This window comes from Aptenodytes patagonicus, chromosome 5, assembly GCF_965638725.1.
Source record: "Aptenodytes patagonicus chromosome 5, bAptPat1.pri.cur, whole genome shotgun sequence".
NCBI lineage: Eukaryota > Metazoa > Chordata > Aves > Sphenisciformes > Spheniscidae > Aptenodytes > Aptenodytes patagonicus.
Window position 1 is genome coordinate 75,436,124 of NC_134953.1, and position 114,517 is coordinate 75,550,640.

The 114,517-nt window shown below is 41.8% G+C and overlaps 1 protein-coding gene and 1 long non-coding RNA gene across 7 annotated transcripts; both read right to left on the reverse strand.

Moving 5' to 3' along the window:
- Positions 1-21,321: 21,321 nt before the first annotated feature.
- ZNF644 (zinc finger protein 644) lies at positions 21,322-76,163 on the reverse strand. Of its 6 annotated transcripts, XM_076337712.1 has the most exons (8): positions 75,769-75,865; positions 41,732-41,804; positions 38,338-40,387; positions 37,341-37,896; positions 36,550-37,155; positions 33,882-34,004; positions 26,401-26,503; positions 21,322-25,903 (listed from the first exon to the last, which is right to left on the reverse strand). In XM_076337712.1, exons 3-8 carry the CDS (start codon positions 40,354-40,356, stop codon positions 25,711-25,713), a joined length of 3,600 nt encoding a protein of 1,199 aa, XP_076193827.1. In that variant the 5' UTR covers positions 40,357-40,387; positions 41,732-41,804; positions 75,769-75,865; the 3' UTR covers positions 21,322-25,710. The 6 variants fall into 6 exon arrangements, with proteins under 6 accessions (XP_076193827.1, XP_076193823.1, XP_076193826.1 ...); XM_076337708.1 differs by lacking the exon at positions 33,882-34,004 and having other exon boundaries at positions 37,341-40,387; XM_076337711.1 differs by lacking the exon at positions 33,882-34,004 and having other exon boundaries at positions 37,341-40,387; positions 41,699-41,804.
- LOC143160175 (uncharacterized) lies at positions 55,468-75,446 on the reverse strand. The gene is made up of 2 exons (XR_012995347.1): positions 75,397-75,446; positions 55,468-55,524 (listed from the first exon to the last, which is right to left on the reverse strand). It is a non-coding gene; the product is annotated as an uncharacterized LOC143160175 (long non-coding RNA).
- Positions 76,164-114,517: the final 38,354 nt, after the last annotated feature.

Consider the following 114,517-nt stretch of genomic DNA (forward strand, 5'->3'; position numbering starts at 1 on the left):
TCTTCTTTAGACTTAAAACGCCTTAAAACTCGCCGGCAGAGCGCCGCGTTTGTTCGCCGGGCCCTCGCTTTTGTCCGCCTCCCTCTCGCCACCGCCGGCTTCTTTGAAGTATTAACTTCAGCGGCTCCTTCTCTGCCGGCGGCGCCGAGCCCGCCGCCCCGCCGCCCCGCGCCTCCCGCCCCGCACCGGCTGCGCTCCCTGCCCGGGGAAGGGCGGGGGGGGCTGAACGAGGGATGCGGCGGCTCTTGGGGGGGGGGGAGAGGGGGGAGCTCCCCGCGTCGGGGAGACACGCTGATAGCGAGCCCCGAGAAACGCAGCCCTGCCCTGGCAAGGCCTGGAGCCGGCCGGGAGAGGCCGGTGGCAGCGGGCATCGCCTCCGCCCGGCTGGCCGCGCTCTCCAGCGCGGGGGGAAGTGGAGACACCTGGTCGAGCCAGGTTTTGTAGTCGTGTTCCAGACCGGAGGAAAGGCAAGACGGCGCTTCATAAAGAGAGCGGGAGTGAAAACCCCTCTACTAGTTTAAAATGCTTTTCTACTCCTACAGCTGCCTGCACATTAAGGAGATTATGCTATCTTAACACTAAGAAGTTGAATCGTTTCAATTACACCACTACAAATAAATATATGCCCTATTATATAGGTCTAATTATTTACTTTTTACATTTTTTCAGCCTCATTAAACTCATTAGGAAAAGAACCACCTAAAGTATTTAATCAAATTGGTACTCGGGAAAAAAAAATATCATATCACTCAAAGTAAATACATTTCTTCAACTCTACTTGTCCATCCCAGCGTGGACAGTCGCCACTGTCACCCGAGGGAAGGCCTGCAAAACCAGCAAGACCCAGCTATCAGCTGAGAAGCACTAAACGCAGCCTGGTCTTGACCAAGACGACAGGAAGGGGATACCGTTTTCTGTACTTTAACTCATCAGAATTGTTGTACTAACTTGGAAAGAAACTTTCTAAAATAACAAGGTCCCTAGACAGTAGCATCTTATCTACAAAAATACCTTCCTCTGCACCTGGAGATGAAGCGGCAGGCCAGGCAGGGCACAAAGCACAGGTGGAGAGTGTTTCTTGCGAGAAACAGGACAAATTTACACAGGTGCCACATCCGAGTGGCCTTCAGCTCCCATCGCCCTGCTACCGTATCACAAAAACTCTGCGCACAAGCGACAGGACAGTTATCTCTAACAGTGTCCCTGAAGGGAGAGTCCCAGCCTTCTCACCAGGCAGGAAAAAAAAAAAAAAGAGTTCCTGGCAAGGGTTGCTAAGTAATAGCATACCCAAGTTGTAATCTGGTTAGTAAACAGCACGAAAGTGTCCTGAAAATAGGAGCCTCACCGTGGCCTTGGCCTTGCAATGACCACACACCAGTACGGGCTGCCGTGCTCGCACGGCTGTACCGTGATGTGACTGCACAGCATTTTCTTGCAGGATCAGGGCAGGAACTACTACTGTGTTGTTAGGTTCCCCCCATCTAACCTCTGACGATTGCTTCACACGTGAAGAGAATTCGATATAGCGCAGATAAATAACATCCGAGGCTTGATCAGACACTGATTAAATTGTTCAACTTCACTGAGTGGACTTGATTAACTGCAAACTTGGAGCTGGATGTCACCTTCACAGGAGCATCACAAGCCTACCTATTTCTGCTGGCAGCCTCACCCGCACGCTGACGGGGAGGATGACAAAATGGAGCCTGCCGGAGCCACCCCCCGGAGACCCCTGGGGCACAGAGGCAACTGAGGCTGCTCAGAAAGAAACCCATTACGGGAAAGCAACACCCTCGGCAGCTCGTAGGCCCCGAGGAGGTGTCACCTGGTGGTCAAGAGTCCATCAAAGTCAAAAAGGATTTAAATAAATAAACAGATAAATGAGTAGGCATCTATTTGGTTCGCAGGAGGTATTTTTCACTTTTAGCAGGGCAAGGTGCTTACCGCTCCTAGCAAGGGCTTGGGTGAGGACTGCGCACGTTAGGCCGCAGGAGTTTGTTATCAGAACATAGGAAGGCTTTGCCACAGCTTCTCCAGGCTGGGGTTGGTTGCAAGATGTGCCTTGTAGCTTCTGCTCCGGTACATCTCCGGCACCCTCACCTTTGAAGACAACATGAATTTTGCTTTAAATATGCACTGGCAGATCAGTCCTCTACGTATTTCTGATCGTATAACGCATGCAATTCGACCTGCAAGATATATGGATTGTAACACTTTTATAAATCGGCATTTTACACAGCACATCCTGCTCCTGCGAGCTAACCTTGTCTTCAGAGCTGACAATTCTCAACATCATCGCTTTGAAGCACTGAAATGGTGAGACGGCAATCTACTGAGCTAGAATATACCTCTGAAAATAAGTCTATAAATACCGTACGGTGCATCTGAAGTTGATTTATGAAATAGTCAGGAGTTAAAATCTTGATATATTAGCAAAAATAACTAGACCTTTAAAGCCAAGAAGCCCTTAGGCTGTAGTGAAAATCATTGATGTAGATTTCAGTCGGAGCAGGAAAAGCAGCTGTATTTCGTTGACGGTGCAATCACACAGGAAAAAAAAAAAAAAATCATGAAACTGTTTTTCCTTTCCCGCAGATAAAAAATAAAAGCGATTTTGCACCAGCTGCATGAAATGCTTCCTAGGGAAGCGTTTGCATTTTAACTTTCGGTTATTAGTGATTCAACTTTATATCGCTGCCCGCTTCTTCGCAGACAAAACCCAGTAACAATAAACAAAAGCAAATCCTCGTCCGGAAGGCTCTGGCAGCCTGCGAGGGTGGCTTCTCTCCCGGGCGGCTCCTGTGACCCGGGGGTGCCGGCAGGAGCCGGGGCTCCGCGGCGCGGCGGGGGCTCTGCCCAGCCCAGCCCAGCCCAGCGCTGGGGGCCGGCGGCGGGCCCGCGGTGCCGCTTACCTGCGCGGCGGCGGAGGGAGGGTAGGGGGGCGGGAGGGGGGGAGAGGACCTCTCCTCTCGAGGAGCTGCTTTGGAGCGTCGCCCTCGCCTCCTCCCCGTTTTCTTTCCAGGAAACCGGGGAGACCGGAGCCAGGGTGCGCGCGTTTCCCTAAGGGGGAATCGAAGCGCTTTGCCCGCGGAGCACGGGGGTGCTGCTCTGCCCTGCCCTGCTCCCACCGGCACGGACACGCTGTCCTTCGGCGGGGGAGCACCGACCGAAGGGCCGCGCTCGGCTCGGGAGCACCGGCGGCACGGTGCGGGCACCCGCAGCACCGCCGCTTCGCCACGGATTTACCCCAGCGCCCTCCCCAAATAAAGCCCTTTTTAAATTTTTTTTTAATAGAGTTACTAATGCGCTTGGTTGTATCATTAAAAATAAAATAGTTTTAACGGGAAAAGGCTCGGGGGGACTAACACCCGCAGATGACGGCAGCAGCGCGGCGGCACCTGCGAGCAGCGGCAGCTCCGCCGCCCCGCCAGCTCCAGCGCCGTCGCTGTCGGAGGCTACCGGGGTTATGGCCGCGGCCATTTGAGTCCCCAGTCTAGCTCAGATAGAGATATACATATTTGATAGATATAACGATAAATATACGGTTAGCAAACCTCGCTAGCAGGTTGCGGGGGGACGGTGAGCCGCGCGGGGCGGCGGTCCCCGCCTCAGCGCCGAGCGGCGGAGCCGGAGGGGGAGACGCTCCGCACCCGCTCAGCGGCCCCGGCCGGGTGGGGCGCGCAGAGGGACGGGCGCCGGGACGCGGTTCCCCCACCCCGGCGGCGGGCCGGGCCGGGCAGGGCAGGGGTAGCGGTACTTACGTTGCCGCGGCCGGCCCTGCCGAGGGACGCGGAGCGGGCGCGGGCACCGCCGGGGCGCGGAGCCGCCGCCGCCGCGCGGGAGCGGCGCCCCCTGGCGGCCGCGGGGGGAGCCGCCGCGCGCGCCCCCGCCGCGCCGGTGCCCGGCGAGGCGGGATCCATCCCGCCGTCCCGAGCCCCGATGTCCTTTTGATGTCCGTCACTTACGCCGCGCCGTCCTTGGGCCGAAGCGATCGATTAGCGCCGCGAAGTCAATTGCCTCACGCCGAGGCGCGGGGGGGGGGGGGGGGTTGGGCGGCAAGCACCGGGCGTCGGGGAGGTGCGCCTTCCCTCCCGGAGCCACCGCGGCGCGGCACCGCACCGCACCGCACCGCGCCCGCGGGCCCGCTCCCCTCCCCGGGTCGCGCTCCCCGCCCGGGCCCCGCGCCGGGCCCGGCCCGGCCCCATCCCTCGGCGCGGCTCGGCTCTGCCCCCGCAAGGAGTCCCCTGCCCCCCCCCCCCCGCATCTGAAATCCGCAATCAAGAGCCCAATTTTGTCATTTGGAGACACTAATTATCTAATCACGCCACGCTGCAGAGCGTACTTGTCTGCCCAATTAGCTAGGACAATTATTAAAATTCGGAGGCCTAATTATGTCTCAATTTAATGCTGGCAAACTCGCGTATAGAGCAGTAATTAAAATCCTCTCCTTGCCTCTGCCTTTAGGGCAGCGGTTGATTAGGACCTGTCAGGGGCTGCGCCGCACCGAACCAGCCAAGCGGATTGTGCAACATGACCCCGCATTGTTAAGTGTGTCAACATATTAACCTGAATTCCCTTCAGCCCCCATAATCACATTTGGTAGGAGGAAGAAAAGGGGCTAAAACATGAAGCATTTTATTAAAAAAACATAAATTCTTTTTAATTAATGCTGTAAGAGATCTGACGCGGCTTGAGCTACCAAATGCTGCGAGTCATATAAGGCTGGTGCTTCTAATTACCAGTAAAGGAAGGTTTGCTCTTCTCTGTTAAAAAGACTTCCCTCTCCTCTCATTTAAAGAAAATTATCTTTCTTTTGGGTAGTGTATTTTTTAAAACCCAGCTAGTTGGCTTCCAGTGATAAAGTTGATTACCAGGTTTTTTTGTTTGATGATGGAACACAAGTGAATATTGACTTCTGCGAGAATCAAACAGAAGACCGGAGGCGTAAATAAAACGGTCAGGATTTAACACTTGAAAGAAGTTAATAAAGTTGAAAATTAAAAATCATAATATTGGGATAATTTCTAAATATTTATTTTTGCTCAGCTCTCAAGTTTGATAGGAAGTCAGCGTTGAAACATAGACAGGAACCGGAGTTAACCCTGTCGGCTGCGTTCCTGCCCGGTGTAGCACCGTCTCCTGCCACGGACACGGAGCCCCCCGGGGCCCAGCATCCCCCAGCGACGGACGGCCACCGCAGAAAGAGGACTGGCCCCACCGGCCCGGCCAGCAGAAGCATTCCCCTTTAGCACGTCCCTTTTTGGCTGGAAAAAACCACAGCGCCGAGGAAGGTGGTTCCTTCATCTCCAGTTAGTGAGAGCTCTGGGGTTTGGGGCTACGGGAGCAAACCTTAATTCCCCGAGCGGGGAAGGCCTGCCTGCTGCGCGGGAGGGAGGGAGGGAGGGAGGGAGGGGGCCTCTTCTCCCTCTGTGCGCGCCCTACGTCTTGGAAATGGCCCCGCTCCCAGCCTCCTCGGATGGCAAACCGAAGTGCAAAGCTGTGTTCTGGCTTGTTCCAGTGGCTGTCAGCGTGTTTTCCTCTTGTCAGCAGCAATTGACTGGTCAGGTTCACCCTTGTACAGCGATTGTAACAGCTCATTGACAGACCAGTGACCCAGCCGGACCCGATAATGGAAAACTATTGATTTCTGTGGGCTCAGCAGATCTAAAATGAATGCCCGATATAATGTCATCAGCTGTCTTGGACTCTGATAAAGAGGCAAAGTATCAAAGATGTGCTGCCTATCCTGACAACGCACTTGCAAAAAAAAAAATGCTGGATACAAACACACAACGAAGTGGCCTTTCTCCGTTTTTCCCCTAATAAGCAACATGCAATCAGTGCCTGGGTAAACGCTAAGAAACCACAGCCCAGATGCGGTGGGGACTCCAACTGCCCTTTTAACCGAGGAGGCCCGTGACAGCCCCTCCAGGTTTTCAACGCTTGCCGCAGAAGAAAAGCGTGTGGGTGAGTGGCACCAAACTCCACACCCATCTGCCAGCCGCCGGAGAGCGAGTAGCGCAAGAGGCGGAAAGGCTGCCAGGAGATGTAACCCAACGGGAGCCGCGATTAACTCCCACCTGCAGGAAAGCGAAAAAGCTTCAACAAGCCCGTTACACCCGAGCTGATCCCACCCCCCCTCCTGCGTCACAACAAATGCTCTGGGCTGGGGAGGATGTTAAGTAATAATGATAAATCCTAGCCAAAAAAAATCCGATAACGCGAGGTGAAATTTGACATTTGTACAGCAGCCCTCATACAGTTGCGGTGTTCGTGGATAAAGAAGTACTGCAAGTCCAATCGAAATTTTGGGAGGGGGGAGATCAATATTTAAGGATTTGCAGAATTGCGTGGGCTGTTTGCCATAAGCAATTCCATATGTAAGTTTAAACAGGAAGAGACGCCGGTATGGCGGCCTTCTTGGAAAATGTTTAACTTCAGGGGAAAAAGCAATAGCTCGAAGATTGACTTTTTTGGTCTTGGGGAACCAAACCGTGGGCTGTCCTTTCCCGGGTAGATCGTTCCACCTGGATAAAGCAGCCCTCGCTTCCGTGTCCCTGTGGCTGACAGACGAAGCTCAAACCCCACCGACACTTAGGCACATCAGGAAGTCGGTGGGACGTTTACCAGCGCCAGGTCTATGGGAATCGGGATCAGGCAGAGGCTGGTTTTCTGTGGGATACCAAGCGCTTGCAGGAGATGTTTCACTGTGCCCCAAACCCCTTCTGTAGGGCTTGGAGCCCCCCAAAACTTAACTCCTTCCAGATTAACCAAGTTTCCTATAAGGGGTGGGAGGAAACAACAGAGATACTTACCCTGGCAGATGCCAGCACACATTTAATTCAAGATCTAACACCAGTGGAGACTAGAATAGCTTTGTGATCCCGGCGAAAAAATTCAAGTGACCTTGGGGAAACATTTCTTTTAATTATGAGCAACTGGTGAGTTTTATCACAAAACCACCAGCCCTTCTTGAATGTATTTTCATCTTCTGTAGCCTTCTTGCTCGGTGGCTTCCCTCCAACGACCCCTCGCGTCGTTGTTCTGTCCATGACATGCACACATGTATGTATTGCTTTACCTTCCCCTGACAACAGGCCCAGCTCTGCCATGTGCTGCATACACTCGCCAAGAGGAAATGACTACACGGATTACGTTAACGTGACTGCAGCTGAATACATTTCAGCTTCTACATACGTTCATTTTCTACACACTTCCCACCACATAGCCTTGGCTCCCTCTCCTGCAGATGGCTCCCGAACCCACCTACCTCCGCTCGAGCTTTTACTTCATGTTCAATTCCCATATGTTGCTCTCAAGCATTTCTCTTCTTGGTGTCCCCTCAGGGCCTGATCCTGTCAGAGTAAGTGTGCCGCACCTGAGAAGCGTTAAGCAAGGCTGTGCGAATTGCTGACTACGCTTTGGGTTTTGCTTTTTTAATGGTAATTCTGAGTTAAATGAAATGTAAACTCTTGCAGCTTTTTGTTTTGTTTATCCAAAACAAAAGCCCCGAACATTTTCCATTAGCTAGAATGAGGAGTTGAAATGCCTCCTATCCATCTCGCAGAAGAGTTTTTCAGAGCACCAGAACCTCGTGGATGATGCTCAAACCCAGATGTCTTGGCCCTGGAGAGGCAGTTCTCAGCTCCTCTTCCTGTCTGTTTCTCAGAACCCCAAATTTCATGTTAAGCCAAGCGGAGATAACATCTCCACACTACTCCCTCCCTAAGCACAATGAACACGTTCAGGCCTTTGGATAGCAAGCTCCTGAGGCAGGGATTATGCTCTGTAGTATTACTGTTGTCGTGTTTTCCCTGTTGTAATGCTCCATGTACATTTATGTCATTTATAAAATACAATTAACAGACATATTGGAATCCACAATGGCCCAAAGAAGGGAATAATAGAAGTAGAGTAACCACGTACATTTGCTTCCTACAGTTACGCTGGCTGTGGTGATGTCATGGTTTAACCTCAGCCGGCAACTGAGCACCACCCAGCCGCTCACTCACTCCCCCCCCCCCCAGTGGGACGGAGGAGAGAATCGGAAGAGTAAAAGTGAGAAAACTCATGGCTTGAGATAAGAGCAGTTTAGTAATTGAAATAAAATAAAATAATAATAGAATATACAAAGCAAGTGATGCACAATGCAGTTGCTCACCACCCGCCGACCGATGCCCAGCCCATCCCTGAGCAGCGGTCGCTGCCCCCCGGCCAACTCCCCCCATTTTCTATACTAGGCATGACGTCCCATGGTATGGAATGTCCCTTTGGCCAGTTGGGGTCAGCTGTCCTGGCTGTGCCCCCTCCCAGCTTCTTGTGCACCTCCAGCCTTCTCAGTCGGTAGAGCATGGGAAGCTGAAAAGTCCTTGACTAGTGTAAGCACCACTTAGCAACAACTAAAACATCGGTGTGTTATCAACATTATTCTCATCCTAAATCCAAAACACAGCACTGTACCAGCTACTAGGAAGGAAATTAACTCTATCCCAGCCGAAATCAGGACAGGCGACCCACTCCCAACCAGCAGATGAGTAGTAAAAATGAAACACAATCCTGAATATTTAAAAAGTATGGCAAAGCTGTCCATAGCTCCCTTTCACTTAGCAGAGACTTCACGATGGGCTTCAGCTTCTCTCTGCCTGAAGACGTTGACCCCCTCTGTCCTCACAGCCCATCTCGCTTCCTTCCAGTGAGTACCGATAACTAAGGCTTAGTACTGTTACGACCTGCTGGCTCGTCCAGCCGCCAAGAAAGCATCCAAACACAGTCATCCAAAATGAGCCACTGGAAGGCTTGTACCAAGCTGTTATCCTTCCCCGAGAAAGACCACGCTGACTTGTACCTAACTGCACTTCCCAAAGATACGCACTGTGGGACTAGCTGCCCCCTTGTTTTCAACAAAAGGCATCAATGGAATGTCGACTGCCACTTTTTTACTAAACTGTTTCTAAATCAGTGTAATTATGTATTTTACAGTGTTCAATATTTCAATAGTGTGTACAGGTACCTGTCTACTCTCAGGTCCGAGCCTATCGTACCGCCTCAGCGAGCTTTGCTGTACTGGGAGTCACTGTCACTGGGAGGATCGCAGCCCGCCAGTACGGGCTGAGATTGTGTCGGCAGCTGTCCTCCGACAAAGCTCAAATTGTGGTTTTTATCATTCACAAACAGGTTTGTGCAAATAATCGATGCTGCTGTAAAGCGACTGAATCAAACTAAAATGAGCAAAAAGCCCATCTTCAGATCAATCTGAAATAATATTTTCCAGTTTTCTTTGCTGAAACAAAACAAACCCCATAAATTTTGCAGCGAGGAAAGTGCTTTGTTTCAGCCAAAATGTTTCATTTCGGGCACTTGCAACAGAAAAAAACCCCAAACCACAAAGGAAATAAGAGGTTGGATTCACCACAGCTGCTGTCATTCCCTTTTTATCCACTAACCCAGTAATTAGGGCAGTGACCCAGGATGTGGGAGATCCCCATGCTCAATCCCTCCTCTGCCCAGAGGGATTTGAACCTCCTTCTCTCATCTCAGAGGAGAGCGTTAGAGCCGCGGTGCCGGAGGGGACCCTTCTCTGCTGTCTCCTTTCGGCTTGCTCCCTCCCGGACAGGTGCTTCGCATCGGCTGGACACTGCGTGCGGCTCGGGTGCCCCATCTCACCCCGGGACAGCCCAACTCCCAGGGTCCAGCGTCACTCCTCCACCTCTGCCCTGCGGCTCGGCGAGCGCGGAGATGCTGCGTGCCAGGTGGAGGAGTTTCAGCAGGTTAGACGACTCTCAGATACACTACACCAAAATGTTTAAGGTACGTCCGTAACCAGATCACTGAGGAGATCCCAGATCTGGGTATCGATCTCCTAAGGCAGAACGTGAGTCCTCCTCCCTAGATAGGTATCATAATGCCAGGGCTTTTCCCCAGTAAATAAGCAATATGCTTTAAAAAAAAAAAAAAAGTCTAGTTCAGATAAATATCATATTTCTCTAAGCCTAAATCTCTTTCCACTTTTCTAACCACACTTTGCTACAATTCTCAATTACTCCCCTAACCAATTTTTGTCTATTATTGTAAATTGCCTGTGATGTTAGGAAGGATTGATGTTAAGAAGGGTTTCCTAACTTATTACTTTCTTATTACCTTTTTTGGTACCTTTTAACCATAATTAGTTTCATAAGCAGCTTACACTAGCCCAGGAATTAGCTGTACGATACTGAGTATAGAACTGAACATGTCAAACGTCCAGCCTTACGCGTAGCTCTGCAGGGAAGCTTTGCACACACCAGTCCATGTGCATCATTTTCATACCACCAATGAGATCAGCTGAAGTCCTTCTTTTAATTAGGAAAATTTGGCACCTCGATGCTACATTTTTGCCAACTTTTAAATTACCTTCATCATTTTAATAATGCTACTTAAAATTATTTTCTACTATATATTTCTATTGCAAAGAATGTCCTCCTTTATTCAATTTTTTCTCTATTGTTTCTAGAAGGTAAATAAATTATCTGGCACTTCTGATGAGCAGACTTTGATTGCCGAGAAGTCCATCATTTCTCGGTATTTGATAACCTTTTATTAGGGCTGTCTTCTGGGGACTCTCCAGATAAGTGGCCACACAAAGTCACAGTCGGAGAAGGGGATTCACCCGTCCAAGTGTGAGAAGGACTCCTTTATAATGAACATTAAAAAAAAACCCCTTACTTTCATCTTGCTTTAAGAGCCTCTAGCACAGCATATTTATGGAATAATAAAACAGGGCTTCAGGCCTTTTCTTCTCATACATCAGTAACAGGATTCTCATATCACGCTTATATGCTCTGTACGCTATATAATTTACTGTGTTTCGCTTCTTGTAGCTAATAGTCTCAAATACACCAAATGAAATAAATCTTCTGACACTGTTCTCACACGAGAATTAAATCATGGCACAAAACTGGCTGAGAATATCCCTGTGACAACTTCTGCCCCCTCCTCTCCGCGAGTAATTGTTAACCAGTCTCACCCTGGCACGCCGCTTGTGGTGCCCATTTATTGTTGCCCAGTACAAGCCATCATTCTGATTATTATTTATTTTTACTACCGAGAAGAAACTTCAAATAAAATCCCCGGTACCAAAAGCTACGCAGACACAAAACTAAGATGCTCCCCTTCTCAAAGAGCTGATACTCTGAAGAGGTGGTACAGGCGGGGTGGGAGGAAGGAGCAGGGCATTTGCAAGCACAGTCATCACAGAGCTGACCGCGCGCACGCATAAAGGGAAAACACTGCTTCCAGAATTAACTTCGTCTCTCCTTCGCACTGATTTTAGAAAGGATAAAAAACTGCGGCGTTACTGGAGTTAGAAATGAAAACAGTGAACGAATGGCTTGTTCTGGGGAATAACATGAATCGCCATCCATCAAGGTAACCTTAGACCGTCATCTCCAAAGTAATAAGCGGGTATAAAAATCCCAGATGTTTAAGTCAGCGGGAAAACTGTAAATTATCTGCATGTGTGCATGCGTGAATGGATGTGTAAGTGTGCATATATATATATATGCTCATTGTTTCATCTACTTTCTGTATCAATCAAAAATATATTAAATGGTACAGAGAAAGTAACAGCCTTTCTTCTCATGGTATTTTAATCTGAAATTGTGCAAGAGATGAAAAAAACAAGGTCCTATGTCATTTTGAATCATAAGAAGGGGTTTTTTTGGGTAATGAAGGTTCACAGCAGTTGCAAACACTAAAGGAAGCCACACCAGCTCAGGTGCCCTCAAGCCCAGAGACGCAGCCCCAGTCTGCAGACACCTAAAGCCCAGCACAAGGAGGGTGCGCGCCCAGCTGTGGGCACAAAGCCTACGGCCCCAGCACGGCCGTCCTCTCCAGTCCGCAACACTAAAACCGCCACAAACCTACACCTGTCCCTCACGAGTCCTCTTCAGTAAGGAGACAACACGGGTGCTGAGGAGTCACGGCGCAGATTTACCGGCGTCCCGCTGCCCGTGCCGGCCTGCGCCTGTCCTCGGCCCAGGGAACGCCGGGCAGCGTTCTTGCAGCAGGGCTGGTGCTGCATTACAAGGTGCCCTCGCGAACGGATCCAGAAAGGAAGGAAAGCCCCGCTCGTCCCGCTCCCTTACGTCTCTACCAGTTAGCCCAAATGCAGTTTTGACGTGATTCAGGATCACGGCCTAGGAGTCCACCCACAGAACCACGGGCAATGCACTAGTGTGATCCTACTGGCATCCTGCTTTGAAGTGAAGTGTAAAACGTCAACGCTTTCATTGGCTAGTGACAATCCCTGCTAAGAACTCCCCCTATTCCTAACCCCATATGGGGCACTCTTAATTTAGTCTCACTTGGAGCACCAGATGCTCTAATTACATCATCCTGACCTTCTATAAGGTGTATTAGATGAACAAATGCTACATCTGTAACAGTGACAAGTACTATTTTTAATTGCATCCATGATGGTTTCATTTCAAGGTTCAAGAATCCTCTCCAGCAGGCCCATTTTATGTTTTTACATGACCCAAGAGCCCCAGTGAGGAAATCCTGGGATACATTCACTTGTATCTGTTTACGAAAAGTCGCAGGCACATAAGGCCGTGAACATTTCTTGCCCATCTGCTCCATAAATTTTTCTGTAGGGCTTATTGCAGAACACACTAAATGAGTTATAGGTGGTCAGCTGTTGCTTTCCATTTTTGCTGCAGTTGTTGCTCGGTATGTTGCAGACAGAGCCCATACCTGCATCAGCCTGCTTGATACAATCTCTGTCCCAACGAAACCGTTAGGTACAGCGTCTGAATTGCTGTATCTGCGTCATCTCCTAATGATTCATTTACCCTGGTCATACACAGGTGCTGGAAAGGACCTTGAGGTCTGTAAGTTATTATATTGTAATATCATAGAAAAGAGATGTTTTTTCCCTTAATCCTGATGACATGTTTAAACACAGCCCAGGACAAATAGAAATCCAATGCCCTGGAGACTGATTATCCAGCAGTGACAATTTTCCAGATTACCCTTTTTTGTTCTCACGGTTGGTATTTTTATCGTTGCCTGCCTCCATCCTCTTGGAGTATAAGGAAAACTTCTGAAAAGTGGTTCTCTACCAGCTTTCCCGAAGAACAGCAGCAGTAACGTCCAATGTGGCGAGTGACTGTTCAGAAATAACTGAACATCTCAGTCGCACACAGAAGTATGAGACAGAAAGCCAGCATCTCCATCAGCTGAGACACATGGCTCTAACACACTCAGTGTCAGCCCTCTCATTTACTCCAGATCACACCCAGTAGAACTTAGAGAGCTAATCTGATTCCTCTCTTGATGCTACTCATTTCAGAGTATTCATTATGCTCGAAAATCAACATATAAAAACAGTGAAATGTAGGTTAAAGGAAAAAGCACAACCAAAAATGAGGAAAACAAGCTCACGTTCTGAGCAGCAGCAGCACGGCCACCCATTAAACTCCACCAGGCTCCACATTTGTCCCAGAACAGTTCATTTCACAAACGGGATTTGGGGCAAAAAAGAGGAGGACAAACAAGATGGTGTCCCTTCTGCTCTGCAAGCATCGCCAGTCTTGGAGAACTTAGAATCATAGAATCATAGAATCATTGAGGTTGGAAAAGACCGCTAAGATCATCGAGTCCAACCGTCGACCCAACACCACCATGCCCGCTAAACCATGTCCCTAAGCGCCTCATCTACTCGTCTTTTAAATACCTCCAGGGATGGGGACTCCACCACTTCCCTGGGCAGCCTGGTCCAATGTTTCACCACTCTTTCAGTAAAGAAATTTTTCCTTACATCCAATCTAAACCTCCCCTGCCGCAACTTGAGGCCATTTCCTCTCGTCCTATCACTTGTTACTTCAGAGAAAAGACCAACACCCACCTCGCTACAACCTCCTTTCAGGTAGTTGTAGAGAGCGATGAGGTCTCCCCTCAGCCTCCTTTTCTCCAGGCTAAACAACCCCAGTTCCCTCAGCCGCTCCTCATCAGACTTGTTCTCCAGACCCCTCACCATTTGCCTGAAGCAAACTTCAGGCCCTTGTCTCCGCTCTGCCTACTATTGCCTTAGCACAAGGGAACACACAGGTAGCCCTTGGCGTAGGTATCACTGGCTCTTTTGGCCATTGATGCTGTCTGACCAATTCACTTCCCGAATTTCTTAATCATGAGAATGTCATCTGTGACCAAGACTCATTGCCTTCAGGAATTTGACGTGGTGAAAGCTTTTGCTGCATCAGCCCAAGCCGGGCAGGAAAAATCTCTTCTTCTTTTTGCCTTGTTTGCGCGGAGAACAAGCAAGCGAAGACGCAAGTCAAATGTATTTGGCTGGAATAATCACTCTCGGTTCACAGCAGAGCTGAGAAGATCTTTCTAGAGAGGTCCAGCATCAGCTAATGTCTGCTTTACTGACATATTTGGGCATTCCTCTCTGTTCAGGTGAAGTGTTAAGATTCCTGCAACTCCAGTATCTCATTTGCCTTTAAATTGTGCCTTTCGTCCTTGTAGTTCGTCCTTTACATGGGCGAATAAGCCAAAATCCACCTACTTTCTGGGGAAAAAACCAAACACCTTAATTTAGATATTTAAATTTAAATTAAAATATTTAACTTGTAGAAACTGTTTATAGAATTGTTATGTCTATAAGGTATCCAGTTACTTGTTTACTTCACAGAATAATTTTGACTAGCAAAACTGTGTGGCCCAAATAGAGCCTTACGAATAGAGGCAATATTACGCCTATGTATTTATGGCATGGAAGGAAAAAAAGGCCGTTTTTTTTAAACACGGTGCTGTCGGAGGGAGGGAGATGTAAGGGGACAATTCCCATCAGAGCCAAGACAAGGGTTGACAAGAAAAGCAGAGAGAGAAGTGACTGAGATCCGTTCCCAAAGAAGCTGCTTCCCGGGAAGAGCGCAGGGGGGCTTGGGCTGGGACTTCAGAGGAAGGAGCTGCGCTGCCTGCTGTTAGCGACGGGCTGTTTGAGGACCAGCGGAAGGTAAAGAAATCCATTATGCTTTCAAGGACGAGCAACACGCACCCACGCCAGACTCAGGGAACATTTAGTAGATGGCACAGGAAGTTTAGAAGTGGAAGCGAATAAATCACCCGCCATTAGTCATACACTGATGAGAAGAAACCAGACAATTACCAAAAAAATAGAGTTAAAATCTGGGCAACAGGAAAACCGGTGCCTTTTTAAAGGGCTTAAAAGCAGAAGTACTCCGCCAAATGGAAGCTATGGAGAAAGCAAGCCCAGCTCGCGCGTCCTTCCCACCACCGGGCTTCTGCAACTGCGGGTGCGTGTTACACCTTTACCAACTTTCTTGAGCAAGAGTGTAATGCTCCTCCACAGCCCACGCTGCCCAGCACATAGCTTACCCACCGCGCTCGTGCGCAAAGAAAGTACGTGAAGGAGATTTACAGGCATGCGTCCAAAACACACTGTATCTCCGGTTTTAATCTCTTTCAAATGACATATTCCCACACGAGGTAAAATTAGGGCCATATTCAAGCTTTTGTTATGAGAAGAAGCTGTGCCTACGTTAAAGCAAATTTGGTGTGTCCCACGGGGTTACGTGTCCCTCACCGCGCTGCGCTCCCGCAGCCCGAGGCAGATGGCCGGTGCAGAAGCCTCTTGCAGGAATACCGCTCTGTAGAGGAGGATGCTGCACTGGACTGGGTGACCAGGCTGTCACTGAACGCAACTCCGTCACGGTATTTAAATCACATTAAAGCTTTCTTTTATTACATCCCCCCTTGTGATTTTGCCTGGCTACATTCTAATTACCAGCCTTGCTGCAGCACACGCGGGTTCCGCTGCCCGCTCCCCCTCCTATTTTATGGGAAATGACTTATTTTGCACAGTCCTAATGAAAATACTGCAGTGAGCTCGCTCTCTCTTTTTTACCTTGCATTTCCCATTCTATTGCATAAGCCAGTTTTTGTGTGGAAGAGAGAAAATAAAATATTCAGGTTTACATGCATTTTTAGAAAGAGCAGATACACCTGTTAAGGCTGCCCGAAGTAGTTTAATCACTTTTGCTATTTCCTTACATAATACTTGATCTTGAAGTACCAATATGTTTTTCCATGTCAGATGTCAGCTGCACTTGTTTTTCAAAAATACTACATTTTGCATTCCTTATTCTCCACCTATTAACTTCTCAAATAGAATATCTTAAAGGAGACGCATTTCACTGGTCCGCAGCACCACCGCTGCCCTTGGCCATGGCTTTGCCATTCTCCATTTTCCAATTACAGCACTAACCACTCTTAAACGACACGATGATTTCGCGCTGCCTTGCTGTTCTGTAAGTGCTGTTGAGTAAGATCAAAAGCATTTTGACTCTTAACCAAGGCAAAATACCGATGCGGTGAAAGGCTCCACTTATTATTTCATTTGATTTCATTCCTAGGTACAGAACTGGAGATGGGCCTCGTTAACCCGTGCAGGCAGAGACCACCTTTGTGTGGGAAAGGAGTTCAGATCTGCAGGGTAATGAGGGGTAAGAAATCTCACCTTTGCAAGTCTTCTAGAATTAACACAGACTTTTAACGAGAACCTTTCTAGTTAAAAATGACACGGCTAACACTCTCCTGGAGGCAGGGGAAAGAGACCGAGAGAGAAAATACATGCAGGGAAAGTTCAATAAAAGTAGGGAAAGTGCTCAGATTTTCTCTGACGGTAAACGAGCTCTCTGCGACAGCAGCGAGCACTAGCACTGGCTGCGGGCAGCATGTGCTGCCGTTTGCTGGCAGCTGGAATAGGAGGCGGTTGAAGCTCTGAATACACCTGGTTCAATTTCCAGTAACTGCTCAATTTTTAGTTTGATCCCGAACCCATCAGAGCTTTTTCTCTGTGCGCAGTAATAACAGCAACAGCAGAACAGATTTTCCAGCTTCGGTCAAATTCCTCAGAGACAGAAAGCTGAAACAAAGCACCTAAATTCAACATCAGCCTTGACTGCTTAAGAATGGGGAGCTCTCACCGGCCATTCAGGGATCTTTCCGAGACCAGGACGCTGGCTAAGTGCCTAGCACTAGATAGGCAGGATTGCCATTTTCAGTTTGTTAAGGTGGCGAAGATGTTTGAAATCTGGAAGTCAAGAGCAACGTAAGCACCTACTGCTTCAAAACAGAAAAAAATAAAAGATCTGTTCACTGTAAATCTAAATGCTACGGTAGTAGGTATCATACACATCTAAACCGTAGATACTCCTGCGTAATGTATCTGCTGCTTTCAATTTCTAAGGTAACACGATAAAAATGTAGTCTGGACCATCACACAACTTCCACAGCCCAGCACATAACGCGTGTTACAGCAGGAGCTTGGAAAGCATGGCTTCCCTCTCTTCTCCCCACTCTTTATGAAATCCTGTGCCAGCTGCCGTATGTTGCAGGAAATTACAGAAACCTGCAGGTTGCCGATTTTGTTTGCTGCTGGCAGTGGCCGGGGGGGGGGAGGGAGCTGCTCAGATACTCTTGGCGCATTTCCACTTACATATCTGAAATCACAGTTTAATTTCCTAAGAATTTCATGCTAGCTATCTCATTCATCATTTTCTAGTAAATGGGCTGAGATTCTTATCTCCAATATGTTTTTACCAGTTTTTAATAGATATCCCTGTTTCCCTTTGCTCAGAGAAGCTAACCAGCTGCTTGTTCACAAAAATCATTCAAGCGAATGCTCCATTTTCTAAATGGAATCATAGAATCGTTTAGGTTGGAAAAGACCGTTAAGATCATCGAGTCCAACCGTTAACCTAGCACTGCCAACTCCACCACTAAACCGTGTCCCTAAGTGCCACGTCTACATGTCTTTTAAATACCTCCAGGGACGGTGACTCAACCACTTCCCTGGGCAGCCTGTTCCAGTGCTTGACAACCCTTTTGGGGAAGAAATTTTCCCTAATATCCAATCTAAACCTCCCCTGGTGCAACTTGAGGCCATTTCCTCTTGTCCTATCGCTTGTTACTTGGGAGAAGAGACCGACCCCCACCTCACTACAACCTCCTTTCAGGGAGTTGTAGAGAGCGATGAGGTCTCCCCTCAGCCTCCTTTTCTCCAGGCTAAACAACCCCAGTTCCCTCAGCTGCTCCTCATCAGACTTGTTCTCCAGACCCTTCACCAGCTTCGTTGCTCTTCTTCGGACGTGCGAATACTTCTATGGTTTCAGAAAGGCTGTCGGGTGTGGGGGGGGAGAAAAAGAAAAAAAAAAGCAAAGCCAGCAACCCACCTTTATGCAGACAAACCAGAAAGACGGTACAAGATGTTCACTTTCCCAGACGGGTTCACGCTACGTAAGGTAACTCATGAGGCAAGAGTTTAGCTCCCAACAGTGGAGTCAACTCCAGAGCCCTGGGTTGGTACCAACTGTATAACCTGGGGTTTTTGTTCTGTGTAATTTCTCTTCCAAAGTCACTCTAAAATCTAAACGTCTCCTCCTCTCCCCACCACTTAGGTGCAGACAGCTACTGTCTCCATATAAAATAAATCAGAAATCAGGCCATTAGCTACGCTTTTAAGAATACTAAGCGATACTCTATCTGTGTTCACAGTGATATCGCTTATAGGACTTTCCCAAAAAAGCTTCATCACTGGTAGCCAGCAGTAAAATAAAGCCCTAAAGAACAAGAGGGATGAAAAATGAAGAAGGAAAAAGCAGATGTGGGTATAAGCAAAAACTGCGGAAAGGGAAAACAAACCAAGCTAGGAATGAAGATAATGAAAACGGTCAGGTTAGCAGCCCAGTGAGACGCGGCTAAGTACCGTCCCCAGATGGGAACCTGGGCCTGAGGGCAAAGAAATGAGTTTGGGATCCTGGAAGAACACTCACATTCTGGGTCAGGGTCTTTAGTCGTTTATTAGCACTCGCGGTCAGCTGCAGTCAGAGAACACCGGGTTTAGTAGCGGAGGTTATTTCAAGGAGAAGAGAATGTTATAAAATGGATGTCAAATAGTAAAGAGGAGAGATTTTTTGGAGGCAGTGAATGGTAATCCCTACGTGAACAGAACCTGGAAAATTCAGATTTCAATACCAAATTTGTGACTGAGGCCATACATGGGAAGAGCAGCTCACGCTCCTTCATGACAGGACCAAGCGTCTGTAGATTTATACGCAGCAACTTAAAAAAAAATCAGTAAACATACTCCAGACGGCAAAGGGAACGGGTACAGTTGACTTTCAACACAAAAAACTGGATTTAAAACCTCTTTTCCCTGTTACTGCCTATTTCCTTAACAGCTCGGGGTTAAAACTTACTCCTTGGCTGTTCAGCTAAGGACAATATTTGCCCTAGCCTCCTCTCCGCCAGGAGCCCAAACCCACCCCTGAAGATTTGGAGGCACGGCAAATGCAGCCATCAGCTGGATTCCAGAGACTACGAAACAAGTGTCAACCTCAGGCTTATACTGTCTCCCCCTGTTTGCAGTTTCTGTTTCAACCTATGGGGTTTTGTTTGTTTGTTTGTTTTTAAAAGATTTCCCCCCCCCTGCTGCTTTATCCAAATAAGGCCATTTTCTTTCTCCTACTTTCACACAATTGTTTTTTTCAGGGAAGAGACAGATGAAAGAATTATTTCTTGTCAGCAAGACTTGTACCTGGGTGACACACGATTCCTTATTTGGTTAAAACACAGGTTAACGGCGTTAGCTTGCATTCTGCTTTATCAGTCACTTCTTTTCTGAAGCCGTTTCAAAGAGCACAATGGGATTCAGAGCTTCAGCATTTGTTGCTGCAGCAGTGAGGATGGATTTGGCTGAGTTTCACAGAGAGCTACAAACATGATTCACAGCTGCTGCCGGCTTAAAGATACATAATCAAATGTTTAAACATATGAAGTTTCCAGAGTTTCCAATAAACAGATTTTTTAAAAGTGGTCGGAAAAAGTATTTAGGAACACTCACCATAAGCGTCATGTAAGCATGTTTCATGTTGCAGGTCTCTGATACAAAAGCAGAGGGATTATCATCATCACTTGGTACATAAGCCTCAGCTCTTTCGAGTTAAGTGTACTTTTAAGTGAAAAAGTAGGATAGAAAGCCCAAGAGTGTTGCGATTTATACAACATATATAGTACAAACACTTCGGAAGCTGTGAGAAGGCTCCAGGGCTCCCTTCATTCCCCCACTGGACAGTAAGAGTTCTAATTTTGAGGTCTCTGGGCTCACAGTTATCAAGGGTGCTATTTGCTTGGGTTTTAATTGTGGTAAAAAAGTGTGCAGAGCCCGCACAAGAAAGGTCTTTCAGGGCTTTTATAACAATCTTTGCTTCCACCTAGAGAAGAGCATCCCTACAGGGATGCATTTGTTCCAATTTTTCTTTCTAGCCAACATAACAGCACGTCAGTCTTCAGGCAACACGTGCAAACCATCTTCGTAACCAGCGACGCCGTTCTGGCACGCTGGAGCTACCTGCACGTGAGCTAAGGCAGCCAGAATCGCCTCCCCGACGGAAAACACTGCAGCCACACCGCTGCTGCCAGACACCAGCTACTTGGAGCACCAGGTTTTTCTACTTGATGCACTGGAGTATTACTAAGAAGTTTTATAAAAAGGCTGTTAGCTGACCTATATTCAAATCTTAATAGGGGAATAGGGCACTAAAGTTGAAGGGATTTCTTGTTTTGTTTCTTTAAATACAAGTTTATCAGCCTATAGCGCAACTAGAAATGAGAATGAGCAGTGCCAGAGTTACCAAGTCTAGCAAAGCCGTGTGGAGGGAACCCCCACTCCAGCCCTTGTTTAAAACAAACAAAAACCCTAACGCTCTTTTCTGCTAAATTTCATCAACCTCTGCATTTTTCTTCTTACTCTGTGCGTGTGTGTGTATGGCTGTGGTATGGCAATGAATTCTTTCATGCTGCAGCGGGAGACTGGGGAATTGCAGAGCGCCAGGCAGACTGGGTTTTTCAGAGTACTCTGCGCCCAGGTACATGTGGAAGCCACTGCGCAGCTGGTGCCGCAGGGAAAGACTGCTTCTAACTGGGAAAGAAGGCATCAGCAAAACCAGATTGTGCAGAGCAAGAAATGGGAGGATACGCGCAGATGAGAGCCCTTGTTTGTGATTCGGCTTCAGGTTTGGGCCCCTGGCCGTGGCGATGTTCCCTCCACCACCAATCCTCATTCTTGGTCTCCGATACTGGAACGTAAATACCCTCTCCCTGCCTCACCTCTGAATTTTCGGAAGGATACAGCCAGAAAAACCACCCTCTTTGCCTCACCATGCAACTGTTCAGGTTAGGGTGGAAGTCCCCGGTTTAAGCGACGCACGCCATGCAGCCCACCTCCGAACAACGGGAAGAACACCAAGAAACCTGCAGTGTTAAAAAGGAACATTTTATTGCAAGAGATTACAGACCTGGCACTATGGCCAAAATGTTTCCATTACATCAAAATCGCTACCCATGTATCAGGCGACAGCACCTACAAAGCATGGTGGATTGAAATATCTGAAATCATAATGCAGTCAGCTTTTTTAAAGAAGTACCACCCTAAAAAGATTTTTTTAAAAACAAAGTCAAAACTATATAAACCAATTTTTTTTGAATGTGAAAGTGGTGTTTAAGTACCCAGGCCATTAACTACTGTGATAAAAAGTGGAAAAGTCTGCTAACCATAGTGCTCAACTAAACAGGCTTCTTTCACAGCCCTGACCATTTAGTTAAAAGCAAGTACTTGTTATTCGCTGTTAATTTTTCCACATTTGTTCATCCAACATTTATCTTCTGTAGGTTTTCAGAATCAGGTAGAAGATTTAATGAGGAGCCCCTCTTTAAAGCACTGTTGACATGCAGGATAATCTAGAACCACAACTAGCCCAGAAAAAGCATTGCTGTCAAAATAGCTTTGCAGGACCAGATCTCCCCGCCTCAGTCCCGTGACGCTGACCTTTCGAAACTCTGGAGGGATGCACTTCTCCGAGCCCCAATTCACGACTCGCATTCCTCCTGTGATCCACTTACCTCAAAGACCTTGGTGATTTCCCTGAGCGTGGCTGAAAAGGTAGGACTTTGAGCAGGCACGTAGCTCAAACACAAAAAGTCTGGCCCAGGACATAAACCCCAACTGTTACAATCCCCATCTTTGGCACCTCAGGCGCTTGCCCGCCCTCCCCAGCGGCTCGTGTTAGCTATTGTCTGGTCTGTGCCTTTTCTCCCATCCAGGAGAGTCAGCAGCTCGTTTCCCGACACCGCTGGCTGGGTAAGGGGAGCCCTGAGGAAGCAGAAGTGGATCTGCGGGCAGAGCGGGACCGCCTCGGCTTGCGGGAGCGGTCCACCTAATACAACTCACGCAATCCATGTGCAGCAGTATACGGCAAACAGGAGTAAATGCCCAGGGATCTTTGTGAGCCAACGTTTGTTATCCACTTGCCTCCACCTCCCGTTCTCCACGCATACAGCCTGAACACACGACCGCCTGGCAGCGGCAGGCGCTTTAAAATCGCCTTTCCAGCAGAAACCTCTTTTCAAGCAATGCAAACAAGAGTTTTAATTTTTTTAAGATGATTTGGAAATATCACTGGGACTAGGGGATATAGGCAATCATCTTACAAAACGTGGGGGGTGCTCTTCTACAGTTTCCCAGGCTTCTCTAAGCATTCTGAAAATTCCTTCGTAATTTTCCAGAAGCTACTACTTGAGAGAGCTTTACCAGAAACTAGGGTAACTCCAGAAACATGTAAGACTGCGATAAAGAACCAAAGGCAACCAAACAAAAATCACTACGCCACCGCAGCCTTTAGCCCGAAGCAATCTAGCCAACGTGAACAGACTAACACTCGAGTTTGTATGTGCAATTCTGGAAGTCCAGCTCTTTAGCCCAGGCTGCCGTAGAGCCTCACAAAGCCACACATCTCAAAACATGAGATTCATATAATAAAGTGACTGATTTAATTAACTCTCTTCTACCACCAGATTACTTAGAATCTCTGTAACTCTGGAAAGGGGGATTTCTACCTCCTTGTAGGTAGTGACAGAAGATCTGTATTTCCAAACAACAGAAACCAAGAAAACAAATAGCCCCACTTGAGGACTAGAGGCTAAAGAAAGCTTAAGGGTACTCTATTATTATTATTAAAAAAAAAAAATATCATTCAGTCCGTATCAACCACATATGCAATTGATTTAACATTTTCAGAAGAGTTCTAGAACTTCTGCATATATTTCAAACTACACCGTCAAGGATCCGATGCAAGCAGGGCACACAGCTCCAGTGCACCCCCTCAGAAAGCCTGCCACTGAAACCGGCTGCTCCTCATCGAAAGAATCTTATTGCGGAAACTAATCAGGCCCAGAGCTCCCTGCTCTTCAGACACAGCCTTGCATTTTAGTGTTACACAAAGCAGCTCGCTATTGGGGTTTCATGAATTAAACAGAATTAACTAGGGTTTTTTATTATGATGAACCTAATAGAGTTTTTTTTGCTACTGCTAAATTCCGCACGGTATGGCTTCACCTTACAAGCATTCTTAACAATACTAGATAAATATCATTTGCACTTAATTGATTTCTTCATCTGTTAAACAGCCACAAAATATGGTGCTCTCACAAGCACCTTTTTTTGGTGAGAAGGGTAAACAAGCACTCTATTAAAGCATTATAAACATTCAAGGTGATTTGATCACTTCCCTCTATTCTGTTTCAACACATTGTTGTAAATCTTCCATTTTCACAGCGTATAAAAAAATCCCACAATCATCCACAAATTTAGAAATTTGTTAGTCTGCATACACATAATTTGTCTGCAATACACTTCAACATCCCAGTTCCCTTTCCCAAAATCTCTATTTTTTCTCCTCCAGCCTTTAAATGCACTGATGTAGATTTGTCCGTTAAAAAAAAAAAAGGGAATAAATTTTGAAAATAAAGCTAAAGTTATCTGTAGCGATAGCACTAATTTAACGATAGCCTTGACAGAGCTAGGATGGCCTTCTCTCAGGACTCTGTCCTGTGCGTTTTTGACCCATCTATTTTATCGGAACGTTAACAAGCCTCGTGTGTTAACTCTGAACTGCGCACATACAGGAAGACAGACATTTATCCGTATTTTCCACCAATCAAATGTAATGCGTCTGTGAACAAGTCAGTTTATTGCAAGTAAATGTACTTTTACTTAAGATCATGAGAAGATTCTAATCCCAAGCAAGACAAATCAATTTCACAAACTTAATTCACACAATGCAAATAAATGCTTCACATTATAGACATTTAGATTTTCTTTAAACCTTTTTATTTAGAGATTTTTCTGGTAAGGAGATATACCATAGGAAAGCAATTTCACTGGCAGTGAGGTATGTATATACTCTACCAAAATACTCCTCTTGTTTTAACTGCTTTTAACTTTATTTACATATAAAGAAAATATCAATGCATATCCTTGGCTTAACTACAGTATCTGTTACCCTACATGAGTAAAATGAAATGTTACTTGCATACAAAATTGATTTGCAGAGGAATCTGATTTGATTTAAACAAAAATCATGTTCTGAAGACAGTTTAAATGAACAAACACAATTCATCATGACCAAGACACCTGCACCATATTTCCATCCTCACAGCACATTTATTTCAGTAATTCTGTAAGTAGGTCCTTAGCATGAGCATAGTGTTACAGTTTTCATACATATAATCACGTCCAAAACAAGCTCTAAAATTGAAGTTGTAAACATTCTCTTCATATGTAGAAACATTTCAATCTGTGTTCGAATTTTCTAAAATGATCAATCTTTTAAACAGAATTATAAATGAAAAGTCTACTCTAACCGTGTAGTGAGCAATGCTTATTAGTACATTTCTACAGTGTTAAATAAAATAGTAGAGAGGCAAACTTCTGTAAGCAAGTCAGACTTTAAGTAAATCATCATAAAGAAACAAACTTGTTAACAAAAAGATGCTTTGTAATAAAGAAAGTTGGATTGAATCTACTATGATACAAAAACATAAGGGTAAATACCATCTTTGTTGACAAGTAGGAGGTAGCATGGATGCACCACTTTATTGTCAGTGAGAAATGCAACTGAAGTAAAGAATATTTCCTTACCACAAATTTCCAGTATTATGTACATATTTCTCTTAGAAATTTGTTTAAACAAGTTTCCCTCCACTTTTTAGTACAAAAAGCCTCATGTGATTTAAAAAAAACACTTACACACCTAGATAGAATAGTACTAATTGCCCTATTTGAATGAAACAGTCTCTTGAACTATGAAGTACATGATATTTAATGCCCTAAGTTGAGTAAATTGTATTAGCAGTTCTTGGTATTATACAAAACACTACATACATACAAACAAAATATAATAATATCTTATTTTACTATGTAATTCTTTTTGGAATAAACAGAGCCTTGATTTGGGTAACACTGAAGAGAACATGGTTTCTTTGTTTTATTAAAATCTGTCTTTTAAGTACCCATGTGCAACAATTTAAAAATGGCTGCCATACATGTAATGGTCTTGTATTGATAGTGAACACAGTAACTGACAAAAACATAATAAACCTTAAAAACACATCTTCCACCCTATATAAAATATAAAGACTACTTACTGTAACTGTTAAGTATTCAATTTATTTTGATGTTACTGTAATCCACTTCCTCTATTTTTGTCTTTAGCATTTATAAACATAATTTAGTGTAGCAATTTATTTTAAAAAATGACAAAGTATTTCAAATTTACATCCAATTAAAATTTAAAATGTTTCCTTGTTCTATGATGCTGCTTCTGCCATCAGTAAAGAAAATGAAGTTTCAGTAATTGAAGCAGGCTTTTTAAGTAGTGATGTGACTTCAACCATGCCAGCTCCAGTCCGTGGAAGATTTGCGTTGACAATGTGTCGCTGCAAGTGCTTTATCCAGTCTTCTTGAACAGACAAAGGTCCTCGAAAGACCAGACCACAAAACCTATGCAAATATTAAAATTATTCCATCAAGATATATCTAGCTCTACTGAAAAATTATAAAATAAAGACATTAAGTGGAAAGTCTTAATTTTCTTGAAGTTTGTTTCTACATATTTTAGCTGAAAACCTTAGTAATTGTGTTCATTTATAGTAACTGTGAGCACAAAAGAACTGCAGTTCATACAACTTACACTCTTACTTTTTTAACACTACCAATAACAATCTGTTGTTCTTACTTAAGGTTTCTTTTGAAGGACAGAATATTACTCAGACATGACCAGTAAGATTTTAGCTAGAGAAACAGTTGGCAACCTGATACCTGAGTATGATTGAGTCAAGCCTTCTTGTTCAAATTAATGAAAATAAGCAACTGCTTCCCCCCCTTATTATTCAATTTAACCACAAACACGTTTACAGGATACAATCTTAAATCTTCTTATGAATAAAATTAGCAAGCTCTTAAGAATGTGTTCTTTCAATTAAAATAACCCTATGTACCTGCATCTGAGTATGTAAACTTCATCAGCACTATGAGGTAATGGCAGCATTTTTTTCTTGCTTCCAGATCTTGACCTTGACTTCTTTTGCTTACAGTCTAAAGCTAAGAAGAGAGAAATTTCCATATGTGAAAGTGATACTTCAATGAGTGTTAACCAAACAGAGATATTTAGTAAGCATCCCCTATAGCAGTAGTGAAAAGACATCTACCTCCTTGTTATTCTACATTTAATTATAATGTAAATCCAAAACAATTACAGCGTGCTCTAAGAAATTTCCTGGCAAAACACATGAAGCTATTTTTTTAGTTTAGCACAGTGCTTGCTCTTTAAAGACTAGGTAATTGACATTCAGCATTAAACTGTTGGTTTAGTATCAGCAAGCACCTACTAACCTATTGCAGAATTATACAGAAGCAAAGCACCATTGGAAATTCTCATTCATGCATACAACGCTGTCAAAATCTTGGAACTTGTTTTGTAGTTCAAGTACCATCACAAGTCCACTCATGTTCAACCAAGTTACAACTTCACAAAGTTGTAGCTTTCAGCTAATACAATCAAGAATTTCTAGTTTGAATAAAACACCTGCCATTTGTTTTCAACATAAAGCAAAAAGTTTGTCCTTTCATTCTAAGAATTTCAAATGAAGCTTCCCTCTCACTCCTGTCTGAATTCTAATGCGTCTTACAAAAAATACGTATTAATCCGTGGCAGTGGGAGCTGGTATTAGGACAGTCAACAGGGATGGCAAGGCCACTTTTTAAATTCAGTCTAAGCATTTGAAACTATGTATGAAAATAATGTGTGTGAACAGGAAACGCATAGCAAATGGGTTCAGTTAGCATTGAGGTCTGTACCTCCCATAAATAGATATAATAGGAATCTGTAACAAAACGTGGAGATTCTAAGCAGCAGCCAAAGTTGGGGGATGAGGGGATTAAACTGAGTTAATATTGTTATGATGAAAACAGCTGATAAAGCTCAAGAAAATACAAGAAGTTTGGGACTGCTTAAACTGAGAAGTATATTTAGCTACACTTTATTCCAAAACACAAGACACCAACACTAAAACTCCACAGCAACCTGAAAGACAGTAACAAGTGGTATTCTTGATACCAGAAAGGCATAATGCTATGCTACTGAAGCATCTTCATAGTAAAATTTAAAAAATTGTTACACTTGTCTAAGTTTTGACTCCTGTAATATAAAACAGAAGAATAAACCTCTCAGTATTCTGAAGCATAAGACATCACCTGGTGAGGCAAAACATGCTGATTTAAAGAACACACAGTCTTGATTGCATCCTTCATTTTTCTTATGTCCTCCAAAAGAACACCTCTCAAGCTTTTACCCTGTAGCCAAACTTTTAGCTTGCAGATACACCAGACATTTCCCAGTTCCATCCCCAGATTTAAAGATTCCTACAGTATCTAGAAAAATTAGAATGAATTTTTAAGGTTTGAAGGTACCAGAGAACTAATCAAACAAGTAGAAAGCAGATACCAACCTAAAGAGACTTCCTTCAGACCCTGGGTCAAGCCATCATTAGGAAGATGAGGCTCAACAGCATTTTTTCTGATAGCAACAATGAAAGCAGTCTGGATATAAAGGCAGTGCCCAAGGTGGTGGTGGGGAGAGAGAGAGAGAGAGAGAGAGAGAGAGAGAGAGAGAGAAATGGCCAAGATAACTTCTGGAAAATAGGTAAGGGGTTCTTAATGCTTTATGCTCTCATCAAAAGCATATTCTTCATATAATTAGGAAGAAAAAAAAAGCTAGCTACCTTTCAGGCTGTAGGAACTACCAAGTAGTATAAATATTTTACATACCGCAACATCAGTAACAGCATCACCAGAAACGTAAGCAGATAAAATACTGAAACCCAGACACCCATTCTCTGAAGAGAACTATTTGCATGAGGGACAACTTATCTGAAGCAGTTGTTACAGCAAAAGCTTTGCCATTGCCGATTTTGCAGAACATCACGGGAAGGAGAGAAACAGAAGTCAGTATTATCCGAATGCAAACACATCCATGAGTTGCATCTAATGTCAGTTAGTTGATGTCAGTTGATATGAGTTTAAAAAAAAAAAAAAAAGCAGTAGACAGCAGGCTCCTTCTGGAGAAGCCTACATGCATTTGAAACAAGAACTAGCTTATTTCCTTCATGTTGGCAAACTTAAGACATTCATTTCCATCAAGAAATTTGATTCTACTCACATACATCCCAAGCATTTCAGAGAGCTTTCACTTTCTTACTAGACCTGAATTGGTCTTCTGCAACAGAGTTCCTGAAACCTAATGGGGGTTGGTGGAGGTGTGTGTGGGGGTGTGGGGGTGTGTCTGAACTACTGTGCAATCAAATAGACAGCAACACAAACAGAAACTGCCATAATGTACCAGGAGAGATAGTTTCTACTTCCTTGAAAGGTACCTTGTCCAAGAACAATGAGAAAACAAGGAAAACAAAAGAATGGGCATCTTCTCTGAGCCATTTATGACGGAGGCTCTAGATAGAGAAATTACAAAACAAAGAACAGAAAATATCACAGTAAAAGACATCAAGAAAAAAAATTCAGATCACTCAATGCATTCTCAGAGTAACTTAGCTAAGATTGGAAGTAGATTTGCCCAAGCAAGAAGCTGTTACCAAAGATAGAAAATACTAAGAATACTAAACCTGTGTTCTGCAAGGGGTATTTTTTGTTCCCTTTGTCTTTTGACCTAGTGAACATATTCCTTCACATTTTAGGGGGCACAAAGGAGCACAAGTACATTCTGAAGTTACTCCAATGAAGCAAGAAAGTAAGTGGGGAAAGAGTAACATCTGGATAAAGGTGATTGAAAACTGTAATTCCAACACCAGTTGTCAGAGACGTGTACCAGTAACTGCCACATTAATTTCATTATTGTCTATCCCGAGAGTAACAAGTTTAAATGAAGTCACATGCACAAACTTACGTACTCTGTTGATATGATGCTTACAAGGGCTTGCAAGCATCAAGTAAGTCACACCATTGCCTCACCCATAAGAAAGCATAGCCATGTTCTGACCAAAACTCAGTTACTGTTCTTCCAATGGCTTTACTATAACAAAGCATGACCTCAGAAAACATGTTTTTAGCACTTTCGGGAAGAGACCGAGGATAATTTAGCTCCAGTAAGCTGCATGGAAATTGCGGCAAATTGCCAGAGAGAGGCAGGAACTACCTACCATTAACGCCTACTTTGTGGCTATCACAGCTCCCAAACTATCATCCTCCAGCCTCCATAAAGGCCCAATTATTTTTGGAAGAAGCCTCCTTCCTTCAAGTCGGCCACGTGGTGTTTCCTAGTTGCTATTCCAAAAACTTCTTGTAAACAACCGTTTACACCACTTCATCAAACCTCTGATACAGTATGACAGAGAAACAACCCATTTAAAACACAAGACAATTAAACTTCGGAGGAATCTCCTTGAGGCACTCAAGTTCAATTTCAGAGCACGCTATTTAGACAAATATATGCTAGGTAAGACGACTGCATATAAAAGCCTTCTTTACCTCTGTGACCGCTTATCAAGAAAGACTACAAGCAGATGGAGACAGGAGGCTAAAATGAGCATGCCTAAGACAACATGAATTAGAAGAGTCACAATTAGAGGTCCTTCATGTCATGACATTTGGTCCGAGGTTCAAAATTAAAGTGCATCTATGATAATTTGCATACTCCAGTTCTTGATGTCCCCCACCACAGAACAATTCTCATTTCAGGAAGACTGAAGCTGGGTCTTTATTCAGACGTCATTATTTTTGTCATAGCGTATGTAAGCTAACACAAGTTGAATAATTGCACGCATAAATGGATCTAATTAACCATTTAAAAACACTGCCAATTAAAAAGTAAAAAATAATGAATTATCTTTCTTGTATATTTATTCACTAATTTTTCAAATTCAATCACCTGCTATCTATCCTCATCATTACTGCACAGTAAAATGCATTAAAAAAAACCCTGCAGTAATTTGCTCCCTGAAGGATTTTATAGGATACTAAAAATTAGCTCATCGTGCCGGTTGATCAGTTACAACAGCACAGAACAAAGACACACAAAGCCAATGGATCTCAGATTTCTGCTTTAACTGCATATGCTTCCACAGTAAACTTCCCAAAGCTACAATTTTGACAAAGCAGTATTAGAAATTATTTGGAAGCGCAGTGGCCACATGAACTGCTACCTCAGTCATACTGTTGGCTCAAAGACCAGACTCCTTGCTCTGTATTTTATTGTTCTCTCCCAAACTTCCAAAAAAGCAGTCTCCATCTACAGAAGCAAAGACCAAAGAAGAGAGTGGTGATTCCCAGATGACAACAGCCAGTAAGAAGAGACTGAGTATGTGAAAAGAGTCAACAAAGAGAAGATGTAAAAAGCCAGGGTGCAAGAGAGTATCGAGAGGCTTTGGGGAGGGTGGGAAGAGAGGCCTAGAGAGAAGAAAAGGAAGGCAGCTGGACATACAACTGTACCAAGAAGAGCAAGATGCATTTTGCGTAGGTCTGTCCAATGCTCTAGAGATAATCAGAAGAAAGAAGCAAGTTTGCCACATGCTATGAGAAACACTAATGTGCTGCTATTCATCAAAACAGGTATAAAAGGAAATTAGCATCTACTCAAGACGAGCGATTAAATCATTACATTGTTCAAAATTGCACTGCATAACAACAACAACAAAATTAATGTTTCAGTCAGACATCTGAAGACCACCATGCAAGCACTAATACAAAAGCAAGTAACTATCCAAACGAACCTAGACAGGCATTTGCTATACAGTGGATCCATACTGCATAACTACAGACACAAACTAAGTTTAATAAACACTAACCTTGAACAGCCAACAGCCTAGAAAGTTTCACTTCTAGGATGTTTTTCTTGAGTCCATTCTCAAAATTTACCATTATGATTAACTATGTCTACTATACTGCTAAAACTGTCAAGTTGCATTTGAAAAAAAAAAAATTGGGTAAGATTTGATTAAATGTGATCAAATTACTGACTCTGAAGAAGCAGGGCATCTGCTAGAAAAGCAATATGATAATAGTCAATATCAAAAACATATGCAGACAAACTGAAAAACCGAGCAGAAGACTAGCACATAAGCTAACGTAGCGCTAGGAAAGGTCTCACTTTGGTGACATGCAGAGATTACTGTGTTTCTCTTACTGAACAGTAATGCCTAGGTAGCTGCCATAACAATTGCCAAATGGAAGAATTACAGCATTCACGTTTACACACAATTATTTAATTACAGCAAGAAACTGAGACAAATATTCAACCAACGTGATTTCTTTTCGGTAGTTATGTTTACTTTACAAGATATAAGAAAGGCTTTGTGAAAACAGAAGAAGGAACCTGTATAAACGTATCCTCATCGTCTCCATACAGGTTCCAGGCCGAAGCCAAACTGAAGACATCTCAAAACTGCTCTCAACTGCAACCATTTTTTAATAAGAAAAACTGAGATCACCCCAAGAGCGACACTCATAGCAAAGTTTAAAACTAGTGTGTGCTAGTGAAATCTTGCATTAAAGTAATTCTCTTCACAAAACTTACAATATAAAGTGGAATATTAAATAAAACCACTGTTTAAAAGCATATTTTCTGGTCTACAAGCCTTGCATTGAGCTTGCTCGAATGAAAAGTCAACAAGCAAAGTTTACAAACTTCGCAGTTACAAACAGTTTTAGTGGTAATGACTAAGTTAATACAAATATACATTGGTTGCATAATGTTATACCTAGAACTTAAGCCTCTCCAAGTCATTGGTTTCAGTGAAAGGCCTTTATCCACACGGTACAGGCTATTTATCTGGCTCAGCTCCAGCTTCTGAGATCAAAAGATTTTTTTTTTTTTTAAAGTTTTGTTTCTAAGCTTTTTTTTTTTTTTAAGCTTTGTTTCTGACCTAATTTTAAACAAATTTCTAGGTCCAATGATACAAGACTCAGGAGTTTTCTTACAGTTCTTTTAAAGACAGTGGCAACTGTTCTGATGAGTATGCTACTACTTTGCCAGCAAAATACATTTCTTAAAGAAAACAAACAAAAATCCCTGAAAGCACCTTAACAAGCTACCTTCACTTTTCCCACTCAGCAAAAGGGAAGCTGAGGTACAAGGAGCTTGTCCAGGATCCAATCTCTGTGTGCTATCCTGTTTGCCACAGTGCCGCCTCCACTGAATTATTGTTAAGATTTCAACGTGCAATTTAAATATATAGCTATTGAAAAATATTTCACCAGTAGGTATATAGGAAAGTAACTTACCACAGGGCTAATATCAAATCACAGCAGTGGTAAATGAAGTCCACTGTCATCATCATTCTACTGAGTAAGTACGAAAACTTTCAGAATCACTAACTAAAGGCATACACTCCTACACATTGGGTATTACTGCATCTGCTGACTTCCTCCTAAATCTACTTTGTTAATAGCATTAACTTAGTATAACGTAAGACCTGGCAGCCACTGGCCCAGTTTGTAAAAATATTTCTTTTAGCCTTTTGCAGAGAAAAGCCTGAAACTCAGTTTATTTGTCGTTCTCAGCATAATGAATTACATCTGCAGATAAAAAAAAAGGATTATGCATTTTTCCAAAGCATTATGTAAAAGTCTGTGCTTGTTGACACAGAAAACTGATGGTTGCCCTTCTTAATTACTGAATATTCCAGACTTTGTATCTTCAAATTTTCCTCACTACATTCCATCTCTGCTCCCCAATTTGCTGTTGATCATACAAAATCCCACTAATCTCAGCAATAATCCAAGTAAACTCAGAAATTGCCTACAGCCAAGCAAACTGCAGGTCTCTGGAAATGAGTCAAAATATGGAATATTAGAGGAATTTCAAAATGAACTGCGTTTTAATAAAAACATTGATAGCAGTGCCAAATGCTGTACTACACTCACTCCATGTCAGACCAGGTAGTTTTTGGGTTGTGAGCCAAACAAGAAATGAAACCAACTACATACAATATGTTGTTAGAAATACACAGACCGTAAAATTACTTGCTTTTCCTATTGTAACTACAGTATTCTCAGTAATTATATGTAATTACATGTACTAGATTGTAAAAATTACTTGTTGGTTTGTTGTGGGTTTTGGTTTGTTTTTCCCCTCTCATTTTTGAGGTACTTTTCAACGCTGCATTGGAAGGCCAACCAGCTGGTTCGGAAGTTGTGATATTGTAGGAGAATGAATTTAAGTGACCATCTCTTAGTTTTGCTTACATACCTTAAGTGTTGGATCCAAAATAAATGAGTAAGAATGAAAATCAGACATGAGAGTGGACAACAGCAACATACCTTTTCTTACAAGTTGCTGAAGTTTTAGGCAAATAAATTGTTTACCAGCAGAAGCTTCAAAATTATTTTGAATTAACATATGCTTTTGTCCAGTCTGATGAGGAAAATGTATCATAGACAGACTTGCTTTTACATCTGTAACAAAACATACCTGTCCCAGTCAAAAGTCCAGCACTCTTCTTTCGTGCATAAGCGCGTAAGTGGTTGGACAGGCTAACAGCACTTGTAAACGTCGTATTGCAATGCACACACGTTCTAAGCTTCACAGGCATACCTATCATTCAAAAGAAAACTATAATCCAGTTCTCTCTTCAAAAAATGAAATTCTCAAAGCGTTGTAAAAAGTTTTCTGCAATAAAGATGGTTTAAAATATATTCACTGCATTGACGCAATTGTTTAGTATATTAGAAGGATCCAAGTTAACCGTTATTAGTTTTCCATGTAGTGCTTTAAGCCAAACCATGTTATTTGAAAAAGAACAGAAAGGAGGCAACGTGAGCCCATTAGGCTACTCTGCATTTAATACCTACTATCAAGTTCCTACAGATCTCCACATTATGAAGCTCTAATCGCAAAATACAATCCTGCAATTTGAACAGCACAATTCTGTTGAGAAATTTCAGAGCTTGCAACATTTCCAATGAAGAGGATTTTAAAAGTCTAGTTGACAAAGCGGTAATTAAAAGTGTTTTACCCATAAGACTGAAGAGCTCGATACTAAATTAGGCTGCTGTTGAAGGCTCGGAGAAAAAGGTGGTAAAACACACCACTGAACAGCTGTTAGACAAAACATTTTGTTCAGTGCATTTTCTGTTCATTACTTTAGATGCGCAATAGATAATGAAAGTTAATGATTTGAAGTTTTTTGCTAAAATCTTTGTGCTAAATAAATGATCAACAAAGCAACATGCTATTTATCACAGGAAAACAGTGAAACAAAACTGAACTCCTCACTTACCAAAGAAACCATTATAACTTATCCCCTGCTCAACTTCACCATAAAGTTTCTCCCTTCACTTTACCAAAGATATATTGTTTCGGTCAACTAATAGTTCAAGTTCTCTACTAATAAATTCTTAGAAGAATAAATATAAAAGCTAAAACTACTCAGCTGGAAAGCCTCTGTTTGCAGGAAAGAAAGAATCCTATTCTCCAGCAGCCCACAGAAGACATGCTGTTTTTTCAGGCAAGTTACAGAAGAAGAACACCTGGTTGGTAAAAACCTTTTTAGAAACTAAAACCAGAATTAGAAATATTTGCCTTTTTAGGAAAACCAGAAGAATTTCAACTGGATGTTAAATATTTTCTTATTAACTCAACTGGCACAGTGCGTTAGTTGTCAAATTCTGTTACCTCAGCCACAGATCATTATAGGGCTCCATTCGTAACTGTTAGTACTATGCAAGCATATGTTTATTTTTACCTGGTTGTTCATCACAACCAAACAGGTGCTACCTAGTATTCAGCAGTAAATATTAAACAGAAAGCAATACACAGTGTCAGGTTTGGCAAGCTATTCCTTTAGCGTTGTTTTTCAAATCATTAAGCCTGTCAAAGATACACTTCCTTTATTAAGCAATCTCCTGTCTTAAAGGACAACCACAGACGTCCAGAAGACATTAAATGTAATTCTGTTCCACCTCTACTATGTCATTTTAGAAAGCCACCTTTGTTAAGAAATTGATTGCCACACTTTTGTAGTCCCCTAAAAGAACGTCTGAGCACATCGGATTATTGTTGTTATTTGTTTAAAGGAAGACAAGAATATAGGTGAAAAAGTACTAGGCACTGCCAATTTTACTAACCTGCAAAGAAAACCAACAGAACCAAAAAAAGTCAGGGGTATAAAAATAAGATGCTGTTCCTCAATCTAAAGAACCCTGCAGCATTATAAGGTGGTGTCCAAACAAGAAACAGGTAAATGCAAGCTCTACATACACATTAAAAAGGATGTTGTAAGAATTCCCCAAGACTAGAAATAACTCTTCTGTGACAAGTAGGTTAAAAACATCACTCTAAAAACCTGCTCTATTAGTATACAGAGTATCTAGGAAGTTGATTATAGAATTGTTTCATTAGCACAATTCTCAGTGGAGGGGCTGTATCGGTCAGGGGCTGTGCCTTAGAAACCTGCTGGCTACAACTGTATTCCAACAAAGCTTGAACCAGCACAGGTCTTCACTCAGGATAGACAGGCCCTAAGCAAGCATCAGTTTCTCACAGCAGCCACAATTTTGAAACAAACAAGAATTCATCTATGTTGTAAGAGTATGTTTGCCTAAAACCATCAAAGTTAGTTGACAGTGATTCACCAATTTAGAATATTATGCATTTATAATGGTATCAACAGTTCCGTTAGTTTGAGCAAATGCTGCTTTGCACAAACCTCAAAGATTTAAATGAAGTAGTTCCCAAACCAGCTGTTTTAATGCCCAGAAACAGGGTTACAAGCCCAAACATTTCAGAACTGTTTGTCTACCAAATATGCATGGACACTTCAACTTGTTATTGCAGGATGTGTTGTCTTCCTTACTGAAGCTCACTTTGTGTCCGCTTTGAATTTTTATGCCCAGCCATATGCAGAACAGGAACTATGTTCCATGCAAAAACCCCTCAGTGCTGCTGAGGGGTTTTTTCACTTTAGGAAAAACATGTCAGAAAAATTTGCTGTGCTACCTCTCGCAGTCAGTGTCCTCTGGAAATGAAACAAGAATTAAATGAACAGAATCCCAAATAAAATACTCTGCACTTGTACATTTTCTATGAATTAAAGGATTCTTTGGACATGTTGTCAAGACAGCTAGAAACATCTTCTTACCTGACTGCATAGTCAAGTCCATTTTTTGTGGCTGATACATCAATGGACTGTCTTCATTTAATGGAAGAACACATTTCTGAACAAACCTCTTTCTTGCAGTTTGATTATGAATCTTTTGAGGAGAAATATCAGGATTCCTTTCTTCTCCTAACCTCTTATTTTTCAGGAGTTCTATCAGTGTAAGTGACTGATTTTTTCTCTCGTCATGTAGTACTGCTTTTGTTTCATCACATTCATTTAGGAAACTCAGCCCTTCTTCCTCCGATGCAGACACAGATGTATCTTCAGTCTTTAGGCCATTATGGTATGCTTCAAGAGGTATAACATTCTGAGATAAAAAGTCATCATTTGATGCAAATTTCTGAGCAACAAACGGTCTGGGAATAATGCGGCGGCTGTTCAAAGCCTTTAGGATTTTTTCATACTTCTCTTCATTTTGCATCATCTCATTCAGAACACAGATCGGAGACTTGTGTGCGTCCCACTTGGTTTTGCCAAGCCTCTTCAGGTGTCCTCGCACATGATTAGACAATCCAATTTTAGTATCGAACCAGCCTCCACAGAGCTGACACGTATGCTCAGAGGAAGTTTCAGATTTCTCAATCGCTACAAAGAAAATAGTTTTCATGGTTTTTGACAATTACATACAGTTAAACATTACAATAGCAAATCACAAGGACAAGAGAGGCTTTACAACAAGGTAAAGCAAGTCTTGTTTAGTGCTCAATAAATCCCTTTGTCCCCTTTACTTCATACCCAAATTAAAAAACAAAACCAAAAAAACAACTTACCTTTTCTAACACGTTTAACAGGAGTTCCTGTTCCAGTTCTTTTAAAATGTTGCATTTTGTCACTTGTTGCTATCTGTTCTGGTGAAACAACATGACGGGCTTCATAGCTTAGTCCAGCTCTGTGAAGATGTCCTCTGACATGATTGGACAATCCAACACCTGTTTCAAAGGTTGCTGGACAGTATGGGCAGGACTTCTTTTCAAGCGACAAATCAGTCCAGTGGAAAACTGAGTTATGCTTTGGCAATGCTGATCCTACATTTTCTAAATTCTGAGGATCATGCAAATCATGCAGGAAGTTACTACCCTCAGCATCTTCATAATACTCAAAATAAAAGCCATCATTCTGCTCATAACTAAGTGAAGATTTATCACCAGCTTCATGATCTTCCATTTTACCTTTGAATATGGGGAATAGGTTTACATGCTCCTGATTAATATCACTGTAAGATTCATCCTCCACAGACTGTGTAGTGTAATCACATAGTTCAACATTATCCCATGAACTTTCATCCTCCGTTTCATAGCTGTCTTTTTTTTCAGCAGAGTTAAGTTTCTGTAAAACAACAACAGTCATTTTATGCAGAAAATCTGGATAGCAATCCAAATCATCTCCTGTAACAGAGCCTTCCCTCTTGGATTCTTTAACCACTCTTTTTACAGCTACATGCCTACGATCTTTACAGCCTTCTGCCCTTTTGCAATCAAGATTATTTGAATCCATGACAAAACAATTATTACGGGGACTACTTGATGAAGAAAATAAATGTAAAGAACTGACAGAGTTGGACTCTTCCTTTTTTAAATGCAAAGGATAAGAGTCACTAGATTTTTTAATCATCCTGTAGTTTTCATATTTGTGTCTATATAAATAATTACTGCTTGTTTTGACACTAGCTTTCTGCTTTGCTGCTTGATGAAAACATTTAGGTTTCTGGTCAATGCTATTTCTAATCAAAACAGTCTTGTTTGTAGAATTTAGATTGCACACACTTACAGATGACTGTGAAATGCTTTTCCGAGCCTTCTGTATCCTGTAGGGTCTCTTGTGAAGTTTTGCGAAGTTACTGGACTGTGAAGTAGAGCCAAATGATCTTTTTACATCCTGTTTTAAAACAGAGTTCTTTGGAAAAGTGGAAGATTGTTTGATCAACTGTTTCGTCCTGCTACCAAAATCTAAAGATTCTTCTATTATGGTGCCTTTTCTTTTTTCTAGTCTAAGATGGCTACCAAAGGGATCAATGCATGATGCTGGGTGCAAATATTCCACGTGTTTTTTTAAAATGCTTCTAGCTGAAGTAGTAAATGGACACATCTTACACATATATGTCGATGACTTTTTTGAGGATCCTAAATACGGATCTTTCAAGGATGCCTTTTTCTGTGTTTTCCTCTGGGACATGTCGCTACCGATAATTGAACATTTGACTACTGCTCCATGAGCGATCCCTCGATGGCATTCCAGTTCATTTTCTGTCACAGCCATGAAGTTGCATTCCTCACAGCAATAATATCTTTTATCTTTTTCATGGGTCTTTGCATGCTGCACAAACGTTTTGGGACAATTGGTACCAAATACACACTGTGGGCACTGTAAGCGTGCACTCCTACCCTCATCCTGAAGTTCTTTCAGCTCACGGATTTCTTCCATCAGTTTCTGCCTTCTTTCCTGGTGAATTATCATATGTTTAAGAAGTGAATTACGATCTCGAAATGTCCTTCCACATTCCCTACATGCATAGGGCCTGGGGACATTGAGATGTCGGAAATGACTGTTCCCATCTAAATGGTACATCATATGCCTATGCAGATGTTTCTTCTCCCTAAAATTCACATTGCACTTTGTACATGGATAAAATGATGGTTCATCAGTACTGAAAGTAGATGGCGATTCAGAATCATTCTGTTCACATTTATTTTTTAAAGTATTGGAAAGAAAAGTGCTAGTGTGAACAGGAGAAGTATCTTCTGCACAGTTACTAGTGGGACTATAAATGAGCTGCTGGATAGCATCAACAGCTTCCAGCTCTTCATCTGTGGATTCAGGCTTTACTTTACTCAATGAGTATTTTTGTGGTTCTACTATTTGTAGCTCCTCATTCTGCTCTAAGAAGTCAACGTTTAATAGTTTTGATTTACTGGGAATACAACTGGTATCACCAAAACAGTCTTCAGTATAGCGTGTTATTTTACTAACATCCATTTTCCTTTTTCGCTTTTTCTCTAAGCCTACTTTACAGTGAATGGGAGACTTCTCTATTGTTTCTTCATTTGTCATAAGAAACTGTATAAACTCTTTTTGTGGATCCCAGCTGGGATCACATCCCGATCTAAAACCACCTGTACCTGAGGAAATGCCTGTTAATGTATCGACACAATCATCTTTTACTAGTAAATTTTTATCATCCTCACAAACTTCTACTTGGCCTACTAAAGTGCTATCTACACTATTTCCTACTGATTTCTGTGAATCACAACCAATTGAAGCAGAGGTAGGTAGATTTTTAATGGAATGAGTCAGGTTCTTAGCGTGTGCTACATCAGGTAACAAAAATAAAACTTGGTGCTGATTTGATTTCTGCGTTGTACTCTTTGCAGGCAGCTGAAGATCATGAACCACTGTCAAAGTTGAGCAGGAATCTGTGTGATGAGCTACAGGCTGTCCAGTGGTTAATGAAACGCTGCCTTTATTCATAATGGAAGTCTTAGTTGAGGTGGAGTGTGAAACTGGTCCATTAACAGCAGTTCCTCTAGACAAGATAAAGTTTTCGCTAGAAACAGTAGGAGCACCAGTGTGTATAAATAGCGAAGTCTGGCCTCCACTTAAGGCTTTTTCAGATCTGTCCCTTGATAGCTCCTCAGGCAGAGTCAATGTATTGTTCTTCTGAAATGACGTGTCGCTCTCTTGTGGTTTAGGAATGCCACCTTCTTCCTCAGATATGAAATTATCATCACACAGGATTTCTTCTTCTTCTTTAGCACCAGTGACTTCAGTATTTATCTCTAAATCATCCATATTGCTGGTCTGTCCATTCAGTACATTTATACTAAAAAACAAAGAAGAAAAGAATCAGGCAATCACAGAAATAAATAATGGCAAATGTAATTTACAGTTTTCTTCAGGATCACCCTCCTTCACACTGTAATCTAAAAACATGTTTTGAACTTGTTAATTTTTTTTATTTAGTATATTCAAGACATGTTTAAAATTAATCAATGAAGCAATTAAAAAAAATTATACTTTTTTGCTATGCAATATTACTAACCATACAGCAAACTAGCCACTGCCCAGTATCCCAGTTCAAAAAAGCCTGAACACCTACCTACAAGCAAAATGGGGGAAATTAGATTGTCAAAACCTATGCAAATACATTCTGCGTGTACATTAACATAAACACAGAGTTCATCTTTAGTTGTTTTCCAGAAGTAAAACAAGTTAGGAGTAAAGGCCACCCAGACATCTGCTAGTCATTTTAGTGATTTTTAAAAAAAACAAACAAAAACAAAACATACTTCCCTTTAGCAGCTAGGAAACTAAAATAATCTTTATGTATCTCAAGGTATCACTTTTTTCAAAGTGCTTGTATACAACTGACCTGATGCTACACAGAAGCCTACAGAAGTGTTTACTTTGGTATTAAAGGAGAAAACACAATTAAGCTGATTTTGAACATCTGATTACTGATAGAGACATAGCAAAGGATCAAGCTCACTGAAGAAATTAAATGTCTCCCCATTCCCTTCTTACAAAAGGACTCTCCTTGCTTTAAAATAAATAAATCAGATTCTACTTATGTTATAAGGCCTTTTAAAATGATAAGCAAATAAAATAGCATCTTCTCAAAGATGAAAAAAACCCCACAATTAGAAAGAAACATTTAATTAGGATTTACCTACCAGAGAAAATCACCATGTTGAATCCAGAGCATGACAATAATAGTATCTACTAGTACAGAGAACTACTACATAGTAATTCCCTCTGGGAGGCCTTGTGTACATAAATATGTCTTTCTACAAGTGACTTTCATTCATACACAAAATCGTCTACCCAATGCTTAGTGAGCACAAAGGAGTTGCCTACACATGAAAATCAGTGTGTAATAAACAGCAGTGTGAACTTAAGTCTACCCTGGCATTTACCCCTTATAGAGGTCCTCAGAACACAGTAAGCATAAGGCATTAAAACACCCATCTAGATGCCGGAAACATTTATCTATATTTTACAGAAATCACATATTTTACCCTTAAAGGATGCTATTTGCTTTGATCTTTTGGGGGATTTGAGTCCTGCCATCACATACTTAGTTTCAGTTACTAATTAACATTTTGAATAGAGCTCAATTAAAAGGAGTCATTACCTAGACTCTTTGAATTAAGATGTTATAACTCACAACTAATATCCATGGCTCCCTGCAATGGTCCTTCATCGAAATCAAGGAAGACCACGCTTGACATCCTTTTTTCCTAAGGAGAGAAAACATCCTGGTTAAACGACATCACTTTCATCTTTATACGTCACACTCTAAAATGAGTCCAGCATTTCTATTAGTTTTTCAATTCAACATTATGATAGCTATCCACACAATTCAAAGCTAGCTACGGCCTCATGGAAATTCTCTGTTATTGTGCTTGTTTTCTTTCAAATCAGCAAAAGGACAAAACAAACACTTGAACCTCCTTTAAGTTTGTGAAGAACAAACCTTAATGTAATACGACTTATTTACTATTTGGAAGATAAAAGATATTTGGAGTAGAAATATAATGAAAAAAATTTTGCCATTAAAAAAGTGTTTCCTTTGCTACTCAATCATTGAACTAGCCAATTTAGAAATACAGCAACACTCTGTCAGGCACATAATAAATGCTTGAAGTGTATGAAATATTCTATTGTATTATTTATCTATAACATACCTTTATGCAAGTGTTCTACTAGACACCCCAGTTTCTCATCTTCCCATTTCTTAGATTTTTGCATTTCTTCGCTGTTGCGAGATGGGTAATTTTCCACCACAATAAAGACTTCCAATAAGATCACATTCAAAGCTATCACCCTAAAATGGTGATAATGCACCACCCAGCAGGAGTCTTTACATCACATACACAAGTTAGAAACGGGCAGCGCAAACATGCACTAAGAATCAGTAATGCAAAAGTCAATTAAAAGAAGTGAAACCTCCAAGGATGCACAACAGCTCCAACAATTTTACAACTGAATAGGGTAACCTTCATATAGCATCAGGCAGCAGAGTATAAAAAAGTTCACAAAAAGTTTAGAAGAAATTTAGTAAGCCAATTCTACATGAAAGATGTGCATTTTCCTCATTTTATTACTGCAGAGGTAGACAAATGTATGCTCAGTCAATTTGAGAGCCTACATTAGCTTTTCTCAACAGGAAGCAACGTTGCTAACGAAGTGGTAAATTCAGTGTTAATGAGTGGCTTCACTGTTACCACCTCTGAGGTAAAACCTTCCATGTTCCAAGTTCCACCCATCTGTTCTGGTGTGAGGGGCTCAGAGGAAGAACAGACGCTTCCCATTTAAAGCAACTTCATCGGTACCCCCCAAACAGCAGGGAGGCAAACTGAGAATATCGTGTCTGCTTGGAGATTGCAATCCTCATTATCAGAATGGCTCCTGAAAACTTTTCACAGGTTTACGTGATGAAGACAAAACCATGTGGCTCTACATACAAAACCATACTGACACTAAATCTTAGTGTTAAAGCTTAAGCTAAAAAGGTGGCTAGGGCACCACACGATCACCTTTAAACTGAGATTCTCTTCAGAGTTATCATGAGCAATATCTAAAACATTACGCTGTGCAATCTTGTAAGAGACTCCTTTCAATATTGTGTATTTATGGAGATTGTGAACTATTCCATATGGATCTGATTAGAAGTCTTCTATGGTAATACAGCTGTCCCTACAGATTTCAGTCTTTGAATCAAGGCTGAAATGCCTACTGTATCAATAATATTGCTGTTACATTTCAATAATTTTCTGCTAATTATCACATTTTCCCCAGCTATCAGGGTGGTACAATTCACTATTTTACATGCAGGACAACAAACAAGAAAGTTAACAGTTTTAACAGCATGGTATTAAAGAAAACAGGTATCTTTTTAAATCACAGGAATTGAGAGTCTTGTGATGACACTGAGCCAAGATGCAATACTTCATTTACATTACCTACTCCATGTGTAGAAATTTATGCAGAAACAATGATAGGTGTAACTAGACACATGCAAGAAAACATTCCACATAATGCCATCGTTTTTGGGGAAATGTTATCATCTAACTTGTACCATTCAGGAAGCGCAACACCCAAACTGAAACACTACCTCATCTGAACACTCTGGGTAAAAAAAGAGAAAAATCAATCATTGTAACAACTAAGATGTAACCAAGGTTTTGCAATATTCTTTGCATATTTCCATCACAATTTTGAAGTTATCTTCTCTATACCGTATCAGAAATACACTAAGTAAGGACTAATAATTTGTGTATTTGAAAAATTAAACACTGAGGTCAAACTTTAAATTTGCTGCCAGTAGTGCTTGTTATATCCTCTACCAAGGCAAGTACTATACAGTTGAAGTAATTTTTATTTAAGCACATAGTGCAATATACCTAGGAGATAGGTAAGTGTAAAAATGGCAATGCTCAAAAAGCCTACACAAGCGTACACAATCCCAGGCTCATACCTTTGAAACACACTTTATCTAAAAGGCTAGACCAAATTCAATTCAATTATTTCCATTAAGCCTAGAATGACTGTAGTGCAGTTAACAGTGTTATTCCTGGTTTACATGATACACTATTTATTATATAAAATTATTTCATATTCAAAAGTAGAAAACAACCAATTACTTAGCCAACTAAGCCACATTCCACCCCTGTTTAATTAAGTACTTTAAATTTACATAATATTTCATAGTTTTTCTTCATAAAATATCAGTTTTTAAAATCATAATGAGTTCTGCAGATATGGCTGCCTGTGGCCAGACAGTCTACGCATTAACAAAGTATAAGGTCAGATCTATCTTCAAACTGACAGATCATAATTTAAATGCCTTAAGCTAATCTTATTGTCTCAAAAATCTTGAACATCAGTATTTTTGCAAACTATCAGCACTTGCTATAACACCCTTACTACACTACATCTTGAGGTTACTACAGAAGAAATGAGGTGATAATTGCATATTAACATAATTATTCGGTAATCCCTCTGAGCAAGCTTCCTAGGTCACTCAGTAATTCAGATTAGATGCAACCTTCCTGTCATCAGATCTATGCTGTCCACTTTCTGTTCATTAATAATTCCTTTTGATAGGAATGTACTTAATTTCATTGTTCTATGTACATTTTTAATTGTATTTATTACCAGTAGGTTTACGACATTTCCAAGTTCTTATTTCATAATGACAACCTTCGCTATGTAATAGGGTCACACACCACATTAAGAGAGTATTGCCTTCATGCAATGCTAGTTATTAAAGCTTACACTCCAGTGCTAAGTGTACTACGCTGTTGCCTACTAGCAGTTGTAGTTAGAGATTTGTCAGTTTCTGTTACAAAACCCACGTTATTTTACAAGGATTTACAATAGATTTGAAAGCACATTGGAGCTGAAAAATTAAAATGGAAGAATCTGGTTGAGTTTGTGAAAAGCATGAAGTGCTTTTATGTGTTCTGATATCAAGTTTAATGAGAAATTCGTAAATATAAGCCAATGAGCTAAAAGCACAGAGCAACTATTAAGTGGCACAAAAACATAGAAGCCATCTCCTAAGTGGATTGAATTTAATCAGCCTAGTTAAAGTAACTGACGAAATACAGTCTTTCAGCAGTGCTGTAATGAAGGCAAAAATATACTTGTCCTGTGCTAAGTAACTCCTCAGAAGTCAACTTCTTTAAGCAGATACATGAATAACCAGGACACTCAAGGAATTATTCAAATATTCAAGAGATAGGAAAGGTGCTTCAGGTTTGCACTGTTCACATTTAGATTTTTCTTCAAGACTTTGTTATGTAAACAGAGAAAACTAACAAAACCTATCATTTTATCCACAAGCATTCCTGTAATAAAGCTTTCTCAAATGACAGATTATATTAAAGATGATGGAACCAGTGTCACATGTTTTTAGGTGTCATGGTTTAACCCCAGCTGGCAACTAAGCACCACATAGACACTCGCTCACTCCCCCCAGTGGGATGGGGAGAGAATCAGGAGAGTAAAAGTGAAAAAACTCGTGGGTTGAGATAAAGACAGTTTAATAGGGAAAGCAACAGCCACACACGCAAGCAAAGCAAAACAAGGAATTCATTCACCACTTCCCATCGGCAGGCAGGTGTTCAGCCATCTCCAGGAAAGCAGGGCTCCATCACATGTAATGGTTACTTGGGAAGACAAACACCATCACTCTGAACGTCCCCCCTTCCTTCCTCTTCCCCCAGCTTTATAAGCTGAGCATGACGTCATACGGTGTGGGATATCCCTTGGGTCAGTTGGGGTGAGCTGTCCCGGCTGTGTCCCCTCCCAACTCCTTGTGCACCCCCAGCCTGCTCGCTGGTGGGGTGGGGTGAGAGGCAGAAAAGGCCTTGACTCTGTGTCAGCACTGCTCAGCAGGAACGAAAACATCCCTGTGTTATCAACACTGTTCTCAGCACAAATCCAAAACACAGCCCCACACTAGCTGCTGTGAAGAAAATTAACTCCACCCCAGCCAAAACCAGCACATTAGGCAACAAACAACAAACCAGAGAGAGCTTAAGTACATCGTGGCACAGGACTAAAGAGGTGTCTCCTTCCATTTCGCCCCATTATGCAGTCTATTCCTTTAACAACTTAATCACGGCAAACTTCAAGCACAGAGCTTCCATCAAAAGTGAAATGTTTAAGAACCTTTGGAAAATGAAGGTTTGTACAGATAGTTCCTCCTTCTTAATTGAGGAACTAGTAGTGCATTAGCGTAAACCAGCCACATCTTGAGAAAAAAAAAAAATCAAGTTATTTAGAGGATAGCTGCGCAATATTTTTGCCTATTCTATACAGTAATGCACGCAGTTCACACCTCCTGATTTTTGGGTGTTATCTAGCAGTATGAATACCCAAAGACAATAAAATCACAGTACTTTGATCATTAGAAGAATACCTATTACTTGTTTTCCACTTTATCTCTTCTTAAAAAGCTATCCAGATCCACACTTCAGATGGAAATAGAACCACAAAGCCTGACAACCAGAGGATGAGTCAGTGACTCACCGTACCTTCTTCCAGCTTCTATTTGTGTTTGCAAATTAAGTTGTTGAAAATACATTCCCTTCTGCACAGCAGAGACACTGACTATTTGTAGACTGCCTTACTTAGCTTTGAAACCTACAAATTCACCTGAATATTTCTGGATTTTTTTAAACTTCTGTAGTGAAGAGACAGCTTGTTTAATATGCAGAACACCATGAATACTGCCCTCCCACACCTACTTTACATACAAGTATATGGTTATTAATATAACTACAGTCTGAGGGGTTCCACTGAAAACTAGTTATCTTCAATTCAAATCCATAGCTGCTCATATGAAAACACAAACATCAGAAAACTCTCATAGCTAATCAGACTCCCATATTAAAAATTATTTTTAAAGCAGCAAGAAAAATTACTGATACAACACTAAGAAGTTCTATTATGCCTAAATAAAGAATTAGAAAGCTACTGCCACCCACAGTATAACCTTTTGTTATACTGTTACACTGTTGAAAGATTCACTGAGTTGTGATATCTCTGTGGAAAAAGCTGACCAAAGAGAAACTGAATTATAGAGGAGTCATCACACAAAAGCAGCCTGTCTTTTCAGTAAGATTACACTCACGAACATCAAACCTGAAGCACACTTTTTCAGAAAGTTTATTTACCTGAGACTTTGTTTCTAATGAAACAATTTCTTCAAAAGCTGTGTGTCAGGTAGTAAGGAAAAAAAAATGTTTCCTTAAAAATGTCAAAATTTTAGAAACTTGATTTCTGGTCTAAAATGTTTAAGAGTGATATTTTAACATCTCATGTGTGAAAGGAAAACAGTACACAACTGAAGCATGACCATCCTACAATTCAGAAATCATAGAAGAGAATACCATTACTGCCACCGACCATTCTTAATCTTATTTCTCTACTATTGATTTGCTTGGGAAAATAAACCAGTTTGTCACAATGGGGTGCATCATGCTAAAATTCAATACTGAAATCAATAAAATAAATGACAATACAATTTAAGTGTCACAAGAATCAGATGTATGACTTAAAAAAAATACTCTTCTAGTTGTAAGTGCTAATGCAGCAGTTTAAGATGGTTTCATTGGTAGAGACTTTTCAAAGTGAATTACGTATTTCTAAAAGATGCCTAGCCAGTACAAAAAACCAAGACTTTGAATTTGGTAGCTTAAAAACAGTCACACATTGCCTGGCAACTCCTCAGGCTTCCATTAACTGCCCCCAGCACTCCACAGTCCTGTCCATAGAGGACAGCCAAGTACTTAAGTCTCCACATTCCTGCAGCTCTTTGTCTAGCTTGGATTTTTAGTAGTACGATTGAGTTTGAATTGCACTGCCATTAGTTTCTACTAAAGATGAGAACTACAATCAATTATCGAATTTTCCTGAATGCAGACATAGATGGTAATGACTAGCAGCATTCCAGTACGAGACACAGAAGTTTGAAAAATACAGACTTAATGCTCTGTGATAACACACGCTATTTCTCTCGAAAACTGTTCCCTTATGTACTTTTACATGCATAGATACATTCTTTTCCTTTGTGTCAATCTCACACGGTCACACCTTTTCTCTCTCTGAAGAAACTAAATGTTTGAGAAAACATTTTTCATCTCTTTCATCACCATTACCTGTGTTTTTCAGTCAAATGTATTCTTAAGCCTCAAGTATGGTACCAACAATTGCTTTTATCTAGACACAATACAATGAATAGTTTATTTTATTAACCACTAGTATTACTGAACAAGAAAGTTTTTCCTCATTACAGTCTATAAATAAAAGCCCTGCTCCCATCCTTGTTGTGAGACATTATTTTTAATCAGGCTGCCAAAAAATAAGGGTTGTGATCAGTGGTACAAAGTATAGTTGGTGGCCAGTAACTAGCACTGTATCCTGGAGTCAATACTAGGTCCAACACTGTTCAACATCTTTATTCATGACTTGGATGATGGGGCAGAAGGTACCCTCAGCAAGTTTGCTGATGATACAAGACTGAGCGGAGTGGCTGATACACCGGCGGGATGTGCTGCCATTCAGATGGACCTCAACAGGCTGGAGAAATGGGCTGACAGAAACCTCATGAAGTTCAACAAAGGAAAGTATGAAGTCCTGCACCATGAATAACCCCATGCACCAGTACATGCTAGAAAGCAGCTTTACAGAGAAATACCTGGGGGTCCTGTTGGACAGCAAGCTGAACATGAGCCAGCAATGTGCCCTTGTGGCAAAGAAGGCCAACAGTATCCTGGTCTGCATTAGGAGAGTTGCCAGCACACTGAGGGAGGTGATCCTTCCCCTCTACTCAGCACTGGTAGGTAAGGCTACATCTGGAGTAGTGTGTCCAGTTCTGGACTTCCCAGTCCAAGACAAATATGGAGCTATTGGAGAGAGTCCAGCAAAGGGCCACTAAGACAACTGAGACTGGAGCATCTCATATGAGAAAAGGTTGATAGTTAGGACTGTTCAGCCTGGAGAAGAGAAGGCTCAGTAGGATCTCATCAATGTGTACAAACGTCTGAAGAGAGGGTACAAAAAGACAGAGTCAGACTCTTTCCAGTGGTCTTCAGTGATAGGACAAGAAGCAATGGATACAAACTGAAATACGTGCGTTTCCATCTGAAAACAAGGAAAACTTTTTTACTGTGAGTGTGACTGGCACAGGTTGCTCAGAGAGGTTGTGGAGCCTCCATCCTTGGAGGCATTCAAAAGCTGTCCAGACATGATCCTGGACAAGCTGCTCTAGGTGACCCTGCTTAAGGCAGAGGATTGGACAAGTTCTCCACAGGTCCCTTCCAACCTCAATTATTCTGTGATTCTGTTTTAGTATACTTTGCCACACAGTATCCCAATTCTCGCTTACTTTACTCTTCTTTAGAGTGCTCCATATGCTCAGACTATCCACTTTTTTCTTTCAAAATATCAGCAATATAGGCACAAGAGTATTTTAATTAAAAAAAATTTCCAACCACTAACTTCAGATTTATCAGGCAGCTTAAGAAAATTACACAAAAATAATTAGGTATACAGCAAAAGTGCATTCTCTATCCCAAGTTATGTAGAACTCTCATAGAACTATATTCACAGCAAAACTATGATTTGATGCCCTTCTCCCTCTCTTCCAGTGTTCCTGGTTTCCAGAATTCTCTCACTAAATAAAATATTATCACTCACTAAATAAAGTAATATTATCACACTCAAATTTATAAACATGCATTTCCCAAGCCTCACCTCATTTTCTATTAGTATTTCTACAATTCAGGACTTTCCACAGGATGAATCCCTCTTCTATGTCACAATTTACTTAGATGCCTTCTTGATATGTCACACCTCAGAAGGGCCTAAGGATGCTGGATTCTCAGTGTCGGCTTTTCAGGCAATACAATAAAAATATTTCCTCCTCGTAGAACCCACTCCCACCAGCAATGCTGTTATAACTCCAGTCACAGTGAGTGACACATTTCACGAAGAGCACATGTTTAGGAAAGCACCTGCATTCTTCCAGGCTCTAGTGTCACCACTACAGTCCTTACATGAGGGATAATACTAAAATGAAAGACCTGCTGTCACTGCAGAAGATTTTGGCTTGCAGAGAAGAGGAAGTAGTCTCAACATGGAGCCATAGGCTGTCAAATTACTGTGCTATACATTGGAATTATGCTTTTCTTTGCAGCAAAGCCAATTCAAATAACTCCTGCCTTCCTCCACTCCCCCACGTTCCTTCTTTCACACTTTATCAACAATTTCATTATCCAGTTTGAAAGGCTGGGACCCACGCACTGCTGAATCAGTACAACCAAGAGGCAACAACTATGAGTAAGGGCACAAACTTTTACTAGCTTTGTTGACAGAAAGATCTACTGGGGAATCTTTTCCTAAAATTTGTATCAATAAATAAAAAAGTGAAGATGCAGAGAACATTTCAGAAGGCAAAAAAGAAGCTTTGGCAGTCCTCTGTTTAACTGCAAAAGACAACATTATGAAGAATACTACCATGAAGCAAATTCTATGTTCTAAAATTACTTGAAGTACACTACTCAATTGAAGTAAAATGCTAGAAGTAAATGCTAAAATAATTCAACTGGGGAACATTAAATACATCTTCGGAGAATAATATTAACACAAGAAATACTCTTAAATTACGTATTAGACATGATAGCTAGATTTTCCATAGAGACATACAAATGCAAATCCTTCCAGGAGGTTAAATAAAAAGTATTTTCATTTCTGAAACACATCACTAAATTTTAGAAATTTTAAAACAAATCTACTCCCCCTTAACCTACAGTTTTACAGAATCAAAGCCATTTTATCTGCTCAGAAACAAGTCCTTTTGAAGCCATGTACTGCCACCAAGTGGTGGTGAAATTCTGTATGCTAATCTAATTGTTCCCCACGTGTAAAGCACACAGAACTGAAAACATTCCCCCAGCCACCAAATATGAGCTATGCCGTACTAACACAAAGACATTCAAAATTAATCAAAGCAGAACCTACAGAATTTTCATACCCAAATCTTAAACTGACTTTCAATTTAAAACCAAGGTTTTTCCTATAATTTGGTCTTTTTGTTCAGACACCTTTTCATGAGCAGTTGGGTAAAGAACCCTTTCTTCCAATACAAATCCAATACATATTAATGAACTGACTCTAATAATTCACTGTTTTCCATAACTCTATACAAATCCCTAAGGATTACAACTACATGACCACAGAAGTTTTATTTTCACCATAGTCCCAAATTTCAGAGAAAGGTGAATTCAGTAACTGAAGATGAAGATCTCCTAAGGTATAAACATCCAGCTTGTTATTTGGATAAGCTACTCAATGTACTTTTGTTAGTATGTAAAGATCACAGTCAGACTGGGAAGGGTTTTTAGAAGTCAGGTATATTTGCCTATTTTTACAGGAATATTTCTCAAGTTCATTAAACTATATTGTTAGTTACCTGCATGAACTAGTTACCTGCATGAACTAGTCCTGAAGTGTCAGTCCTACAGATCATAGACGAGGAGAACTTGCATGACAACAACATGATGCCGCATAATGGATTTACAGTGCAACTTTCTTAAAGATGACATTAAAAACAGTTTAACCCAATTTTATTGAGACAGATCTTTGAACACGACACACCTTTGAACTTTGGAAAAATCCTGACCTTATTTCTTAGTATATTAAATAAAAGTTGTAATTCTTTTTATCCAGCATGATCTGAACCACATCTAGCAATTTCTCATGCTTTTTGCTTTTTTGGCTGATAACTATTTGCTGTACATATTTTAATACTATCACAAATTTTAAGATTGTCTCTCCTGCTAACGTAGAGAGACTTCTTAACACCTCTCTCTTAACATGCTCTCTTTCCCAAGTATAAAAAGACTACCTGAAATGAACACCCTGTTTTTACTCATTTAATTTAGAACCTTAGTGTAACGAATTACATTAGTGATATTCACTCATCCTTACCAGCAAACTGGCTCTCATCATCCTCTATATTCTTTCAGTGACCAAGACTGTAACAGTGCCAGCTAAGGCCAAAAAATCATCTTGTACCTTTTTAGACTAAGAACAAAAAATTCTGTCAACTTGGAGAAAGTTATCATCCTTACTGATGAACATATGAAATAAGAGTTTTTAAAAGACCCGAAGCTATATAACTCTGTACATGACCAGATGAACAGACAAAACTTGTAATTCCAAGTGACAAGAAAAGATAAGGTCACTCCCCTAATAATTGGGTTTTGTTTGGTGTTTTGTTGTTTGTTTGTTTGTTTTTAAAACATCATCACCATAAGTGATTTAATGGCAGAAAACTCCACTTCATGTTACCAGGATAATATGAACAAGATGAAAATTGTATGAGATTCCTGTCTGAGCCAAAGAAACACAAATCCTACATACTCAAATTCATCCTGTGCAGAATTCTGTATATAATCTATCCTTCTTCAACATCTGTGGTGGTATTATTCATTTATTACATCCTCTACTTTTAGGTAAAGCAATACTAAATACATTCAAGACAGTTTCTGGAAGCAAGTCTGGTTTTGCCTGATATCTCAAATGCTTAAAATCTGACTTCGCTCTACCCACTGTTACAGGGAAATTCAGCACAAGCATCTACCTTCTGTAACCTTTCCTGTTACACAGAAGCGTGACCCATTATACTGTTAACACATTGAGACCAAGATTATTTTTTCCTAACTTCCCCCCATATTTAAAACAAGATAGGTCTCCTATGGAGCTCAGAAGATGCAGTCTGGATGTCAGAAAACTTAAGAACAAAGACTACAGTTACCCCAATAAAGTACATTCACTGTTTGTAAATAGTATCTTGCACCTATGTGTTTTTAACTGGCAATAGATTTTTTTTTTTTTTTATTTCCAGAAGTCAGGATATCATATCATTTATATTTGCATTAGGAAAGCAAATGATTTGCAATTAGAAAAACAAAACCCCCAAATCCTTTACTCAAAGAAAACCTACATAGAAAGCACAATATCAAAGTCATTAGGAAATGCATTCTGGTCAAGAGTACAAGAAAAATGTTTGAGCAAATCATCAAATCACATTTTCAGCTATTGTTTTAAGTGACATAAGCTTACGCAAAAGGACAAGTCTGCACTGAGTTGTGGGAGATAAGTTCATTGTTTAGAAGTCTACAAGATGCTGCAGTCACTACACTCATGAGTGGAGACAGAAGACAGAGGCAGCTGGGAAATGCAGGTTGTTGTTCTTTAAAATGAAGTCTTTCAGTCATCCTTGCTGCCCTTCTCTGAACCTTCTTCAGCTCTGCTATGTCGTTTTTTAGTCACAGGAGTAGACTAGTACTCAAGAAGCAATGCACATTGCAATGCAATGCATCTATGGTACACCACAGATTTGTATAATCAGATCTGGTTTTTGGTTTTGTTCTAGTTTTTGTTTTGTTCCCTGATAAGGCGTAATATTTTCATTGATTTACTGACTATTCAGCTGTCATTTTCACAGAACTGTCAGAACCTCAAGATCTCCTCCAAGCAATAACAATACCGATCAAATGTCATTACACTGTTTCCATGTATTCTTTTACACATTTTTCTGTCCTCTCGTTAGGTATGCAAGAGTACAGGCTTTCTCCTCAGAGACCAGCTTTTTTCTATTATACACAGCTAAATGAAAGGTCTTCGGAGTTTCATTCAGAAGATCTCATGCTTAAAGAACACAGTTATTTATATATTACAGACTTCTCAACTAACTTTCTGTATTTAAACCAGTAATGGGATAACACACAAATTAAAAAGAGACAGACCATAAAGTGTAAGCATTAAATACTGAAAGCATTAGAAGGCACAGGGAACAATCTAAATCTCACTGTGAATTCAAGGCCCCTCCCTAGACATGATTCTTGTTTTACATTCATCCTCAGTTACAGAAAAGTTATTTCCTTTTGCAGAGTTGCATTTATTCCTTTTCTCAAAGCAGCACATTCTAGAAACCTGCAAAGACAGGCTAAGGCAGTAAACATACCTCTGCACATAAGTATATGCATACTACAGCAGTGCAGCTTACTTTTAATTGTTCATAGTTCAGAAGACAATTCATAATCTAAGTCCTGAATCAGTTATACATTATACAAAGGAACAACACTGAACAGAAGAGTTATTTTAAATTCCTCACAAAGCATTCTGCTATAGTCAGTATTTTAAAGTTGACAGCAGTAGCTCTAAAAAAGTATTAGCAGAGCAGAAGATACAAAGCAAGTCATGTCTATTTTAAAATGCACATACTACATTTTTAAAGCTACATTAATTCTACATATTAATCGGGAGATTAGAAATGAAGAACAAGTTCATTTGAGCAAACGGGATCTCCCTCTCACCTCTCAAAATATCAATTCACAGCAAGCAGCTGTATTCTGAGATGGCATATTAGTCAAACAGCAAGCAGGACACTTGAGAAGCCAGTTTTTGTTTCTTATGGAAGCTATGTACACCAGTCCATCATGCCCTGTCCCCACAGCAGAGAATTTACCGAACTGTGGGGCCTTACCTAAAGATATTCTTGAAAGAATCAAGCTAAAAACAGATTAAAGCAAGTTGCTCTTTGTTAAATGTTTCACATAATTTAATGGAGAAGAGATTAAGTTTATAGTTCAAAGTCTTCCTGAAGTATAATATCAAGTAACTTGAAGAGAAACAAAATCTGGGCTTAGCTAAATTCTTTTTCTCAAAATAATGGGGGGAGGGGGGGAAATGCCAAAGTTACAGAAAGTTTTTCCTAGACAGACACTTTGCAATTGCAAATGGACACTTAAGTTCTACAGCTCAGGAGTACTGGCAGTAGATCTTCATATACTTTGTCTTTCAAATAGCTCCCAAAAGGGTTCCTGAGGACAGGAAAGGGGAAAAAAACCCAACAGAATTTCATTATTAAAAATTTGAAATGCTATTCTGGTAGCTGGTCAAATTTCCCATACAGTTATTTATTAATAGAGTAAGTGCAAGTTTAACACGCTGCTTTGACAATGCAAAGTACACTTTCAGTACTTTGAAACCAGGTGAGTAATATGCAGAGGATGAAATTCATTTGAAGTACTCATAATTTTGGCTCTTAATGCCTTAATGGCTTTTTGACTATAACAGTTGATGGAAGAAAAGCATAATTATCATCATCATCTTAAATATTAGAGGGGTGCGTGTTTTGTTCCTATTTTGGTATCATAGAAGTAATACTATGTCCATAAATTACAGTAATCAAGATACAAGTTTCAGTACAATTTTCACTGACCACTTTTTCTGAGTGTTTAGCAGTATATGCTAATGGATCCAAGGAATTTGGAAAAAAAAACCCCAAACCAAACCACAACACCAAAACAGAACTTCTCACCTTTGTTTGTTTGATTTGCATTAAGCTGTGAGATCCACTTCCACATTAAAACAAACCTGCAAAATAAAACAAGAACTTACTGTACAGCTGTCATTGTTTTCTGCTTGCATTCTAGACTATCAGAAAAGACAGGCAAAGCACAGACACAAGAAATTCACAGCTATAAATGCATTCTATCAGTTTTGTCTCAGGGTAGAAATATCAAAATTCCAGTGGTCTTCTCTCAAATACACATGTAATTTTCAAATAACATAGATGTTGGTACTTTAATTAAAAAAAACACCAAGAAATCGTATCAAATATACACACACTATTAAACTAAGTGGGCAGAACAGGGGAAAAAAAGTTGCATGGCAAGAAAAGCTCTGCTGTATTTTCTGCTAGTGCCTTCAAAGTCAGCTATCTTAAGTTCCCTGAATGGGGAATGAAGCACAGAAAGGAAATGGTTACAAATGAAAGCTTTTTCCTTAATCCTTTTAGCCAAAATGATCAATGTATCTGAAATTCAGTGTTAGAGGGTTTTAAACCCGGGCCCCACTAATTCCTCGCCTCTCCTAGGAAAGTTGTGTTTATTATTTTAAGGCTAGCTGGCCCATTTTAAAAACATAACTTACTTTGCCTTCATGAAGGCTGATTAATGTCAGATTAAATGCTCTATTTTCAGTTTTGCTCATGGGTCTTTAACAGAACTAACTACACAAGGAAATTTTTCACTTCCTAGTTGAAGGTATCAGACTATGTAACATTTGGAAGAGACTCTGAAAGTCACTGAAGCTGCACAAAACCGAGAATGGATTTGGGTACAGCATCTCTACAGAACTGGATCTACTTCTAATGAAGACACAACAACTTGCATACAGCTTTACGGAGAGGGTTATTCGTATCTAGACTAAACTAAGGTATCCCTCACCAGAATTAACTCTGAAAGAGATACCTATCCTCACATACTGCCTAAGATTCCTCCCCTCAATCTGTTCACACACAGCTTTTTGATTCTGAGTTCCCCAGTCAGCCTGTAACTGTCTCAAAGCCACCTGCCTAAATTACAAAGATAGAGAGTAAGGAAAGACAGACCCTTCAAAAAAGTCTTCCTGGGCAATACAAAGCAACGGAAGACAAGTCTCCAAGCTCTTTTCCTGGCCCCAGGATCATTTCCTAATCATTAAACTGTAGCCTTTATGCATTAATGTTATTCAAAAGATATGCTCATTTCTCAAATAAGTTGTATTACAGAAAAAAATACATTCTTTAGTCAGGTTTTAGAGTAATATTCATGCGCCTAGAGAAGCAAAAGTGTTATTTTCAAGCAGCAGTGGAGCCCTGCTGCATGTTACAGAAGGTGAATGTAAAGGTACAGTTAAAAAAGCCCACAAAATACACCCTGCATGTATGAAGAGCCAAAACACCTTTCAAAAAATGGGAAAGAAGGTCTATGCAGCCTTTACATTATCAAACACTAAGATCAGCACTAAACCAGACATCTCAGTAAACCTGTGCACTTTGGCTGGGTAGAGTCAATCCCAGTCTAACACTTCTCTCACTGCAAGAACGAACTACATCAATGACTGCCCCTGTGCAAAATAATTTCGCAACACCACTGTAGCAATTATCACATCTTCTCAACATTGCAATCAGCTAAACATTAGCAATAACTGTTCTCAACATAGATTTCATGGTTTGTGATTCAAGTGCAGACAGAATCTTTACATCAAAGGATTGAGCCCAGACAACTGTAGATCACTGTGGTAATACAGCAGGCTGTCATACAACCCATAATACTGTAACAGCTTTTTCATGGAAACACATTACTTCGGACCAATCAATTTACTCTGTTGATATAAAATGGGAAGTCTTACCCTACACTGCCTATCTGGAGGGCACGTACTCTTGTACTCATTGAATGTGCTCTTTGGAGAAAACTTAAATGCGAGTACTCTTGAATGTAAGTATTCTCTGGTTCACAGGGAGCTCACAGACCACTTTGGGGATAAATTTGGGGTTACTCTATATCTACATCTGACACAGAGGGGAAATGAAGGGAATAGAGAAGATGTGCCATCATAATTTGGATATTGTCCACCTGAAGGAAAGGTGACAGAAGTTTCAAAGAGATCATCAGCAAGCAAACTGCTGAAGGACCAAAGGGCTGGCCACTGCAGCCCTGTGTTACAAACTTCAAAGGGCTCTGAAGAATTAACTCCCCTTTTTGGGATTTCAAAGCCACTGGTGTTCAAAACTCTACCCGATGGGAGACAGTACGTGCAGTGGCATGCAAACATCTCAATGAAGGCAATGCAATCCGCATAGAGACACCAGATCTTAGCTCAGACTACTGACAGCATTGAGACTCTCACTGTTTAAAGTGACCCAACCTACAGTACTTAACCAACACTCACCTCTCAAAGGTCCTTCTGCTGTCAAGGAAGATTCCTCTCACTCCAGCACAAACAATCAAACTCTAACACCTACTATTCATTTCAAGGGTGTTGACATTTGGAATAACTGAGCACCTGAAATTCTTTACCAGCAGATCCAAGAGAGGTAGTTCTCCAAGACTCCTTAGGGAAAGGCGAAGATTTCAAAATCACAAATGCTTTGGCTCCAATTTTCCTGTCTTAATTCTTATTATCAGGAAAGGAAGTGAGAATGAAAGCCACTCTCCTTCACCAGGTAATAAAGACAGCTTCAAAAGGGACTCAGAAGCAGGTAAGAAATGTAGTTACAGAGCATTCACCTTGAGGCCTCGCCATTCAAAGAGTAAAAAGGGGCCCACAGCAGGTACAAGGACCGCTGTAAAATGGTTAGGCTTCTGATCACAGATAAGCAGCTGCCTGTTTTGATAAAGGCAGAGAACAGGAAGTGGAAGAAAACTGCAATGGTGGAGATGAGCGATATCCCACATGTACCCCCAGTGATACTAAAGAAACACAAATGGACTGAAAGTGCTTAAAAGCACAAGCATTTCTCACTAATCGGTAAATGTGAATCAAGGCTGGTTCAGTGCTAGCAATGATCACCTTGCCCAGTGACAAAACAAGAAAGCAGCATACCAATGATACTTCTTTTCATACAATACACGAAAAAGGCCAAAGCAGGCACACAAAGTTCTCCAGCCTGTGTGCAATGACAAAGTCACATCTGTGGGTATCGCTCAGAGACAGAAGTACAACCCCTCAAGTGTATCTGAGCTACAGAGACACACAAAGAGATTCTCAAAAAGCATTTGTTTGAGAAATAACTTAAAAGGCTCTATATACAGGCTGTAAAACAATTGTGACAGATAATCACACTAGACTAGTTGAAATGTTTAATCTTTCTGGTTGGCTAGAGAACAGCTACAAAAGCTTCCATAATACTGTTTTCCCAAGTAAACAAAAGTTACAGTTGCTACTTCAAAATTCAGGTTCATAAAGAACAACTAAGACAACTACATTCACACCTATAAAGATAGGAGAAAAGATTTTATCCATGAATCTTGCATCAAGCTCATCACCATTCACAATACAAGGTTTATATAAAAGACAATTAATCTGAGTTCAAAAGTAAGTTACTACACAAAACTTGCCTAACTACTCCTCTTGTAGAGCTGGATCTTACGTCAAGACTAAATTTACTTTTATTCACTTTCTAGTTACGTTATTAGGGCCCTGTTCGCTATACTGAAATATCTCCTATAACATGCCCCTCTCTGGGGAAGAAGTTTGAGAAACACCAGAATGCAAAGGTGTACAATGAGTAAATAAAATTTGCAGTAATCCTGACAAGAGTTTTGATCTATTTATCTACTATTTAGCCCTTATTTCCTAACAGATCTGTGATAACTGACATTTTGACATCTACCTGGGAAAAGACACTTAACATCTTTAACCGCCACCTTCTCCTGGAATGGTTACAGTCAGGAACATAACTCGTAGAGAAGTTTTTTGGTGGGCTTTTTTGGTTGGTTGGTTGTGGGTTTTTGTTGTTGTTTGTTTTTTTTAGAAAGAGTTACAGCGTAATACAAAACTAGCTTTTTGCCCCCATAGCTGATTATGCTTGTACAGGAAGGAAAGAAGAAGAAGAAACAAAGCCTACAATAAACTATACTATACAAACTACTTTTGTTGGTATAAGCTGTGGCTAAACAGTCCATTTCACCAGCTTAACATGAAAACACAGCAAAAGGCTTGCAGCTGTAGTCTTGACTTCAAGTACTTTCTGGGACTTACAAAATGTGATTAGTCGGTTGAGAGTGGCATTTACATTTATTAGGGTACTGCTGTCCCAGCATTAAAATCTGCCAAATTCAAAAGCCGAAGGCAGGGAGAAATTTCCTTCTAGTATCTGATGTAGCTCTGGAAAATGTCCATAATCTTACAGAAATCTAATAATCCTAAGAATCAATGCAGAAAAACCAGTCAGTAGAAAACAGAGATTACTCTAAGAAAAGGCTATTACAAGAAGCCCAGAAGAAGCTCCAGCTAAAATTGTACACACAACTACCAAGGATAAAGTAATTTCAGAAGAGGACTGAAAAAGCAAAAACTTAGCTGGCAATAGTCTCCTAAATCAGTTAATACAGCTGAAAAGCTCTTTACAAGCCTATACTGCCATTTTCCCAACAAGTAGTCAACAATGACCTTGTCTGTACAAAATGTAGTTTCCTGCTTTCTGTTTGCACAAGGAGCTTTGATGGTCTTTGATTTCTATTAAAAAGTATAAAAATAACTTAATCTACATTCAGGACCCACAAATGTCTAGAACTAACATTCAGTGTAGATTAATTTAAATAATCACTCGAATTTAAACATGAGGATTTCTAAAATCACAAAACTAATTCCCTTTGAGAATTTGTAAAACTTCTCTCAATCTATGCTATTCCAACCTTAGTTTAACCAACTAAATTATAAATGCCACAATCAAATTTACCAAAATTAAATTTGCAAAGGAAAAATAACAACCACTCTTCTTACAATAGTTAATGCAAAGCGGTATTTAAGTGCAGGTACCCTACTGAAGCCTGAATTATCCAGAAGTCAAATTAAGCAAAAACTTAACACTTCACAACATGAAGAGACAAAATTTAAGTCCTTTTACTGGAGATGCTTCTGACTTCAAAGAATCTGCAGTGACTGAACAAGAGCGAGCAAGCAAAGGACTGCAAGAGAGAAGACTGCCTCCTGCATTTTGAATCTCCTGCTAGATTTTGAAAGTTATCTGAAAAATAGTTCAAAGAAGCTACAGTTCTTCCTTTGTCTATTCATCACAGTAAAAGCCACTTGCACAGTTCCCAAAGCTGTGGTAGGGCTTTCACGTGGAAATGTTGAAATCTCTCATTTTTCTACTCAGAGAAAGTTTTACTTTTTGACAACACCCCGTATGGGACAGTGAAGCACTTCAAGGAAAAGTATGACAGCACAGGAAGTGAACACAACTGATCATACCTCAGACTGTGAAGCTGTTTCAGTCCAAACAAGAAGATTACAAGTAGATGAATCCAACATTAATAAGAGTATCACAGTAGGGAAAAAAGCAGTCAGAGAGAGTCACTTGAATGGAAAAAAAGAACTTGTGTTTTTACCATCAATTAAGTCAAACAACAGATTTAATTATTATTTCAAAAATCTGTATTACGTAAATAAAAAAGCCAACGGAGGGAAAAATATTCTAGATAGACTGGGGTTTGGACTAACAAAACATGTATCGGTCAAAAAGGTTACTTTTCCTCTCTATCACTAAACAGATAAAGAAGTAAGCATTTAAAGATGCACACAATAGGCACACAAGATGGAAAGATGTCTACAGAGAAGCAAGGGGAAATGAACATAATTTAAGAGCTGTTTACTTTGAGCATACATTATCCAGTAACCAAATATGTAACAATCAACATACAAATGAAAGCGTCATAAAAGCACTAAATTGAAGCATCAGTGTAAAGATGGAGTTCTGAAAACATTTAGAACTTCAAGGCCTTAAGAAACAATATTAATATATTGTTTCTGAAGGTTACTTATCAATGCAGTTTCCCCCTCAGCTAAGAGTAGTTGCAGCATTCTAAGTATCGTTGACATTTAGTAAATAAGTTTACAGTCCCTCAATATCCAACTAAATCAAATGGCATTCTTCACAATGAGAATTACCATAAGCAATAAGCTGCAGAGAAATAATTCACCTTCTTTCTTTATCATTTCTCTACCAGTTTATGCTACAGATCAACATACCACTTGCATAATAAACACCTGGACATTTTCAGTCACCCTTCAGCCTATTTATCTTGACCGCATGAAATAGCTCTTCATTTGCTGCATTTATATAACTTAAATATAACAGCTTCTCCCAAATAGGAAAAGCTTAAAGCACAGAGTGACATCATCTCTCCATTCCACTCCAAACTACTAATGGCACTGCACATAACCTTGGCATCATCCTTGACATTGAACACTTCTCCTTTCATTATGCTGTCAGCAAAATCTCGTCAATACATTACCTGTGCAGGAGCTGCCTCTACCCTTCAGCTACGGATCATTCTCTCCTCCAGTCTGAATTACCATATATTCCTTCACCATATCATCACATAAGCTTTACATACAACACCCCAAAACAGTGATGTACCCTCTGACTATAAGCACCGCACAAATGCACTCCAGAAAACAGAGTTACATGAGATCTTGCCTACCTCATAGAAACTGATTATTGTCCCTTACGAGTTTCTAGTCCAATTTTGCACACCCAGTTTCTCAGCTGAAACTAAGTAATTGGAATTCCAAAACAGAAAGCTTCTTCACTGAAGTGCTTTTCTACTTAACCAACAGCCTTAATTAAAACAAAATTTCTTTACTGAAAGAGCGGTTAAACATTGGAACAGGCTGCCCAAGGAAGTGGTTGAGTCACCATCCCTGGAAGCATTTAAAAGATGTGTAGATGCGGCGCTTAGGGACATGGTTTAGTGGGCATGGTGGTGTTGGGTTGATGGTTGGACTCAATGATCTTAGAGGTCTTTTCCAACCTTAATGATTCTATGAAAAACATGCATTTTGTGTCTTTAAAAAAAAAAAAAGAAAAAGATGATTTTAGAAATGTCTGAGGCAGTGCCTTCCATGTGCTCATTTTAAGAAAACAGCCTGTTACATTTCAAGGTTGTTTTTAAAATACCAAACTGTACAGTGGTGTTAGACACTTGTAGTGTCATCCTCTCCTTTCTACAAAACCCTCAGAATTTTAATAAAAACATGAAGGAGGCAAAGCTAAGCATAAGAATAAAAGAAGTTCAAGTTAAGGTTGTGTACATCAAATTAGTGCACCCCTTTTTTGTGTACCACCAAGCAGCAACATTCTATTGTCCAAATAACTGTCTTTACATACTATGCATTTTTCTACAACTTGAAAGTTGCATTTTATGTATTTGGCACATATGCCTGTAAATGAGGCAGGATTCCACTGAAATCAGCCAGAAGACTGTTTCGTACAAGATACTGAAGGAAGGCGTGAAATAAGATTGTACAATAAAAATAATACGTATGTACAATCAAAGTAAATAAAGCATGTGTGCTACTTGAGAAATACCATGTTTAAGAACAGATACTTGCATTCCAAGTCATAAGCAACCGTGTATTTTAGATGCATACTTTAAGTAAAGGCCTTCTTAATTTTTACCAATGACCACTGAATAATCTTTTGTAAGTCCCCCGAATAGAGAATAGTTTATCAGCTCCATCTCTACTGAATGAATCCAGTGCCTTTTCAGCCGGGAAGCCTGACAGACATTTCACCAGCCCCCCCCCCAAACCAAAAGAACTACAGAAAAATGGGATCTGCTATAGGTATACAGGACACATCACACATATGGGACTTTGATGAAGAGCAGACACAGTCTATTGTCAGTCCATACCTGCCATCAAATCTGCCACCTGTGGAATCCTGACACACACAGAAATGCATCAGTGAATCTTCACACATTCACTGCACTTCACATACCCCTTTCCTGATGTACTGCATTACACACCTCTGAAATTCTTCAACATAACTGCACTCTATTAATAAAAAAACCTGCAAAAAGTTTACTCCACAAAACATATACTTACATCCTTATGAAATAAATACAATGCAGATTCCTGAGTAGATTCCACTCTAGAATCTGATCCTTATTTGTAAGTCTTTAAACAGGATTTAGGTTGGCCATATTTTTTTATTTTGAACTCAAAATATAAAAATATCTTAAACAAAAGCTTTGCAGCATGAAAAAAACCCACATTAAGGGCTTAATTTCTGAAAGCCAGAATTACGTTACCAGATACCACATACTTTGGGAAATAGTATCAGGTTTTTTTTTTAAAAATGATTACCATAACAGATCAATACTCTGTACTGGTTTTTTTCTGCAAGTTGTTTTATAAGGACATTATGTTTATTAATACAATTTAAAACCATTAAGCAATTTTTTGGGGGTAGAAAAAGCAGTAATTAGGTTTTAAAAAATATTTACTAGAATTTAGTTCTTCCAATAAATAGATTGGTATTCTAAAACAAGAAGCCTGATGATATCCATTAATATCTAAATGGTTTTAAATCTCTGTTCCCATTAAGGACACTTTTACCTAAAAGCAGTATCTTGCACAACATTTCTAATAGTAGTTAAAGCAGCACATTAATAGTCAAGCCATGTTGTTACTGTAGCAACAATGATTTCTGGTAGCCATTTTCTTTTCAGCTTTAACACTGTTCCAAAGCCAACAGTCCTTACTGCAATCTCTGTTTAAACCCAAAGGCGGCAAACTGCTCAGCAGTTTTCTCTCTGGCTACATGCTTCAGATACCTCCCTCTAGACTGCCTTCTTCAGTGTAATGTACTTACCTAACAGTATTCTCTAATGCTGGACTCGACACAAGTCCAGTTTACACTAATGAAAATGTAACAGTATGGCAGTCCACTTTTTAACACACACCCCCCCCCGGTATTTAGGGGACTAAACAGTTTGCAGGACACTGGAAGAGAACAGCAGTGACGCGATTCATTATTTTAACCCGCAGGCTCTAAGAACACAGCCCAAGACAAGATTACCAGGTAGCAGGCTTATAGCCTTGGTCATTACACTGACAGCAGCCACAGAGAACCCCTTCTCCGATCACAGATTACAAAATCAAAGCAGGTGCTGTAGCCAAAAGCTATTTCTTAGTAGACTGACAACCCTCTGAATTTTCTGTATTTAGAAAACCGTTTTAAGACAAAACTAGCATACACATTCATTTCCAACTCCTCTACATTTCTGCAGTCTTAAAAATGACACCACCTGAAACACTTTCCCGGCTTTCTTAAGACTTCAATGCAGTTTTTAAAAAAGGTTGAACCTAAAATCCTACAGCTCAAAATTAGTGATAAATGACACTATCTTCACTACTTTATTTAAAAAAAAAAAAATCTCCCTTTCTTGCATCATGACAGTTTGAAAGAAAGCAGTGGTGGGAGGGCACTAATAAGAAAGTGAAATGCATAACCATTCCTAAGAGCAATGGGAGGAAATAGCAAACTGGTATTAACATGTAAGTACCCCCCACAAAACAGGATCCTAAGTCCAAATTCAGTTCCTCACAAGTTTGTTCCAGTTGAATGGGTAGCTATGCTGGGATCACGAGCTCTAATGCCTGCTGTTGTCTGTCTAGACAGCGTTTCTGACACTTCCCATAGACCACGGCAGGAAAGGGAATCTCCTGTTCATAGCCTCAGAGGAAGTGTATTTTCTACGCATGTGAAAATGTCAAATCTAACAAAAATTTCCTAGAGATTTCATGCACGCTTAGATTTCCATAAGTATTTGTAAACCTCTGCTTATAAACCACTAATAAATATCTCGTATGTAAGGGCTTAAGCTTAAAATGAAGGTAGGTTTATGCTGAACTCTGAATTGGTGTAGCTGAGACATTTTATTCTGATATCCCTATGACAGTAACCTCCAGCAGAGGACAGAGTAGACGGTCTGGAGTATTAGTGTCTTTAAACACCACCGCTAACTCCCAAAGAGCCTGCTTGCTTATCAGAGGACTAAGCTGTCACTACAATGAATGTTCTGGTATGAAGAAAATAACCATATAAAATAATCACCTAAAAACATAAATTCCAGTACCGGCATTCTTCCTGCAATAGTTTTGTCCAAATAAAATATACATGTATTTTATACAATAGGATTCAACTACTGCTTATCAGATTTGAAGGGAAGCTACAAAATACTTTGCTTTCTAGTTGGGTTCGTATACATGCTATTATAATCTATGAAAGATCACTTTGTGGAGTCACATATACATAACCAGTAACGTAACGCCTTTCCTTCATTTTGCGGGAGCCTACTTTCTGATGACAGAGGATTGGTTCTGGTGAAGCAGTGAAGTTAGAATATGCTGTCCACACTATCACCTTAATAGCTATTGAAAATGGTTTTTAAAATAAGTAAAAATCCATTCCTCACTGAGCTACTCAGTGTTCACTCTTGGTTTGGTGGCACTTTAAGCTTCCACCATTGTCCATCACCTACATAAATAGGAAAAAACTATTTCCTACTTTAGATAAGCTGTAGGAATGAGACATAATTAAATCAATTGCAGTTTTTTACATCTTTATGCTAGACAGCTGCATTAGGTCTTTTTTTTGTTTTGTTTTTTTTCCAAATAGGAACCACCCACATCTTACAACCCAGGTTATGCCACCACACCTGGCAAGCAAACCGGGGCAAATGCCTCCACACACCTCTTCGAAATGTAGTTCGAGACTACTAGTTACCATTTTGAAAACTCCATCACACCAGCCACACATCACCAGCACCACAACCACAGATCAGCTCTGACACAACATCCATGTCTCGTTAGCAAGCTCCTATTCATGGGCCCTGTGTTCAATCAGACAGCATCCACAAGTTTTATTACTAACACACTTAATTCATCACCATGCAGGACTGTTTCCTATAGTATAATTCCCAAGTGTTTTGTAACGTTACTAAGCCTTTGCTCAAAAATTATTCTATGAAAAGCATTTTGCTATGAAGCAGATATTCTCAAGATCTATCCCAAGGTCTCTCTACCCAAGTTATGCAGTACCTTGAAGTCTACTTTCTACACTGTTTAATAAACTTCTATGGAGTCTCCATGTCAGATTGCAAGAAGGTATAGCAGGTCCTAGGCAGGCTTCACTTCAAGGCTAGGGCTTCATTAATCCCTCCCTCTTCAAACTTGAACCTTTTAAATGCTTGTGGACTTTGGTCCACCGTTCACTTCCTTTTGCTTAGCCATTAATTGGGCAAAAGCTTTCTATCTTTGATTCTTTCACTATTTGAATTAATTCTTCCAAACACATGACAGCCAATGGACAAACTCAGTCCTTCCAACTTGTATTTTTTTAAGTAATAAGATATCTGGGATTTCAGGTGTAAGCGTGTAGCGTTTCATGCAAAGACTTACCTCCGTTCATTTGCATACACATAATAAAGTATACTGTATTTTACTGCCTTGTCACATCTGCAAATGCATATCTTCTGGCCTAGTTTCCACTAGCTAGCTGTAATGATACACAACCAATAAACTCAGGCAGGGCATACAGGTTCTAACAAATATATTTAGGGGTTACAACATACCTGCCATACCACAAAACAGAAAACCCATTACATCGCATGTGTTTAGCCACTTCATCGCCACCATTTTGGTCATGTGACATACACTGCTACTCACATGAAATACTGATCTCATGATAAAAGTGCCGACATCTCCATCATGTGATGAATTACAGCAGTGAATATCCTTGTTCTGGCTACAGGAAAGCATCCTTCTGGTATGTCCCCAAAGAAGTTGTAAGATTTTCATAAAAGATAACAGCAAAAAGCATGCCACGTTGGTTACCCTCACCTGTGCATATCCAGCCCACTGGCTGTCCTTAGGCACCTAATCTGGTTAGGGCTAAAAAAAAAAAAAAAAAAAATACACTTGGTTTGTCAGTTTTCCTGACCAAAACAGATTTCCCAACCAAACTTTCAAAAGTAGCTCAAGAAACAGAAGAGAAGACTTAAAAACCTGAAAGAAATAAGGTAAAACTGTTCGGTGGAATGAAAGTGAAGTCACAGAGAGATTACTTTGAACAAAATCACCCTGCGTTCTAGTATTAATATTACTAAGTTGGAAGAAGACTTTGTTTTAAAATGATCGTGGAAACCACAACACAAGGGATCACTAATTAATCCTCCCTCCTTTATATTTACATCCTTTGAAAATAATATGCATCAGCATGCTTCAGGCTCAGCTTACTAGATGGACCTAAAGCCAAGCTATTTGAAATATATTAAATAGAACTTCATTTAAAACAGCACCCAACATCCTAAACGTCAAAATGATCACTTCGCAGAAGTCAAACAAACCCACTTTTCTCTAAATGGCTTAACAGACAAAAAAACCCAACTCATGATTAACGCTCCAAATGACATGAAGAAATGTTCTGCTAGGACACTGCAATACTTTTTACACAAAAGTATAAACCCATCTCTCTAATTCCTTAATGGACATTGCCGGACTTCTGAAGAGACTACAAAACCTGGATGTCTTCACAATTTTACTAATTGTCAATACACTACCCTAAATATAGCCTTAATTTAGAACTTTGTATCTTGTTCTGTAACACAATACTCTTACACTGGAAAACAATAAAAAATATTTTAATTGTCTCTATATAAATGTTTATAAAGATCTACCTGGAGAGATAAGCAAAGGAACACACATAAACTGTGTGCACACACACACAAAACTCCTGCAACGATTACAAAAAAACCCCCTCCCACTGTAACATCGCAGGTTTTTTGTTTGTTTGTTTCCGACATAAATCCTTGCTAGACTACCTCTTGCACATCATCTTCTCTGCTAACCTCTGCTAGAACTTCACTGGACTGCAAAATGGAAGGCAAATTCCCAAACTGTTGGTTTTAGTGTCTAAAAGACATTTCTAAAAATAAATTATCACAGTACCTGTATGGTATTTTTAGAAATAGTGTGACGCTTCAGTTATATAGGAACCTGAATGGTTTCTCCCATCATTTCTCTTTTTGGTTCTCTCCCTTGTGCAGAAATACAGTTATGCCTGTAAATGCACATTACTGCTGGTAAAATTGTGAAAAGCAACAGCCTTCTTACAATTGCAGTAGAGAGGTAGACCTGGGTAACAATTTTTTTCTGGACAAGCTGTTCCTCTTTCTCTCCAACCCTCGCACATGCCAGGAAAGGAACTGGACCCCTCTCACCCACCAGCACTTTCTGCCCCATGCATAGCAGTGAGAATCACAGTGAACTTAGCCAGTAAGTCTCACCACCTAAAAAGTCTGGGAATGGGGGCTTGTCACTTACAGGAACATGGCACTGAATACTAGTCATGTACCTACCTTACTTCAAAACACTAACAAAAGGAGAGGTCTGTGAGAATCTGGGCTAAAGCAGCTAATCAGCAAGTCTACCATCTCATCACAACATGTGTCACTATCATCCAATACACTGAAGGCTTTATAAGGACACAAAAAAAGACAATCACCGTCCCAAAGCACTTACAAGAAAACAAGTCAGACAAAACAAACCTTCAGAGGTTTCCCCAAAGCAAAGATGTAGAAAGAACATACAACAGACAGTATCTACAGTCTTCTTTGGTTTATGTACCACACAAGCAACCTTTCCACCTCAGTTTCATCCGCATTTCAGTTCAGTTTGCATACTAGACATGCAAACTACTCCCTCCCATTCTGTAATTGCTCCAAAGCCTCCAAATTTTTTCATCACAGCTTATCTAGGTTAATTCACCATCACATGTCCCCCCAACTTACCCTCCCCCTTCTTCCCCAGAAGAAAACTGCCACAACATAATGGTTTGGGGTTTTTTTTGTTAATAAGTACCTGAGTAGGGGGCACTAACTGGTATTTTGTTCTCAACTTCCCAGAAGATGAAAAACTGTTTTTAAAGTAATCTCAGAGTTCTAACATTCATTATAATTTGTATACAATGCAGTTATTTTCATTACACGCCACAGGTTCTCAGTTTTTAAGTGTTGCTCAAGAACAGAACAGATTAGGTGATTTAACTGATGTCAAATGTATGTTAAAAAAAAAAAGGAAGCAGAAGGGGACAGAGTACCCACTTCACTGTGGGAGAGAGCTGGGAGAAGCCAGCTGCAGAACTGTCACTTCCCACTCCCTGTGATAGCACATATAATCAAGACTTTCTCACGGAATATATACTCATAACAACTAGGTTATTAAAATAACAAAAAGCAGCACCCCTGTGTGAAAAAAAATGTTATTTATATTGGAACTTTTCAGGCAAAGGCTGTCCTCTGTTGAAAATATCATTTCTAATACCAAGCCAACTTATAGTAACAACAACAAAAAAAAGCTTTTGGAAAAAATACTCCCCTTCTCTCTCCTCCCCACCAGTTACCACAGGGGAACAGAGAATCTAGTGTCTTTGGTGAAGGCTCCTAAGAACATGCATAAGAATACACGGTTTCTTTGCAAACAAAAGAATCATACATACAATAAACACTTCAATAACCTACAATCACTGTTTTAGTGGTCGGGAGCCTAATTTTAGGATATAAATTCTATAAAGTTCCTACCTCTTCTGACTGAAAAAGATGAATTTGGAAAATTAAGTTTAATATTAGAGATAGTTTCTGAAACTCTACAGCCACAAAACTGTTGTACATGCCTACATTTGAAGATGAAGAAAGATATCAGCAACAAAATTTTGAAAAAGCCCTTAATGTTTATAAACATCTCATCAAAAGCTACACCAAATTGACAGTGCTCCTAGAAGAGCTGAGTGGAATTGGAAGCAAACAGCAGAAATATTCAGAGGACAGCCACTCAAGAAGCCAAAAACCAAATTTAAAAAAAAAAAAGCAACCTACGAACCAGTACACTCTATGAAGAGCAGCAAAACAAAACAAAAACCCAAACCAAATCAAAAAAAACCAAACCATAACCACCACCCATCACCCCACTGACTGCAGCCAGACAAGAAACAGATACCTACCACTTCCTACCAGCAGCAGCAAGGAGCAGTTTCAGAGCTGCCATGCTTTAGAAGCAGACGTAAGTAATAGTTTTCCAAAAGCAGTCCCCTGACCTCCTGTTGTATGCCTTTGCTGGAAAGAAATCTTAGGTGGAAATCCCATCCCTGTCCCCATCAGAGAGCCAATCTGATGGGATAATGCTATCAGTGCACCAAATTATTGTTCTGTGAAGAGGTGGGCAGAAGGGATTCATTACTACTTTTCAACATTACAATGACTACATTTGTTAAGGAATTCCTCATTTTTTTCACTCAAACTAAAAAAGGATGCAGCAGGTAAAAGTCCGTAAATAAGGGTAAATTATACAAGACATATACCTTGCACCTTGTTTTGCTTGTGTTCTACCACTTTGTTGTGGAAAGTATTTTTACAAGGGAGTGCTAACGGCTGGCCCAGAAAACAGGAAAGTTCCACTGATCTCAATCCCTGTCTTCAGCTACAATTGGACAAATCAATAAGGCACCTGTAATTCCTTCCATCCTGTTTCCCAAGACGCATCCTTTCCCCGCCTTCAGCTGCTTTGTGAAGACCATAACGTTATCAAGTACTCATTTAAGGCAAGCAAAAAATATAATCATTCAAAATAATGTCCCTTTATAAAAAAAAAATCTGATTGCAAATATCTCAGACTGCGACTTCTACCTTTTTTATTTTCACTCAGAAAAGAATAAGACTGTACTCCAAACAGTCTCCAAAACTCCAAAGCTTTTACACGTACGGTAAGTATCTAACTTGCAACGTTAACCATACTGAAAATAAGTTACTACACACTAACGATAGGCCTGAGATATTCCAAAGCCCAGCAATCTGACCTATATTCTGATTTGAGCACAAACTTCACATCCTCTGGATTAAGTTTCAAGAAATACTGAATTACTAAATATCCCATCATCCTTCAACTAGTTGATTATATGTAAGATTAAGCACTCAGTATCAATCAAAAGATGTCAACTAGAGATTTACCATTTCCAGTAGCTGGATTTAGTCACATCTGAAACCAGCAGTTCCCATACCAAGAGTATCATAACTACATCTGCCGGAGTGAGAGTTCTCTGTATTACCAAGCTCGCTCAGAAATATTAAGTCAGTTAATATTTAGTGTAACCAAAACCAAAAACTGCATACTCACTGTTAAGCCACTGTCTTCCCCCCTTTAACCTCATTGGCAACGTAAGGGCATTGCTGCAACATTTTATCAACGTAACAGCTGCTGCGTACAGTTGAACACGGACAGAAATGCAGCACAACTGGATACTCATTTTTATCTGGATTATTTTATTTCCTTACTTTTAAATTTAAAAAAGGTCGCTCTCCTTCAATGAAGCAACACCACTTATGAGTAAGTACCATAGAATTCAGGGTAGACTTTGTACCAAGATGAAATACTCATTACATGACACTGCATCGCATACTTGGTAACGTGACTGATCCCGTGACCATCATGCTCTTTCCAATTTTTTGAAAAAGCACACATTAGAAGTTTATGCGAACTCATGACATGGTCTTTCTTGACAGACAGCTGTGATTTGAGCATCAAATTACACCTCGCAGTATTACTGTAGAGATGCACTGTCTTTGTGTCCGTTTTTACGTAACCAGGGAAGTCGGAGTGACCATCTCACACCCTTGCCTATCAAAAAGAAGCCTTTCTACAGTTCTGTGAACGCCACAGGTGTGGCTTTTCTACCGTCACTGCTTGTGTCAATGGTTCCTATTAACTGACACGAGCTTTGATTTAAGGGACACGATGTATACAGGCATGAAAGTATACGTGCTTTTTTTTTTAATTAAGCATGGAAAGGATATTTTTTCATGATACTACAAACTACATGAAATCCTTTAACCCAGATAGCATACAGCCAGAATGACCAACATTCACAATTTCCTTGGGTAACTTAAAACTCTTTTTCCAGTAGCTATGTGAAGTTTGCATCTACACTGAAAAAAAAAAAAAAAGCAGCAGCAAGGAAAAATGTTAGTTATCAAAAATCAGCTTATACTCAGAGTGGTCAAGAAGATAAGTGAACGTATCTTTAGAGAAGACAGACTTGTTTTGGTTTATTTCACCAGGGATTTCTTTACACTCTGAAGTTGTGTGGACACTAGTTTCATGTGAAGGAATCGGGCTTTGGAGGCTATACCAACTTAAACCAGTCTCAAAGTCAATTTAAATTGAGTGCAACATTGTTCAGATATAACCTGATTTTATTAAATTATTTTCCTCCCAATCTCTGAATACATAATACAGTATAGTCACAATCCAGAGCACAGAGGGAACTAATTCAATTTGGCTTAAAATAACTGTAACATTAGAGTAGTGCATTTGGTATTAAAATAATAGAGGGAATAAAACAAGTATCTTAAGGCAGTCCTCTAACAGCTGCATCACTTGAACTTTGTTGAAGACAAAAAGTTGTCTGAAAATGGAAAAACATGAGGAAAGTGAGTTATCAACTAGCCAAACACACGCAGCCAATCAGCAACTGTTCAAAGACCTTTAATTCAAACCAACTTCAGGTGAAACTGCACAGCAAGTGACACAACTATTCTGTATTTTTTCCAGTTTTAAGGTCTCAGATCTTTTGCAAGCTGGTAAAAAGTCTAAAAGTGTTTGAAATTAACAGCCGCGTGTGAACATGTGTGTGTTTTATTACTACGGAGAATTTTATTCCCTTTTCAGTTCCATTTTCTCCAGAAGTGACTTCAAAAGGCTTGACTAAAAAAGCAAAGTATACATGCTAGTAAGCTCTGCTAATACTTGCAAGTATAAGCACAAACTATTTCACAAGAAATTCCACTGACAACCCTTGAATTCAGCATCCATATTGAAATTCAGCCTACACTGTTATTTTAAAGTGGGAGGCATTGCCACTATTGTTTAACATCCTGTTTATTCAATTGCTGATGTTCCTATTTCAATCAATTGTTGCTGTACTAAATAACCTCACAAGGATGCTCTAAGTGGTCAGTGCCTTTTCCTCCTACAAGCCAGGTCACCTGTTGAGATTTCAAGACAAGTAGTATTCTCTTTTAGCATTCACTCAAGAACTTTCATACACATGTTCCTAGGCGTATGCCTTCTAGTGCTACTCAGTATAAACTAGATGCTGGACTTAATGAACTTAAAAAAAAAAAGTCAGAGTAGTACACCTTTGCTCTGATTTTGTTACAATGATATTTGCCAAGGATTTTTTTTAATATAAAAAATACCATATGGATTAAAGAAAACAACAAAAAAAATATATCTATAAAAAGAAGTTTCTTTGGTGACATTAACAATAACTTCTTTTTTCCTCCGCAAAACTCCTGCTTCTTGGGCAATTTTTTTATTAAAAAAATCAATTTGAATGAATGCTAGACATCAGAAGAAACTATTTTAAGACAACATTTTGAAGATTACTAATTTCAGTTCTGGTTGTAATTCTTGTATAACTCTGCACCACATCCCTCTGCAGTTACATTAGACAGGTTTGCAACATCAGCTTTGATTATAAGTCAGTGTAATAGGATTGTCACACTGCACTGCTCCTCCATGCACTCTACTTAAACTCCTCTCCAATAAGAAAATTGCTGCATTTTCTCTGCATCTAAGTGACCCATTAAAAGCTGCTCCAGATCTATTTTGCATTGTCTAATCAGTCCATTTATTCTGCCCTCAAATCACCTGCCTTGCACAAGTCAGGTAGTGAAGAATTCCATGCGGAAGAACCACATTAAGTTACCAAAACTCTAAAGCACTTCACTCTTAACTATGAAGAATCTTCTCTTTAGAGATTTGTTTTGTAATTTGAATGAAAAATGATTTTGCAACTTGTATAAAAAAAAATAATGTATTGCACAAACTTCTCAGTAAAAGGTACAATTCTGTGGTGGAATTCCAGAGATGCTTATCAGCCTCTTAAGAGTGGTTGTCCCATGTGTTAATTCATTAATCTATACAACATGCAGTGGCTTCTTACTCTAAAATCTGGTGCACATTCATTCCCCATATGCGTCTGAAAGCTAAGTTCCATGACACAATCTTCATAATTAAATTATGTGCTGGGGGGGGGGATCAGAATATCACCGCAAATGAGATTTTGCTTAAAGGGCCAGAGTTGTACGACACTGATGGGAACCTATTTTGATATAGCATGCTTGTTTTTCATTACCGCCGTCACTTGACAGTTTACAGTCAACACTACCCCAACAGAAGTATTTCCAGCAGACTAAAGGTTACATATAAGCCGTAAGAAGAAAGAAAAGTTTCTAGATTTCAGATAAATTACACTGGTCAGGATGATGCTCATCACTGCAACCTGATATAACACAAACTTTGTCAGAGAAACCGCCAGACCCTGAAGCAGCTGGGAGCCCGAACACACGACTTTGATACCTGAACTGTTAACTTTTCCTTCGCTGCTGTAAACCACCTCGGCTCCGGGAGCCCCGCGCACCGCAGACAGCGGCACTGCCCTCGGTACGCAGGGCACACCGGCCAGTCCCACGGCGGGCCAGGAACTTGCCAGCCCTTTGTAACACCACCGTGCATTTCAGAGCCGCCCTGCTTCACGCCAAGAAGGAAGGGAACGACGGGGAGGGAGGGGATCGCACGTTACCCCTGCCCCGGGACAGCAGCAGGCAGCCTTTCCCGGGCTGACCGTGCGCCCGGGTGGGCAGCACGTGTGGCGACCCGCACTAGGGAGGCGAGCGGCAGCGAAGCGGCGAGAAGCAGAGCGCAGGTCCGTCCAGCAGGACCCGCCGCCCCGCCTTGGCACGCCGGGGCAGGCGGCGGGAGGGGACCGACGCCTGCCGGAGCCCCCCAGGGTGACCTCGGCCGCCCGCGAGCGACGGCATCCTCCTGCCCCGGCGGCGCCGCGCGGGGCATTACCTGGCTCCCCGCGGCCCCGCGCTGCCGGCGGCCCGGCCCCGGGCGGCTCTCCCCGCGCCCTAGGCCCCGCCGCGGCGGCACCGGGCTGCCCAGCTCCTCCGCGCCTGGCAATGGCGGCGGCCCCGCTCCCTCCTCCCAGCTCCGCGCTCACTGGCTGCGCCGCTTCATGTGACCGAACAAAACCCTCCTCGGCACAGCCCTTTGTGTCCGGCCCGGCCGGGGCACCGGGAAGGCCGCTCGCCGGCTCGGGGAGGGGGCGAGGGGCGACGGCGGGGACGGAGGGAGGCGACGAGGAGGGCCGGGGAAGGAAGCGCCTCGCCCGCCCTCTCTCCGCCGCGCCGCCGCCGCCGCCGCCTCGGCCCGGCCACTTACCGCGGCGCGGGCGGCTGCGGCCGAGTCGCGGTGCCGCACCAGGTCGGAGGCGGCCGCCATGTTCCCCGATGCGGCAGAATGGAGGCAGAGCCGCCCTCCCCGCCAACCGCCGCTAGGGCGGCCGGCTCGCCGCGCCCGCCTCAGCCCGCGCCGCCCCCGCCCCGCGCGGCGCCGCGCGGAGCGGCGCGCGCCCCCTCCCCTCCTCTCCTCTCCCCTCCCCTCCCGGCTGCCGGCGGGGGGGGCGGGGGGAGGGCATTAAAAAAAAAAAAAAAAAAAGGCATAACGGGAAACTCACGGGCTCGCCGGGCTGTGCGTCACGCCGGGGTTACGTCCTGCGCGCGGCGTCATGACGTCATCGCGCAAGCCTCCCGACCCCCCGCCGCTCCGCGCGCGGCTGCACACACACATACACACCGCCCCGCACGCACACGCGTCCCCGGGGGGGGCGGAGCGCGCATGCGCGCGGCCTTCCCGCCCCGGCGCTCCCCAGCCCCCTCCCGCAGCGAGCCGCTCGGCCCGGGGGGGCGCGCGCGCCCCCCTCCCCGCCGGCGGCAGGTGTGCGGGCGTTAGCGCCGCGCGCGGCTGCCACAGGGCGGGCGGCAGCCCCGGCCCCGCAGGCCGGACCGCCAGCGGGTGTCTCCCGGCAGGGCTCTGCGGGCGAGAAGGAAATGCCTCCCGCAGGCGGGAGGACGATTTCCTTAAAGACCTTTCTTCAGAAGGCGGGCTGCCAGCGCGGCTGCCGCCCGCCCGCCCGCCCGCCCGGCGCGGCCTCCCCTCACCTGCGCCAAGCCGCGCAGGGCGCTCGGGAGCGGGAAGTCGGAGCGTCAGTTGCTCGGCGGTGCCTTTCCCACAGAAAGTGGAAAACTAGGTCAAGTGCTGCAGGAGCGGTACAAAGGCGCCCGCCGTGCCAGCGAGGGAGGCAGGCTCCCTGCGAGAAGCCGCGGCTGGCGAACGATGTGAGAGGGGAACAGGAAACCTGAGAGCAGAGAAGCGACGAGAGGAGACGACCCGGGGACCGTCAGTCCATTCGGGGGGGGGGGGGGGGCGGGAAGCTGTGGGGTGACACCGAGAAAGTAGAAGCATTCGGTGCCATTTTTTTCTTCGGATTAATGCTTCTGATGCAAACCCCGATTCAAAAGGGCAGGGATTCAGGGGAGAGTAGTAAATGCGTGAAGTAGAGACTGCTTTGATAAATTACCTTTTTTTTCTTCAGATTTGCTAGGCCCGGAGGATTTCACACTAGAGTGAGAAGTTGATTAAGGCAACGTTAGAGGTGTGAGCAAGCTCACGAAGGCAACTGAGATTTCAGGAGAGAGGAAAAGGAAAAACAGCGCATATAATTCAAAAGGGGGGAACAGGTAGAGCCAAGAACTGTCAATCATTCCAGCCTCTATTCCCAGAGAAGTATTGAAGCAAATAATCGCACATCTTTAAGTACATGGTAGCTAATGAAGTGATAAGTTACAGCCAACATGGATTTGTCCAAAAAATCATATCAAGCCGAACTCATCCCATGCTGTGACAGTATAACGGGCCTTGGATGGGAGTAGCGGTAGATCTGTTACGGCTTGACTTAAGTAAGCTTTTTAAACCATCTCAGAGAACTCTTAATTGAGCAGGCAAAAGATGTTACCGTAATGAAATGACTCTGCAATGGTGCAAAATTACATCAGCAATGCTTCACTGTGAAAAATAGCAGGATATAGCAGATACGGTTCCTTCGAGGTGGGTATGTCCCGAGTTTGGTACCACGTCTAATGATGTGAATGACAGAGTGCAGTTTGCATTGGTTGGATTTGCCAACAATGCCAAGCTGGCAGAGTTGGAAGCACGTTGCATGTTGAAAATAGGAATGCTTGAGATTTTTTAGACTAGAGAAGAAAAGACTATGGGGAGAAAAATACATTTTTCACTAAATCCACTGCAGAGAGGGCAAAAATTAACAGTTTCAAACTGCACTGAAAAAAATTTAGCTTTGACGTTAGGAAAGGTTTTACTATGATGTGGGTAAATAAAACTAGCATATATTCTCTAGAGGGTTCTGGAAACTTCATTAATATTTTTAAGACTAAGTTAAATATCCATAAGAAAAGATGAGAAGCGTTTGACTCTGCTGCGAAGTAATGGAGGCAGACTAGGCAATCATTGTTTTCAGCATCATTTTCTGTAACTGCAGTTACTGCCCAGATACCTGTTCTGATCCTATTTTTTTTCTGATAGAAATGAATCCCAGAGACACTTAAACATTTAATGTGTTGGTGTGATATTATGCACAGGTGTAGATATCCCCTTTGGGAGTCTTTGTCATGTTACATTCTGTATAGCTGTGTGGCAACATATGTCACACGCTCAGCTAATTTGCTAATTTATAAACTTCATATATCACTATAAATTCCACATTTAAAAATAATGTGTTTGTTAGCACTCATGTAACTAGCGTGAATCAAGGCTTTTGCTTTTCTTTGTTTTTCTCATAGTACCAGAGATTAATTTTCCCCAGAATCCATTAAATTTTTTAGTTTCTCTGGAGCTTGCCAGTTAGGGGAAGGCAGTGTGAATGGTTTATGTTATGGGACTGAGACCCACCAAACTCACCTCATTAGAGATGACTAAAAGGCCATTAAATAGGCCAATTTTTAATCTCCACTGAGTTAGACTGAATTCAAACTGATAGCCCACAGGCAAAAGGCTATGAATTTCATTAACAGTACCCTAAAGCACTCCGTCCCCTAATGAGTGCTAATGCTATTCTTCTGAGAATTAAGCTTGTTTTCTGAAGATACATTTATAAAATCAAGTTCTGATATTTTGGAGCATGTATGGGCAGTTTTCCACTGCTCTTAAACACAAGAAACATTACCCTCTCGTGCAATCCACAGATTTCTTCCAAGATTCTTGGTCATATGTGCTCCATGCTAACCAAAGTACAAACAATAAAAACATGAAACAGCAAATATTAATACTACCCCTACGCTTCTTGCTGAATATCATGTATTTTATTGTACCCAATTATTTTAAGGTCATCACACCTACTTACGTATATTTTGTCCCCTAGCAGATAGCTTTTAAGCAACAGCAATTCTTGCTTCAATTAATAGTTGAAGGAAAACACCAAATTCTATAAAAGCATTAACTTATGGAAGAAGATGCAGTGTTTTATTATATTTCACATCTATTTGTGAACAAGTAAAATGGTTAATATAAGGAAATCTGAACTTTAGTTCTAATGCTGCCAAATCTCACGGTTTTATTAAGAGTTTAAAGATACCTAGCACTTTGTTTAATGCCTCAACTTACTACTTGAGCTAAAAGACCCAATTCCATAAGCAGTAGTGGACTCTCTAAAAAATACTTATGATCCACACAATCTGTGGATCCAAAGAAAAATCCACATTTGACGTGAATCCATGGAGCACGTAACTGCAACATTTCATCAAAATGGCAGTGCGGTAAAAAGATTATGTCCAGTTGTGTCAGAACTCTTATTTTGATTTCTAGTTCCACCAGCTTTGCCACTACGCTTCTAGTATGTGAAAAGTAGTAGACGATCTTAAAGGTCGCATGTTGGATTAAGAAGGCTTGAGAAATATACACAAAATGACGCAAAATTGGGATCGCGTGTGCGCACGAAATAGAAGTTTTAGGACCAGCCTCCAATGAGGCACTCTAAGATCAGTGAAAGAACGTGTGCAGCCAGGAAAGGACCATACCATACGATTCTTGAAAATTAAGCCAGGTATTGCACAGCTGGCTTTTTGTTTCCAGGAATTCTGGCTGTGTCCGCTATTATTTCTCCACCAATGCTGACAAGGCCTAATAATGGTTAAAACGGCATTTGAAAACCTCTTGAGAGAAGGTTGCTACCTAGTTCCTCTTGGTCTTCAAAATGGCCGTAAAAAGCTTAAACCAAGGCAGGCTCTTTCATGTTAGCAGCAAAATATGATTAACTGAAACCAATTTAGAAACTGTTTCTTCATCTAAACATTCTTGTAGCTGAAGCTGCAGAGGGAGAGTTGGAGCAGGTCTAAGCTGAAGCATTTTGAATGAAAGAAGACTGCAAATGCCTCCTTCTAACACACACGGCAAAATCCCAAATGCCTGGAGGGAAAAACTTTTTAATGATAATTTCTTACATTTATATAGCACCTTTTATTCCCTAGGACCCCAAGCACTTCATTAACTCTATGCAGAAAGCTTCACCATGGAAATATAGCCACTATATGCATCATTCTTTGAAAATTTCATTTTCAGTTGACACATTTCTTTCAGTAACAAAATATTCTGCTTATCCTGTATATAGCAACCAAAACAACAACAGATAAAAGATTAAATTATACAGTTTTGAGTTGTAGAACAATTTAAGCCTGTATGATTTTCAAAATAGTAATGCACTCATGTAATGGATACATGGCATTTATCCCAGCCATTTCCCCTCTCCATTTACTACTTTGATCTCATCTTTATACCGTAGCCTTTGCTAGCAAATTTTGTCTTCCATAACATTTTCAAAATTGAAATGATCCTTGATGTCTGAATTTCAGACAAAAATGGGGTTTATAGGAAAGAGCAGCATCTTTTATTAAATCCACTGCTATAAATTGAAAAAGTAGAGAGTTTTTGAGTACCCAAGACATAATGCTTTTTTTTCCAGCTAAGATGGTTGTTTTAATAAAATATCTTACCTTTACCTATAAAGTTTGTCTTGTCTTTGCCCTTAGACCCTCATAACTACAAAAACAAGGCCCCAGAAACATGATATGAAAGATATCTGTGTGTTATTGCTCAACTTGCCACACAGTTTTTCTTTTCATCCTACAGAGACATTTCCAGTTTCTTGGCCTTTCTTACAAAGATACAGTACTCATTTCACCAATATCAACGAATTTAGGAACTCAGTGTACTGGTTGTTTCAACAAACAGTAATTAACATTATTTCCATTGAAATTTTAGAAGAACTAATAACAGAATGAATTGGAGCAGTTTGATTTCTTTCAAAGTTGTAAAAATTGAAAGAGGAAAAATGACTTTTCTTAACTTTTTTTTGTTGTTTGAGCTGTTGATTCATGTTTTGTTGGCTTGCTTGTTTCACAGGCTCTTTTGAAATACAGTTGTCAACGTTAATTAAAAGAGGATTGTCTAGCCTTGTCTATTTTTTCAGACAGAACAAAAAATGTATTTTATTTATAATATAAACTTAGTCTCTGCTATAAATCAAGATATTCTAGTTATCTTTGTCAGTATCAATTAAACTTTCAGAATTGCCGGTAAAACAGTAAGAGGGCAGTAAGAACGTATAGGTAAAATTACACACCATTAAAACCTATGGCTCTCTTAACAGTAATCCCAAGGTAAGGTTAGTCCTGAAATAAAATATTTTGCAACGGAAGGATATTTAGAAACTCTACCCGGGGAAATATTACTGCTTGTCACTCTTCATTGCCTTTAGAACTGTCGTACTGTTACAAGCGTTTTAACTCTCCCAGCTAGGAAAAGATTTCCCGCATTACATCGTGAAGACAACTGGCACTCTGTTCTCCCATTGCTCGGCTTCCGTCCGTAGGCACCAGTACGAAAATACCGTGTCTGTTGCTCAGACCTGCTCCCCTTGGCTAGGCCTGCCCTAGCCATTACAAAACGGCTTTTGTCAGGAGGGCAGCAGCTCCGTACCCAGCCTCCCGCAGTTGTCTCCTGTTTTCAGTCTCGCCACTAAGGAGTGTTATTGTCATCTGCCACTGCTCGGAGAGGAGCAGCTGCCGGGGCAGCACTGTCTGCCTGGCACACGAGGCTCCATTCTTAGCTGCTCCTCAGGTACCACCATAATGAACGTTATCAATTAACAAATCCTGGATAAATTATCAATAGTAATTAATTAACCTGGGTCTTTATGCTTATTTGCTTTTCTCTTGCGTTATTCTAATTCATCCCACATTAAGCCTACATCTTTGTTCCCTTCAGGAGGATCTGACATCTCCTCATGTCTGAGTTACTGAGCTCTAGTCTCGCAGAATTCAAAGATCACAAGAAAGCAGATTAGTGTAGGGAAATACCACCACATATTATAGCACTGACCTTCTTAAAAACAACAATGTATTGCCTTGGAGGCTTGCCATTTGCATCACACACAGGAAGTATTAATATACGAAAATATGCTATGAGCAACAAAACATAACAAATTTCTTCCTGAGTCTGTTGATGAATTATAATTTAGTGGGAGAGGAAGAAAGCTGTGGCAATAAACTGGCCTTCAATGGATGATGGAAAGGACCTAGATATGATAGGTATAAATTATCATAGCTCTGCTTAACCCAGTCTGATGATTCAGTTCACATTACAGTGCCGAAATGACACACAGAGAGAAGACAGAGATAGTCATTTCAAGTTCCCTGTTTCAGGTGTCACACTGGTAACCTTAACGTATCCCTGTAGAGGACAGGGCATAAAAGAGTCCAGCTCCTACCACTATCGACCGCATGCCTGACCTTCGCCATGACCGTCCTACGCTGGCAAAGTGCTACTGATGAGAAGGAAATTGCACTAGAGCTGTCGAGTGCCGTGTTCTGGTCTCCTGGTTGTGTCACACCCCGCTTCTCCCTACACCCACCTCTGTGACTAGCATTAGGGTCACACCCACGTCTACGGCATATATTAGAGACCTGAGCAATGTTAATGTGGGGAATTAGTGACAATAATCACTTCAGGCACACTCCATCTCCAAGTTTGTGACTTCTACATGTCCCAGTGAGGTACACAGGTAGCACAACATGGGGAAAGTCACCTCCCTCAGCTGAACACCATTTCAACACCCTCACAAAAAGGAAAAGGTTTCGGCGGCCAACCCCCACCATTTCTGTACTTCAAAGTCATCCGGCCAGATGGAAGTCAGGAGAAAGGTCCAAGTGAAGACATCTTCACCAAAAGCCTTTCCCTTTAGAAGCAAGTGCCACAAGTTTGAGCAGCACTTGAAAAATGAACAGCATCTCTCAGTTGTCGACGTCATTGCCAGTGTATTAGTACAACTACATACCAGGCAGGATTTCAAACCGCCTTCTTTTCCCCACAACTTCCTACTGTTCTGTCCGGTAGGCAATTGCTACGTCAGCAATTGTGATTTCTTTTATTAAGTCAGATGGACATACACCCTCTTGTCCTTATGCTTGACACAAACAATTATGTAGATCTTTATTGTTTGTTTGTAAAGCACCAGAGGTTTGTGTACAGGAAGACATAGTAATCATATTTAAAGAAGTAAAGAAAGCAAAAAAGCACTTTATTACTATTAATGTGGAAGTACTGAGGAGCTTATTTTGTGTTTAGGTAAGATCACAGCAGCAGAAAGTCTGTTTGATATGCCATACCTTCTGTTTGTTTCTTAATTGTAAGGAGTTTGGTTTTGATCAAGACCATTAATTATGAACATAGCTGAGTTTTCTAACATCAGCGATAAAGCTTAAAAAAACTACAAAAGCTTTTTTAGAGTATACTGTACTGTATAGATAAGTATGTATCTTCAGGGCATGAAAACAGACATCTTTGTAATTGAAAAGGAGGGGAAAAAAACCTATATAAAACTGTGATAGTTTTACACAGTCTTAAGAGTTAATATGCAATTTTGAAAAATTATTTATCAGATTCTCTGGTTGTACAGAATCAGTATATGGCATAGCAGGTTGACAAAAATGAAAAGAGTCAGTTACAACCTAGGGTTATTACAATGCAAGTTTTGTTACCCAATAACTTTTTTCTTTCCAACCTCCCTGCCGGTCCCTCTCTATGCCAACAGAGGAGATGCATCTCCTAGCTCCTCAGCTTGGCCACATCCCTTACCACTCATCTGCCAAAAAGTATCTTCAGTGCAATGATCAAAGCTATATTAAAACTTTTGCTTCTGTCTTGTTCATCCAGTATTTCCAGATCACATCCTGCCTAAACTCACAGATGAATTGTTTTGAACAGCAGTTCATTTGCCATTATCCCGTTCAGGAAATACTGTCTTAGGTTTGGGATTTGCAGGCAGATCTTGTATTATAGTACTACTGCTTTTAGTGTGAAGCTCATAGGAACATAAAATGTCTCATTATAAACTCAGTGAAATAGCTGCGAAGACTTTAATGAGCTTTCAACTAGGCTCAAAGAAAGAAGATTCTAGCGCTAATTTTCCTAGTAATAGAAATCTACATATTTAAAATAACTGTAAAATAGTTATTTCGGTATTCTGGAATGCATGCTGAGTAGAGGTTTCTCAGACAAAAGAAAGAATGAAGAAACACAGAAGAACAGTCATGTTCACTTCTAAAATTTGTCCCAGTTTCACAGCCCTTGTCTCTGGTTTCCAACAATGTGTTCATAGGTCAGCGTGTGGAAATGGACTCAGGTAAGGCTTTGGAAGTGTATTTTTAGTTAGACCATGCACATATTTCATAGAGTAAAAACAGGGTATCTGTAAAAGCAGAAATAGGCAGCAGAGTAGTTTCATTTTGGGAACTTCAGCAAAAGAAGCTATGTCTGAACACTCTCAGGAAGCATTCAAATCTATCTACTAGTATATCAGATGTGTCTCTCTAATTCCATCCCAAGCATATTAAAATTCCTTTTTAAGAAGTTATGTGTGAATTGTCATTCAAATATACTTCTGGCTTTGAGTTACAATGTTTATATCCTGCTTTAAAACAGAAGAACAGTTTTTACTTACTCCGCGCAAAAGAGAATCCTGATTTTGAATCTTAACGGGAGCCAAATAATGGTGGTTTAATATTTCATGTAGACTTCTTAATCAGCAAGTCATTTAGCCCAATCAATGTAAGACTGAGAGTACTTTTAAAAGTACCCCATTTACGAATAAGCAATAACCATGTTTTTGTCACATTTTATCAATTATGCTTTCTAAAAGAGGAGGGTGTCATCACATTTGTGATAGTACATTAGGAAGGACAGCTTTTCACAATGACTGTTGAAATGGCACATGCTGGGGAAAACAGTGCTTATTAGGATTAATTTAAGACAATGGGTACTCACTGAGCATGAATTGTATATGATCACTTCCATCATTAATGTGTTATAGTTTATCTCATCCTTTAAAAAGAAATAATTATATATCGAGAATTCTTTTTTTTCCTGACAGAACTGACAGAATTTAAATCCCAGGCCCAAGGAAGGAGAGCAGCGGCTCGAGGCATGCAGCACCCCTGTGCTGCAGCAGGACAGCGCAGCAGGCAGTTCAGGCCAGCAAGGGCTATGAGGAACAGTGACAGCCCGTTCTTTCAGGAGTTTCAAGTAGTAAGCTGTGGAAAATTAATGATGCCCGAATGTCAAAGCTTGTGTTGATCAAACAGCTCTCCAGCACGCTGACAGCAGAGAGGCTGAAAATGCCATCTGAGAGGAAATACTGCTTTTGCTGCGCAGGACCCACCAACAGGAGACCATAGTGCTTCATAGTAGTTCAGGGGGCTGATACCTGATGTTAGCAAGAGGGCAGGGCTGGAAGTGACGGTGAACCTTCAGGACACGAAGCCACCATTTCTAACCCCAGGCATATGTTGGCCTTGGCCCTTTTATATTCCTCCTGCTGAAAAGGGTGACTGTAAAGCACAGCTTGGGGGGGACAGCCAGTGGAAGAACCCTTGAATGCAGAGATGCTGGGAATCAAGGTATCTGCACAGGGGCTGCCCCTACATGCTGTGTTAGGTCTCCAGGTCTCTTAGGCACATCTGCATGGCACAGCAAGTGAGGCACATCTATCCCACAACATCAGCAGAATACCGTGTGAGGCCCTTCTGACATCAGCACATTTGTACCACATACAACCCGCAAGCTACACACCCCTACCTTTATGTAAAAAGCCTCACCGATGACCACCCTTCTGATCTTGCTGCAGCAGCCTGTTGATCCCTTCCCCGGGACAGCCAGCACCTCTATGGTCTCTCAGTCCATTCTGGGATGATCCACTCCGGCATTCACTTCAGAAACAGACTCTGTAGTGCTCTCCTTTTGCTTTGCAGACAATATGGAGAAAGGTGTCACTCTTCCTTCTGGGAAGAGGAAGGTGGCTGCTCCTCCTCTGGGTTAACAGAAGCAAGAAAGGCTTGGCTTGTAGCTGTGGCCTCCCAAGTGTGGAGGAAGACTGGCTGTGAGAAGACCAAAGTGTTTGCAGATGGCAGCCCAGGGCCAGGCGGAGGGAGCTGAGCTGGGGAGATGATGAGGGCACGTCACCGTAAACCAGAGGGCTGCATGGCCAGATGGTGCTGAACAGGTCTGGGCAGGTAGAGCACACGTACAGGTGCAGAGCTGTAGTGTAAGGGCCAAGCCATATGGCTCTGTTAGACAGGTATGGGGGTGCTTCAGGGAAAGGCACTGAGTAGTGGGGAAGGTCCAGACTATATGTGTGTGGGGGGGGGAACAGAAGGTTTCTGAGGAATTTCCCCCCAGCATCCTAGCTGGAGCACTCCCAGGGAGCCCCAGAGGACACATGATGCTCAGGCAATAGAGCCTTAATGGTAGCACAGGAGCACTTCTACTGGACAGAAGGACAAAGCTAGCTGGCCTCCCTACATTTGGCAGTTCTTTTGTTCCGAGTGGGATGAGGATATTTTAATTGCAAGGAGGCTGACTGAACAAATCCTACTTCCCAGCAGGAGCAGGAAAAATAAATGGCTTGGGGAGTTCCCCACTGCTTATTTGGAAATGCTATGTGAGTGATTACGTGTGCACCTAAAAGGAAAAATAACCTAATATAAAAATGTAGTATGTGTCAATGTCAACTGCAATGCATCCTAACCATGGGATCCTTTCTTCCAAAGGTTATATGGTTTTCAAAAATGTGCCTTTGAGGCAGTGAATGAAAAAAATCTCAAGTCCTGTGTTTCACTTAATTTAGAAATTACAATTTTCTGTTTTCTTTTTTTTGCACTGGGCTGGTATGGGATATCCCTTTGGTCAGCTGTCCCAGCTGCGTCCTCTCCCAACTCCTTGTGCACCCCCAGCCTGCTCGCTGGTGGGGTGGAATGAGAAGCAGAAAAGGCCTTGACTGTGTCAGCACTGCTCAGCAGTAAGGAAAACATCCCTGTATTATCAACACTGTTCTCAGCACAAATCCAAAACACAGCCCCATACTAGCTGCTGTGAAGAAAATTAACTCTATCCCAGCCAAAACCAGCACAGCTGGGTTTGAAAAGACACTATGGAAATAGGAATTATCATGAAAGAGCTTGTAGAAGAATCCAAAATTTCTCCTCATTTTTTATTTTACTTCAATGGAACTATAAGTGTAAGAGGGCTGGCTTGGTCCAGATTTGATCATTCTCTTCTAAAGCCTCGGAGACTTGCAGAAGGAGAGCCTGTGCTTTACATTCTGCTTTATGGGAATATTATTTTGATTTTCATTTTACTGCTATTTAAAAGCACTAGAAGTTCCTGCAGCTGTTTGGTCACATCATAACAGACAGACTCTAATTTCTCATGCATGGCACCCAGCATGGTGTATCAGAGAAGAGGCCCCAAACCTGCTCCTGCATTCTAATAAGTGTGTGTGTCACTTTGTAGGAGATCAGAATCCTGTCCAAATTCTGCAAAGTCTAATAGAACAACAGTTGCCAAATGACAAAACCTATCAGAAGAAACAGACTAAAAAGGCACATCTTTGTTTCTGATCTTCACAGCTTCAGTACTGGCAAGAGAAATGTCAAGGTTTCCAAAATAAAGCCAGTTAACCACTGTAACTGCTATTAAATAAAATATTTATTTTATTTACAATATATATTTTTATAACATAAAAATAGAGACGATGGAAGCCAGGATATGAACATTTGAAACAGTGGCTATGTATACAATACAATTTTGTTAACATCATCTGCTCCCGGGGCTCTGCAGCTGTGCTGGGAACAGAGGCATAGACCTTTGGGGCCTATAGCATCTAACCAGCAATGGGGAATCCCAAAAGGAAAATGGTTGTGCAGTGATGCTGCGGTGGGGTGGGAGGAGAAAAGGGACTGCAGAGAGGTGCAGCTTCTTCCCCTTTACTGTCATGCAGGACACACGTTACACAAGGAAGCGGGAAGAGTACCTTCACCGTCCTTCTCCCCAGTAACTCTCCTCATCTTAGTAAAGGCAAGCAAGCCGAATTCATGACAGCAGCTAGTTGTTTTCAAGGCTCATAGCCAGAAAAGAATGGATTGGATCTATTCTGCCACCGTGGCAATAAGACAACATGCACTGGCGTCCTAAACCAGGTAAAATCACTTGGAAGATAATATAAAAGTGAGAACTTAATAGGCGTTAGTGTGTTAAAAATGTCACCATTTCTCTTGCATAGACACAGCTGTTGAATAAATGCACTGCTCAGCATTGATCATCCATATGACATGGTAAATGAAGATGGCATACTCCTAAGTAAGAATTATAGTCTTGTCTGTACACAAAAACTGCATCCATTTAATTTAATCAGTAGAGAAATGGATGCAGCGCAGCCAACATGTAGACAAAATGCAGGGGGTAAAATGACATTGTATGCATCTATTCAAGACTTACAATTTTAGCAGCCTTGTTTTCTGCAGGTACAATGCTGGCATTTTTTGCCTGAGCACAACATATAATGATCAAGATTCTGGATGTGAGGAAGAAGAGGAATAAGACTGTAATCCACGACCCGCTGGAGTCCATACTGGTCTTTCAGGGAGCTGCTAAAAGAAGCCAAACAGGATTGTTCATCTGCAGAACTGCACTGAACTGCTATCCAAGACGTGGCCATTATTGGACTATTCCTGGTGCTTCAGTTATACAAAAGAAATACACTAAAATAATTAATTGATGTCATTAAACTACTGTGGTGTTGAACATATATGGCACTTAAACATAATGAATGTTGACAATTCATTATTTCAGGTTTTATGACAATACCTCTGTGATAAATATTTCTACAAATTCTAAAAGTCAGATGTAAGAAGAAGTCGTCTGCACGCTATAAACTGCCACAAAACTGAAGACTTGTCAAAACAAAATGAGCTATAAAAACAATAATATTCAGGCAACATCACTCTCATTAAACACCTAATGATGCCACAGGCATATTAGTAGGGAAATGCTCATGAGGATCATGAGGAATTAGGAGGAAAAAAATAAATAAAAACCCTGCCCCTAAAACCGCTTGCCAAGCTGTTTGTACATTCTGCCGCAGGCAGTTTCTTGAAAAAGATGGAGACGTGAATGGAGACAGTCAGTGACTATTAGACGCTGATGATGGTGGGGGCAAGCAGGAGAACTGATGCTAGAGATTAAGGGCTGCATTTTGCTTTCAGTTATGTCCCGCATGTCTCAACATTTCATAGTATTTAAATGAATCTGTTACATAAGGCATTTCTCCTGTCTATGCTGCTCAGCAGCCATATTCTCCTTTCTGGTATGGATTGTCTTGGGAAACTTGCCAAGCTGTGACAGAGCAGTGCATAAAAGGAAATCATGCTCATAAGCTGGGGGTGGGGAGAGCTGCAGGTGAACAGATTCAGTGCAGCTACATATATAGAGTCTCCCGTCTCAAAAACTCAGGGTTTAAATGAAATGGGAACCAGACTACTTCTTTTAAAAAGTGCATAGGGCTGCTAGAGACCCCAAACCAACCCATTAACTTGCTCCAGGGAGGGTGTGAGCACAGTGCAGTTGAACTGCTCAACAGCGCACTGGCTGCTGCTGCTTTAGCAGATTGGAAGAACAAGCAAGTATTTCCTCTTAAAATGGCAGAAAAGCCCCATTCAGTTTTGGAGCCCATTCCTGCCAGATGCTGAACACCTCCTTTACACTTAGAAAGGATCTGGACCTTTTAACTAAAGACAGAAGGAAACGAGGGTGGACCCAGCCTCTTGTAGGAGTAAGCTATTACCTGCCTGCCAGGACCTGCCTGAAAGATCTGGCATTTCCTATAGAATTCAGTGAATGCAGTCATTGTTGTTAATATTCATTATTTTATTTATTAATAGCCAAGCTCTCAGGTAGTTGTTGGCTTTTCATCTCTAGACCTTAAAGTGCTTTACAAAGGAGATCATTATCAACAAAGGAACACAGACATCTACGTTTGGGCTTTGGCACGTAAAGAGCATCTCAGTTCACCTGTAAAGCAGATTTGCCAGTTGAGCTTTACTCTGGCCACCTGCCCTGGAAACAATCTCCAAATCTTAAATGATTAGGGGCAGGGGGAGGGATTTTCAGCTGAAGTTCAGTAACACAAACATCTACAGGGGATTAGGCAATCCTGCACAGTGCTGCGCCTGGCTTGAAGATGTGGAGGTCAAGGAGACTCTCCGCTTGAAGTCTACGACACTGGAGCAAGCTCCAGGCATCTCCAGATCAGACCACGATTCATGACTACAAGGTACTGCTGTGGATTACAGCACTGAGCGCTTTTAATTGCTCCATCCCTGAAGACAAGATTTACTGTCCTTTCGCCATCTTCAGTTGTTATAGTAAAAGACAGGTGAAGAAATGTGCTTGCGCTGATAAATTTTTTGGCAGTTTTGCACTGCACACAGACTAGGATTTTTCATCTTAATGACCTGCAGCTGAAACAGATGTTTTGCTTTAGTGTTTTAAAGCACTTCACAAAACTTAACACTAATTTATTCTTTCACAGTGCAGGAAAAAAAAGATGTTTGATATCGTTACTCACATAACAGAACAATGTGAAAAATGGAAACAGATGTTTCTCATTTAAGCATGAATAAGAAGGAAGTGAAAGAAAAAAGATGATGTAGTAGTAGTGATTAAGAGAAATATGATGGCTTGGTTAAGTCAAGACAATTTCTCATGGATCTCCAGTCAGTCCTGAAAGATCATTCTAACAACTTGGTCCCTGATTCAGCAAGCACGTGGAAGTGCTTAACTCCAGCTGTGGAGGTTGTCTCACATGCTTCATTTATAGTATTTTTAAAAGCTGTATAGCCAAATTAATGCTTTACAGTTAGGAGTGGAGGGATCAACGGCATTGTTCCTGTAGACAGTAAAGCAATGACCGTTTTCACAAACTACAGACATCTAAATTTGAATATCAGAATAGAAATAAAGTCAAACTGAAAATACATTGTTTCCTGAAACACGAAGAAGTGCTTTGATTTTACTGCAGCACAGACAGAGCATTGTGAGACCCAGAAGCAGCAACCAGGGACCCATTACGTGCTCCCCACTGAGAGCCCCGGCTTCCCCCCAGGGGTGCAGCACCTGGCAGGAGGGACCTGCTCTGCTTTGACAACTGCCTCTCACCTCTCCCTGTCCCAGCAGAAGGAAAGGTCCAACTTCAGCTGCAGGGCCTTTCCCAGTAAAAATTCTTTCGGAAACCTCCAGCAACACGGGTCTCACTGAGGGAAACTCGACCCTTTACCAATTCACCACCGAGAGCAAAACGACCTGCGAGGGAGTGAACTGAAGCTGGGGAAGGGGTGTATGTAACGTGTAACGTGCCTCGATATTTCTGTGTCTGGCGGGATTTGGGTGCAGACCAAAGAACCCATCTTTCATTGTTGGTACTACTTTTTGTCTTAAGCCTCAAGTGAAGGATCCAAGCAGGCCGGTGCAGACCATCAGGCTTAGACAAGATTGTTCCCCTTCTTCCTTCCCTCCCTCCCTCCCTCCAGAGTAAAGCCTAGGCCAGGAGGCTGTCCCTGCCCCAGAGCCACCCCCCACAGCTTCCACAGGCCGCCAAGGTGCCCTAGGGCTCGCCTCTGTGGAAGGCGGGACAGCCCTACCCTGCCAACGCCTCGCAGCCAGGAGAGAGGTGCAGAGATTTTCCCCACCGCAGGAGAATCCTCCTGGCCATTCCATCTCACCGAGCGCCTGCTCTGACAGTTTTCACTCTTTATTACCCCTGAGAAAATGATGCTCTCTCCAGCCTCACTGAATTATTTTTGGTCCATCTGCACCAGCACGTTCTGCCCTTTCCAGGGCAACCTAGCCCCAACTGGCAGGAGTGTAGCTACTCCTGATGTTCCCAACAAGGAGGAAAGGCAAAAGAAATGTTCAGATTCCCCATGGATTACAGCACTGTTAAAAAAAAAAACCCAAACCCCCTTTGTTTCCAGACTCTACTAATCTATTAGGAACCATTGGGCAGAAATATAGAGCAGTATAAAATTCCTCTTACAGAGGAATTCTTAGAAGGAAAAATTGAAAACTAAGCTTCAAATCCTCTTGTTTGAGTTTTAAGGACAATACTTCAGTTCTAGGAAACTGCCACTTTCCACTCAGCATTTTTAATATGAAAATAATGTTTCTGAAATTGTCACTGATTTCAGCATAGTTGCTGAGAGAGATTTGGCCCTGTATGCAGTCCACAGACTGTGCATGCAGAATTAATAATCTCGTTAACATTACTATATGCAAATGCTCCCAGGATGCAAAGAGAGATTTGTATTTCAGATTAATATTTTATGGGAATTTTGTGTGTACATGATAAATGAATAAATGGAGGGACACAAGGGGACATGTGGAACACGTGCATCATGTGAGAACTGCATTAATTCTTAAATGTTTGCAATGGCCACAAGATGGTTAAGGAACAAAAAGATATATTATTGTAATTACAAAGGAGGAGAGAATAAGAGAAGAAAAATGAGAGATCAAGGGAGCCGTTTCATGTTACAGTTTCTCCAGCTGCAGAGCTGGCTTGAGAGGTTCTCCGAACCCTCCTGCCCCCATCCTTTCCACCCTGTGCACCTTCCCCAGGCTGCAGATTACCATCCCTTTAATTCTGCCAGTTCAGCCATTTGCATGTTCAAGCTTTAAACCAGCTCTTAATTACAACATGCAATCACACCCTTGGTCTACTTGGTCTCTCATTCATTTTCAGCTGCTATATAACGAGGGGCAATACCATATAAAATCTCAGCACTAATACAGTGCTGTGGATACGAAAAAAGAGGCACATCAGGGAGACTGAGAACAGGTCTCAGAATTTGGGGGTTAAAAAGGAGCATTATTTGGAGAGAACCGTCACTGGCTCCCCACTGTTTCAGCTTCTGGGTCACCCCCTTCCCCACCTCTCCAGTTGTCCTTATTCCATTGAAGTTTTATTGCTCCTCTGGAATGACATGAAGCTCTCTCACGCTTTAACTATAAGAAATGTAATATTGTATTTGTCCAAAAACCTACATGAGTAAAAGAAGATCCCTGAGGGGATATTATTAACTGCCTGCTACTTATCATTGATGGTTATTCTCTGAGACAACTCTCCTGTTTAATCTTATGCTCTCGACAATAACCCCTCTCTCTTTTTGATCAAGTGTTTAATTTTCTTGAAAGATTTTCTCCGACTTTAGTTATTACTGAAGGGGATTTTAATTTTACCCCAACTCTTTAATGGGTAAATCTTGCATATCCACTATTTCAAATAGGGGTATTTCAGTTACTCTAAGTAAATAGTTCAAGGATTTGGTCTTGATAGGTAGCTGGAAAATTTCAAATCAAAACAAAATTGAAATTGCAGTTTCTTTTCCACTTCAGAATAGAGTTTTTGGTCTCCCTGAGTGACCTGTTGGTGTATTGGAATAAGAAATGGATACTGCTAGACTGCTACAGAGCATACTCCCATGTCAGCAGAGTTTCATCAGCATGAGTGGCAGCCCTGTATGTGAAATCAGTTAGCTGGTTATTTCATCTGCAGCTGATCAAAGATAAACAAGATAAAAAAGACAAACAAAGGGAAGTGGTGATGGTAGAACGTATTCTTACTTTCCTAGTCGCCACAAGCAATATTGCTAAATTTCCTCTAATTGTTTATAGTAGAACTTTAAAGCATAACAGGCAAGAAAAATAAAGAAAAAAACAGTAGAGGTTCAGCAAAGAGCAAAGCCCAGAAATCCTTGAAACCTGCTTGCTTTCCCTTCTCACAAGCATCCTCAATCCTTCCCCATTGTCACTGTATCTCCACAGCCCAGTGGAAGTCCAGATCGCGGGTAAATATCTAATAATATAATAGTTACATTTAGGGCAGCCCATAGAGCAGGGAAAGATTGCACCACAGGACTGCGAGGTCTTTTTGGGAGGCTTGTTTTGTTTTGGCATACTGAGCACTCCCGTTTCCAGTGACCTTGTTGTCCATGATAATTACAACAGTTTACAACAGTCTCCTGTTCCTGGAGCCAATAAATTATTAGATTGGGCCCATCATTTTGCAACTCTAGTCTGAATTCCCAGTATTGGCTTATTGTCTTTGCTTGTCCGATCTGAACACGTGCGAACGGAAGCACAGAGCCTCGGCCTGCTCCCTCCCGTGCAGCCGCTCTCCTTTCCTGGTTCCCAGGTTCAAAACGGGAGCTCGGCACATCTTTCTTACAGCCTGAAGCAAGACAGTCGTTCACTCATCTTCCTTGTCCCTTTTCCACAATCACCCATCCTCACAGCTACCCTCCCTCCCAGCATGGACTTGCTCACAGGGTGCCATCAGAGAGGTGGCAGGAGCCACATGGGACCCAGCTGCTCCACGACCAGGAATTCAGGTGAGGAAAAGACTTGAGTGAAAGCGAGCAGGGCCAAATGCCTAGTTAGCAGACGCTAGGGTATGCAGATCTAAACCTATACATCTGAGCCTTAAGTTTCCCCATCTGTAAAAACAATATTGAAATACTTCCCTATTTCTCAAGAAAGTTACTAGGCTTAATAAATTAATTAATGCTTACATAACACACCATATTGTCAGAAAAATCTTTTCCCTAAATCAACATGTTTTCAAATATTTCAGTTGATGACAGAAATTAATTTTACAAACAGGTACAACACAGACTATAAACGGTGGCTAATAACCTCAAGATGATCCCCTTAAGATTAATCTAATATTGCAAAATCTTTCAGCATGAGTATTTATTTCCCCTGTTGCATTTCTGTTGAGGCAGTTGGACTCAGCAGCCCCATTTGCTTTCTCAGCATCTGATGCCAGAGTACACAAGCAGTACGGGTGGAAAGAACACAGCAAGAGAGAGATGTAATCACCAAAGAAATAGAGCAACAGACTTAAAAAGAGCATGATTCTCACAGCAGGTCAGCTGAAGTGGCAGCTGTGCATTTCTGGGCTAGTACCAAGTGTCCACTACCACCTTACAAGAGCCTTGTGGCTTTAGATTTTATCCCTGTTGACTGAAATACATAAATATTTTCTAACGGTACCATTGCTTTTCAGAAAGTACCAGTTCAGCCCCAGCATAGGACAAACTTTCTCCAAGACTTCATTTTTCTAATCTCCAAGGCTCAAACAGGAGATGTGTGGAGAATCTTTGTGTGCTGCCCTTCACACTTGCATTCAAATCTTCCCTGCTTAATGAGCCATGGGCTGTTGCTCTGAAACAGGGGACATTAACAGTTCAGAAAAAATAAACCCCTGCAGATTAATCACCTGGCTTCTTCGTGGGCCCAATTCCAGTCAGCAGACAGTGTGAAAGCAGAATATCTCCGTATACACTGCCTGACTGATAAGCATATTAGCTGGTCACTACGCTTGCTTTCACAAGCATATAGCATATGAGTCTTACTTCGTTGTTCATTTCAAATGAATACCAGAGATCTCCAAATGTCACTATATTCACAGAAACTAACAACTGTGCAGCCATTACATGATTCTCTTTGCATTTCCCCCTTCTCTGTGCCAGTGAAATAATATCTATTTCATGCTTCTTGATTTTTAAAGTGAATGTTTTATGGCTTTCTGAACAGCATTTAACTGCTAGGTATCACTTCTGAGTCCACCATGCAAAGACAAGGATCTCAATTCATCTTGAGAACTCCACTTTGCTAGAAACTGACTAATGGTGTTCCTGCTCCTTGGTAAACCACTAATAGCTTTATTGTTACTTATCCTGACCACTCCATTTTAGTACAGGAGCGATAGTAGGAGAAGGAAACAGGATTAAGTGTTGGCCAAAAGGATGGCCAACCCATCAAAAGCCCTCTGCCAAACCTTGAACATAGCATAGGCAGGACACTGCTTACTTTTCTAGAAACACAGAGAAAGGAAACAGCCAAACAACCAATCGTGCTGTCAAAACGATTTCCCCCATCCCACAGCAAAGTAAGCTCAGAAAAGACAAATGGGATATGGCATTAAACAGTTAAACAGACCTGAACTGCTCCAATTTATGTAATGACAATACCCTCCCATCACCATAACCCACCTCTTCACCTCTGCCCGCCCCAGCTCTCCATGGTTCGGGAGACTTTTTGAACAGAGTGATTCTAGCATAACATGAAGGAAATACCAGCTCTATCTTTTGATCATTTCTTATTCATCTCCTTTCTCTTGTTGGGTCAAACCTCAGTCCCACTGAACTCCTGATTTAGCCTATTAGCGGGGAACGGTGAACCCCCATCCTTATTTCTTTCCTTCACGTATCTACTAGCTTGTTTCCCATGTTTCCATTTTTATAGCCCTCAGAGGCTACAGGAGTGTGCTGCTTTGATTGCCTTTACCTTATCCCTCCTATAGGTCATGCAGGTCAGTGGCATACCTGGAATAGACTGGGACTGTTATTTCAACCGTCAGTCACGCTTCAGCTGGAAGGCAGAGTCCCGTTAGCAGGGAGATTGAAGCACCGCAGAGCAAAGCAGAGGACAGCAGTGTCTTTGATGGCAACCGTGTGCTTCAGCTCCCGCCTGTTAACAGGTATCCATGGGCACCGCTGCTCCCCTGGCTCTGTTTCCCTTTGATCATGTTGTGTTGCTATTGGAGCATTTCAGTAAACAGGGCCCAGAGCAGGGTGTATGTGCCCCTGTGACCACGCACCACAGGCTAGATCCTCCACAGATTAAAAGTCAAAAAAAGTCGTGGTGTTTTCCCGAGCTGAGGATTTGGCCCTATATTCTTAATGTTCCCCTGCCACCAAGCAGGGCCTCATCAGGCAGGACGCTGAGCAGTATTTGATTAAGACCAGTGTGAATGGAGTACACACAGCACCACAGATTCCCCAGAAATGGTCCTTTACAAAGAACCACCTGGATGCTACAAAATGAGCCACGTGCGGAGACCCCATAAATACAATGGCGCTTCAAAATGGATGTCTTTGTAGACCTTCAGCCATGCTGGGGTCGCAAGCCCTGGATTTGGGCACGTTAATTCATCACTTCTTCAAAGACGCGAAAACACTGCTGAGAGGGATGCAAACATGTTTGCTTTATGATGACGCATAAAGACTCTGCCTGGAGTCTCCCAAACAAGCCTTCCCTTTCCTTCAGTGGCATGCGAACAGTGCACACTACATGCTTTAAATGGGATTCAAGTCACTTTTTTCATTGCTACTAGAGCAGGTACTGTTGGAGATAAAAGCAACTGTCTCAGAAGTGCAGGTATGACATCTGGTACATAGCACCAAAAATAAATCTTTAACTTCCCCTCATACCTGCCAAACCTGCTCCAAGGAAATAAACCTGGGAAATATTACAAATACACACTTCTCTCTGATCTCAAAGGAAGAACTGACCTATTTTTTCTTTCCCCGTTTTAAACATTTCCTATGACAAGACCAGTTTGCTAAAACAATGGGCTATGTTTGGAATAACCACAATGATAAAAGAAAATTGCATGCATATGAAAAAGGTAAGTGGCCTGATGTTTACATTAGAGGTAATTCACGCTAATACTGCTATTTATAGTGCAGCAGCACCTTAGGGACCCAGTCATGCTCAGCACACCTACTCGGTAAGCACTGTACAAACATGAAATCTGATAGTCTCTCCCCTGTAGTGCACTCATACTTGTGATTTAGGGAAACTGGTTGTGTAACACCATATAATTTGGGAGCGGTCCTTGTTAAATTATCTTCTCCGGTCATATTTGTGTAATAAGTATTTTCCATATCCTTTCAATAGCTGACCTGACTTACAAGAAGACAAGAGATTTGTGTATTGGCGAAGATGACCTACTTAAACCAGGAACAATTAAAGACCCAGTTCCTACTTACAAGCTTGACTAAGGAACCACACACACAAAAAAATCAAATTGAAGAAGCCAGGAAATGTTTCTCAGTGCTACAATTCTGGTCATACGGCAGGGTCTAGGGGGGGGATCAAAAAAGGAAGTGCTTGTGATTCATTATTAGCAATGTAAATAGGACACATTTGGAGGCTGTCACCATCCTGATCGCTCATCTGCTTTTATTAGTCCTCATTCTTTATTCTTATTGTCTTTGGTTTTCTGCGCTTGTCGTTAAAGTTAGTTATGTTATAGGCATCTGTTTAGCATATTCTATATGAAAATGCAAATGGAGATGAAAAACAGTAAAATAAATATATGCAGCTTCCGTGTCATGTATTTGACTGTAGCATGTCAAATACAAAAGAATTGTTTATCACTTCGAAAGTCTGCTTGTTCATTATGTGCATTACTTTTTTACCAGCAGATGGCAGTTTACCATTATTTTAAATAGGTTATTTTGTTAATATCAGACGTTTTAAAGTTCTAAGCGGTTGGGAAAAAGCCTTGAGCTCATTTCAAAGTTAATTTTTAATTCAATTTCCTTCTGCATCATCCTCTCTAGAAAAAGTAATCAGGACTGAGCTATTTGTTTCAGTTTACAGCCCTGCTGTTGACCGAGGCTAAACATTATCTATCTAGAGTTACCCGACAGCAAGTTCATCCAGCACCAGTGGGCATTATATCCAGGCTCAAACACTCGCTGCTGCTACCAGCCCCCCTGAGGCACACTTTACACTCCCTAATTCCCAGCCTACGCTTGAGGAGTTACACACAACATTATTAACACTAGTAGCAGGGGCAACATGAAGGACGTGACTCTACAAAGGGGCCAGTGGTTTATTTACTGCTGTGTAGCTTGGACACTCTCTGAATTTTAGGTAACAAAGAGTTAAATCTACCATCCGGGCAATGCTGCGCTGCCTCCTGCACTGCAGCCGAGGAGGACCAAGGGCACAGGGAGCCTGTGCCAGGAGATGCAGCCTGCAGGGCGCTTTCAGAAATCCTGCTGCTACCCAAGGCCATCCTTTAACCCAGTCAGAGGCGCAATTATGAGACCATCTCCCCTGGCCTAACACAGGGCTGAGAATGAGAGCTTTCCTAGTGAAAAACTCCATCAGGAAGCACAAGTAAAATGAAGGGATGGGTCTGTCAGTCCAATGCTGCTTTAACGCCTGGGAACAGATTTACCCTGGGCATCACCTGACATACACAGCCCTCACAGGTATAGCAGTGCCACCCACATCCTAAAAGCAGGCACCGGGGAGGGACTCATGCACCAAGAGCCTCACTCTCCACTGACCCTGTGATGACACTGCTCAGTCTGTGTGAGCCCATCTTCCCTTCGTGATCCAACAACCCCCTCCTTTGTGTCAATACCGGCATTCAGGCCGACCCGATGAGGCAACGTGGTAGCTCGCAGTTGGATTTGTTCCCTCATCGAACTCTGCCACCCACCACAGCACACAAATGCTCCTTTTGGCAGCATCAGCCGCAGAGATTTTTGCTGGATTAAAGCAATCACGTGACCCCAAGCTTCTCACAGGAGCAGCACCAAAACGGCAACAAAGAGCAGAACTCCTCTTACCTTACACCACAGGCGTGCCAGCTCGGCCTTTCACTATGTGATGGTATTTCAGGCACACATCCATTTCTGCCAGCTCTCCAGCCACTGAGCACAATGGTGGGTTGAAACAGACTGTACAGGGAGCGGGAAGGAGTAAAGGGCTTCCCTCACCTGCCCACAGGCTGGGGACAGACTGGTTTTGTGGCTGGGCTGGGATTTTGTTCATTTGATTTTTTGTTTTGCTTACATGGCAAACTGCCCTTTCCCTAGGGCTGCACAGGTCCTTTCAAGTCCTGCAACTTTTGAATTTGTGTTCCTTGTATTCTTACACTGAAGTGGCAAACAAGAGATCCAGAGATCATTTTGCATCTGTTAAAGAACTAAACAAAGCTAAAAGTTCCAAAACAAAGAGTACTGACACACACCAGTCTGTAACCTATCTTGGGAACGCAGCGTTTTCTTTTACAAGCAGTCCCACATAGCCTCTTTTTAATGATCTGCAGAGAGACTGAGAAATTAGAAGCTGAAAACAACAGAGAGAGCAGATGCGTTATACAAATGGGCAGGGAGAGATGAAAAACACGGGAAGGAGAAAGGAAATGTAACAACATTTGGGAAAAACAGGAGAGCATTACAGTGTGGGGAACAATAGGACACCTGTATACATGGTATCGGGGGCAGATGGACCAGGGGAGATCAAAAATGTGCCAAGGGGAACAGTTCAGCAGTAGGGGGGAGAGACTGACTAACAGGTCTTTTCTCTTTAACGCTGAAAATTCCTGAAGGTGTGGGATGCTGGGTACCCATCCTGGTGAAGTCCTCATGGGCAGAGCTGTGCTTATAAAGTAACACTGATACAGTTCCAACAGCCTTTTGTTGGAACAAATAGCAAATGGAAGTATTTATGAATCACATGATGACTTTTTAGCCTTCAGTAGTTCCCAAACAATCATACAGCCAGAAAATACATGCTGATCAACCTCTCTTCCTCGTGTGGGCAACTGCATAGGCAAAGCAGATGTCCGAGTAAACCTGACACCATCCTATGAGCTTTTGTTTCCATCTGAGAAGTACTTTAAATAACATTCAAAGTAGGTTTAACATCAGTTATTACTCTGTTTGATTAGTTCATTCCTAAGATAATGGATTTCAAAATTGTATTTTCCAGTTGAAGATTAAAGAGCTACTTCCAGGCTTCCTACCTTCTTTAATAAAGATTCAGTCTAGTCTCAAAAGTTGAACATTAACATAGAGATTTGCTGTCATTTTACTAAGTGTCAGCAGCAATCATTTAGCATTCCCATTACTTTCCCACCCAAACCTCACCTACTCGTGTTGAGAAGCAAACTGGATTTCTTATACCCACATGCCACCTTCATGGGATGAAGGTGGGATGTCTTATATCCGCACATCCCACCACTCAGGGATACCTACCACTGTTGGACACCAGCTTTTCTGCTCTGCTTCACAGAGTGAAAACAGGTTTGTGCCTCAGGGCAGAAAGAGGGCAGCTTTTCACGCCTGTGATGCACAGGTACCCCCCGACCTTCTGAGCAGCCCACTCCCCCTCCAGGGAGGTTGCTGCAAACAGGGGAGAACACTGCTGGCTCACCGCATGGCCAATGTGCAAACAGCATCTAGCCACATTTGATGCTGTAGTATATACTTGGCATTGGAAAGCAACACACGTTCCTTCAGGGTGCAAGGCAAGGAGGGATCCTTTTAATCGTCAGATCACGCACATCAGCAAGCAGTGGAAGACCATTTAGCTAGCCATGCATTTCTTGTATACACATTGTCACCTTCATATTGCAGGCACAGAGCCCCAGCACTTGCCTATGACTACAGCATATGTCCCCAGAAACAGGGGTGGAGGGAAAAAGGAAGAGAAGAGACATATCTCTTGGCAAGGTGCAGCGCTGGGCCCTCTCCATCTCACCTTGCAGAGCCAAGAACAGACTAGCTCCTGGCCCTGCTGCTGGAAAAAACAGAAGGAAAATCCCACATCCTGATGAGAATCCAAAGCAAAACTATGCCCCATGGATTTTGTCTGAGATACGGCATTGCCTAAATCAGGTCTAATTGCCACACAATACAGGATGGAGACTCTCTTAATTCCCCCAGAATCTGTCCCAAAGGCTGAGCACTCTTAGCCGCTTCATAATCTTGTGCACTGAGTCATATTAAAAGTTAAACTGGCGGCAGGACTCAGCCTAGGTTTGCCACTCTATGAATGTGCACTGCACTGGGAGGAAGCAAGAGTTGCAACCCGAGCCTAAAAACCAGGGTGTGCATTTCCTCCCCCCTACTTCATGCCAAAAGCAGAGCAGCAACCAGGTGACTTATCTGCTGTCAGCACCTTCTATTTTTCCGAGTTTCCTATCAGGGCACAGAGAAGCCATGATGCTGAAGAACTACATTATCTCACTTTGCACCAGATTTTCCACCTCCCTCTGTGACTTACCATGCCAAAATCTTTGCCATTTGAGTGATACGGGGACAGGAGATGAAGGCTCAAAATCTGCAATATTGCCTAGACTATGCAGCAAATGTCTAATTAGAAATTAATATTTATGAGCTATGTTCATCTACTATAATTTGTTCTGCCCCAAAGTATCGCTACAGTATCACTCAGAAGACAAGAAGGGTTGAGGTGAAGTCTCTTAATAGAGAAACATAGCAGAGTACCATGTGGGGAGCAGAAGCAGACTGGAGGCTGACAGTACTTGGTTCTACAGAGACGCCGGCCTGCAGGACAGGGACAGAGGAGCCCACGGACAGGAGAGCTTCAAGACATTAAATACCTGGTGGCTGAGAGCTGGTGCAGCTGCAGCAACCAAGAAGGGTTTGTCTTCATCTGCTGAGCAGGGCTGTGGGCTCCTTCCCGGTGGAGGCGGACGTGGGTGAGTCACGTGCAGCTGTGTCCCTGGAGTCCAGCTTCCTGCAGCGTGCTCTGCAGAGGGCAGCAGCTCAGTCAGCGCAGGAACTGGAGCCAGTGAAAAAAACCCGCCCGCCTCACAACACGTCTTAGCGTGAGGATGTCCCTGAGCAACATCTCTGCCTTTGCCTGTTGGTTTCTGGGTAGAACTAAGTCCTAGAAATGAGCGTCTCGAACCTGGCACCACAAAATGGAGCTTCCAAATAACTGGATGCTTAAAAAAATTGCACTACAATGCGCATAACAAAGTTGGGAATTAAACATACGGCAGAAATTCAGGATTTGACTGTGAGTGTAAAGGAAGCCATGTCCCGTCAGAAGCCAACCTATGATTAAAACCGGGAACAAAGCAAGGCCTGAACACCTACAGAATGGAGAATACCCTCAAATGAAGCAAATGCCTGAAACAAAAAGAACCATTAAAGTCAAATCCCCTTTTACCTCCCAGCAGTATGTAAACAGGTGAAGGCCAAACTTAGGCAGAACTGTTGGTTTTGTGGCAAGTTTTCTCTGACTAAGAACTTGTGGTTTTAGTACAGCATCTGAGGTGATCTTTGGACAAGCTGCACACTACTACATACTCTGCAGTTCTTCTACTTGGCTGGGGTGTGGGACAAACGCGAGACTAGTTCTTCAGCCAGGACTCATCTACTGTGGCAAATACAATGAATTAAAAATACTCTCACTAGGTCAGTGGGTCCTATAAATTACAAGTGTTGCAAGGATTACGGACAAAAGAAATTGCAGGATATACTGAGTTTCATTTACAGCTTGTATACTGAAAGTAAGGATCCTTACCCAGGAGTGAATTTTGCTCAATGAAACTCAAAGTTTAAGTAAATGCAAATAGCCTACACTGAAAATGTGAAAAATAAACAAAATATCATTTAATTTAATTTGAGCACCCAAGCAAGTCATTCGCAAGTCTGTTTAATGTTTAGGAAGAAAAAGCTTTAGTTCAGTCTCTACAAATGGTTTTAGTTACTTCTGTGACTTTCCATCTCTTGAGGATAATCTACTCCTAATAAGGACAATTGCTTAGATTTATTACCCCACTGAGGTCTTGTTAAAGATCTAACAAAAATCCTATTTAAATGAAAAGGACAATAGAATCTTTAAAGTCAGTGTAGAGTTTAATTAAAACCTGAAACAGAATCCATGTCTTTATGCATAAGAAAAGCAAAAACAGATTTCAAAGCTGTTAAACTTTATGTAATTGGCATAAACTATCCATTGAGCCAAAGTAAAAAAAAAAAATTAGGCTATCGTATGGAAATTAGAGTCTATTAATAAATAACAAACCTGATACATGTGCATAGCGCCGTATTTTTGCATGCATTTTTTAATTTGCCTAATTTGCTACGCATATCTTAGAGCAAACATGAGACACGTTAGCTGTTAAGTTGAACAAATCCAAAAGGGACAAAAAACCTGATTGAAATCAATGCATTAACATGCACCAGCATTTAAAATGTTTCATAACGTTCCCAAAGAGAGCATGTAAACTGCAGCAGCCTCAGCGCAAAACTGCTGTAATCTGTGTTCCCATGTAGTCATTATTCACACATGGGAGTATGCAGTTCCTACAGTCATTTTTCATGCATGAATCGTTTAAAACCCAAAATCACTGACATAAATACACAAGGGGGACCTCCCTTTTGAAAGTTAACATCTTACAAACTCTGAAAGGGAATGTGAAGATAGATACCAGTCCACGTGCTGACACAGCTCTCCTCTAGGGAAGGGTCTGTGTGCAGCCCCCCTGCAACCACAGGTGCACCCAAGCCCTTCCCCAGGCTGAGAGTCACCACCGGCCACTCGGCCCCCAACTGCAGAGCCAAACCCAGCAAGGTCAGGACAGGGCAGAGCAGAGCAAAGCAAAGTCTTACCACTTCTCCCTTCCCCCTACCGGCATGCAACTGGGGCCTCGCATGTAGGGAAGGGAGGTCAGCCCAACAGCTGCTTTGGGCATGCAGCTTCCTTTTCAGGAGATAATAAACTCTGAGACAAAAAAAATAATCCCATAACCTATTTCTGCATTAAAGAAAAGGCACTTTTCCTTCTCTGCTTTTCCACATGATGAAGGACGATCGGCTGGCTGTGGGCAGGCAGACACACAGACGGGCTCTGCGCAGAGAGGAAACGCACACGAAGATGGCTCTGTGCAGCAGCAGTAGTGAGCATAATGCAGCGGCTGGAAAAGGAGGTGACAAAATGGTGGCCCTCCCCTCCTGGCTGGCTCAGTTTGCACCCGATCGGCGAGAATGACAAAGCAAAACAGTCATCAGGCAACTCCAGCTCTGAGGTGGGTCACACGACTGCCTCGTCTGGAAAAATCCTGAGAGGATGGTATGTTAACCTTCCCTCTGCAGCATGTCAGTCCCTTGTTTAACGATTTAATCAGTTTTGTTAAAATACATTTCAAGCCCACAGTAAGTAGCCATCTTGTTACTTCGGCTTTTTCCCATTTAAAATTACAGCTCTTGCCCCTATGGTATAGTCGGCGCCTTTGCTTTTAAATTGCCTTTTTGTACGAGTGTTCAGTATTTAGGGCCACATCTTTTAAGTCCAGAAAAACCTGCCTGAGGCCAGCTGCATGCCCAGCCAGCATGCTGGGTCCCTCAGAGGCCTGGGAGGCAGCGGTGGCAACCCTGGGCCCCCACCGGCAAATCTCTGTGGCACCCCTTCCCACCGAGAGCTCTGCCGTCTCACGCTGCAGTGACTTGAGAGGCCTTTGGGTAAATACAGTGAAATACACCACGGTTCGGTTCCAACGTAAGCCTTGCAATACCTCAAACTCACCTTGCACCCGGTGCTACTAACACCAAGGTGGAGGGCACGGTAACACGCGAGTGCCGTCGGCTAATTTAACCCAACAGCGAGACTGAGGCATACGGCCCGCTCTGGGCCGACGACCCGTTGGCAGGCAGGGGGGAAGATGGCCGCCGCCCCGCACCGGCCGGCCGCCCCGGGCCCCGCCCGCCGAGCGCCGGGCCGGGCCGGGCCCCGCCCGCCTCCATGGCGACAGCCGCGAGAAAGTAGGGGGGGGGGGGCTCAAGGAAACAGAGCGCGGCGCCAACCCCCCCGCCCCGCAGCCAAGCGGCCTGCGCCAGGCCCGGCCCGCCGCCTCAGCCGCGGGCCCCGAGGGCGGGGGGACGGGGAGAAGGAGGCCGCGCCGCCGGCCCGCCCAGGGCGGCGGGTAGCGAACCCCGAAACGCGCCCCCGGGCCCGGCCCCCCCGCAGTGAGGCCGGCGTCGGGGCGCTGTACCCGAGCGCGGGGAGCGGGCTGTCTGGCAGCGTTCGAGCCCGGCAGCGCCTTCGAGCACCCGTTTGTACGCAGGAGGGGAACCGCGCACCATCGCCGCAATAAATGATGGCTCGTTGCCGCGTACGGTTTTTGCAAGGCGGATGGGCGGTTCCTCAGCGTGCCTCAGGCCGGCGATTGCGGGGGTAGTTACGAAGGGGAAGCGTCCAACGTGAGGCCTAGGCGAGAGCCATATTGAAACACTTAGTGTGCGGTGCATCCTGGGGGTTGTATTCCTCAATGACCTTTTTAAAGAAATACGTTCCGAAATCTCTTGTCAGAGTCTGTGGGAAGGCACAGATGTTTACAGATGTTAGCCAGTACTTGAGGTTATATTGCCGATTCCGCTTGGTGGCAAAGAGCTCATTTCCCATTCCATCTGCGTAGCAAATGGAAATGTAAATTTAACGCCGCTCTTTTTTCGGCTCTTTCACCAGAGAAACAAAACCCAGCACAGTTTCAAGGCCGTGGGGAAGGCTGTGGAGCTGGGGTGAAATCTTGGAACACCCCAAGCGCTTTGAACCTCCTCTAAAGCTTACAAGCAGAACTACAGCTTGGTGAGTTATTACTAAGCTACAAATAAAAAATACAATTGAAAAGACATTAATAGCTGCCAATGGCAATTCCAGGCAGGATTTAGGATCTCCCTTTTATTAATGTTGTGTGGTTCATTTGTCATACACATGAAACAAAGGCTATTTTCCAATGTAAGGATGAGTGAAATATAACCGTGAAAGATGACGCTTTAGTCTGCTTTGCTCTTTGCATGCGTGCGCTTTTTGCTAGCAGTAACAGCATCGCCAAGAGATAAGAGACAAGCTTCTCAAAAGGGTGTGTGTGCGTGTAGATTACTCACACCTTTGTTTTAACTGATTTCACACAACCCTACAGAACAACTGGATTGGCACAACAGCTGGGTGGCACAGGGCAGGAGCGGAGCTCAGCAGCATCAGCAAGCTTTTCTGCCAGAACACGCTTAACACAGAATTACGCTCTCAGCAAGTACTTTCATTACCGGTTAGGTTCCTGTGTCTCCACAAGCACGTTCCAGTCATGCTAACTTCCAAAAGTGTCTGGCCGGTCAGCACAACCTTGTCTAGCAGTAGGAAACATGGCATCTGCATAAAGTTTGTCCATAGGAGAGACAGGGCAAAATACAGGCAATGAAGGCGAGGAATGTCCCCAAGCTAACATGTCTACGTTGCTCCAGCAGCCTCAGTGCTTCATGTAAGCAACAGATGATTTCTAAAGCTGTGCCTCTGAAGGAGGCAATACTTTGTCCAGTATTTTTTCCTCCCGTTTTTTTTAGTTACAAGATGAATTGAATCAAAAGTGTTAGGCCAGAAGCTCCACTCCCTCGTTAAAAGTTATGAGGGGGACGGTTTCATAAAAACACATCCATATGAGAGGCTTCCTTAGTAATCTTACTCTGTTGGGGGAATGGATTGTTGTCCTTGTCCCGGGGCAAGCTGCTCTGAGGAGGCTGACGCCGGACACGTGGCTGCTCTGTGTGCCTTCCCTGATCCAGAGCCCTGCGACTCTCCGTGCAGGCCTGTATCCTGATGTGTCCGTGTCTGACGCCAGCTCTTCCTCTGGCTGCAGTCACAGTGAATACTGACGCAGCTACAGCACCTGACACTGTCTCAGCCTAGCACTTCCAGAACATAGAAAGGGTATGGAGGAATACAGATAAAGTACTTTATTTCCTTCCGTGCATCATCCCACCCCAGGAAAGGACATGATTTCTCCCAGAGCTTCAAGTAATCAAAAGGTGGAGCCTACAATTAACTGGGGCAACAAATACAAACGTTTTGATAATTACCTCAGTGGGTAGGTAAATGTTGCAGTGCTAACACCTGAAACCTTGAAATTGGATGACATTTTAAAATCAGCCTCAGTGTGACAAACAACCCAAAGGAGAACATACAGCCACTTTGGAAAGCATTAATGCAGATTAAATCCAGTCAATATCAGAAGTCAGAGTTACTCAAACTCTTCTGGTCCTCAGGTCAGCTCTTCCAGAAGAAAAGCACTTTAAGAACGTGACAGACACTTTGCTTTTGAGCACGCTCCAGCAGACCTCAGTAGAGCTCATGTATATACCTGAGCGAGCAGGAGTTCACTCGAGTGAGTGAACAGGCCTGTCCCACATAGAATCATTAAGGTTGGAAAAGACCTCTAAGATCATCGAGTCCAACCATCAACCCAACACCACCATGCCCACTAAACCATGTCCTTAAGTGCTGCATCTACATGTCTTTTAAATACCTCCAGGGATGGGGACTCAACCACTTCCCTGGGCAGCCTGTTCCAATGTTTAACCAGACTTCCAGTAAATAAATTTTTCCTCATGTCCAAAATAAATATAACATAACTTACCCACTTGCAGGACCAGCACCCAATTATCTCTGCAAAGCTATAACCAAACAAACAAAACCAGAAAAAGGCAAGGTTTAAGAGTAGTTAGCTCTTTTTGATCCTATCCGCAGGGACCCTGAATTAGCAATTGTCTCTAGGTAGAAGCTTTTCCTTCTGATAAGCACGCCCACAGAATCCAGATTTCGAAGAGCAGGTGTTAGTAGAATGGCAGGACAGAATTATTCTTTAAATCATGAGAAGTCTGATCTGTTGGAGAGCTAGATTAAATAGAAAAGCTTGAAAATGAATCTCCCCATTGTGTCACTGCAGGGTAAATCTTTCTTTCCAGTCTTACTTCCAACCTGAAAATTTCCAAATGGTTCACAGAGCACCACAGACACCACTCAGCCTGCTCTAGGGAACTCTCCTTTCTCCTGTCACTTCCAAAGCTTGGCTCTGTCCCGCAAGCAAAATCCCAGCTCCTCCACCACACTGCCTACAAGATCTTGGCTCACTGCATTTCCCTTCTCTACCCCACTTGGGAGTGCCAGATGTCCCCACCCCCGAGCACTGCTCAGCTCCTCTCAGAGGAGATGACATCTGCCTCTTCCCCCAGTAACCCAGAACGCAGGAGGCAAACAGGCGCCTTCCTTGCAGCTGGAGTTGAGCTGTCCCAGCAACAGAGTATAACAGGCAGTACTTCTGCAGGGAACGAAATGTTCATCACAGACACGAGCAGGGAAAATCCAGGACAGTGGTTAACATGAGGAACAACTGAAGAGGGACTTGGGTTTTTCTTTGAGACAATCCTTTTCGTTTACACAGACTGTAGAAAAGTCAAGTTTTCTGGAGCATAGCTGTTTTTAAAAAGCAAGAGGTATTTTCTTTGCTCAAAATTCAAAGCGACACTCAACTGCGCTAAACAAACATGCTTTTAGCATTTTATTAGGCAAGCTTCTTCTGCTGTCACTATGACTAGCCCTATCTTATCGTCGCCTTTCCCCCGTTACTTACTAGTGCTGCATTTCATACGCATGTACACGCAGATACACCCATCTGCTAAAACAAAAAGCAACAAAGCCTCTACCCAACTTTGAATCTGCTTAAACTGACAGTGAAGCCACATGGTACACTAGGAACTACCTATAAGTATTCTCAAGAAAATACAATTAAATAAAACACCAAAACTAGAAAAAAAATTTACAGCAGGTTCTCTAACAGTGTTCAGACAAGAACTTAAAGTAATACCTCGTTTCTTTTCAGGTTACCATTTGGTTTGCACTGCACTTAAATACTGAAGGCGGCTGGCAGAAAAAATAATGTTTATGTTGTTATTCTTCTAGTGTTTCTCTAGGCACCGTTGAGACAGTCATTCACCAGCAAAACTTCTGCAGAGGTAGGCTCTGGTGATAGAACGCATTTAAAAATGATGGCCAGATGGTGGCACAGTAAACGCCCTTCTTTTGAAGGGCTGTACGTGTCTGTTAGAAATATTTCTTGCTCCATATGCATATCACAGAGGATCAGACACATACACTCCTCACACAGAACCACCACCTCCCAAAACACATGTCAGCAGAGTATTTACTACCAAATCCAGGAGGAGTTTGTGATTCTAACATTGTCTCCATTAATGAGAAAAATGTCAGTATACAAAAGCTCTTCCCCCCCCCCCCCTCCTTCTTATCAAATCCTTCAAACAGCTATAACTAGCTTTTATAGATTGGAGAGTCAGATAGAATTCTGAATCTATTATTTTACTAAAACCCCAGGGGTCAACTTATCACCTGAAAACCATTTTACATGGACAATTTGACTTTCATGTGGAGTGTCAGAACATACCCTAGATGGAAATCTAAAATAAATTATATGGAATACTGCCTTCCTTGTGCTGAAATTTATCGGTCCCACACTACAATAATTTTGAAAATTGTATCCCTTAAGCTACAGTACTGAGATATTATTAACTGCTTGACTGAAAGAGCAGTTCTGATTGGCTGCTATAAAGCCTATGGACAGAGACTAATTTCTATTGAACCACATCCTTATCCGAAGCCGTTTTCCACCATTCCAAGACGCCAACTTTATTTTCTTCCAGAACACACCGCCCATGCTATTACTATCACCCTCAGTACGCACTGTCATTTTGGTAAACCTGTTCCGGAAGCTAAGAATGCGTCTAAGCTTCTGCTAGTATGGTTGCTTGAGACAATCGCACCCGAGAGAGGAGGAGGGAGAGAGATCCACTTGTACCTCTTCTCTTCCTAATGCAGGTTATTTTCCTCACTAAGCAAGCCTCCAGTCTCTGAAACGCATCTCTCTGATGTATCACAAGATAAGCAGATCTATTTCATTGCCCACACTTTCTTAATCACTTCTACTGCCATACTTTTGAAGTAAAATTATTTGATAGTGTTGATGCTTTGGTGAATGCTCCTTTTACATCTATCAGTACAATGTTTAGAAACCACCCAACTGACCTCAGAGCCTGAAATCTTTGTAATTGAGGAGATACTGAAAATGTTAACGATCCAGGTGCTGGGTGACAATTCTTTGAGTAGAAATTCCCAGCTAGGCAGAAAAACCTCCTCTAGGCATAACATGCAAGACACAAGAATGGAGCCCTGGGATAAATGAAGTTTATTTCCTGCACCCAGTAACCCAACAAGTCTGGACTGCAACAGCTAAAATACTACACCACAACCAGAAAAAAAAAATAAATCAGAATCCTAGTAATTAAGTCTACTGCCTCACTTTCATTCAGATAAACTAATAGCCTTTATAAACCAAAAGAAATTGCTAAAAAGGAAGTTCTGACCTGCATATCCAAGTTTCTAGACAGCACTACTTTAACTTTTTCGTTATTAAACAGTATCAAGCCTCTCTCTTCAAGAGGCACTCAAACTAATGACAGTTCATTGCGGACAGTCAATCCCTCTGAGTAGACAACCTATCGCTTCTGGCAACGGCGTTCAGCTCAGTAAGGCCTTTGCCAAGCAGGGATTTGAAAACCAAGGTTTGGCAGGTCTCTTCCAAACCCTTTACTGCCTGGCTCTCCAACATCTTTCTTTTATGTTAGGATATATCTAAGAAGCAGCAGGAGCCTGTCAGTAAAGGAACACTCCACTGCAAAGTCACAGCCTTTCAGGGAGGGAAGCGGCTCGTTGTTGACTGGAACCCTGTGTTCGTTTTCTCTCACGCTAGCCGACTTCCCAAGGGTACTCCTCAAGGATCTGGGGGAGCTCTGCCAGCTTGCCTGCGAGTGGCAGGGGCCTGTTCTGCAGAGCTTGGCTTTGCTTGGTGCCGAAGCTCTGCGTGAGTATTGGTGCCAGAGCCGTGCTGAATGGTGTAACATCCGAGTTCAGCAATTAGATGACTAATACATTGACAGTTCATTATGAAAATCATCTAGAGTTACACTTCTACTGAAATAAATATCATATTTTAGAGAATTTGTGCAGTGAGCTGGAACAACTGGGATAAAATGGCATATATAGCCTTAGCTTTGAAACAGTAGTTTTTTGTTTTGGCCAAGCATCTCAATTGGTCAGTGGTGGCCTGTGTCAGGCAGAAATTTTAGAAGCATGAACTTATCTTTAATAGAAAAGATAACCTGAGGAAACTATTTGGGACAGTACAAATAAAACCCTTGTGTCTGCTTTAATTATATCCTACCATTTACTAAAGTGACTAGAGCAAGTTAGCAGAACTTTCTCTCTCATATCCAAACAATAGGAGTTCCCTCGCATCACAAATTCACAGTATCAAAGATAAGGAAAAGTGCCAAGCTTGGAGTTGGCCACTTGTATGGGTAAATATTCTGAGCAATTTTAAGTGCTTAAACTGTTGAGACAAATGTTTTGGAATCTGTTTCTACAAATGATAGCTTAGTTAGCTCAAAAGGAGAAATTCACAATTTCTTAGTGGGCACAACTGATAGATAGAGCCTGAATCTAGCTGGAAGTGTGATCAGGTATCAACATGCAGCAGCTTAAAAAAAAGTTACGCAAGCTGACCTTAGTATGTGTGACTATCAGGTTTTCACTGTAGAAATATGTATTTTTCTGAGCAGAAATCATGTCATTTATATGCAAATCAGACTATATTCTGCAGCTGTTTCTCCTGTGCTGAAGCCATGGGAATTATTTGCACTTAATAAAGCCTCATAAATAGGTTTTGCCTCTAAATAGGTGGGGGAGCAGCAAATATATCATAGCCATTTACAGTTACAAGCATCTTTTTATTTTGAAAGTTATACGCATCCTTTAATAGGAAGTTTCACAGTTGCAAAAGAAACATTGTTTCATTTATATAAACAAAATACCCTTACAGCCTTCAAAACAAAGTGTTTTGCATTTTTCCCTATACTCAGCTATCTAAAAATGTAGAAATTGCCACGTAGCATCAATCAACAGGACAGTCTGTATCATCATTACACACTAGCTCCCCGTAGTATATGTTAAATACAGGAAGAAATTCCTTGCTATTGTATCTAGGCACTTTTGTTATATTTGAAAGAACATACACCTTCTTTATGCAAAGTATGTCCACCCACTATCATCTACTGCATTTCTGCAAAATGTGTAACATTTTCACACACCACCAATCAGATGTGCCCCTCAAGTCCTGGCACATGGAAACAACCCATTTAAAAACCACAGGAGGACAGACTCGGGAACACTCAAAGCACATCCCACAAGACCAGAATAAAAGTGTAGTGTTTTCCTGTGGTAGGCAGCATACTAAAGCAAACTGGGAAACAACTCTCCCTAAGTGGTATAAACGGTCTGGATTGGGACCTCTTGTTAAAAACAGGACGTGCAGTGCCAGACTGCAGGTTAAGAGTAGCACAGCTTTTCCAGTCACTTCACAACCACAGGGAAGAGCAACAGTGATCAGCCCTGCCCAGAGAAAGACAGGAAACAAAAGGGCCCCAAGGGCCCCCGTCACTTCGGAGGATGCAGTCCTTACCCCAGCCCACTCCATCTGAAATACCTGTCAGGAGCTCACGGAGACCGAGAGTTACAACACTGGGAGGAAAGCGAGGGCTTGGACAGATACAGTTTTATCTCCTACAGGTTTAAAGAACGAATACAGAAACATGGTTCAACCGGGGTGGCCCTTATCTCAGCTCAACAGTGGCAGCCAATAAACCACTGCCCTTTTTCTATCTGACTTTTTTCAAGCTGAACTTCGTCACTGCAAACTATCAGCACACTGTATGTGCCTCAGTTTATTCTCATGTAAGCCTTCAACAAATTCAATGTGTTGTTAGTCCTCTGCAGGAAGTGAACTTTACCCTGACTAGTACCTCCTTTTCTATTTCCTTGTTAAGCAAAGGAGCTAGAAAAAAAAACCCCAACCAAGCAGGCATTCATGGATCTCATTTCATGGGTATCATTTAAAGATTTTGTCAGTAAAACAATTCACATGATGCTGCTCCCTCGCTTCTACATAAAAAGCAGAAGGGGTGACGTAAAGAGGTAGTGCAAGATACCCTTTCTTTTAGAAGAGATACCGCTGATTCTGTCATAATGATGCCTTAGAGAAGTATCATTTGTACTCTACAAAATGACTGGTTTTAACTATTTTTCAGGTGCATATTGGTTCCATACGGTGACTTCGGTTCACTCTATCATTACGCTGACTGCCTTTAAGAGCACCAACTTTCATACCTCACGTAACTATTCTGTGAAGGTATATCTATGTAAAAATACACCCAAATAACAAGAGTCTGACTTGTCAGAACTGCCGTTATTAACAATTACTGTAACGTTTAACCCATTAAAGTTTTCAAATACATGAATAAAGTCTACATAATTAAAATGATCATGAGACATGCTGCATACAATTAAAATGATGTCACAATACATTTACAGTATTCTATATGCTATAAACGTACCTTATACACAAACGTGTCTGGCAACATGTTTAAACACTCTACTTATTCTTCTGCTAACAATTTTTGAAGATCATGGGTTTTGAGTGCATATTGCATTTTCTTCAGGCACAGATACGGTTGACCTCAGTTTGTATTTTGAAACCAATATATGTGATAGGACAAGGAAGTATATAAGGAAGTTGAAGTTAAATTAAAAGCAGGTATGAGCATGTATTTTATTACGGAGAATCAGACAAGTAAGACAGTAAAATCTGACTTCTCGTCACACTGAATTTTCTTTCACTACTCCATTATGGGAAACAGTATTTTTATAATGTAAATTTTATAGAATCATCCCCAGACTAAAGTCTGTGGCATTCTGCTGTATCCCCAAAGAATTACTTACACAATCCCACTGATTCAAATTCAAGCCACTCATTTAATGTTACAACTCTATGCAGAATTAAAAACAAGGATCCTTTCAGATTTTAACAATGTTTTTGTGTATTTTAGTCCGTATTTTATTTATTGGTAGTAGCTCAGTGAAATTTTCTGACGTTATAGTGTTGAATTTAATTAGTCTGTTTTATCATCTGGGCAGGACCTGAAAGGAAGCTGCATGCAGCGACGTTAGTGGAGCGCAGCCATCTTTTGCTGTACAGAAATAAGACTATTCAACTTAGAAAAGTGGGTTCCTTACGTGGGTAAAAGAACCCAGGCGTCTCATGTGCACAAGAAAGGCAATATTCAGTGAGCCTGGCTCTGAATTTACAGCA

Bases quoted from the DNA above. Each gene is read 5' to 3' on its own strand.
- ZNF644 (XM_076337713.1), bottom strand. From the start codon at position 76,116: ATGACGCCGCGCGCAGGACGTAACCCCGGCGTGACGCACAGCCCGGCG. The intron at 40,388-76,063 runs GTGAGTTTCCCG...TTTGTTTTTTAG, and splicing joins ACGCACAGCCCGGCGAGCCC to TATAAATGTACTGAATGGAC. The intron at 37,156-37,340 runs GTAAGTTGTTTT...TTTTCTTTGTAG, and splicing joins TGTTAAACGTGTTAGAAAAG to CGATTGAGAAATCTGAAACT.